This window comes from Xiphophorus hellerii, chromosome 3, assembly GCF_003331165.1.
Source record: "Xiphophorus hellerii strain 12219 chromosome 3, Xiphophorus_hellerii-4.1, whole genome shotgun sequence".
Classification (NCBI taxonomy): Eukaryota; Metazoa; Chordata; class Actinopteri; order Cyprinodontiformes; family Poeciliidae; genus Xiphophorus; species Xiphophorus hellerii.
In genome coordinates, this window is record NC_045674.1 from 78,163 (window position 1) to 184,519 (window position 106,357).

Sequence of the window (106,357 nt, forward strand, 5' to 3'; positions counted from 1 at the left end):
TCTGTGTTGCCCTGCGACCTGCCAGGTGACCCCGCCTCTCGCCCGAAACGTTCGCTGGAGAGGCAAAAGCACCCCATGATCCCACTGGGGACAAGGGTGAAAGAAAATGGATGATGTGAAGCTAACCTGGCTAGCGACCGGTTCATGTTCCTGCTACGGTGGCCCTGAGGTACAAACCACGTCAACAAATTACAAAAACACAACGTTAAGAAGCACAATTACAAATTCAAAAACGCTACAACATTGACAAAACGGAAAGGGTAAGTCCCAGCTGGAAACCTGAGAATTGGCTGATTGGACGGCAGTGCTTTGAACCGAAGTTGTCGGCTCGTTGTTGCGATACGTTATAGCGTCCGCCATATTGAAAGTAGCTTATCTACCAGCAACCTAATACAAGTAAATGGGCCGAACTTCGCAAAGTGCCGTTCTGCAAAGTATTTTAAGCTAATGAATGTCACTGACACAATCTCTCACACACTATTATATATAGGAATGGGGAAAAAACTACGGGCAACGTTTCAAACTTTTTGATGTGATTATTTAATTGTTTGGGGCACAATAATTACATTTGATACAGCTGATTCTGAGAAATCGTTTTTATTGAACACACACACACAGTGGTGTATTCATGAATATATTAACACAATTCCATAATTCAATGTGCATTTGCTATTTCAAGATATGAAAAAACGTAACTTCATTTACATTTTTTAGTCATTTTATTGTAAAGACAAACTTTGATAATAGTTGTCAAACTAGCTACATATTTTTACTTAAGAAAAAATATTTACAGCGTAATATGTCAACTGTGTAATAGAGAGCAATGTCAACGAAATCTAACAAACTAAATTATTTTTAATTTCTTTACATAAACTGTCGTAATACCCTAATACTTCACATTGAGATATTTCACTTAAAATCCACAAAAAGTGAAAGAAAAAAGTGCACAGTACATTACAAATTTATATTATACTGGCAACACAGAGCACAGACAGTCTATAGTGTTATCACTACATGTTGGATACTCTGTGTATGTTAACGCAGATTAACAGCAAGACAAACTAAATGTTCATGAGCCAGGATCCCTTTATTACGGTCTTCTTACAATTTTGTACAATTTTGTGTGGGAAGCTCAATAAAAGTGTTGAATGAAACTATAAACAGAAACATAAAATTAAAATATGCATCAGCTCTAAATGCACAGAATAAACTTCTAGTTTAACATAAATCAGAATTAACCTTAGCTGTTGTTAAAAAACAGTCACATTAGCTATGATCATTACTATGTAATAACAGAAAAAAACTACTGGGACATGGCTACTTACTGGAATAAACACATTTGGAAAATGTCCTCTAAATAAATTCTAATAAAATAAATAGCGCCAAACAGAACACAGATTGAACTAACAGCCACTCCTTTCGGAGTTAGAAAAGATTGACGACACAGGAGGCAAAGTTTGTACATTAATAGACAAGTTTTCTCTCCGCAAACACCTGTTCCTCACTGCCACTGCTACCCACAATGCAGTGCTACCTCAAAATAAAATACAGATGAACCAATACTGTAGAAATTTTTAAACTTTCAAGACATATTTCTAATTTCTAGCCTTGGGCAGAACACAGTCTGCTAGTCAAGCTGGGATCGGTTCGGTGACTGGGCCTTCCGAGACATCTGGCTAGCCACAGGTTAAAGCGAATGATAGAAAATACATCCCTGATTGGTTCACGTTCAGAAAAAAACCAACATATCTTCACCATTTGCGGGCTTTGACTCAGGATCTAAACCCAGTCCTTGTGGAGATGAGCTGCCAAACAGAAGTGTGAAGAAATACAGCTGCAGCTCTGATCTTTATGGACCCGTCCTGAGGAAATCCCCGGTCTGGACCGGTCCAGGTCGCTATCAAGCTAATTTTCTATTATCAGCTTTACAAATCTTTTACATTATGTGACCAGCAGGGAGGGTCTTTTTAAACAAGATGCACCAGAACACAGAATAGTCCACAATATTTTATTAAACAATTTCATTAAAACATTTCTCTTTTTAAAAACATGGCTTCAGGCCTACGACTCGGTCCCTGGAAACAAAAGGGATCATATGAAATAAAGGACAATTTAAATTATTCCAAAAAATAAATGAACAAACAAAACATGCAATGCAAAAGAAAACAAATTAGTAAATCAAAACAAAAGAAAGCAAACGCATTAGTAATTTCAATAATGAGCTAACAAACTGTAAAAGAAAAAACACAAGCACTTCAAACGGTGGAACAAATTGCCGTTGTCCAATTTCAATGCCTTTCAAATGGGCCAGAGGAGTCGTGCCCCGCTCGCTCAGCCTGTCCAAGCAGCAACAGGTTTTGTTGAGAGTGGCCCAAACAAACACCGGCAAGACAAGACAGCAGAGCGTCCAAAGCAATCCTAAACCAGAAAACTCATTAGAAAACCTGCAATAAGTTTATAGCAGGTGTGTGAATGACCTAATGATCAGACTGCTGATTGCAGCCGGTCCACATTGTTAGCAGAACTAGAGGGCCCCAAAACCACATTTGGCTTAGGGCCCCATGGAGGCTTGGGCCGGCCCTGGCCTCTCCCTCTTTAGAAGAAGAACGCAGTATAAAAAAAGGGAGCTAAGGTAAGAAAATAATCAGAGTAGTTAACTGGGGCAATTTAGTAACAAAGGAAATATTTCTCTGCTGGTTAGAAGTTTGTTTCAGGAAATGCACAGTACTGGCCACAAAGTCACGACATTCTGCTCGTAAATTTACATCATTATTATCTTTAATTCTTACCTGTGAAAGGTAAAGGCAGTGGCTCCACTTTGTACTGTAAAACGGTTGAAATTAGTCCACACAGAACGTTCTCTCCACTGCCACTTTCAAGATGGCGGCGTCGTAAGCAGGACTCAGCGGATACGTATTCATGCCTATTGTCCATTCAGCCGTTTCTCAGGTCTCACACTGGGACAACCTCCTCTGTTTTGTTAATGTTTAGCGTTTTTGTCAGTTGTAATTGTGCTTCGTTAATGTTGTTGTGTTTTTGAATTTGTTGAAGTGGTTTGCACCTCAAGGCCACCGTACCCTGCTGTCTGGATAACTAATGAAGCTAACAGAAGAACGGCTGAGGCGTTCCTCAAAGTTCATCTGGAGTCCAGAAATTTCATTTCATGGCGCTGCCATTTTGTTCTGTTTAAGGGAGAATTATTAAATAAACTTATTTTGATTGAAAATATGTTTTTTTATATAAATGAACCTGAAGACAGATGGGTCCCACACGTATGGGTCCCTCTGAATATCAGTAACGCGCTGTTCTGAAACGATAGATAGATAGATAGATAGATAGATAGATAGATAGATAGATAGATAGATAGATAGATAGATAGATAGATAGATAGATAGATAGATATCATGTTAGCGAACAGTAGCACAGAAAGAACAGACGCCTCATGGCCGCTCCTGCCTATGGGCTCTTTGCACCTGCCGCCATGACATCACAACCGCATGCGCAAATGCGGCTCTCTTGTTTCTGCTTTGAGTTACAGCTAGAAAAGACAAAGTTGTATTTCAGACGCAAATAAAACAATACTATGAACATTGCTGTCTTCCTAATATAATGGGCTTTTAAGTTTTCATGGATTTCCAAGCGATCCTGAATTAAGAAGACGGTGGCTTGTAAATATTCGTGGCTACCAGTTAAAGCTAACGCTGCACAGCAAAGTTTACAGCCTTCACTTCACTCTGGATCAACTTCTTCAGCCTAAAGCAGAAGGTAAAGGAGCCTCCTGTGTTATTTCCATGGAATCACTTCTGTATTCAGCCTGAAAGAGTTTATGGGAACCAGAGAGCAGACCAGAGCCAGACAGCCGAGCTACTGACCTGAGCTACTGCTGTAAACACCGTCCTGCTTCACAAGAAACATGCAAAACTAATAAAGCAAAGTAACATGGAGACCTTAAGGAACACGGCCATATTTTTCTAAAAGCAACAACTCTGAACCTGAACAGTCAGCTGAACTAGAACTGACACCAGAGCTGCTCTACTGTTAAGCTATGGGCTTGTTGTTCCTCAGGCTTCAGAAGCAAAAAGCCTGAACCGTAAAATCCCCGTTACTTGGTCTCTGCTTGACCCTAACGACAATAAACACATATAATATACTTGAAAATAAGGTAAAAACATTGTCCATTAGAATGGATTAAAATGTTAAGATACTTAAAAAGCACATTTTATAAGAAAAAAATCAGAGAATATTGCCTACTAGCATAAGCTAAAGCTAATGTTAGCCACAAAGTTTAAAGACAGTAAAACTCACCTTGTATCTGTGAACGTATAACGAGGCGAACATCTTAAAACTTTTCTCCAGCTTATTGTCGGGGCTTCGGATCGATGTTCATCTTTAATTGTTACCTTGGACAAGCCCTGCAAACACCCAGTGGAAAGTTTCCATTTTCAACAGACTGGAAACGAGCGAGCCGCTTTTCCCCGAACGCGGAAGCTGACGTGCAAAGAGCCCATTGTCACTGACGAGATTTAGGGCGGCCATCTTGGAGAGGTCGACTGCTCCACTCAGCCTTATATGTTTGACATGGGGAATGAAGTATCAGCTCATTTAATTAATCATAACTTGCTAAATACTAAACAGATTTTCACGATTTTTTGCTATAAGCCTTATTCAAACAGCTATCATCACTACATTTACAAAAAAAAATTATGTTTTTAAGTATTTACAAAATCTCAGTTAGCCTTTATAGCTGAACCAGGTGTTACACCATTAGCACTATAGCTAATATTAGCTGGTGGATATAAATACAGTTTAGTAATATTCACAAAATATAAACGGTAATATGTCCATCTTACTTGTGAAACGTAATCCCCCAAGATCTCACGTCAATAATCCATCGATATGAACACAAATATCCGGCAGTGCTGAGGTTTCTGCTACAATCAATAGTAGCCACACAGGCAGACCAGCTAGAAGGAAACAAACGCACCCAGCACAATGCTTTCATTCTACTTGAGCAGAGATTGTCAGCTGGAGAAGTTTTGAGTACAATCGTTACAAGTTTTGAGAAGACAGACATGAAATCCTACTTTCAAAATGAAAATGTGTGCTCTTGGATTATGGCAGGAAAATTCCCCCATACCGTCTCTCTCCTTTCTCCATCTGAAGCAAACTCACCAGGACTAACATTTCTGAACTTCCCTGAGAAAATGAAAAACACCTGGCTGTCGGTGCCTTCCCCTGTAAGGAGAGCTGGGTGGCTCAGAGATCCGGCTCCGCTGGTCCTCAGCCAGCGGGCCCCATCCTCACCACCTGCATTCTGCATGGAAATGGGCTGGACATTCACTGGCACCATGCAGGAGAATCCCTGTTTGAGACCTCAGACCTCAGATTGATCCTCTGCAAATTGAACAATGATCTACCAGCAAGTCACTGAAAGGCTCTGCTGGATGTCAGACCATTATCAGCTAAAGGACCAGTTCACAACTCCATCACTGAACGTAATGAGATGTTGATCTGCAGCGGCATCTTCACATCGTCAACGGTCCAGAACGCTGTTGCTGGAGTTCTGACTAAAACCAGGAAGATAGAGACACCACCCAGATCTACATCACCCAGTTCTACAGTCCTTCACTGAGAGAAGAGACTTTAAACTACTGCTGGTGTTGAGAATAAATAATTCTGCTCTGTTAGCTAGTCGCTAAGCTAAAGCTAAGCTAAATCTAAAGGATATGACATGTTAGAAAATGTAAATGAGACCTAGGGGTAAGGGATGACACACTAGGCAACATACTCTTTTAGGGCTTAGCTTAGATGGAGGCTAACAAAGGAGATCACAAACCCATCAGGGTGCCGTTTTGTCTGTTAGCTCTTAAAGGTAGCTGGTCATAATGGACCAGCTGTATTTTGGTATTAATGAATGGAATTCATGAATTTAACTCACTGACTTTTCTTTAACCCTCATACATCAAGAACTCAGCATGGAGAACGGATGATTCTCTACCATACCAACTTTATTTATGAAGCACTTTATACAGCAACAGGACCAAAGTGCTATACACAATCATAAAATACAATGCAATTATAAAATAGAAAAGACTGAAATATAAAATACATACAGACACAATAAAACAAAGTGTAACCTCTCAGATTGTGCCAAAAGCCAAAGAAAAAATATGGGTCTTAAGAAGGACTTAAAAGCAGCGAGTGAAGAGGCCAAAGGAAGATCATTGCATAGCTTGGGAGCTGCCACAGAAAAAGCCCGGTTCCCTCTGAGCTGCACTTTGTCTTTGGTACCTTCAGAAGCAGCTGATCATCTGACCTGAGGGAGTGGGACAGTGTGTACGAATGTAACAGCTCAGAGAGATAGCTAGGGGCGAGGCCATTAAGAGCTTTAAAAACAAATAAAAGGATTTTAAAATGAATCCTAAAATGTACTGGTAACCAGTGTAAGGAAGCTAAAATAGGGGAAATATGGTCATATTTTCATGTTCCTGTTAAAAGACGTGCAGCAGCATTTTGTACCCTCTGAAGCTGGGAAATATAGAAATCACTGACTCCTATATAAAGTGCATTATAGCAGTCCAGCAGTGTGGTCACAAATGCATGGATCACTGTTTCAAAGTGCTGTCTGGAAATAATAGCTTTTACTTTGGCTAGCTGCCTTAAGTGGAAAAGGCTGGATTTTACAAAGGCTTCAATTTGTGCTTCCAGTTTAAGACCAGCATCCATCTTGACCCCTAAATTTGTAATAACCGGCTTGACATACTGGGCCAAAGAGCCAAGATTGGTCAGGGAATCTACAGTGGATCTGCCAAAAATCACCACCTCTGTCTTATCCTCATTAAGTTTCAAGAAATTTAGGGCCACCCAGGCCTTCAAATCTTCCAGACATAAAAACAGAGACTGAAGAGAGGTGGAGTCTACGTTCTTTAGTGGTAAATATGTCTGTGTGTCATCTGCATAACAATGAAAATCAATCCCATATTTTCCAAAAATAGAGCCAAGAGGAAGGAGGTACAACAAGAAAAGAAGCGGGCCTAGAACTGAGCCCTGCGGGACACGACAGTGGAGCAGAGGGGGACCTACGGGCATCAAGACAGACACAGAAAGTACGCTTGGCCAAATAAGATTTAAACCAATCCAGCGCGATGTGACCGATCCCCACCCACTGTTCCAAACAGGAAAGTAAAATGCCATGATCAACTGTATCAAAAGCAGCTGATAAATCCAAAACAACACAGTCACCAAAATCAGTTGCTAAAAGTATAACATTAAAAACTTTTAAAAGAGCTGACTCTGTGCTATGAAATGGTTTAAAACCTCTAAAATGTTATGTTCATTAAGATAAGCCATTAGCTGATTATAGACTACCTTCTCAAGAATGTTTGAAATAAAAGGCAGTTTAGAGATAGGTCTATAACTCTATAACTTGGATTGTTGTGTGGCAGCTGAAGGAGCAACAGCTTGTCCTGCTCTCTCCCTTTTTTACTGATAACTTTGCCTGAGCTATTTTTAAAGTGACAGTTTTTATAGTTATATTCACATTTTCAACATCATAACTGGATTACTACAAACCTAAAGACTGGAGGATTTTCTTACTTTTATTTTTACCTTACTTTACCAACTTCATTTCCAAGTTGAACCGGGACAAAATGCCTCCGGCCGACCCCAAGGACATTAGCAGTATTATACAACGACTTCAGTCTATAGAAATGAAGATCAAACAGCTGGAGGTGAACTTTGAAATCAACGCTACCTGTGGAAATCAGACAACTCTTCCTCAAATCAACGGAGAGGTTGTACGCCTCGCATCAAGCAGCTCACCCTGGAACGCTCTGGGTGCCAAGCCGAAGCAAACGTCTCACACCGCAGATCCGATGAGGCGACTGACAGGGAGAACCCCTCACCTGGACGAATCAGCGTGGCCGGCTCTGAGCCGAAACCCACCTTCAACCTCAACACCTGCTCCACCAAAGAAAAACAAACAAGCAGCTGCAACCAAAACGGTTCCACCGACCCTGCTCCCAAGGACAGAGCGACCAGCCCGGGCCTCAAAACATTCTGACTCTGTGGGAATCCCACTGAAAAACAGATTTTCTGTACTCCAGCCTGAGCCTCTGAGTGAAACCTCGCTTTCAAACATCAACAATGAGGCAAGACCATCACATCCACCCCCTAAAGACAAAGCGGCTACCAGGAAAACGAAAGGTATGCCAAAAGTGCTTATTGTTGGAGATGAGGCAGTAAATGGAATCAGTCACGTTTGCAATCCCAAGAAAACGAGAGTGATTTCTTTTCCTGGTGACACTGTATCTGATTTAACTCGTAAAGTTCTTTCGCTAACCGCTGATCAGCCAGATATTGAGTCCTTAGTTGTGCATGTTGGAGCCAACGATGTGGCAAAGCAGAAATCTGAGATTCTGAAAAAGGACTTTAATATTCTTCTGAAAACTATGGGAAAGTTAAAAATGAAGTTATTTCTCAGTGGTCCAATTCCATCACCTCAATGGGGAGACGAAAAACACTCCAGGCTGGACATGATAAACAAATGGCTGATTAAAAGCTGCTCTGCCAGCTCAGTGACCTTCATCGATGACCTCTGGATCTATTGGCAGCGCTTTCACCTTTTTGGAAGAAGCGGACGCAATCTTAATAAACATGGGATAAAGCTACTCACTGCAAATCTTTTTCATTTTATCAACAAGGACAGCAACGTGATCATCGCTTCAGAAGAACAGGCTCAAGGATTTCTGACTAGGAAGAAACCGCCGGCTTATCAGGAACAAACAGTTTCAAAAGCAGCTGATACATCGACTGGAGGCGGAGCGACTGGTTCCCTTCCTCCTTCTCCCCTCCCTCTCTGCTCACCCACTCATTCACAGGATTCACAAGATACACATGGAGAAATGTCTTCTGGACCGGAGTTTCTTAAATTTACAGATGGAATGAATCAACAGGTTGTACTTGGGACGTCTCTCCTTAGCGCTCACGTAGCAGACCTCACTTCATTTAAGCCACCTGACTCTAACGTCCCAGAGGATCCATCACTCTGTGTTTCTGAGGTCTGAGGCCGGGGTCCAGACTTTATCTTTACACCCTTCTTGCTCCAGAATGTGTCTGGCCCCTCGGCACTGCAGAACAGGACATTACCTGTCCGGATCACTACAAGAAAATTTACAAGAAACAGAAACATAAAATATAGGGGACCTAATTCAAACATCAGACTGTTCCCCTGCCTAAAGGAACCTCAGACTGAAGATTTCTTGGCCTCCAAGTCACTTAAACTTTTTTAAATACCAGATCTCTCTGTGCTAAAGCTCTATTAATTAATGATTTCATCACTGAGCATAATATCCATGTTATGTTTCTGACAGAAACATGGTTGAATGATAATAATGAATCGATCGTACTAATTGAATCTGCGCCTCCTAACTACAATTTCTTCAGTGAGAATAGAAAACACAAAAAAGGAGGAGGCGTGGCTTCAATATTTAAGAATACCATAAATTGTAGTAAAATCTCTTTGGGTCACTTCACCTCTTTTGAGTATCTTGGAATTGAGGTTAAAGGCCACAAACGAACTTTGACTGTAACTCTATACAAAACTCCAACTTTTGTGGAAAATTTCTTTACTGACTTGAATGAACTTCTATCTCTTATATGTATTGATTATGATTGTTTAATAATTGTTGGTGATTTCAACATTCATGTTGACAACCCCCAAGACAGAGGGGCAAAAAAGCTCGCTAATATTTTAGAGACTTTTGGTCTAACACAACATGTCAAACAAGCAACACACACTCAAGGACACACACTGGACCTGGTTATCAGTAAGGGTGTGAATATTTCCAATGTCTCTGTAAATGATGTCGCCTGTCGCATCACTTCCTGTTATCTTTGAAAATTTTTTATCTTTTAACCCACTTGGACAAACAGCAACCATCACAAAACGTTCTCTCACTGAAAACACAGCAGAAACTTTTAATCAAATCTACTCTTCTTCCTCACCCTTAAGCTGTAATGATGTAGATAAGTTGGTAAAAGATTTTCAGTCTAAAGTTTCAGATATTATTGATTCCATTAAAATGAAGGTTGTGTCTGGTAAAAAGAAATCTCCATGGAGAAATGCACAAACAGTTAGATCTGCAAGACAACTCTGCCGCAGGGCAGAACGAAAATGGCGTAAAACTCAACTCCACGTTCATTGTGACATCTATAAAGAAAGTCTACGTAACTATCATTTAACACTAAAACATGCAAGAGAGGCTTTCTTTGCAGATGTCATAAACAAAAACATTAACAATGCTCGAGCTTTATTTGCAACAGTTGACAGAATCACAAACCCTCCTGTGACGTTACGCCTGAATTCCAATGTATTGGCGCCTGCAACCAGTTTTCCAGCTTCTTTTCAGAGAAAATTAATAAAATCAGAGGATTAATCTGTACATCCACTATAAAGTCAGTACCAATGCTGAGCCCAAACAAAACAAATACAGGAAAAATGACCCAATTTCAACTACTTGATTATAAAACCCTACAGGAAATTATAAGTCAATAAGCTCCAGTTCCTGCTGTCTGGATGTCCTAGATCTATAACTCTAGAACATTTCTTTAAGAAAGTCCTGCCTGTTATTGCTGCTGATCTGATCCAAATAGTAACTCATCGCTCTCGTCAGGTGTTTTCCCCCAGGCTTTGAAAACAGCAGTAATCAAACCACTTATAAAAAAGAACAATCTGGACAAATCACTACTGCAGAATTACAGGCCGACCTCTGACCTCTGACCTCCCATTCATCAGCAAAGTTATTGAAAAAGCTGTGTAAACAATTAACTAGCTTCCTAACTATAACCAACCGCTTTGACTCCTTCCAGTCTGGTTTCCAGTCTCACCACAGCACAGAGACCGGCCTAGTCAAAGTGTTCAATGACATCCATATAAATACGGACTGTGGGAGAACCACAGTGCTGGTTCTGTTGGACCTCAGTGTTGACCATGACATATTACTGAATCAACTGGAGAGTTGGGTCGGACTCTCCGGTCCAGTGCTCAACTGGTTTGAATCCTACATAAAGAACAGGCATTTCTTTGTTTCAATTGAAAACTTTTCATCAAAGAGGTCAAAGGTCACATGTGGGGTACCCCAAGGTTCCATCCTAGGACCCTTTTATTCAATATTTATATGCTCCCACTAGCTCAGGTTATAACAGGAAATAATATTAGCTACCATATCTATGCAGACGACACACAGCTCTACATTACGATGTCACCAGGTGACCTTTGACCTCATCCAATCACTGAACAGATGCTTAGAACAGATAAATGTGTGGATGTGCCAAAACTTTCTCCAGTTGAACAGAAACAAAACTGAAGTTATTATTTTTGGACCTAAAGAGGAACAATCTAGAGTTATAGATCTAGAGTTGTAGATCTAGAGTTGTAGATCTAGAGTCAATGCACAGCTTCAGTTATTACAACTGAAAACCAGCGATCAGCCCGAAAGCTGGGAGTAGTGATGGACTCTGACCTGAACCTCCAGAGCCACATAAAGACAGTTACAAAGTCGGCCTTCTATCACCTGAAGAACATTTCCAGGATTAAAGGACTAATGTCTCAGCCAGATCTAGAGAAACTCATCCATGCGTTCATCTTCAGTCATATTGATTATTGCAACAGCGTCTTCACAGGTCTGTCCAACAAATCAATCAAACAGCTGCAGCTGATCCAGAATGCTGCTGCTGGCGTTCTGACTAAAACCAGGAAGATAGAGCACATAACACCAGTTTTAAAGTCCCTCCACTGGCTCCCTGTAGCTCAAAGAATAGACTTTAAAATCCTGTTGTTAGTTTATAAATCACTGAACGGCTTAGCACCACAATACATTAAAGATCTGCTGTTGTTGTATCAACCTTCCAGACCTCTCAGGTTCTGGTTCTGGTTCTGCTCTGCATCCCCAGAACCAGAACCAAACGAGGAGAAGCAGCTTTCAGCATCTATGCACCACAAATTTGGAACAAACTTCCAGAAAACTGTAAAACAGCTGAAACACTGACTTCTTTTAAATCTCAACTAAAAACCCACCTGTTTAGGATTGTATTTGAAACGTAATCAATTACAAATTTATTGATGGAACTTGACTTAATGCTGTGTTTTGATTATTGATTCTATGTTGCATAGTGATTCTGTGTTTGTAATGATGTAAAGCACTTTGAAATGTCTTGCTGCTGAAATGTGCTATACAAATAAAATTTGATTGATTGATTGATTGATAACTCGCCAGAACAGTAGGATCCAAGATCGGTTTCTTAAGTAGAGGCTGCAGAACTGCATGTTTCAGAGTTTTAGGAACAACACCTGAGGACAAGCTGCTATTTACAAGAGCAAGGATTGAGGGACATATAGTAAGAAAAACATCTTTAAATAATAGGAGAGGAATAGCATCATCTGGAGAACCAGTTGGCCTTAAGTGACCAACCGCCTCCTGCAATGACTGCAAGGTCTCACATTCAAAGCTGTAAAACAGCAGAACAAGGCACAACGACTGAAGGGTCATCAGCAGAGGGGACGATCTGGGCCCTAATAGAAACGACTTTCTCATCAAAAAAGTGTAAAACGCTTTCAGTAGGTGAAGTTTCCATAAAACCACTATGTGGATCATTTAGAACATTTAGAACATTCTCTACATAGTAGAAATCTCTGATCTGCTGCTGGATCAACCTACTGGTTCTGGCACCAAACATGGAGAAAGAGCATTCAGCTTCTATGCACCACAAATCTGGAAAAGCTTCTAGAAAACTAAAAAAGTGTTGAAGCACTTAGTTCAGTAATTCCAGACTAAAAACCCACCTGGCTGGAGCTGATTTGATTAATAATAACTGGAACATTAGTTATCGTGGTCTGGATTAGAGTTTAAATGGCTCCTCTTTATTTTGCCACTGAAATATAATGTGTTTCTGTAGTTTGTTGTGTTTTTTTTTATGTAAAGCACTCTGACCTGAAATGCTTGTGGTTCAGGCTGCAGTTTCTTTGGAGTCCAGCAGGGGGCAGTGGTTTGACTGCTTCTTCCTCTTCCTTAGAAAAGAAGAACAGCTGACGTCATTTCCAGCGGAGGGAACTCAACCCGGAAAAGGGTGTTGGCTGAAGGAGAGGAAGAACCAGAACCAGAACCAGACCCGAATCCTGAGCTGCATCTTGACCCGGACTCGGACCGGAACTGCGACCAGCTGAGACCTGGGACACTGTAGCAATCCACGCAGCCGCAGTTTGATCCGGAGCGCTCTGCTAGCCGCTAACAGCTAACATTCCGGTAAGTTCGGAGGGAGCGGAGTGGGGTGAGGTTCTTTTTGAGGCCTCTGGACCAGAACCAGCTGTCTGACCCAACCAGGGATCGATCACTGGATCAGAACTCAAAGGATTCGGAGCCGACGGGACAGGAAGTTACGTCAGCTTAACGGTTCTCTCGTTAAAGTTTTGATCACAGCTGGTTTAGATCCTCAGGGGCCCCCGAATGTCTGAATGTGTTTCAGGGGCCCCACCAGACATTCAGGAGCTGATCCAAAGCGTATTCTGAGCTGCTCACCGGTTCTGATGGATGACTGATTGGTTCTGCTTTTCCAGAAGAACTTGGGCCGTGCAGAGACCTTTGGAGGCGCTCAAAGTTAAAAAACGGCACATTGAACAAGATCTTCAAACACCGCACAAGAACAACCCATATTAATCAATAATGTAATATTTAATCAGATTATTCTGTATGACTGTCATCATGTGGGGACAATGCAGCGCTAATATAGTCCATGTTTCCGATATAATGTTTCTGGTTCTGCTGAGTTGATCTGAGACTGGAGCTGTGAAACAGACCAGAGGAGAGAAGGTCAAAGGTTATGAAGTTATGAAATAAGCTAATTTGCTGCTATTTTACTAAATAAACCCTAATAATATCTGTTTAACTCCATAGCAACTTGGCTGCAGACTTTTAAAGATCGAAAGGCTCAGAGGGGTTAACTCTATGTCAGTTTTCTATATTAGCACCTCAGAGATCTAGAATTATACGACTGAGATATCAAGGCAAAGAAAACTCAGTAGCTGCTGGTAGGGGCCATTCAGGGGCCCCTAGAAATGGTTGAATTGTAACACAGACCATAGATCTAAACCTGTTGCATTCATTTATTGACAGTGTTACAGAATTTTATTTAATGCTTTCAGCAGAAAAAAAAAAATAGTGCATTTAGGATTTAATTAGGACGTTTACTTTGTAAAAATGCAAAGAATCATCTTGATAGTCTGATTGTTGTGTTACCATGGCTACAATATGGTGTAATCTTTGTGTTTGAGCTGGTTTGTTCACAAATACATCACAGCAAATAATAACCAATAATCAGTGATTGATTTTAACCTGAGAACGCCTTAGGATTCCCCTGGAGGAGCTGGAACAAGAGGCTGAAGCTGCTGACCCCACGACCCGACCCGACCCCGGATAAGCAGAAGAATATGGATGGTTTTATGCTGCGGTTCAAATTCTGGGCCTGTAGGTTCCTAAATAATGAAGCCATAAGCTTGACGCTCTCCATCTTTCCCCATCGGTCCATTTGATGACGAAAAGACCAAAAACAAAAACCAGACTGGATCCTTTTTTTCTTTTTTTTTACCCCTCCAGGGGGTCTTTTGTGGGCTCTAGTGTCCCTTATATGACAGTAGGCTGACAGGAAACAGGGAAGGAGAGGGGGGAAGACATGCGGCAAATATCATCGGGTCCGGGAGTCGAACCCGCGACGGCCGCTTCAAGGACTCAAGGCCTCCAAATATGGGTTGCACTAACCACTACGCCACCACGGCACGCCCCGACTGGATCCTTTTGATAAAGTTTAACGGTTTACCTCAAAAATAAAAACGGTACAATTGTTACTTTTCCACAAAAATAATAAAGAGACGAACAAGAGTCTAAAGAGAGAGAGAGAGTTAAAAAACTGTGGCTCCACTCAACTGCTCAGCTAACTCTCTAGCCACACCCTAAAATCCATAACTGCAATTAGATATGCAAATTTACAAGAAGGCTTTAGTATAGTCCAATATAACAAATTAGTATATTATAGAGATTTAACTAGTAATCATTTTCATCCTAATATTATTATAATTATCATGAGTAATATAAACATAATTTATCCTAAAGGTCTGAATAAACTAAAACTGACTTTAGGCTTCTACATTTTACTGATGTTTATGTAATATTTCTAAGTGCTCTGGGCCGAATCTTCCTTTATCACTTGAGGTTCTGCAGTAACTTCTATTCACAGCCGCGAACCTCCAGCCCAGATCCCGTCAGCAGCGGCTTTAACCCGCCTGGTGGTACCGTTGGGGTGAAGCAGAGCAAACGGTGCGCAGGTGGTACCAGGTGGTACGGGGGCTTTTGAAGTGCAGTACCAGCAGTGGTACCATTTCTTTACATCAGGATATCTGGTTCTGACCCACAGCGGTCAACAGGCTGCCTGTAGTGAACCAGTCCAGCTCAGGGGCAGAATGAGGAAATTAAAACCAGAAGTTTTCTCTGCAGCCAAATCATTTCTGTGTTTAGAAGTAAGGAGAGTTTTCCCGCTATTGTTGGGACAATTATGAAAATAAATAGACATGTTTTTTCTAACTTCAACATCAGATCCACTTTTTTATTCACAAACAAGTTTATGTTGAAAAAAATAAATATTCTTTTCCATAATTTGATAGAGGACGCAGATCCGCCCCCTCCTCCTCACCATGTGTCTGAACATGGAGGCTCTGAGAGTCACTGTTAGGCCGAGGGCAGCCAGACTCATTTATTTAGCTAAATCAGTCGTTGAGGGCCACAGGCCTGACACACAGATAAAAAATCAATTAAGAAATAGAAAAACGAAATAAAACGGCACTGAGGGCATCTAGGATAAAAGGGGCCTTTCCTCTGCCCCTCCTGCATGTGCCTGAGAAGAACCTGCACCATCAGCACCAAAGAAACCACAGACTGAAGTTCCAGCTGGAGTCAGAAGTTTACATACACCTGTCTGACATTCCACCGGAACCAAAACTCTGGTTTTGGGTCAGAATCACCAGAATCATTGGTGTTTACTGAAAGCCTCAGTGATGACAGAAATAATCTCAGAGATTATTATTATTAATGTCTTCGGGATCAGAAGTTTACATACAGAAGAGAATCATTGAGCTAATCCAGTTCTTTGAATAGTTGCCAGTCTGGTTCATTCTGGAAACTAGTTCATCTGAACCAGACTGGGAACTGTTCAGAATGAACAGGTTCAGTCATCGGTGCCGTTTCCTCTCGACCAATCGGCTGCTGTGTCTCTGCAGGAGTGGAAGATGAGTGGCGGGATGAACAGCGTCGACGCAGTGAAGAAGAAGATTAAGGTTCTGCAGGACCAGGCGGAGGAGGCGGAGGAGCGGGCGGAGCAGCTGCAACGGGAGGTGGAGAAGGAGAAGAGGACCAGGGAGGAGGTACGCGCTCTGGTTCTGATCCGGTTCTGACCTGGTTCGAATGGCTCAGAGCTCAGACCTAGAACGGGTTTCAGATGAAGGAGGTAATCCGGTTCCTCTGGTTCTAGAGCCTCTTTGAACACAGGTCTGACCCAGTCCGACCTGGTCTGAACCCGGCCAGGGTTTAGAGTCGGGTTCGATGCTCTCTGGCCCAGTCCGAACCACTCTCTAGAACCCAGAGTGGTTCCGTTGGACCAGACAGGTGAGTTTGAAGCCAGTCACTGATTGGTTGGTTGGCTGTGGGGGCGGAGCCAAACATCCTTTAATTAATCTTTTATTTGGAAAGGCAAGTTACAATTACTTTGTACAATCCAGCTTCACCACAATGGAAGTATGAGAAGGAATAACATAACCAGTCCAGGGTTTTTGTTTAGTAACCAAACATCCATAACAGAAGAGTGAGTGGGGGGTAGAGGTCTGATTTTTCTTATGTTAGGGGAAAAACACAATCAAGAGCATCATTTTGCCATAAACCTGAACCAGGGTACAATACACAGCACAACAGTATTTGCATGTGATAAACATATTTAGTCCACAGAAATGACTGATTTTCCATAGTTTGTCCATTTAGACCAGATCCTGAAGAATGATTCCCTTCGACCTTGAACAGAAAAAGAACTTCTCCAGAATGTAAATGTCCTGTACAATATTGACCCAGTCCTCCACTGTAGCTGCTTCAGGCTTTAACCATTTCCTAGTGATTGACTTTTTGCTCGCTGCCAGAAGCATTAACAGCAGTTTTTTATCATCCAGATTCCAGTTATCAAATGAAATGTTTCCTAAATATAGAGATTCACATTTACATGGGATTCTTTCAGTAAAGATGTTATTTAGGTGTGAACACAATTGCTCCCAAAAAACTTTAATCTCAGGACAACCCCAGAATATGTGATGATGATTTGCCCCGTTTGTTCCACAGAGTCTCCAGCATGTGTCTCCGCTGCCCCGATGTTTTATCTGAACTGGAGTTACAAAATATCGAACAGTGTTTTTCCAGCAGAACTGTCTCCATGTATTGGAGCTCGAGGTCATCCAGTGTAATTTGTTAATCTGTTCCCAGACTTCAGTTGAGATGGATAAGTTTCCTTCTTTTACCCACTTGTTTCTTATGTAGTTTGTGTCACCTTGTTTAGAGGATAGAATACCATTGTACAGCAAGGAAACAAGTTTCTTGTTCCCTTGACTTCAACAAAGACAAAAACACATTAAAAAGTCCTGCTTCGGCTGTTTCCCAATTGTCACATATATTTTGGTTAAAATAAGCCCTAACCCGTAGATATCTAAAGAAGTCGTCCCTCTCCAGCCCATTAGATCTCTGAAGCTCCTCAAAACTCTGAAACGCCCCCTTCTGGGTAAATGTATAATAAATCTTTTTGGATCCATCCTTTAAATCTCCCATCAATCTTGTTCAGTTTAAAAGCTGAATCAAAGACACACCATCTGAGTATTTTTATTTGGTTACCCAATTTCCAAATTTTAATGACCTTTCTCCAAGAATCCAGCATTGACTCATGTGGTATAACTCGGCCCCTCTTGTGGAGCCCGACATCCAGCTGTCTGAGGAACGCTAGTTTCTCCATGTCCACCATTTTGACTGACAGCTTCTGATCCTTCCATTCACGATCTGTTATGACTTGTCAGTGATAATAAATTATGTTAATATCATGATAATATGTTCAGTAGTGTTTTATTTTATTCAGTTTAGTTAATATTCAGCGATCTGAACACAGGATCTTCATCAAACATAACAGGAGATAAACCATGAAATTATGAACAATTCATCTGATTGAATAAACTGGTCGACCTGGAGCTGAGTTCAGGTCTGGTTAGTCCCACTGGTCCTACTGGTGCTTCTAGACTAGTGAACTTTTCTGAGTGGTTCTGTTGGAACCTGGAGATTCTGACCTCATCAGGTTGACTGGCGTACCTGTCCAGCTCCTCCACCAGGCTGTGTGTGTGTGTGCGTGCTTGTATTCCTGTGTCTAGAGGACCACCTACACCACTGCCACCCACTAGAGGAGGTCAAAGGGGACAGTGAGGACCTCCCCAGATTTTCTGCAAGGACCTGATTAGAACCAGGTCCTGACCCTTGACCCTGGGCTCCGACTTCTTATCCTGCTCTCTGTGTTGCAGGCGGAGGGAGAGGTGACGTCTCTGAGCCGGCGGCTGCAGCTTAGCGAGGAGAACCTGGACCGGGTCCAGGAGCGTTTGGCAGCCGCACTGCGCAAGCTGGACGAGGTGGAGAAGGTCGCTGATGAGAGCGAGAGGTCAGTGACCCCAGGTCCACCTGCAGCAGGGGATGGAGAGGAGGAGGAGCTCATCTTCATCACCTGTTGCTGTCATTCTCACCGACTGCCGGGCAAAAAATCAATAAGAAAATCTATCACAATAGGCATGTGATCAATATCAATAGATAATACATCTGAGGTTGATTGTGAGATAATACATATTTAATCATTTTACTGAACTCTGACCCAGAACCTCACAGCATTCTGGGAAATGTAGGCAGAGGAAAGGCTTTAGCTCAACCTCTCACGGTTAGGAAAGCTAACCAGCTAAGCTAGCTTTGTGGCATCAACTATCTCACTCTTAAGTCGCCTAGCAACAAACTGTTGAGTAACTTGCGCAGTAGCAGTTTCAGGTTTCGTCACTGAGCCCCATAGCTGCTTAGAAATAAAAAACAACAGCGTGGAAAAAAACTGGAAAGGTCATGCCACCAGTTTAGCCGGTTTTCAGATATTTAAAACAAAACAAAAATCAATATTTATCGATATTGACTGGTATGAAACAATTGTATCAGCTATATCGCCTAGCCCTGCCTCTAGCAGACAGAAACACCTGAACAGTGTCTTTATGACCCCCACCTGTGTGACTCCCCACAGAGGCATGAAGGTGATCGAGAACCGGGCTCTGAAGGACGAGGAGAAGATGGAGCACCTGGAGGTCCACCTGAGGGAGGCCAAGCTGATCGCTGAGGAGGCCGACCGTAAATATGAGGAGGTACCTGATTGGTCGGCTGGTAGTCACGTCCACACATGGTGACGTCATCACATCAAACCCAGACTAGTTAACCCAGAGTAGATCAGTACTAACTCCATCTTAACCCTTTCACAACAGCATTAGTTTCTGTTCAGAACTTCCCTTCAGAAATTCACATATACAACATATGTAAACTAGAATAAACTTTTAGAATGTCTTTTTCTGTTTTTGCTCACTAAAGAATAATTATTCTGTCCATTTAGGATAATGGTTTCAGTTCTTTGGGTCTGTATGTTGCAGCATTCTCCGGCGCTGCTGGACGGTTACTTTTGTCCGTTTCTCTCTCGCTACACTAGCTGGAGGATTAAAAAGCGACTTCCGGAAGCAAATGGAGTAGACGGTCGCGTCAGAGCCTCTCTCCCACCTTACTAATTTCTTTACTAAAAGAAAATCCCATTCAAAACTCGTTAATCAGCTCACTGTTTCGACAAAATAACTATTGAACGGGAGGAGAAACACATCGAGTCATAAAGAATCGATAAAGATGCCGAAAGCTCAGGATAAATGTGCCCCGGGCGCTAAAGCTAGCACACGCCTGAAGCAAGCTAGCGACAACGTGGCTAGTTCGGGAGCTGAGAGCACTGGAACGAACATGGACTCGGAAGGAATACTTAAGGCCATAGGCGATTTGAAGACTTTCCTGAAGGGGGATAATGCAAAGCTACAACAAAACATTGACCATTTGGGACATGAAATCAACGGTAAGCTGGACAGTATTGCCACTGAGGTACAAGGCCTGGCAGAGCGGGTTGACGAGGCGGAGGCCCGCGTTCATCAGGTGGGGAACTGGGCAAAGGAGGCAACTGAGGCGTCGTGCTTCTACATCGAACAACAGAGGAAAACGTGCTTGATTTAGAGTCCCGTTCCAGAAGAAACAACGTACATGTCTTTGGGGTGCCAGAAGGTCAGGAGGGGAACTCCACTACACAGTATATTGAGACGCTTTTGAGAAACCAGCTACAACTACCTGAGGACCTTGACCTGAAAATACAACGCGCACATCGCACTCTGGCAAGTAAACCCCCACCGGACTCACCACCGAGGGCTATTATTGTCAACTTTCTGGAATTTTCCACAAAAGAAAAGATCTTAAGAGAAGTGTGGAAAAAGGCAAGATCCAGGTGGGCTCTTCAAATATTCACTTCGATCACGATTATACACCTGAGATAGTGAAGAAGCGCAGAGAATATATCGCTATCAAGAAAGCGCTGAAGGTAAAAGGCATACGCTTTCAAACACCGTTTACCAACATAAGGATCCACTGGGAATCAGGAACCCGCACATACTCCAGCGCTCGGGAAGCCTACAACGAGCTGAAGAAACGCGGAATCCAAGTGGAGGAACCGGCGGCGGCCGACGGTGGTTCCAGAGCGGTGTCGAGTCTTCGGGAGCTGCTGGGCTGGCAGCCGACGAATAACAGCGGTACTGCGGCGGCACTGAGAGCAAAGAACAAGCTGCAGACCTTCCAGCGGAGCATTTCCGAGTGAAAATAGGCAGAACAACATGACATAACGCAACATTATTTTGACTGGGCTCTGATTTACTATTTCGTGGGAGAGGACACTGTTTTTTTTTCTACGTTGGACTAATAGGATGGACGTGTTTTTTCCTAAAGGCGCTTCTACTGTCCTTTTCTGGCCCTCTCAGTTTGAGAGGTTTAACCCTCGACTTGCCAACGGGGTCAAGAGTGAGAAGAGGGAGCTTCTTCTCATCTTGGAAGTCAGTTTGATATTGTTTTGTTTTATTACTGTTCGTGTTCTGGGTTCAGGGGCCAAATCAGTCAAGGTAATTTTCTTTGTATATTAATGTCATATAATTTAAAAATCGCTTCCTTAAATGTAAACGGATTGAGTAGTCCAGTAAAAAGAAAAAGGGTCTTAGCTAAATTGAAAAAAGATGGGATACAAATCGCTCTTTTACAAGAGACACATATGTCTAAACAAGAACATGATAAGTTTAAGTCATTTGGTTACTCAAACACGTTTTATAGCTCTTGTAGAAATAGTAGAAAGACGGGGGTAGTCACCCTAATTTCTAACTCACTGAACTTTGAATTGATAACTGAGAAGAGCGACAAAGAGGGCAGATTTGTTATTATAAAGGGTAGAATTGATAATGTTGTGGTCACGATTGTTAATATATATGTACCGCCAGAGAGCGACAGGACTTTCTTAAAAACGTTCTTTGACACCATTATCTCAGTTAGTGAAGGAGTTCTTGTTTGCGCTGGAGATTGGAACACAATCCTTGATTATGCTCTAGATACAACAAGCTATAAGAAACAAAAAACTGGTAGGTCAAAAGATTTAAATATCCTGATCCGGGAGATGGGCTTGTTTGATGTCTGGAGGGATCTTCATAATAAAGAAAGAGAACAAAGGAGATTAGAAAAGAAATAATGGAATGTGTAAAAGACAATAATAATGGGCAGGTAAATCCCACCTTAGTCTGGGACACGGCCAAGGCAGTAATGAGAGGGAGACTAATTTCTAGAATTGCTTATCTTAAAAAAATAAAAAGATTAAAATACGATGAATTGGAAAAAACATTGAGGGAATTAGAATTAAAACAGCAAATGACTAACAATGGAGAATTTTCAGAACAAATAACAGAAACTAAAAACAATATAAATGATATGATACTCGAGGAACTTGAGGAAAAATTACGATTCTCCAAACAAACATTTTATGAATCAGGCCCAAAAGCTACACGAATCTTAGCTAGGCAACTTCGTAAACATCAATTGAAGCATTCGATTACCAAAATTAGAGAATCCTCAACTGGTAACTTAACCTATGACATGGATAAAATACATAAGACCTTTGAAAATTATTTTAAAACATTATACTCTACTCCAGAACCAGTTAACATAACTGCTATTGACAATTATTTGGCAGCTTTGGACCTACCTTCGCTTGGATTAATCCAAAACGAAGCTTTATCTGCTCCCATTACCCAGAAAGAATTAGATACGGTTATTGGACATTTGAAAAGTAATAAGTGCCCAGGTAGTGATGGGTTTCCAAATGAATGGTACAAGATGTTCAGGAAGGAGCTTTCCCCTGTCCTGCTTGAGTCTTTGAATTGGACATTGAACAGAGCTGAGATCCCACCATCTTGGAGAGAGGCTATAATATCTGTCCTCCCTAAAGAAGGAAAAAATGTTGAATACTGCGAATCATATCGCCCAATCTCAATTCTGAATGTCGATTATAAAATCTTTACATCAATAATCTCTCGGAGACTGGAGTATTACTTGTTAGATCTAATACACGAAGACCAGACGGGATTCATCAAAGGCCGACAAACTCAGGACAGCATAAGACGAATATTACATATATTAGATCAAGCCAAAAAGCAGAGCATCAGAGTCGCATTAGTTAGCCTTGATGCAGAAAAAGCCTTTGATCGGGTCAACTGGACTTTTTTATATAAGGTACTAGAGCGTCTGGGCTTTAATAATCAGTTTATTAGTTGTTTGAGGTCACTTTATGATGAACCACGGGCCAGGGTAAAAATCAATGGGCACCTTACAAATAGTTTCCAATTACACAGAGGAACCCTCCAGGGATGTTGTCTAAGTCCATCGCTTTTTGCAATATTCATTGAACCCTTGGCACAGGCCATTAGAGAGGATGATGGGATAAAAGGTGTCAGTTTTGCAAATATAGAACACAAAATTGGCCTTTTTGCAGATGATATAATCACATACCTCCAAAACCCAAATACAACTCTCCCCAAAGTTATGTCAGCGCTAACTGAGTTCGGTCAACTGTCAGGCTATAGTCTAAACATCACAAAAACACAAGTTCTGACAATTAAGTATTCCCCTAGTACAGGGGTTTTCAAAGTATGAAAGGGTGAGCCCCCCTCCAAGGAGCACAATGCCTGCTGCTGCCCCCCCCCCCCCCCCCAAAAAAAATCAACCCACACACAAACAAATGCCACTACAAAACACCTTCTAATTGCTTTTATTTTAGAACCATCTCATCTTTTAAAATGACACTTTATCTGAATGAAATTTAACACATGAACATTTTAAAACATTTCCTCCCATTTTAATTATTTTATCAGGGCCTTTGTATGGCGAATACGCCCTTTTTTCATTTTTCTAATGATAAGAACAACCCCAAACTCATTTTTCAACCGTTTTCTCAAACAAACGTTACATCTGAGATTCTGAGTTTAATGTTTGAGATACCAACAGTGTTTTCACATCTTAACAAAAACATTTTGATCAGATCTTTGGAACACATCTGTAAATGTTGCACATTTCCTTGAAATTAAAAAATAAATCAAAAACCTAAACAGTTGCAAAATCGTGGAGCTCTTTTTGTGGCTCATCTAAACAATTGATCTGGAGCTAAAAGAGCGTGCTGTATGAAAGAGCGGAGGCATACAAAGGAAAAAACAATTACGCACGCTATGCGCAAGACAGCAAGCAGATAGCTTCTTTTCCGGTTTATTTTTTCCCTCGCACCGCGCCTCCCCTAAAGTGCTCTGGCGCCCCCTAGGGGAGGCGCGCCTCACACTTTGAAAACCGCCGCCCTAGTAAATCTATAAGAAAAACCTGTGGACTTAAGTGGGATGCCAAAAAGCTAAAATACCTAGGAGTACTTATTTCCTGAGATTTGGATGAGTTATTTAGTTTGAACTTTGGTAATCTTACTGAAACCATACAAAAAGACTTGACAGCCTGGGCAAGGTTACTGCTGGATTTCACAGCTAGAATGGAAATAGTGGGGATGAATCTGCTTCCTCGTTTTTTATATCTTTTCATGTCATTGCCTATTAGGATATCTAGCGCACAGTTTCATGCCTGGGACAGGTTGATCTCAAGATTTATTTGGGCCGGGACCAGACCAAGGATAAAATTTAAAACACTCCAAATTAGTAGGGACCAAGGGGGTCTGGCCCTTCCAAATTTGAGGGAATACTATTACGCATCTCAGATGAGATTTATGGTCTGCTGGTGCTCCTCAGAAATGGAGACTGGATGGAAACAGATTGAACTTAGACAAGGTGGGGTCCAACCCCAAACACGACTGGGAGATAAAATAGTTACAGACAAAAATGGGAATGGTATAGTTGAAGACACGTTGTTAATCTGGAAAGAGGTGGTTGACAGGTACAAATTGACAGATGTCACTGGACTCCTGATGTGGCCCTCCTGTAACTCAAACTTTCGGCCAGGAGAATTAGATTCCTCTTTTTTAGGCTGGAAAGATAGAGGACTTGTTGCTTTCTGCCAGTTTGTTGAAGGGAACACCTTTAAAACATTTGAGCAAATGAAAAGGGATTATAATCTTGAGAACAGAGATTTATTTAAATATTTTCAGGTAAGACATTTTTACAATACTAAAATAAAAAAAAGGTGTTCCTCCGGAAGGTAATACTATTGTACAAATTTTTACAAATGCTTATACTCACCTCCCATGTAAAACTGTTTCCAAACTATCTAAAGGGTTGCAGAAACATAATGGAAATAACATCTTGAATATTAAGTCTAAATGGGAAAGGGAATTGGGAGTAAAAGTTACAGAGGGTGATTGGCTCTCAATGTGTGTGACACAACAGACATCTACCAGTTCTAAAAGATGGAAGGAATTTGGATGGAAGTGCTTAATTAGATACTTTATCACACCTCAAATTACTAGTAGACATAGAGGAGAAGATCAGCAATGTTGGAGGCAATGTGGCCAACAGAACATCAATCACTCTCATGTATTTTGGTCCTGCCCAAAGTTGGCACCTTACTGGGATGGAATCTGTCAGACTATCGGAATAATTTTGGGGTATGTCATCCCCAAAGACCCCAGAATTTTTCTGTTGGGGCTGATGTCTGGAGAAGTATTTCAAAAAGAAGATGAGTATCTTTTTAAAGTTCTATCAATTGCAAGCAAAAAAGTTATTACACGCTCTTGGCTAAAGAAACTCCCTCCCCAGCTAGACCATTGGCGGGAAGTCGTGGAAGAGATTCACTCAATGGAAAAACTGACATATCTTTTACAGATAAAAGGACACTCTTACAACAAACGCTGGTCTAAATGGCTGTTATACAAGAACAAGGAAGCATAACTAGATGTAACACCTTGTAATTATTTTTTATTTTTTTTATTTATATATGTATCAGTGCCCCAAGTTCTGTTTGTGTTTTATGTTTCATTGTAATGAAAAATGTTAAATAAAGAGTATAAAAATTTTTAAAAAAGCAGTTTGATGAAATTGACCGGCAGCGAATCAGAAAGATGAAAATGCAAATCACATTTCAATAAATGTATTTTAATATATCTTTTATAACAATAATTTAAAGTAAAACTATATATTATGATCATGGTTTCCTCGCGGTAGTAGAAGGTAATAAGTTAAATGAGCTCAAATTAAGGCCATTGAAAGGTAGTAAAAAGTAACTAAAGGTAGTAAATTTTTCATCATCCCTTCAAAATATTTTTAATTTTCCATTGATGCTCACTTATTGTTTTAAGTTTGTTTTACTAAAATCTGTATAAAAATGATAACTACGGTTCTGGCAGGACCTGAGCTGTCACTGATGGACTCCAAGCTGCGTAGTGTTGGAACCGCCTAACGTGTTGAGACTAGCCAGTCATTTTGAGCTTTGCCAGGGGAAAATACAAGTTTTCACAACTTTGGCTCGATGATCCGAGATTCAAAGACTAGGAATGACCGGAAGACATTTTGTAAAGTATGCAGGAAAAAATCTAAATTTGACCCGGAACGACGTGACGGCCAAATTTAGATTTGACCGAGCGGACAGAGGCTGATTTTTAGACCTTTGCTAAAGTAGAAAAGATCAGAGGATGAGATCGGCTTCACGTAAATATCGACCGATCTCCCAAAATTGAGGGAATTGGTGTGAAATTGGCTCAATTTTGTGTTGGTAGTAAAAGTATTGTAGAGGTAGTAAAAAAAGTTAGTAAAAAGTAATAAATTCAACTCTGGGATTCCTGTATAAACCCTTATGATGTTAAAAATATATGAACAGTTTACTCTTTTTTTTTTTTCTTCTTCTCATTTTTCCTCCAATTTTCCTGAGACCCCTCTACCGCCCCCTGGTGGAATTACTGAAATGCATAAAAATCTGACCTTAGCATTCAGTGGAATTACTGCCTCATGGTTGATGCTTAACATAAAACTATTTCACAATAAAAATAGCCTCTTTTATCATTCAAAATCTTTGAGTAAATTAAGAATTTTTCTTACATTAGCCACAGCTAAAAGTTTTGTTTATATGGAGAGTAATGGGCACATAGTGACTGGCATTAGCATGTAAGCTAGCTGATTTAAACAAACATTTGGATTGCTATCTAGTGTTTCACTGTCAAATCACTGAGTGAGATATTTACACTTCAGATTTATAGCTCAGGTAGTGCTGCTTTGATGTCACTTCCTGTCTCCATCACAAGTACAAAATTGGCTCGGTGTGGTGACACTTAGGCTAATAGGCTAATGCTATCATCATTTCACATTACATAATAATGTTTACCAGCAATCCTGTCGAAATGCAGCTTTTACATAACATGTTATCTGCTCACTCTATGAGCGAATATTTACTGCTGATGTTTTATTTATTTACTCTGTCGGCCATTTTACCTGTAACCATAGGTCGCTCGCAAGCTGGTGATGGTGGAGGGAGAACTGGAGCGGGCCGAGGACCGGGCCGAGCAGGCGGACAGGTGAACCCACTCACAACCAGAACCATCAGTCCAGACCAATGACTCAGAACCACACCAGGGTCCAAATGCTGTGCTGAGTAGATCTGATCTTTGACCTCAGTGTGGTGCAACAGATTGAGCCAATAGGAACAGGCTGTGTCATACTGAGCTGAAAGCAGCCAATCAGAGCAGCTCAGCGGGTTCTGCTGGTTCTGATGGTTTGGACTGCTACATGAAGCTCTGCCCTTGATCTTTGATGTCACACTGATGATGATGTCACTCAGACTAACATCCTCCATGTATTTTTACCTGTTTGTTTCCATGGAAACCACTGCATGTGTTGCTGCATCCCCACCTGTCTGTCTGACTCCTCCTCTTTGCTCTGGCAACCGTCTCTCCATTTGTCCTCACCTGTCTCACCACATGACCTGTCTCTCGCTCGCCCATCTCGCTTTCTCTCTTGCCCATCTCTCAGTAAGGTTTGGAGGCTGGAGGAGCAGCTGAGGGGTTTCGACCAATCACTGAAGAGCCTGCAGGTGTCTGAAGACAAGGTACTGTAGGTCATGTGACCTCTCACCTGTCGGTCAGAGCGGTGAAGCTCCTCCTCCTCGCCTCCTGTTGCCTCCATGACCTCTGACCTTTACCTGCGCTTCAGCCCCTCCTCCACCCACTGCGCGCTCTAACACACACACACCCACGCCTTCCGGCAGGCCCCGCCCACACCTGTTTGATGCCATGTGTTCTCTGCAGTAAGTGTCGGCTGGTGGAGGAGGAGCTGAAAACCGTGTTCACCAGCGCCAAGTCTCTGGAGGCGCAGGCGGAGAAGGTAGGAGGGGGGAGGAGCCTGATCACTGATCAGTTCATCGATAACCTCACCTGGAGGAGGTGGAGGTGTGTTCAGTGGCGGCCAGAAAGTCAGATGTTTCAGTGTCCAGCTAACACTAATGACGGATAGAGTTGCTGGAAGGAGAGGTTAAACTGATCCGCTGACTCACCTGAGCTCCGACACCTGAACAGGTGAGCTCTGATTTAAATGTTGTCTCTGTCTCACAGTACTCCAACAAGGAGGACCGCTACGAGGGAGAGATCAAGAATCTCAGCAACAAGCTGAAGGAGGTGAGCCACATTTCAGCAGTTATCTTTCTGTTAGCTTAGTCAGTTAGCCTCCTCAGCACTTCTTGTTAGCACTTCCTGTTAGGTTCCTCAGCACTTCCTGTGTTCCAGGCGGAGACCAGAGCCGAATATGCTGAGCGTACGGTGGCCAAACTAGAGAAAACTATTGATGGCCTGGAAGGTGAGACTGGTCTAATCACTAATCAACAATCAATCAAACCAAATTAAGTAACTAATTGGTAATTAATTGGACTTGTAAGTAATAGTTAATGAACTGTAATCATTTATTTAACTTAATCCTTAATTATTAATTGATCTGTAATTAACTGATACTTAATCATTAATTCATAATTGATAAGTAACGGTAATCATTAATTGATGGGTAATCAATAACTGCCCGCCTCTTCCTGTTCCAGACGCTCTGACCTCAGCTAGAAACGCCAACATGGAGCTGCAGGCGACCCTGAACCAGACCATGGAGGAGCTCAACTCCTGCTGAAGCCCCTCCCACCGAGTCGCCTGACAGGAAGCTCCTCCTTGTCCTCCCAGGGGACAGGTGGAGGTGGGCCGGGGGGGTGTGGCCTCCTGTCTGGATAAATCCTGATGTCACACATTCCGTCTGTCACCTTTGACCCCATCCCCGTCATTAACCACTCCCCTGCGTTTACGACTAATTCAGTGTTTTCTCTGAATGTTCAGTTTCCTTTGATAATTGATTTGTTAATTAGGGCCAAATATTATTCCAGCCAATAACGTTGGAGGGGCGTGGCTTCAGTGTGTGATCAGCCAATCATGGAAAGACATTCCACTGCCAAATGTGGTGACCCAGGGGCCAATCAGTGCTCAGAGTGTTTTTACCTGGTGATGTCATCACTGTGATGATGTCACAGTTCATTCTAATGACCCAAAGCAAAGATTTTATAAAATAAAAGCACCGCATGTAAAACTGATCGACTGGCTCATTGATCGCTGACCGGCTGACAATTATTGGAATCGTTCTACTGCAGCGAGTTTGAATATTAATAAGTTAATAACTGGTAGAGCACCATGGACAGCTCTGTTTCCATGGAAACCTTGTTCCAAGTAGACTGGTTAGACTGGGCCCAGACCTGCAGAACCGTCCAACCTGATCACCTCTGTAACCATGGAAACCCACGCATCTCATCATTTGTAATGAGGTCCTGAGGCAGAAACCAGAATTAGAACCGGTGCAGATCAGAACCGGCCTGGTCCAGTCTGCTTGGGTTCAGATCGTTCAGCAGTGGCCCCCTCTGGCCAGAACGAAAACTGCAAGATGAAATTTTTTAATTTTAAACTGTTTATTTCTAAAAGGATCCAGATAAATCATGACTTCATTTAATCAGATTTAAATATTTTCATTTTTCTTCATTCCTGCTGATGGTACTAAGCAGCCGGTCTGGTTCTGATCCACACAGAACCCTCAGTTCCTCCTGAACAGTAGAGGGCACGCGCTCCACAGGCTTAGCCTCCAGCGGGGAACTGCAGCGCCCCCTGGTGGCACACAGCAGAGTTCTTCGTGCAGCTTCCTGAAACACCTGCTGATCCCTCTCAGCCAATCAGAATGCAGCTCTGAGGTCAGGTGCTTCAGCAGGTCTCGCTGTCCGCAGGTGAAGTGGCGCATTCTGCACTTGCTCAGTAGCAGTCTGTGATGTCATCAGTTTAAATCATTTCTTTCTAAATAACTGATTAAAATTGAAGCTAATCAATAATAACTTTATTGATCATGTCGGAGCACCGCCGCTTCCTGCGCTGCCGCCGCCGCTTCCTGCGCCGCCCTCAGGATGGGCTGCAGCTGCTGGTCCAGGGAGGGGGCGTCGGCCTCGTTCCTGATGATCCAATCAAACTTCACGCCGCGGTCCAGCCCGCACTCCGACTCGGCATCGTCCACACCTGAGGGTCAGGTAAACACCTGAGAAGGTAGACGGCTGCGCTTCACAGACAGAGAGAGAGAGAGAGACAAAGGTGGGTCAGCGTACCTGGCGTGAAGCTCCACCCCCTCCGTCCCCGGGTCTCCTCTGAGCACTGGACTCTGACGCTGCGGGTCTGACTGGGAAACTCGGACCGGAACCACTGCAGGTCCGACTGCCGCCTGGCATCGCTCACCACCTGACCAATCAGAGGGCAGAGAGCCGTCCTGACCAATCAGAGGGCAGAGAGCCGTCCTGACCAATCAGAGGGCAGAGAGCCGTCCTGACCAATCGCAGCCCTCACCCACACAGGTTGCTGGGCTCCTCTGGTTGCTAGGCAACAGAAGAAGCCCGGGTCCTGGTTCCGGCGGTCCTCCCCCCAGCGGATCATATCGGCCCGGTACCGCTCCTTGTACGGTCCGGAACCTAGCAGCCGGTCCAGGTCCAGGCCACGCTCCTGAGGGCCCGGCACAGGTCAGGTGGGAGTTACCATGGCGACGAGGTGCAGAGCACAGCGCGGGCTCACCTGAGCGTACTGCTGCTTCAGAGGACCGGACAGACGCAGCACGGCGCAAACCTCCGGGCCAAGACTGCAGAAGAAGAAGAAAACGTTAGACTGAGCAAGCTGATTGGTCCACCACTCGACAGGTCCCGCCTCCTGAGAGAGAGGAAACCTCTAGAACCAAGACCAGAACAAAGACCAGAATCAAGACCAGAACCAGAACCAAGACCCGAACCAGAACCAGGATCAGAACCAAGACCAGAACCAAGAACAGAACCAGAACCAAAACCAGATCCAAAACCAGAACCAGGACCAGAACCAAAATAAAGAACAGAACCAAGACCAGGACCAGAACCAGAACCAAAACCTGGACCCAAACCAGATCCAAAACCAGAATCAGGACCAGAACCAAGACCAGCACCAGAACCAAAACAAGAACCAGGACCAGAAAAAACCCCAGAACCAAGACCAGAACCAGGTCCAGAATCAGGACCAGAACCGCCCCCCAAAAAACCACGACCTTGACCAGAACCAGCACCAGGACCGCAGTGGTTCTGATGCTTCATTTATAAAGGAAACAGCCACGTGACTCCAATGTAAACAACCCGAGCCCGTGCTTTTATCGGAACCGAACCTTACCGTTCCTGGATCACGTCCGTTATATAATCTTTCCCGGACTTCCGCTTTCCGCTGAAGACCAGAACCAGTTCGGGTCGATTCTCCATCTGTCAGTCCACCTGAGACGCTGTTGGTTCCGTTGTTGGACCGGACCAGAACCGGGACCGCACCGTGAAGCTCTTCACATCAGGATCCAAGTGGACCAGGAGGTTCTGCTGGAACAGGGGACGGAGCTGTTCGAACCACGTGACTATCATCAGATCTCGACCGAACCATAAATGGGGGACGGAACCAGATCAGAACCTACAGGTTCTGGTTCCGAGGAAATGCCGGGGTTTGTTCTGTGTTCATTAAAGTATTAAAGTTAAAAATAATAAAAGCAATTTTTACCCATTTTTATTGAACAAAATATTCAAATAAAAAGTTACGTGCTGCCTCCCCTCCTCATGTCGTCATGGTGGTACGGTCCCTCATACGTCATCAGCTGAAACCAACATGGCGGCCGTCATGATGAGCTCAGGAAGGAAAGTTCTGCAGGTGAGATCAAGCAGCATCTGTGACGTCAGAGAGTAGCGTATGAAGCGTCATGTGTCGGACTGAAGGACCGTTAAAGTTTTAAGTCCGGGTTGACCTTTCACCCCGTTCCCTCCTACATCGAAAAAGACCCCGACCAGCTGTAGTTCACGTTGTCAGCACCAGGGGGGCACAAGTTTGACATTTATAGGTGTTTTTACGGTGTTTGTGACGTCAGAATGTCCTTCCGTCAGTCCTGGCGTGACCCCCTCCGCCAGAGGCAGAGCCAGAGGGGCAGCGTGGGGGGACAGGCCCCCAGATGACGGACACATAACCAGGGGGTTATACAGTGTTCCGAATCACAAACACAAGAAATGTATAAATAACTATATGTATAGTTCTGTAAACTGGTCCGTAGTCTAAACACAGGAGACGTTTCCTCTTGTCTTCGGGTTGAAATCCCTCATTTGTCCGTAACGAGGCAAAGAACATGAACCACTGAGGTGCTGAAGAGTTCAAGAGCTTAACAATTACAGGCCACACAAACTTTTCCTAACTGCCACTCGCCGTCTCTCACTTGCTCCAAAGCATGTGTGTTACAGGACGCAGCGCCCCCTTCTGACCGGAGGACTGCTAACCATGTATTTATTTATTCACAGGTTCAGTGACACAAAAATAATTTCAATGCTTTACATTTGAAAACTGTTTTATTTTTTTTAAACAAACACAGCTTTCTCTGAACAATGCAATATTTCTCTGACAACTTTTTATTGTATGATGATTTGTCAAATAATGCACATTAAAATCTACAAACATTTAACTGTCTTAATGGCAATTCCCCTGCAAATTGACTAATTATAGAAATCATTACATAATCAGTTGTTACTCAAAAACACATTTATTTTATATGTGGCTGAAAGTTAGCTTGACATAAAGTGGAGCTAATATGCTAACAAAATCAAATTAATTGCAAATATACAGAGTATATAAATGGAACTAAATTGTGCTTGTTAAAAGAAATTATGAATGTTGTGACTTTATGAACCAAAAATGTACCAATAAATTAATCAGGAGCTCCGACATCAGTTTCCTCCTCTAGTCTGAGAAGAAAACATTTGTTTAAAAATCAGGATAAATTGCGACTTCATTGAAGTTTTTAGAAAGTTTTCAAAAGTGGATGTTGTACAATAAATCTATTCCGTCTTTAGTTTTAATATAATAAACTTTGGTCTTCTAACAGGGATGAAGAGTTAAATTATGATATATTTAATCCTAAGTTTTATTCTCAAATACTGCTTTCTAAAAATCACCTCCACTTTTAAAGTGAAATGATTTTATTATTTACAATCTTTATTTCAATATGTTAATATCTTAATTTAAGATTTGAAATTTGACATTTGTTTTACTTTCCTCAGTTTGTGATTTTTTAAAAATTTCTTCTTTTTCTGCTCAGTTTATCATATCAAACTAATTACTAATGTGCCTTGTCATGATATTTTCTTTTGTCTATAAAAAACAACAAAACGTTACCATAAATCCGCCTTTTAACACAAGTCACATGCAGCAATGAATTGTGGGTAATAAGTCCACCTGCATGTGGCTTAGTAAAAGGCCGGAAATATGACCAAAGGGGGCGGGGCTAAAGCAGGAAGTGAGAATTTGAACGCTGCAGGAGGAGGAAGGACTGCCCCACCCATGTATCACCATGGTAACAGGCTGCAGTGCCCACTGCAGTAGCCACGCCCACCTGAACACCTGGATGGCAGGACGACCTGTCAACTAATCGATTAATTAAGGAATCTGTTAATTAATTAATTGATTGTAATTATTCTCATGTTCAGGCACTTTAACTGAACTGGGTTCTAACCGGACCACAACTTTGTGTGTCTCAGACCCGGTTCCCCAGGCCGCCGGTCCGGTCCGGATCGGCCCATCCGTTTGGGTTCTTCGCTCCGTCCGAAGGCGCCATGCTGCCGGCGGGAAGCTTCAGAGACCGGCTGGCCTTCATCACCGGAGGCGGCACCGGCCTGGGCCGGGCCATGACCGTGGTTCTGTCCCAGCTGGGAGCCCGCTGCGTCATCGCCAGCAGGTCAGAGGTCACATCAGAGGTCACATGACCCCATCAGGAATCGTTCCTGAACTTCTGCTTGTCTGGTTCAGGAAGCTCGACGTCCTGCAGGAGACGGCCAGCGAGATCAGCAGCCAGACCGGGAACCAGGTAACCGGGTCATCCCGGAACCAGAACGGGTTCAGAACCCAGCGCCTGACCCGGTCCGTGTCTGTCCTCAGGTCCACGCCCTCCAGTGTGACATCAGAGACCCTCAGGCCGTGGCGTGCTGCGTGGACCAGATGGTGGCGCTAAGTGGACTTCCTGATGTAAACCAGAACCAGAATCTGTAGCCGTCGTGTGTTCAGAGCGTTGGCGATGACATCACGCTGTTCTGTGTCCCCATTGGTCCAGGTGATCATCAACAACGCTGCAGGGAATTTCATCTGTCCGACAGAGCGGCTGACGCCCAACGGCTGGCGGAGCGTCACCGACATCGTCCTGAACGGGACGGCGTTCGTCACGCTGGAGCTGGGCAAGAGGCTGATCCAGGCCCAGAAAGGTCAGAACCAGAACCGGGACCAGAACCAGAACCTGAGCCGTTCTAACCGTCTTCTTGTGTCTCAGGCGCCTCGTTCCTCGCCATCACCACCATCTACGCCGAGTCTGGTTCTGGTTTCGTGGTTCCGAGTGCGGCGGCCAAGGCCGGAGTCGAGGCGCTCTACAAGTCAGTCAGACCCCGATGCGTCGCTGCGGCCCTGTCGTTGCCATGGTAACTGTGTGGCTCTCGCCCGCAGGTCTCTGGCTGCAGAGTGGGGGCGCTACGGTCACAGGTTCAACATCATCCAACCTGGACCAATCAAGACCAAGGTACCACCCACTTCCTGTCCTTTCCCTGGGCTGGTGCGCGGGCCTTGAACTTTGACCTTTCAAGCCCTTTGTTGTAATATGACTCGTTTTATTGCTGAATTTCTGCTGGATTAAACCGATCGACCCGTCTTAGTACCTGGGTTCTGGTTCTGCTCAGGGAGCCTTCAGCCGTCTGGACCCGACTGGAACCTTTGAGAAGTCGATGATCGATCGGATTCCGACGGGTCGACTCGGAAAACCAGCTGAGCTCGCCAACCTGGCGGCGTACCTGAGCAGCGACTTCGCCAGCTGGATGTCAGGAGCCGTAAGTTCTGACCCGTTTCTGACCGGAACCGACCACAATCCTGACCAGGCTCCCATCGTAACTGACTGAGCAGTTAAACCACAGAACCTGTCCAGAACCAGAACAACTGGACAGGTGAGACACCTGTCTCAACCAGCCCACTGCCTCCATGATGAGGTCATAGGTCATGACTTGCTCTGATTGGACAAAGAGAAGATTTTTTCATCACGATTTCTCTGAACGGCCATTTTGGTAGGCAAACGCAGCACAAAGCGTAGATGAACTAAATATAGACGTTCCTGACTAACGAAGAGAAAGATACATGAACAAAATGGCTGCTGCCGAGATCGGCCGTATTGTTGCCATAGCAACACCATGCAAACTGTCATGGCAGTTAGTTTTGGATACCTATCAAGATGGCTGTCAGCTACAAAATTGCCAGAAGTTTGACGTCACATGAGAACGAAGATGTGACCCGAACCCGAACCCGAACCTGTCTGCATTCACAGGTGATCCGTTTCGATGGAGGGGAGTACGTATCGATGGCAGGAGAGTTTAACGAGCTGCGCAAGGTGAGTTGAGCCGCTCACCTGTCTCATGTCTAGTGACGGCATAGTTACTTTGAAAAAGTAACTAAGTTACATTAAAAGCTACTTTTTTAGTTACCATCAACAGCTGCCAACAACACTTCGCCTCCTGTGAAAATGACATTGATCTTTGCCAAAACTTAATTGTTAGCTTTTTTTTTCACTGACAATGAACCAGACTAACTTTATTTATTCTTTTACCCCTCCAGGGGGTCTTTTTGTGGGCTCTAGTGTCCCTTATATGACAGTAGGCTGACAGGAAACGGGGAAGGAGAGGGGGAAGACATGCGGCAAATGTCGTCAGGACCGGGAGTCGAACCCGCGACGGCCGCGTCGAGGACTGAAGGCCTCCAAATACGGGTCGCGCTAACCGCTACGCCACCACGGCACGCCCCATTGTTAGCTATTTTATAATGTAACATCAACAATGTGTCTCCACTGATAAGGTTGAACTGAAGGGGAGATTGTTTAATGGTTACAACAGTACAAAAAAACTTTAGCAATTTTGTTTGTTTTTGTGTTTCTATTGTCTAGAAAACTATAAATAGGATTTTAAAGCCCCCCGTCTGCCCCCAGCCTCCAGGTTGTGCGTTACGGCCCTGTGTTTGGTGTCACACAGAGCTCCTCCTGCAGCTCAGCTGGCTGCACAGATTAGTGACACTTATCTTAATATTAATAATTAGAATGGCGTTTAGTTGCACAACTTTATGGACTCGTTCATTCGTGGTTGTTTTCAAGTTTATTGCTCTGTTCATATTAGTCTCCATGTTTGCAGTTTTCTGGAGCGCAACGTGAAGCTCGACATCATTCACAGGTCATATTTTAACTTGACATTAACAAAGACACAGCGGGACGGATCATCTGGGAAATGATGGACAGGGAGAGCCTGACTAAAACTACCTGGAGGTCGGACACATTCTGGGGTTTATCGTGTCTCTGCTTATTTCCAAGCCCAAATGAGCAACTTCACGTTCAAAAACAGCCCAAAAAGGCGAAACCCGCGACTCGTTAAATTTGCTAGCGACTTTAAAAAAGAAACAAGCCCAAAGCCGTTTATAATAATCGGACTTGGCAACAGAAACTCAAAATAGTTCCTGTTTTTCCACCAACAAAATGTGCATCTCGCTCCTCCTTCCATTGTTTACGTTTCTGTCGCTGCGGATACTGTCGCATAGAAACGGCGATCACTCGACAAGACGCGTAGAGGAAATACAATGAAATTTAAAAAGAAAATAGTAACGCACAGTGGTTTCGATAACTGTAGTCTGACTACCGGATTAGATTCCTGGTTACTGAAGAAAGTTTTCCCACGTCAGCAACGCGTCACTGACGTCACTGCTGGTGTCTCACCTGTCCTCCAGGTGACTCCGGATCAGTGGAAGACGTTGGAAGCCATGATCAGAGGTACAAAGGGGTCATAGGAATGCTGATAGCTGATTGGGCCACAGAAGCCCCTCCCCCTGCTGATATCTCTGCATCTGATTGGTTAATGATTGTAACTAATGTGGTGCGGTCATGTGACTGTCTGCACATGCTCAGTGTCAACCTTGTTTGATATTAAAAGATGAAATGAGAGGCTTCATGTTTCATTCACTGACAAACTGCTGGGTCAGAAAGTTCTGGAGGTTCTGGAGGTTCTAAAGAGACCTGGAGACCAAAGAAGGTTCTTCACTTTTATTGTGAACAGAAATCGACTGGAAACCAGGAGCAGCTACAGGTGTGTGTCTCAGTGTGTGTGTGTGTGTCTCAGTGTGTGTGTGTGTGTGTCTGGGTGTGTGTGTGTGTGTCTCAGTGTGTGTTGATGTTCTGCTGACAGCGGCCAATCAGAGTGGAGACCAGCTTCTGCAGAAGCTCCGCCCTCATCTTGCAGATCTCCAGAACCTCATCATGGTTCACCTTTTCCTCACGGCTGTAGTCCAGAGACACCTGAAGAGGGACAGGAAGAGACAGGTGAGGACAGGAAGAGACAGGTGAGGACAGGACAGTGTGTCCTGTCAGAGACCTTGTTGGTAACGAGGGTCAAACCCAGAACTCTGAGTCCGCAGTGCTTCGCCACGGTGACTTCAGGGACCATCGACATTCCTGGACAGATGAGCGGACATCACTATGGCATCCAACCAACATCCAACCATCAACAAAAGCTTTTTGTTGGAAATTTTCGTTGTTTTCATAAAAACAGACTTGAACATGTTTTCTGGAATGTGCAGCTGAATATCAGGAATATGATCATATTAATACATTTAATCTGGAAACTTCAAACATACGACTGAAAGTCTCTGCTTGAAATCTAGACATGGATCAGAAACAGTTCAGTATGAACGATGATGAAGACGAGCTGCAGCAACTTCCTACATTAGAAACATGGCAGTCAGATTTCACACTTTCAGTGAATCGGGCTGAAGATCCGTTGCAGCTCAGCAGGTGAGAAAAGCGCATCATAACGAGCTAGCGTTAGCCACAACGACTCGCTGACAGAGGACACCGGTTTCTGTTCTGCTCCACGGGGGCGTGGCCTAGTCAAAGCATGGCTCTGTGAGTGACAGCTGCTTCATTCCAGCATCTTCTTGCTGTTTGTCGGATCAAAATTATCCGTCTGGTTTTTATCAACACTTTCAAATTCACGTTTCATGATTTGGATCTTTGGTCAGATTCTGACAGACGATGGAACCGGATTCAGATCCAGAACCGGATCCGGATCGCAGGCAGACGCAGCTTCTGTCTTCAGATGAGGTTCACTGTAAAAATAAACTGGATGGACTTGGGATCGGTTCTGGTTCTGGTATTGTCAAGTCAGAGTGCAGAAGGACAGAATCCAGGATGTTGAGCTTTAATAGATTCATGATGTTCTGGTCCTGGATGACCCATTTGAGCTCCAGAACTGGCTCCATCTGGGCCAAGATCAGGATTTACCAGAGGTCTCGTGTATAAAACACTGTGCGGTTTTCACACTAAAACTTGGCGTAGGACAAATTGAAAAAGTGTGGCGCACAAAAAGCTCCAGATGTATGAAGCCGAGCTGCGATCAGACCTGCTCACCTTTAGAAATCCTGATTTGGGGGAAACGGAGCAGCTGCTGCTCCGCCTGTCGCCTCCATAAATACATATTAATTGGTATAAATACCAGGAAGTCGCCATGTGAAGCCGTAACCATGGCAACGCCCTTGTTTGTAGCAGAGTAAGTATCTATAATAATAATAATATAGTTTATTTCTAAGTTGCTTTCAGGGCACATAAGGTCACCTCACAAAAATAAAAAATGAAAGAAAGAATCCTAAAGATCTCAGAGCAGACGCTGTTGGAGCAGCAGAGCGATCAGCCGGGATTTAAACGTTTCTTCTGAATCCAGGAATCATGAGCAGAAGTTACATTTACAGGGTCCAGATGATTTCTGTCCATAAGGCGCATTCACAAAGCGGGCGGCTCCACTGGAGGACGGCTGCAGCTGGACCGGTACCGGTACCGGTACCTGCTTTAAGTTCTGCTCAGAGCTCCAGGATGATCAGTCTGGATGAATCTAAACGCTCAGAAACCAGCAGATCAATCTGATCTCTGATCAATGGCTCCATGTTCTCCATCAGAGCCAAAGCTCCTCAGGTAGCGGCTCACCTTGATGCAGCTACTGATATACCTGGGATTGTCTCCACACCTGATCACCTTCAATAATCAAACTGTTTGATCAGCCCTGGTTTCTCTCTAGTGAGAATAAATAGATGCATTCAGACGATGAGTTTCATCTTTATGAGACACAAACTGAGCAACATGATTATTTACATTGAGGTTTTCACATCCTTTATTTCTATTTTCTTTATTTTGTGTTAGCTTATTGTCTGAGGATAAATGTCATGGTTTAAACACTAAAATATTAAAATCATAAAATCATGGGGTTTGATGCTTCCTGGTCTAAATAACGGAATCAGATTTCAGTGGATTTAGTGAGTTTTGACTCTTTCTAGTTTATTTTTGTCCACAGAAAAAGTTTGTGTGGCTGCTGCACATTTTCACTGCAGGTCAAAAGTTAACCTATATTTACTCAAACTTTCATTTTCATACATGCCGACTTGTGCGTAAAATATGGCGCCGCACAGTTTTTGTGCGCACGCCGCTTTAGACATGAGGCCTCTGGTCACCAGAACAAAACGACAACCAGGGACGTTCAGAGACGTCGGAGGACGGAGAGACGACAGAGAACCCTAAACATGAAGACATCAATCACAGACACGGACGAGTTGAAGGACAATCTAACCCGGACATCATGTCCAGAACCTTGCTGCTCCTGTCTTCATGTCCGCTCCGTCTTACCCACGCAGTCGCAGCCCAGCGTCAGCAGCATGCGGGCCTCGGCGATGGTCTCGAAGTTGGGTCCGCTCACCATGCAGTAGACGCCGGTGCGGACACTGCAGCCGAGGTCAGAGGCCACGTCCAGCGCCAGCGTCCGCAGTTCTTTGCTGTAGGCGTCCGACATGCAGGGGAACCGCGTCCCGAACCTGGACGGGGGACGGAGGACAGGTCTACCATGACAGAAGAGGGTTGGAGCTTCCGGTCGTTCCGTCGCGGCGCCTTACCGCTCGTCGTTGGGTCCGCACAGAGGGTGCTGGCCGGCGAAACCTGGCAGGTTGATGTGATCCCGGATCACCATGATGTCCCCGACCTTGAAGTCCGGACAGATCCCCCCCGAGGCGTTGGTCACCAGGACAGAGTCCACACCCAGCAGCTTGAAGATCCGAACTGGGAAGGTCACCTTGTGGTGAGGGGGGGGCAGTGGGAGGAACCAGAGGGGGAACCAGAGGGGGAACCAGAGGAGGAACCAGAGGAAGAACCAGAGGAAGAACCAGAGGAGGAACCAGAGGAGGAACCAGAGGAAGAACCAGAGGGGGAACCAGAGGAGGAACCAGAGGGGGAACCAGAGGAAGAACCAGAGGAAGAACCAGAGGAAGAACCAGAGGAAGAACCAGAGGGGGAACCAGAGGAGGAACCAGAGGGGGAACCAGAGGGGGAACCAGAGGGGGAACCAGAGGAGGAACCAGAGGAGGAACCAGAGGAAGAACCAGAGGGGGAACCAGAGGAGGAACCAGAGGGGGAACCAGAGGGGGAACCAGAGGGGGAACCAGAGGAGGAACCAGAGGAGGAACCAGAGGGGGAACCAGAGGAAGAACCAGAGGAAGAACCAGAGGAGGAACCAGAGGAGGAACCAGAGGGGGAACCAGAGGGGGAACCAGAGGAGGAACCAGAGGAAGAACCAGAGGAAGAACCAGAGGAGGAACCAGAGGAGGAACCAGAGGAAGAACCAGAGGGGGAACCAGAGGAGGAACCAGAGGGGGAACCAGAGGAAGAACCAGAGGAAGAACCAGAGGAAGAACCAGAGGAAGAACCAGAGGGGGAACCAGAGGAGGAACCAGAGGGGGAACCAGAGGGGGAACCAGAGGGGGAACCAGAGGAGGAACCAGAGGAGGAACCAGAGGAGGAACCAGAGGGGGAACCAGAGGAGGAACCAGAGGGGGAACCAGAGGGGGAACCAGAGGAGGAACCAGAGGAGGAACCAGAGGGGGAACCAGAGGAAGAACCAGAGGAAGAACCAGAGGAGGAACCAGAGGAGGAACCAGAGGGGGAACCAGAGGGGGAACCAGAGGGGGAACCAGAGGAAGAACCAGAGGAGGAACCAGAGGAGGAACCAGAGGAAGAACCAGAGGGGGAACGAGAGGGGGAACCAGAGGAGGAACCAGAGGAGGAACCAGAGGGGGAACCAGAGGGGGAACCAGAGGAAGAACCAGAGGAAGAACCAGAGGAGGAACCAGAGGAAGAACCAGAGGGGGAACCAGAGGAGGAACCAGAGGAGGAACCAGAGGGGGAACCAGAGGAGGAACCAGAGGAAGAACCAGAGGAGGAACCAGAGGGGGAACCAGAGGGGGAACCAGAGGAGGAACCAGAGGGGGAACCAGAGGGGGAACCAGAGGAAGAACCAGAGGGGGAACCAGAGGGGGAACCAGAGGAGGAACCAGAGGAAGAACCAGAGGAGGAACCAGAGGAGGAACCAGAGGAAGAACCAGAGGAAGAACCAGAGGAGGAACCAGAGGGGGGCAGTGGGAGACGTTAACACAAAGACAAAACTCTCAACTAGCGATACTTTCTTTGGACACAGAGGTAGAATTAGCCGTAGGCACTCGCCCCGCCCCGCCTCAGTGCATGCTAGGTAGCAATGAGGATGACTCACCTGGCAGAGAGAGTAACCTTCGTACAGGTGGAAGTGTCCCTTCATGAAGACACAGGGCGTCTCCTCGATCGTCCCAAACACCAGGCAGCCTTCGTGGCCTGGGACTGGAAAGTAGAGACAGTGGTTACCATGGCAACAGCTCAGACATGTCATCATCATCCAGGATGGCGCTAGGTTGAGGGAAGCATCCCAGTGAGATTAGCCAGATGCAGCCAACAGGATGAAAGGTTGGAGAAAAGGGGCGGGGCTTCAGGGAGGAGGGAAGATGGAGGACAAATGGCTCTGCTTCATGAATTCATTTAATTTAGTTTCATCATCATGAATCCAGTCTAGATTCAGTGATTAGTTCATTTCTACCAGCTGACCACTGGGGGAACTGGGTTTGTTGGGTTTACTGGGTTTGGTGTAGCAACCAATCAGAGCGGAGGCGAAACCTGCCGAGACTCGTGAAGTTTAAACTACCAGGACGGGTTAACCAGGCCATTAACCGTCACGTCCTGGATGAGAGCCAATGGAGACATTTGGTCCTCATTCTTCTCCAGAAGGTGGCGCTAACATATTGGGCTAATGCTAACCAGCAATTAGCAAGAATAAGAACATCCACTGAGTCACTAAGCAGCTCAATGAATCAGATTCCAGGATCAGATGACCCCGCCCACTCACCTGTGCTGACGGGGAAGTTGGGGATGTCCTGGTACCTGAAGGTCTGCTTGTCGGCGGCGGCTTCAGCCAACAGGCCGAGTCCAGACCCGCAGATCACGGCCACTTTGGGTCGGTGCCGGGTCTGGTTCTGGAGCCATTCGGTGGTCAGCTTGTAGTCATCAAAGGAGCAGCAGCTGGAAGTCGGTCAGATGAACAGAATCAGGTTCTGTTCTGCGGTCAGCGTTAATTGGACTGACTGCAGAACCTGTTCAGCCTAGACCACCTGGTCTACAGAACCAACAGAACCAACAGAACTGGTCTGGAGCGGGTCTCACCAGGAGCTTCCTTTGCTGAGCATCGTCAGGCTGTGGAGTCACCAGGAGGAAGACGAGGAAGAGGAAGAGGAGGTCAGAGTCCTCTCCTCTGATTGGCTGATTTCAGCCCCACAAACACTCTCTGGTGCATTGACTCCATGTGACTTTGCCCTTTGACCTCTACAGTTTGTTCAGCCAGAACAACCAATCAGGTGAGGTCAGCTGGCCCACAGCAGACCTGGTTCTGGTTCTGACCCAGCGCAGGTCGGTACGGGTCCATCCGGTCAGCAAAGCCCTGCTGAGCAGGTTCAATGAAGCCGGGTCAGAAGTGGTTCTGGCGGGACGGAACCGACCGGACCCATCAGAACCATGAGAGTATTAGTTCAGTTTAGGATGAAAATGTTTTATTTGTTGAATCAAGTTTGTTTGTTTTGATCAGATGTTTTATTTACAAACGGAGAAATTAAAAAATAGAATATATTTTCATATTTTCACTTCATTTTCAAACATTTACAAAACAACTCATGAGCTGGATTTGATATTTGGTTTTTGTCTCCATTCTGTCCCCAGTCTGTCCGAAGTCTGTCCCCAGTCTGTCTCCAGTCTGTCCGAAGTGTGTCTCCATTCTGTCCCCAGTCTGTCTCCATTCTGTCTCCAGTCTGTCTTCAGTCCGTCCCCAGTCTGTCCGAAGTCTGTCCCCAGTCTGTCTCCAGTCTGTCCGAAGTCTGTCGGAAGTCTGTCTCCATTCTGTCCCCAGTCTGTCTCCATTCTGTCCCCAGTCTGTCCCCAGTCTGTCCGAAGTCTGTCTCCAGTCTGACTCCATTCTGTCTCCAGTCTGTCCCCAGTCTGTCTTCAGTCCGTCCCCAGTCTGTCCGAAGTCTGTCTCCATTCTGTCCCCATTCTGTCTCCATTCTGTCTCCAGTCTGTCTTCAGTCCGTCCCCAGTCTGTCCCCAGTCTGTCTCCATTCTGTCCCCAGTCTGTCTCCAGTCTGTCCGAAGTCTGTCGGAAGTCTGTCTCCATTCTGTCTCCAGTCTGTCCCCAGTCTGTCTTCAGTCCGTCCCCAGTCTGTCCCCAGTCTGTCCGAAGTCTGTCTCCAGTCTGTCTCCATTCTGTCTCCAGTCTGTCCCCAGTCTGTCCGAAGTCTGTCTCCATTCTGTCCCCAGTCTGTCTCCAGTCTGTCCGAAGTCTGTCTCCATTCTGTCCGAAGTCTGTCTCCATTCTGTCCCCAGTCTGTCCGAAGTCTGTCCCCAGTCTGTCTCCAGTCTGCCCGAAGTGTTTCCCCAGTCTGTCCGAAGTCTGTCTCCATTCTGTCCCCAGTCTGTCTTCAGTCCGTCCCCAGTCTGTCCGAAGTCTGTCTCCATTCTGTCCCCAGTCTGTCTCCATTGTGTCTCCAGTCTGTCCCCAGTCTGTCTTCAGTCCGTCCCCAGTCTGTCCCCAGTCTGTCCGAAGTCTGTCTCCAGTCTGTCCCCAGTCTGTCTTCAGTCCGTCCCCAGTCTGTCCCCAGTCTGTCTGAAGTCTGTCTCCATTCTGTCCCCAGTCTGTCTCCAGTCTGTCTTCAGTCCGTCCCCAGTCTGTCCCCAGTCTGTCCGAAGTCTGTCTCCAGTCTGACTCCATTCTGTCTCCAGTCTGTCTTCAGTCCGTCCCCAGTCTGTCCGAAGTCTGTCCCCAGTCTGTCTCCAGTCTGCCCGAAGTGTTTCCCCAGTCTGTCCGAAGTCTGTCTCCATTCTGTCCCCAGTCTGTCCAAAGTCTGTCCGAAGTCTGTCTCCATTCTGTCCCCAGTCTGTCTCCAGTCTGTCTCCATTCTGTCTCGAGTCTGTCTTCAGTCCGTCCCCAGTCTGTCCCCAGTCTGTCCGAAGTCTGTCTCCATTCTGTCCGAAGTCTGTCTCCATTCTGTCCCCAGTCTGTCTTCAGTCCGTCCCCAGTCTGTCCCCAGTCTGTCTGAAGTCTGTCTCCATTCTGTCCCCAGTCTGTCTCCAGTCTGTCTTCAGTCCGTCCCCAGTCTGTCCCCAGTCTGTCCGAAGTCTGTCTCCAGTCTGACTCCATTCTGTCTCCAGTCTGTCCCCAGTCTGTCTTCAGTCCGTCCCCAGTCTGTCCGAAGTCTGTCCCCAGTCTGTCTCCAGTCTGCCCGAAGTGTTTCCCCAGTCTGTCCGAAGTCTGTCTCCATTCTGTCCCCAGTCTGTCCAAAGTCTGTCCGAAGTCTGTCTCCATTCTGTCCCCAGTCTGTCTCCAGTCTGTCTCCATTCTGTCTCGAGTCTGTCTTCAGTCCGTCCCCAGTCTGTCCCCAGTCTGTCCGAAGTCTGTCTCCATTCTGTCTCCAGTCTGTCCCCAGTCTGTCTTCAGTCCGTCCCCAGTCTGTCTGAAGTCTGTCTCCATTCTGTCCCCATTCTGTCCCCAGTCTGTCTCCAGTCTGTCCGAAGTCTGTCCCCAGTCTGTCTCCAGTCTGCCCGAAGTGTTTCCCCAGTCTGTCCAAAGTCTGTCCCCAGTCTGTCTCCATTCTGTCCCTAGTCTGTCTCCATTCTGTCCGAAGTCTCTCTCCATTCTGTCCCCAGTCTGTCTCCAGTCTGTCTTCAGTCCGTCCCCGGTCTGTCTTCAGTCTGTCTCCATTCTGTCCCCAGTCTGTCCAAAGTCTGTCCGAAGTCTGTCTCCATTCTGTCCCCAGTCTGTCTCCAGTCTGTCTCCATTTCTGTCTCCAGTCTGTCTTCAGTCCGTCCCCAGTCTGTCCGAAGTGTGTCTCCATTCTGTCCCCAGTCTGTCTCCATTCTGTCTCCAGTCTGTCCCCAGTCTGTCTTCAGTCCGTCCCCAGTCTGTCCCCAGTCTGTCTCCAGTCTGTCCCCAGTCTGTCTCCATTCTGTCTCCAGTCTGTCCCCAGTCTGTCTTCAGTCCGTCCCCAGTCTGTCCGAAGTCTGTCTCCATTCTGTCTCCATTCTGTCCCCAGTCTGTCTCCATTCTGTCCGAAGTCTGTCTCCATTCTGTCCCCAGTCTGCCCGAAGTGTTTCCCCAGTCTGTCTCCATTCTGTCCGAAGTCTGTCTCCAGTCTGTCTTCAGTCCGTCCCCAGTCTGTCCGAAGTCTGTCTCCATTCTGTCCCCAGTCTGTCTCCAGTCTGTCTCCATTCTGTCCCCAGTCTGTCTTCAGTCCGTCCCCAGTCTGTCCGAAGTCTGTCTCCATTCTGTCCCCAGTCTGTCTCCAGTCTGTCCCCAGTCTGTCTGAGGAGGAAGAGGAGCAGGTTCTCCTCTGCGGCTCCAGACCAGCAAGGTTTGTGTCACTGTGGGAACCTTCTGCAGGAATTCAGCTCCAGTTGCCATAGAAACTGGGATTCTACAATAGCAACAGTGTGTGTGTGTGTGTGTGTTCTGCAGTATTTTATTTTTAACTTCAGCAGCTCAGTGATCAGGTTGATGCTCCATCAGTCCGAGGGCTCCAGTGCTTTGTGACATCACCAGGTGGTCCATGACCCGCGTTGTCCAGGTGACCTCCAGGTCCTGATTGGATCCTGATCCTCCTTCCAACTCATTGGATCTGGATCAGAACTTTCCCTCCAGGATTCAACATCCCGTCTGAAGGCAGCTGGAATCTGACTCCCCGCCAGCAGGGGGCGCCTCTCCATCGCTGTCATCTTTGCAGAACCTGCTGGCGTTGTCGGCTCTAGGTTCTGGTTCTGGTTCTGCCACAGGAATCCTGGGTCAACAGCAGGTGTTTAACTCCTCAGTTCTTCAGGCTGAGTATCAGAACCCGGGTCAGAACCAGAACTGGATCCAGGAAGACCTCAGTCTGGCCCATCGCTGCTCTCTGCTGCCACCTGGAGGCGCACTCCAAACGGGACAGACGATCCGATGGTCGCGCGTCGGTAATCAGGTGGTTCTGCTGCTGCCACTCGCTCCCTGCGCCGCCCCCTGCTGGACGCAGAGGGAACTGCAGTTCTGCTGAGTTCTGGTTCTGGATGTTTCCGCGCCTGGTCCAGAAGTCTTCGGCAGGCACCAGGAAGTTAGTGTTGCTATGGAGACAGTAAGGCTGCTTCCTGATCAGCTCAGATCTGACTGAGCTCTAAGGGTTAATTAGGGCTGGGAGGAAGAGGAGGAGGAGGAGGAGGAGGAAGAGTCGCGCAGCGGCTCCGTCAGTCGGTCGGAACCAGCTGAGGAAGAGGAGGAAGCCGCTTCTTCAGCTGCGGTAAGACTAGCCTTCCTCCTCTTCATTCCTCCGTCCTTCTTCATCTTCGTCACCCCCTTCATCTTCATCATCAGCTGCAACAGTGGGCGCGTGCCCGTGGTTCTGCTCGTGCAAATGTTGAAATGGTGATGAAGAAACACCGTCCATCTCCTCCCTGCGTGCGTGAGTGCGCGCGCTGCTGCGGTCAATGCACGCGCACGCGCTCGTGCAGGCGCTGAGTAAATATAGAAAATGATGCGTCAGAGTGGCGCGGTGACATAGCAACGGTGACGCCGCATTCCTTCACAGCTTCATCATCATCATCATCAGGTGACTGATGAACACATGCAGGACAGGGCGCGTGGATCAATACTGCAACTCCCAGTCTGACCAGTAAGAGACCAGTCACGATTGATAAAGACAGTTACCATGGCAACACCCGTTGGATGGATGAACGGTTGGATAGTTTGTTGGATGGATGTTGGATGGATGGACTAACTTTGTTCTGTAATAAGCAGAAGAAGAAATTCTGCTGTAAAGTGTTAATTGACAGAGCGCCCTCTGTGGCCGAAGTGCATGACTTGTATCAAATGAGATCAGCTGCTCAGACATTCAGGACCATCATCTCATGATGATGATGATGATGATGGACCTGCAGAGCAGCTGGGATGCTCCTGCATCACCATCTGATGATGTCACGGATCATTCCAACCAATCAGACTGCAGCAGTCTTCTCTGTCTCTCCAGATGTTCATGTCTAAGTGCCGTGACTTTCTCTTGCAGGTCATGTGACTTCAGAGAGGATGTTCAGTCTTGAGCGAGCTTCCAGTGGACGCCAGGTGTAGGGAGGCAAAGGATCATGGGAGATGGAGGGCCCCTGCAGACGGAGGGGAACGCTCTCCTCAAAGCTGTGTTCCAGGGAAAGTTGCGGCTCGCCCGGTTGCTGCTAGAAGGCGGAGCCTACATCAACGAAGGCAACGAACGGGGAGAGACACCCATCTCCGCCGCCTGCCTGGGGAACTATGACGACCCACAGACCCGCCAGAGGATGGTCCGCTACCTGCTGGAGAAAGGCGCTGACCCCAACATCCCAGACAAGAGCGGCCGCACGGCGCTGATGCATGCCTGCGCCGAGCGGGCAGGGCAAGAGGTGGTGACCCTGCTGCTGGAGAACGGGGCAGACCCCAGCCTCAGAGACTATGCCGGTGCCTCCGCCCTGGTCCACGCCATCAACAGGGGAGACCGTGACACGCTGCAGGTACTGCTGGACGCCTGCAAGGCCAAGGGCAAGGAGGTGATCATTATCACCACTGACACATCTCCGTCGGGCACCAAGAAGACCAAGCAGTACCTGAACTCGCCACCCTCACCTGGCATCGTGGACAAACTGTCCCCTGCTTGCATGTCTCCTTCAGAAGTGGAGATCGGCACTGCGTCACCTGCAGGGGACAGGACCAATGGCCAGGAGGGCATCTTCAGCTTTGCGCTCACCTCGGCCTTACCACTGCCTTCCGCTCGGCCTCCAGGTGAGAAGCGGCCCCCGCCTCGGAAGCTCCTGAAGAGGCTGAACTCGGAGCCCTGGGGCCTGGTGGCACCCTCGGTGCTGAGCGGAGTTCCTCCGGACCGGCTGGACACGGGTCTGGAGGAAGAGGGCAGCAACGATCTGAGCAGAGCCACCGCCGAGATGAACGGTCTATCCATCTCGGAGCCGGTCCGGACTCGGTTGTCACGACGACACAGCATCGAGACGCACGACCCCTGCTCTCCCAAACCCATTGACCGGTCTTGCTCTGAGGACTGCACTGGCCTCTCTGCCACGTCCTGGGCCGACAAGGTGCAGCAGCACCAGATCCTGTACCGGAGAAACACCGCCCCTGAACCCCAGGAGAACGCCGGGGGGCCTGGGGCTATCCGGCTCCTGGTGCACCCTAAACTGAGCCGCATGGAGCACTACGAGTCCGACACTCATCTTTGTCCAGAGTCCATCCCTGGATCGCCGGACTCCGGGCGGGTGTCAGTGGAACGGCGACGGTATAATGCCTCCCCGTTGTCCCTGGTGACCAGCTCATCCAGGGAGTCTCTGGAGAACATTCCTAACTCGGTGTCACCCATCACCGTGCGCCGTCGGCCCCCAGGTCTGCTGGAGCGCCGCGGCTCCGGGACGCTGCTGCTGGACCACATCTCCCACACTAGGCCCGGCTTCCTGCCTCCTCTCAACATCAACCCCCACAGACCCATTCCTGACATTCGAGCCAATGGAAAACCTACCTCCCCTGTTCACAGCGGACACAAGATCCTGGTCCCCATGGCCCCAATATCTCCCAAGCGGGGCCCCGAATCCAAAATGAAGAAGAAGCTGATGAGGAGGCACTCCATGCAGACAGAGCAGATGAAGCAGCTCTCCACCTTCCAGGAGATCCTGGCTGAGAAGGTGGTTGAGTCCAATGGGGATTGATGACAGGAGGCAACAAAGCATGATGGGTAGCTGCTGAGTCCCAGCTAACACCAGGTCCTGGTGACTGAGGTGAGCTTTGTTTGACACCACCTGACTGGATCAATTCTGTTCACTGAGGTTTGGGTCGAAGGGATGGTTCTGATCCAATGGGATGTTCCCTGCAGCCGTCAGAATGGTACCAGTGTGGAGAATCAGAGCTTTTCCCCATCTAAAACATCAACTTGGAGGTGCATTTGATTCAGAGATGGTCCTGTATGACGATATGTTGGTGCTGGAGACTCGACAACCAGGCAGATCCTGAACCTCCAGGCGAGAAACAGGGCAGAGGAGGTTCTGATTGGAGCCACACAGTGGCTCCTACAGGACCAGAACCTTTCAGACCTAAACCCTCCAAGATCCAGCCAGTGGTCAACCCTGGGTTCTGGTGGTATCTCTGCTGAGGTGTGGGGGCGTCTCAGAGAGTTAGGGATGGTCCTCTAAAGACACACCATCCAAAGTATGGAGAACTGAATGAACCTCCTCACATCACTGTGTTCTGGATCAGAACCGGTCCTGTAATGTAACCGGGTCGATTTCTCTGAGGTGGATGATCTTCAGGACCTCCCCAACCAGGATCAGAGGCTGCGTGACTGCAGGGAAGGTACTGAACCGCTCAGAACCAGAACTCTGGTCCAGGTTTTCTGCAGATCTCAGCAAGAACCTGAGGAGAGTCTGATGCAGGCGAGGTGAAACCTGACCCCTGAGGACCGGAGGCACTTCTGGCACAGAACCAAACTCTACAAGAACTTTTTCTTTAACAACCTCAAACCAAGACAGAGTAACTAAACCCCAAAATACTCTCTATAACCGGTTCTTAAGAGTCCTGTCTTATTTTTTGTACAGACATTTTCATGCAAATTTGATTAATTCTGCAATATTTTTTGTCTAAAACCGTCTCAGTGCTGCCCTCATTAGGTTGAAGGGTGGCTACTGCATCTGATTTTTCCTGTTGGTTCCAGCTTTACGTCACTCAGCTGGCATTAGTGCTAACCCCTCCCTCATCCCCACACTTGGCTCCGCCCACATTGGTGGTTTTTTCATAAATTTGTCAGGGGGCGGAGCTTTGCTTTCTGTTAATTACACTTTAAATCAGCCTGAAGGTGGCGCTTCTGTCCTGCTGCGCGTCACAAACTGAATGCTCAGATCTCATTTGAACGGTTTGCTGATGTGCAAAGACTGACCCCTGGTGGTCACAGCAGATTCAGCAACAGGTCTCTTGCAGGTTCACGGATCTCAAGTCAGGTTTCATCTGCAGCTCGGGCTAAGCTCAAACTAAATCTGACCCGTATTGTAATGATTCAACTGAAAAAAATGAACAGTTATTTTACAGAGTTATTCCAGATTGATATCAAATAATCTATATTTGAAGTGTTTCAGTTAATGTGGATCAGGGTGTCAAACTCCAGTCCTGGAGGCCCTGAAACCTTTAGATGAGCCTCTGCTGCAGCACCTGAACAGAATAATGAGGTCATTAAGGTTCTGGAGAACCGGTCCACACCAGAAGGTCATGAAGCCGTTTCATTCCAGAGTTTTGTACCTGAGGCTCATCTAAAACCTGCAGGACAGCGACTGCAGTTTGACACCTTTGATGTAGATGTTCTGGTTTAGTTGAAACCTGAAGTTCAGGTTCTGAGAAAATCAGATCAAGCCAATAAATAAAGTACTTTAATCCAGAACTTTTCTGTAATGGATGGAAAACTGAGTGGAAGGAAAATGTGTGAGGACCAAATCGTACGAGACGGTTTTAGAGATGTTTTCTGATTGGCTGTCCCAGCAGGACTTGGTACTGGTTCTGATCGCCGTGGTTCTGTAAATGTTTGGTGTAACTTTGATTCTCCTCCATGTTCTCTGCAGAAGAGCTCATGTTGCTGTCCGGCCGATGAAGGACAGGAAGCTGCTCTTCCTCACTCCTCCAAAGTCTGGAGGAGTGCGTCAGCTTGTCACAACCCGACAAGCTGACGCACCGAGGTTCTGATGGACAGAGACCCGGTTCTTCCACATCAACGATTAGAAAATAACACTTTCATCCAAATAAACACTGACTTCTGGGTCGGGTAGGAAACCGACAGAATGATTTCAGAACATGGCAGTCCAATGACCCAAACCCCACCACAAACCGAGAAACATAAAGACGTTTATTAAATATTAAAATGATCCTTTAGACAGGAAGTGACATCATAGTTACAGATCACCACTCAAAAACGTATTCATCACTAAAGTGACCAATGAAATTTGTCCAACTGAACTAAGCTCCGCCCACACACGATTCTGCAGGAACTGGATCAGATTTTCAAAATAAAGCTTCAGCTTGCATCCGATGTTAGCGTCTCGTAGCTTACACAGATAGGCGCGAAAGAGGAGATGGCTCACTCTGATCAAGTCCTCAAATGCACCAGTGGAAACTTTAAAGTGCAAAGATCAGTGAAAGCAGGATGCATTACTATGGATCAAAATAATATAGTGCGATGTAAAACAAAGATATGTGTTTGGGCAGATGACTTACTCTGCTTAAAGTTTACTAATAAGGAGTGTTTAAAAAAAACGCTTAAACAGATAGAAGTAAAACAGAACCCTCACTCTGTTATGTACTGAGGTCCATTTTAAACAGAGATAGTGTAGAACAGACATCTCACTCTGATCAAACAGTGACAAATAGAGATAGGAGTAAAAAAGAAGCCTCACTCTGATACATACTGAGGCACATTTAAAACAACAGATAGTAGTGCAGAACAGATGTCTCACTCCAGACAAAACGGCAACATGCAGTGACACCAGACAAAGATAGGAGAGAGAAGAGAGAGAGTTCGTTGGTTTATTTTTTGAAGAACTTCTTGTTGAGCAGGAAGATGAGCAGATTGACGTTGACTTTGGCTTTATCGAACATCTTCATCACCGCCACGCCCTCGTACTGCAGCTGCAGCAGATCCTGGGCACAAAACACAGCAGCTGGAGCGAGGCAGGTCCACCGAACCAGAACCAGGACCAGGCAGACCAGCACTGGGTCGCTACCACTCCACAACATGAATCCCACAATGAAAGTTAATATTTCAGAAGCTTCTATTCAGGTTTTCTATATTCAGGTTAATATAGTTGTTGAAACTCGTAAAGAGATTCAGGAAGTGAAGAGGTTGAGAGCAAACATCGCCGTATTGTTCAATCTGAGATGTTTTCCTAATGTCAGGCAGACCTGGCCTGTGTTCTGGTTCTGACCCGGTTCTGGTGGTACCTGGTATCGGAGCAGGAAGTCCTCCATCTGGACCCCCAGGAAACGGGCGCTGACGCTGAAGCTTCCCGTCTCTGGACCAGGTGTGATGTCGAAGACGACGTTCCTGAACCTGGAAGAAGTCAGAAGGTCAGAGTGGTGGTGATGTCATGGTGATGTCACGCTCCCCCGTCCCGCCTCACTGTGTGGTCGGCAGGTCCTCTATCTCCAGCAGCACTCCCTTCTCCTGCAGCCGGGCGGCGCTGTAGCTCAGAGCAGGAAGCTTCTTCTTCCCTCTGCTCTCTGCTGCGTTCCTATTGGTCCCTTTGCTGCAACAGAACAACCGATGATGCCGCCGTCGGGGCCCGAGAACCAATCGGGTCTCTGGAAGCGCGGCGGGTTGTCTCACCTGCTGGTGGTCAGGTAGTCCAGACAGGAAGTGATGTAATGCCTGTAGAACTCGACCTGCTGGCAGTGGAAGCTGCTCTTCTCTTGCAGGCGGCTCAGAGTCTGCTGCAGCTTGTAAAGCTCCGCCCCCCGCCGCTGGCGACGCACCCGCTGCTGCCGGATGTCCTGGAGTGACAAACCGGGTTCAGTCCGGGCCGAAACCGGTTCAGGCCGGTTCTGGTCAGGCTGTTACCTTGGCAACCATCTGCAGGAGCTGCTCCTCGGCCCGCGGCGGCCGCAGAACGCCGAGCGCCTCCAGGCGGCGGAGGCTGCGTACGATCTTCCTCTTCTTTTCTTCCAGGCTCAGGTTGCCGTTGGCGACCAGAGACGGGTTCCTCTTCATCTTCTCAGGCGTCTGAGCGTCCTGCCGCGCCCGGCGCTGCACCAGCCAATTGTGACACACTTCCTGTTTGGAAACAGAACCCGGTCAGGCGAGCGTCGCCCCAGTGAGGCGAGCGTCGCCCCAGTGAGGCGAGCGTCACCTGGTCAGGCGAGCGTCACCTGGTCAGGCGAGGTCTTTGTTTTCAGGATGTCCCTCAGAGAGTCACCTGGCTGAGTCCTGATGACGTCGATGATCAGCTGCTTGGTGCTGAAACCAGAACCACAAGTGAGCAGAACAGAACAACGTGCTGACCTACCTGGACAGGTGAGGCAGAGCTACCTGAGCAGCAGTCCTCGGACGTCCGGTCGGTCTGAAGAGTCGTCAAAAACATCAAATTTGTTGGTGAGCGTCAGAGAAACTTCCATCTTACTGAACTCTGACCCTGGATCAGCCGACGCCTCACCTGAGGATCAAAAACCCCAAAAACTCGTCACAGCAGGCGCCAACACCTGGGTCCAACATCCAAACCCAGGAGGACCAGTTTACACCTGTACAGTACTATGCTGCCGCCTGACCCGACCCAAACCCAAACAGCAGCAGCAGGTAACAGTACCGTTGAGCTCCTGCAGGGAGGGAACCGGTCCGAGGTCATTCAGGATCAGCCTCAGCGGGTCCGACGGGTCGGGACACAAAACCTCCTGATGCTCCAGCAGCAGCTGCAGAGATGGAGGCAGCAGGTCCAGGAGTTTAATGTCTTAAAGCGACGGTACGTATGAATCCTCCAGGAGTCATTTTATAGTCAGTGTGTGCTACATAAACAAGACATGATTTAAAAGAAATTCAACTTCATAGTTTAATGTCTTGAAATTGGGCCTCTGTCTCTTTAAGAAGCTGCTACTCTTTCTGATGCTTCGCCTTCAGGAAGTCATCACAACAATGTTTTTGCACCTGGACTGACTGGAAACTGCAGCTCAGGAGGCGGGGCTAAGTCCAAGTGTTTAGACATGGTTTCCATGGCGACCCAAATGGTTGCCACAGAGACCAAAGGGTTCCTCAACATGAATGGAAAAAAACAAACCCCAAAGCAACCCTCCCGGTCCGTAACATGATGTAGAAACATGATACTGCCCCTTTAAGAAAGGCAGCAGCAAGAACACGTTGAGATGAAACCAACAATATTCTTCATCAGTCTCACTGCAGACTCAAATATAACGTCAAACACAGAAAACTAGCAACACCAAAGCTAGCTAGCACTCTGCCCATCTAGCCGTGGCTAGGCTAGCGTCAGATCAGTGGCGCCTCCCCGGAACCACACGGACCTTCTGAACCCAAAGAGTCTTGGTTCTGCTGCGGCTCACCTTGTGAGTGTTGAGCAACTCGCTGACGGAGATGTAGACGATGGGTCTGTTGACGATCAGCTGCTCAGAGAACTCGTCCATGCTGAACCGCTCCTCTGGTTCGGGAACGTCACAGACGCTGTGCAGGAACTTCCTGTCCAACAGAACATGAGCGGCAATCAGCAACTCCTCCCCTGACCTTTGACCCAAGGCTTCCGATGTCTGTACCTGAACCTGCCGTGGGTCTGGGTGATGTACTGGTTCAGGGCGTGAACGTGGTAGCCGTCTCCGTGGAAGTGCTTGTTGGCGGCGGCGTGCTGCAGCATGCGGGCTATGGACCCCAGGATGTGGCGCTGCTCCGGCTGCAGGGAGGATCCGGCCGACCGGTCCACCACATCGAAGCCGTCCGGAGCCACGATGGCCGGATTCATGTAGCGATAGTACACCAGGTTTCCCACAATCTGCAGGGAGCATCCCGGTTAGAGGTTCTGCTTGGAGGAGAGCCAGACTGACGGACAGTAGAACTAGAAATCTGTTCTAGAAATTCATCGGTGCCACATCCTGAGGATTCTTCTGGCCTGGTTCAATCCAGACCAACCTGAGCTGAACATCCAGATTTTGTTCTGAAGGTTTGATTATTTAGTTGTGAACAGGTTTAAATCCAAAGAGACTCAGTCATGATCAGGTCAAACTGGGAGCATTCCAGTACGACTCACCTTGTAGAGCTCGGCCTCGCTGGCCGCAGGGAACTTTGTCTTCAAGGTGTTTCGGAGAACCTTGGCTGTGTAACGTAGGCCATACCTGCCATCAACAGAGACCAGCCATCGGAAATTGTTCGATTCAAACTGTCCAGCAATCAATCAGCAAAAATAAGTAACAGGATGTCAGGCTGTGGGTGGACGCCGACAGGAGAGAGCAGGAAGTTGGGGACCTACGGCAGTTTGTTGAGGTTGGAGGTGATGGCTTTGAGGACGCGGTCCGTCAGGTTCTTCAGGTTGATGATGGCAATGTCGATTCTTCGCTGGACTTCCGGGTGGGACAGGGCTTCCTCCGCAGAAACCTCGTAGGGTAGAGAGCTGAAGGGACGGAGCTGGTCAGGTGAGCCCCTCTGTGACCTAATGACCTTGTCCTCGGTGTCTCACCTCTTGTGTCCGGTCTGGGTCTCGGTCTGGTTGATCCAGGTCTTGTAGACCTCCAGCGGGTCGGTTCTGATGCTGAAGGTTTGGTCCAACAGGACGTCCCGCAGCGCCGGACCCAGGGAGTCCCGCAAGGCGTTCTGACCGCGAGCCTGCCGGTAAAAGTTCACCAGCATCTTGATGATGGTGGGATTCCCGGTAATCACTTCCTGCGGCTGCTCCACCTTCAGTCTGACAACACACAGTTGCGTTCAGGGGCAGAGAGACGTCACAGCCTTGAGACAGGTGCTAGATGACATCATAGGAAGTTACCTGATCTCGTATCGGAGCGCTTCGGTAAAGAGCTGCAGCAGCAGGAAGGCGTCTCTGCGGTCGGAGCCGTAGTTGAACAGGCTGAAGACCAGCATCTCCACGAAGCAGGTGGAGCGGCTCTGCGGCATCAGGAAGATCACATGGGCCAGGTAGAGGGGCTGCGTCTGGAGCAGAGCAACACGCTGTTACACCTGCGGCAGGCGGAGCAGGCCGGACTCACATGTGGCAAGCGGAGCAGGCCGGACTCACCTGCAGCAGGTAGAACAGGTGCTGGTAGGCCTCCAGCTTCTCCCTGCGGTCGCGGCTCAGAGCCTTCAGCCCTTTGCTTCTCTCCATGTCCATCAGGTCCGACAGGTGCTCCTTGTTCTTCCCAGTCAGCTTCTTGCAGTGGGACACCACTTCCTGTTGGAGGCACGAGTCATAACCAGCAAAGCAGGACGGAACCAGCAAAGCGGGTTGGAACCTGGAACAGCTCCCACCTGCAGCGTGGCCCGGTTCCGGACCAGCAGGCCGATCTTCAGGTCCATCAGGTCGAGGTCGGCCTCCAGTCGCCGGTTAGCGCGGATGCTCCGCACCACTTCATGCTGCAGCCGCAGAAGCTCCGCCTCCTCTCTGATGTCATCGTCTCCAAGGTCGAGCAGGCGCAGGAACCTCCTGATCACAGACAGGGGGGGCGTGTCCGAATGCACTGGGGAGGGGGTGGAGCTAGTTAGTGATGCTCAGCGGCTCGACCAATCGGGGACTGTGAACTCACCCAGCAGTAGGAGTTGCATCAACTAGTCGACTAATCACAATCATGTGACAAAACTAATTTTTCTAAGGAAATTAAAGAAGGTGAACTAGATGAGTTCGTCACAAAGCTCAAATTGTATAAAAATTTAAATAATTTACCAAAGAGAAACTGAAAATTTCAGCAGAGGCTACCAATAATTTTGTAGCGTGGCGCAGCGGTTAGCGAGTATAGAGCATATAGAGACGGTAGACCAGGTAGCTGGAGTCCGACCCCCGTCCTCGGGTCGCTGGGCCGGGCCTCCCCCCCCGCTCGCTCTCTCTCTCTGCCCCCTTACAGTCAGATTGCTGTCAAATAAATTAGTGCCGAAAAATCCTTTAAAAAAAGAGACTGCCGGAGTAACGTGGGACAACACGTCATGATGTCGGGCTTTTTATCCATCCAACTGATCAGCGTCACTCTGCGTATTGAAGCTTCTAACCTGGCAGCTTTACGCTCATAAAAATATTATTTGACAACATCTGGAAACGAAGTTAAAGCTTCATCCTGAGGATCTGATGGAGGCGATTTCTGCCGCCGCCTGCATGTCGGTTCAGAGAGCCGCTGCTGATCAGCGGGGCGTCCTGCTGCGCGTCGGGCGGAGCTGTAACCAAACGGGATCCGGTCATAATAAGTTTGGTCTGTGATGCTCCAAAGGCACCATGGTGGTCAGTGTGATAATTTGACTGTGTGATACTGCAGCTCTCCAGAGATCACCAGCATCAGCCAGTGATTGGGAAATAAAAAAAAAAGTCAGACCCGACTTTGTTCCGCTGCTCACGAAAAAGTTTGTGATAATGATCTGTTTCTTGTTCTTTTAATTCTGCATAATAGATAATTTAGCTGATAAAGCCTCCAAGTTGTTGTGAAGCATTTTGCGCTTATGTCATTATGTCGTCACCGCGACTGGTCTACTTTGACTCGACTTTTATCATGTTGTAATCGACCTTAAGAAATATGAAGTCATTCAACCCCTACCCAGCAGGCGGTACTGGTTCCGGGCCCGGCTGGCCCGGAAGAACGTCTGGATCTTCACCACAGCGTCCACCTGTGGGAGGGATCACACCATTACCATGGAGACGTCACACGCACCTGGACACCAGGTTTGGATCAGAACCAGTTTGGTATGGGTTCGGATTAGAACCACAGAAACTCACATTTTGCCTGAAGAATCGGAGCCGGGTCAGAAGTCTCCTCCTGGCAAGCCACATCCTCACCAGCGCCTGGATCTACACAGGAGCGATCCACATAACGTTAGCGTCCAGCGCTAATGTTAGCGTCCAGCGCTAATGTTAGCGTCCAGCGCAGTGTCCACCGCAGCGCAGCGTCCTGCGCGCAGGCGCCAGTGGTGTGATTGGTCCATTCTCCACCTTTAAATGCATAAACTATAAACATATCTTCTATAAACTTATCTTGTAGAAATAAATCTGCTCCGCTGCTCAGAGCAACAGAGACGCTTGCAATCCGGCTTTAGGGGGAAAAAAAGAAAAAAAAAAGGCTTTTTTAAAATTATTATTATTTTCCTAAAAACACAAAGGCTTAGCCTGGCGGTGGGGCTAGTAAAGCATGGCGGGCCGCCAGGCCTATAATACACTGTGGGAAACCCTGACCAGGTGAGTCCCAGTCTCACCTGAGGGTCTCCGAGTGAAGATGTTGTGACGGCCCAAACCATCGGTTACCTTGACGACAGACCTCCAGTTCCTGTAGAGGAGCTGCAGCCGGCGGTGGTACGCCCTCTGCTGGATGAACCTCCTCCAATGAGACTGAAGAACAGAGAGAGGCGGTGATGATGATGAAGATGATGGTGATGGGAGCGGCCGCAGCTCTCACCTGGATGACGACCACAGCAGCACTCTGACCAATCAGGTAGCGCCGGCGACCCTCCAGCTGCTGCCTGACCAGGAAGCCCCGACAGCGCGCCTGCAGGCCGACCACAAGGGCGGCGCTTCTGCACCACAAAATGCTGCGGTTGTAGGATGCTGAAACGCTGCTCACTACTTCCTGCAGGGGGCGACAACAAGTCAGGCTCCAGCCAATCACCTCGCAATAAACCAAAAAACTATCAGACACGATCAACATCAGTAGCCAGAATACTCGATAATTTTACTGAAACGCACAGCATTCTGGGAGGCAGAGGCGAGCTAAGCTAGCTGGGTAGCATCAGCTCATTCACTAATACAAAGAACGAACCAATAATTATTGATAATGACTGAAATGAAACAGTGATACGTTTTCCAACCGCATGGTCCAGCCAATCAGAGACAAACTCATAAAGCTCCAGCCAATCAGAGCCTCTGAAACTAGACATGAATCCTGTTAGCCCCTCTAACCGCTGCGATCCGGTCCGCCTCTTTTCCATCAGCAGATCCGGTCCGGCACATTTTAGTACCTATTTGAGGGTTAGCACTAGCAGGACAATGGAGGTATCTGATTGGCTGCTGACCACCTTCATTGATTGGCTATAAAACAAACTTAAAGTTTAGCTGTGGAGCGACATGCTGTCTGGGTTGGGTTGGTTCCTGCTCAGTCCAGGTGTTTATTCTGACCAGGTGCAGCTACAGGTCCCGCCCCTTCACCTGTATGTCCTGCCGGGTCAAGAAGCGGCCGCGGTTCTGGAAGCCGTCGGGTACCTCCCAGCTTCCCTCCAGCCGGCTCAGGTGGAAGTAATAAAACGACCCGTCGTCCAGCCGGACCCGGACCCATGGACTCCGCTCTGCACCTGGACACGGCAGAACCTTCGCTAGAGTCCACGCCTCACCTGGACGGGCTTCACCTGGACGGGCCTCACCTGGACGGATCCGGTCCGCCAGCCGGCCGCTTAGCTCCTGCTGGTACGCCGCGGCGCAGTCTGGCAGAACGCCACGCAGCTGCAGGTCTGGCAGAGACAGAACCCGCAGCGTCTGCTGGGCCCGGTTCTCCTTTACCGCCTGGTTGGCGGCCGCCACCGCCAGGCACACTGCAGGAACGGGTCAGAACCACACAGGTGGGTCAGCAGGTTCTGGGCCCTGAGGCCTTCTGCTGATGGGATCGAAGCGGATCAGGAGCGGTTCTGATCGGACTCACGCTTAAGGGCGTTCTGGCTCTGCTGATTGGCTTGCTTCACTACTTCCTGGATATCAGCCAACCACAGCTCAGCTCCTGGGTCTCTGCTCATCTGATTGGACAGAAGCAAAATGATGAGGATCCCTCAGTAAAGCGCTGGTTACCTGTTACCTGTGCGCTCACCTGGGCTTTGTCGTGCCTGCAGCTGGTCAGCAGCACCAGGTACCTGCAGGCGTTGGCAGGTATGACGTCCTCCAGGCCACCAGAGGGCAGCAGCAGAGCAGACAGCAGCTGCTGGACGTCTCCTCTCATCAGCGCCTTGTTTATCAGGCCGACCGCCTGGAGCTCTGTCACACAGGTAAACACAGGTAAACAGAAGTCCCCTGGTGCATCAGCATGGTGTGTGTGTGTCGTACGCTGGTGTTGGTCCTCGGCGCAGCTGTTCACGCTGTTTATTCCTTCCTGCAACTGATTCCAGGTGAGCATGGCTCCGCCCTCCTGCTGCTTCACACCTGCCAGGTGCTGCATGTACCTGGCCAGCACAGACCTCTTCATCATCATCATCAGGTGCTGTGGAGCTCAGCAGGTAGACGACCTGCTCTTACCTGTCCATGAGGGCGCTATCCACATCACAGAGTCCTGCAGACGGACTGACCAATGAGGAGCTGAACTGCTGCAGATGTCCCGCCTCCAGGCTCTGATTGGTCAGAGCAACCGCTGACAGCATCTCCACGGCAACAAACAGTTCTTCCTGGTGCAATTCCCCCTGGAGGACAGAACAAGAAGCTACAGGACCAACAGAACTGAGCCGCTTCCTGCTGGACCAGGTGGGACCCAGGTGTGTCTACCTGAGTGGTGCGTCTCTGCAGCAGCTGCAGCTCCCGGTGATAAAGCGCCGCCGCAGCTGGAAACACTTCAGGCAGCTGGAGGTCAGAGTTCATCAAGCAGTTGACGGTGCGCCTGGGATCGCTTCCCTGCAGCGACGAGTTGACGCTCTGCACCGCCAGGACAACTGTGAGACAGGTGGACAGGTGAGACGGGTGAGCAGGTGTTTCCTCCAGCAACAACAGGACTTACGTCTCGCGGCGCTCTGAGCTTCCTGGTTGGCAGCAGCGATGCTCTCCTGCAGCTCGGCCGGCTCCAGAGGATCTGGGGAGCCCAGGTCCTGGGTCAAGGGTCAGAGGTCAGAGCGGTGAGCCACAGGTAAGCAGAATATCTGGACCTAGAACGTCAGAGTGCATTTTATACCAGCGCCTTGTGGTGGCGGTCCTCCAGCAGCTGATCCAGGTACCAGGTACCGTTGGAGACACGGAGGCCCCTGAGGGCCAAACATGGCCGCTGCAGCGCAGCAAGCAGAGAGAGTTTATTGGCAGCGTCCAGAGCCTCGTCCACCTGCTGCACCGCACACCGCACTGCGACACACAGGGAGGACCAATCAGGGCCCTGCAGGACCAATAGGCCCCTGCAGGACCAATCAGGGCCCTGCGGGACCAATCGGGGCCCCTGCAGGACAAATTCAAGTGATTTATTATTGAGTTGAATCTTAATTCCAGTTTGTAACTCCAGGAATTAGAACTGAATTAAATTAATTGTAATTAATTATTCATATAAATATCTTAAGAATTCAAAACAGTTCAAATCAGAAAAGGGTAAAAATATTTTGGGTTAGCAGCTGGTTGCTGTAAATCGCAGTAAAAAGAAGGAGGTGGATGTTGGTGCTTCACTGATTCTGTTTTTTGGGGGGAAAATCACTGCAGATGAAATTAATTATGTCTTGGTTTTTATTCATATCAGATTTAGTCATTTTCTGAAAATTTCCTGATTGTTTTATTTTGACCAAAGTTGTCTTTCTTCCCGTGTCTCTCCTGTTGTGATGGCGGTCCGGGTCGGTCTGCCATGTTCTCACCGTTGACGCTGCCGATGAGCTCCTGGATCTCCTGGCGGCTCAGGAATTCCTCGTACATGTCTCTGTCCTCCCGGCCTCCCTGCTCACACACAGGCGGGTCAGAACCAGCAGCCGATTGGACGGCAGTGTTTCGTCTTCGACCAATCACGGCTGACCTGATGAGCCGCTCGCTCCGCCTTCCTCCTCCTGGCCTCCCTCAGCGCCTCCTGGTAGGGGGCCATCAGCGCCTCCTGCAGGTCGCAGAGCAGCGCCGCGGGGTTCCTCAGAGCCGCCGCCGTGCCGCTCACCTCCCCTCGGTCCACCGCCTCATTAATGGCCGCCACGGCCGCGTGCACTGAGGACGAAGCACGGCGTCAGACCAGTACCTCTACCCGGGAGCTGCCAGCCAATCGGAGCGCTCCTACCTGCGGCTTCGTCCACAGACAGCTCGTTGGCCAGGATGCCTCCGATTTTACTGAAGGCCGGCATCTGGATCCCATATTTATCCAGCTCCAGCTCCATGTTGCTGATCTCCTCATCTGCAGAGTCACATGTTACCAACGTTTCTCTCTGATTGGTCCAAATATACACCAAGACTCAATCTGGCTGCTGATGCTTCCTGGAAAACACACCTGAGTCCAACACTCACCTGTCTGTCAACATTTACCTGTGAACTTTACTTTTCCATAGAGGTCATAAATAGGAGGAGCCAAGCCGAGTCTGTGCAGGTAGAGGCTGCAGAGACACGAGAGACAGACAGGTGAGCCCATAGAGAGACAGACGGACAGACAGACGGACAGACAGACGGACCTGAGGGCGTGGATGCAGTAAACTGCTCTGGGCATGTTCTTCTTGTCATAAACGTCTGTAGTTTCAGGATGGAAGATCTGGAAACATGAACAGCCAGTCATGAGTTGTGAAGCTGATCAGCTGACCAAGAAGCGACCAATCCTGTGAAGGTTGTCTGACCGCTGGCAGGCCCAGGGTCGTCATGGCGTTCCTCCAGTGGTTTATGTTGTCAGTGTGACGAAACTGGAGACCCACAGCCTGCACAGATCAATGTTATTGATTAGAGGAATCAGTTCTGATCGGTTTCTGGACCGGAACCTGACGGAACCGATACTCGGAAACCAGAACTTCTTAGAAACCCGAGGCTGCATGACAGCCGGGTTTTCTGATCGAGTGGTGCATGATTCAATAATTCAGCTCAATCTTTCACCTGGCCTGGCTCAGGGGTTAGCTTACCTGAAAAACAGCTAGCCACTGAAACATTCAAGATGGGCCCCATTTTTCAAGATGGAAACATTACCATGAAAATGTAATTTTTGCACTAAAATCGCTAATTGGATGAACAGGGTTTCCCCCACTAATCCCGCCGGCAGACTAAGGGTTAAAGCTGGATCGCAAGCATCTCTGTTGCTCTGAGCGTTTTACTGGCGCAGCACATTTATTTCTAAAAGATAAGATTATAGTTTATGCATTTAAAGCCAGGAGAGCGGACCAATCACGTCGCTGTCCGTTGCCGCCGCTTTATTTCTGAAGTTTAGCTCAGCACAGATCCTCCTTCCAGTCAAACTGGACTCAGGCTGACCTGTATGGACATTTACATCAACCCCTGTGAGGAATCATGTTTCTTTGGAGAAATTTACATCAAGGTAGGAGTTTAAAACGAACTGTGTTAGTTCTGGTTGTGCAGCTCTATGTGAACCGCAGGAATAACTTCTAGTGGCTTTCAGAGGAGTGTTGATGGAGCGCCGAGAATGATTTATATTTGTGAACAAAGAATGATGTTGGGCGTTTCCATCTCAACTCGCTGCCCAGCGTGTGGCGCTGTCTGCCCTGTAAAGTTCATGTCTGTGTCCCGGTTGGTCGGAGCGTTAGCGGCTAACGAACCAGAGCTAACCTCATCATGCAGGTTCAGCCGGTGAGGAGCTTCACGCTGGTTTTATTCTAGTTTATTATTATTTTTCCGGTTACACGAAGCATCAAACCATATTAATGATTTGTATATTTAGTCAGAGTTAATGCATGCAGAGATCTGAAAAACTCTTAACATAAACTTCAGCAACCAAAACAGTTTCTGTGGCTCTTATTAAAAACTGAACAAACACAAAATGTTAGAGCTACTAAAGCCACATTAGCAGCATTAAATTAAATCTCAGTTTGTTGCTCATCTCTGCTCAGTGCAGCAGATTTAACTCATCCTGCAGGGCCGGTCCAAGGCTGCATGGGGCCTGGGGCAGAATCTGAACTAGGGGCCCCTCTTGCTGCTAAATCCATCAGCACCTCTGATGCTGATGGATTTAGTGAAGTCTGGGATAGCGGGTCCAGTTTAATTGACAGAGCAGTCAAATGTAATTGTAGCTTACTAAAATTTATTTATGAATGGCGTAAACTCAAAAGATTAAACTCACAGTATCAGATTGTTGCTATGGTAACAAAACAATCTAACTATGAATATTGTTCTTTGAACTTTTACAAAGTAAACTTGCCAGCTCCTTAAAATCTTAAATTTAAATGTTAAACAATTTAAAATCTTTTAATTTATACTGAAACCATTAAATCAAATTTAGCAGCTTTGATCATCTCAATAAATAAATGTTACATTTATATATCTGTGCTAAAATATCAACATTTATGGCCCCTGAAGCCCTGGGGGCCTCATGGAGCCGCTGACTTCATTGGGTTAAACAGAAGTGCAAATAATTGATATTCATCTTAATTGTATTTTTTGATTTGTTGTTTTTAAGACTAGCTGTGGATTTAAATGGTTTCACTGTAACATGTAATTACCCAGTAATATTTTTACATTTCCTGCCAACTTAACATGTTTTAATACAAAAACCTGGCGGACCGCCGATGGGCTGAGCAGGTTTCCTGGGGAAAACCTGGATATATGCGTTAAGTGTTAAATCAAACCTACACATTTTAGAAATAACACATTTTCTTGATTTTGACTTTTTTCCGGTGGACTTTTCTCATGGTTGCAATGGAAAATACATATGTTTGCACTAAAACTATCAGTAACCACAACTACTGCTAGCTGTGGCTAAGTTAAGTTAACTAACTAGTTGTGGCAAAAAAAAGTTAAGTTCACTGATCAGCAAACAAGAATCTTACCTCAGCTAATGCTAATCTGCTATACACATAAAAAGTTACCAGAAGCCAACGCCACTAAACATAAAAAAAAACTTAGCAGAAGCTAACGCTAACGTTAAAATGTCGGTCTCTCTTCTTCTTCTTCTCCTCCTTCCTGGTCTGAGACTCGCTAACAGCAGAGTCCTCCGTTTCTGATTCTGCTGCATTTTATCACTTTAACGTTTCATGAACTAAAACAGGATGTGACATAAAGGTCATCCAAGTCATGAAAATGGGAAACATTTTATGGCACTAACTGGTTTAAAGGGTTAAGCTGTCCGCCATCTTGAAAAATGGCCGTCATCCTGAAATCCAGGTAGCTGATGGGAAATATGAAAAGTGTGCGACCTGAGGGGTTAGCATGCTAATGCTTGTATCCCTAGTTGAAAGACATTCACAGTAAAATGCTGAACTATTAACACAAAAACCTCAGATCATCATGTTATGGTCTCTGGACCGGACCAGAACAGAACCAGTACCGAACCTGGTATCGGAACTGTTCTGGGTCGTAGATCTTCTTCAGTGGCACGGCAGTCGGAGCGAAGTGCTGACCCAGTTTGGCCAGAATGACTCCATTACGTAGCGCCTCCTCCAGCTGGGTCGGGGCAGGAAGCTCCTCCCCCAGACACGCCTCCATCCACCTGGGCAGGAAACACGGGTCCCAGTGAGAAAACCCCCACATGGACGCACCAGGCCCAGTTCTGGTTCTGACCACCGACCTTTTAGCCTCCTCCAGCCTGCAAAGGTACTGATAGGCCACGTTCTGGATCCTCTGCTCGTCCATCTGCTCTGCTGTGAGACGCTCATCTGGGAGGAGAAGGGAACAAAACACATCTGAGTCTAGTGGAGAAGATATTTTTTCCTTTTGACGCTCAGCTCTCACTCTCAGTGGCTCTACCTCGCTCACAGCAGAGCTAAGCTTTGATTGCCAGCACAGCAGCCTTGTGGCCAATCACGTGAGGATATGAGATCATACCTTTTGTGAAAACAGAGGGGGGGCCAGGTGAGTCCATCCCCACAGTCGGTAGAAAGCAGTGAGGAGGAGACCCCTAAATCTGACCGAGACCTTTAAATAAAGCAGCATCTAGCTGCAGTTTGAAGTAGTTCAGTAAATTTATTTGTACAGCACATTTCACTGATAAAAATCACAAAGTGCGTCACAAAAATCACATCAAACTTATCATATAAAGTTTGAATTATTATTACATAATTCATTATGTAATAAAGGTATTACATAATAAATTATTATGGTTTATTATGGTTTTGCAATACTCTTGTTTGCAGAGTATTCCTCGAATGATTCGAGTATCTTGATTATTAAAATTCCTCAAGGAAAATGTATCTACTTCGAAGCTTTGTCAATTTATGTTTTATTATTTAGCGCACCCATTACTTGCGTTGCACAGAGCTCTCACTTCCGCCTCTGAGTTGTTGACGAAAACAAAGTGTTATCATCATAACGTCCAATTTTCAAGTTCGGCTCGTGGGGATTTTATTGATCCATGATAACGTCCGGGGTTTCGTTGTTTTCAGGGGACCAATAAGCATCTTTAAAATGACTGGCGCCATGCCTGGAGTACGGCAGCCTTTCTCCTCCGGGAGCTGCTGGTTCAGAGCGAACGGCAGGAAGAGCTGCAGGTATTAATACAGGTGAGCTGATAGACTGAACACGGCGGGCGGCTGAGTAGCTGATGGTTACAGTTTAAGTGTAGCTTTACGGACGAACCGCACAATAAATTTCATATCATCCCGGTCTGAACAAACGGCTGGCGGAGCGTCGTGGCGGTTTGTGGCTGGTAGACGAGTTTGTGAGTGTGACGAACTAAGGTGCCAGAAATATCGTGTATTGCTCCCCCAGTTCTTACATTCGTCCCCTGGTCTATTTCCTCCCCTCTTACGTTCGTTCGCTCGCCTGCCCCCCACCACCACCGCCCCAAGTCCCCAACTCCCGTTTTCTCAAACCCAAAGCTCGACAGGTATGGGGCAAGGTGACAGTTCATCTATTAAACTGACTGAAGATGAAGACAAACTAAAAGCTGGAGTATAGACATTTTTTATAAGCGTATCTGTGAGCCTCTTTATTATTAAATTGAATATAATTTCAGGTTTTTGTATAACTTTTCTTCAGGTTAACTTAGAAAGTGAGCTGTTATTGTTGCAGGTTAGTTTTCTAAATTACAGAAAAGTAACTGTTAGGGAAGCTCAAATATGAAAAATTTTACTGATATTGATATCTGATAGTAACACCTTGTGTCAGCGCCGCCTCCCACAACGGCGCTTCCCAATAGACTTAGACTTATTTTATTGTCATTACTCAAAGAAACATAAGTAAAACTGGCAATGAAATGTTATGGTTTGGCCACCGGAGCACACACAGCAACACAAGTGTGCCTATAATTACATAATAAACAAATGATAATGTATTGCTAAATATATATAACTTAGTATTTTCAAGCAGTCTGAGACAGTTTTAGTGATGGGATTGTTGAGCAATCTCATGGCCAGTGGGAGACAGCTATTTCTGAGTCTGGCTGTTCTGCAGCGGATGCTACGGACTCTCCTCCCAGACAGCAAGCGGATGAACAGACCATGGAGAGGATGGCTGGAGCCAGAGAGGATCTGGTTTGCTCTGGCTAAGCAGCGTCTGTGTGCAATGGTATGGATAAGGGGGAGTGGAGTCCCAATGATCCTCTCCGCTGTCTTCACACAGACTTCCAGTCTGAGGCCTTGCAGCTCCCAGACCAGATGGAGATCCTGCTGGTCAGCAGGCTCTCAATGTTTCCTCTGTAGAAGGTGGAGAGGATGGGAGACGAGAGGGAAGCCCTTTTCATTCGTCTCAGAAAGTGAAGACGCTGCTGTGCCTTTTTCACCAGTGAAGTGATGTGAGTCGTCCAGCTGAGGTCGTCTGTAATGTGAACCTCCAGGAACTCAGTGCTGCTGACGATCTCTTCTGTTCTGTCGTTAATGAGGAGCGGTGTGTGGTTTGGTCAAGACCTTCTGAAGTCAACAATATACCAATATATTATTTTATCAAAATTTTTATCTGATTACTCGATTAATCGTAAGAATAATAGATGGATTACACGATTACTAAAATATTCGTTTACAACAGCCCTAGTTAAATTAATGTTACACAAAAGCAAGACTGTTTTCAGAACGAACACATCAAATTAGTCAAATACAAGGGTTTTCATAAAACATCGAGTGCAAAAAAGATTTATTAATAATATAAAAAAAACATTAATATTTGCCCAGTAAAGCTAAAATAAGACGCAAATGATTAGGCCTGTCACGATAGCAAATTTTGCTCAAAGATTAATTGTCTCAAAAATTATTGCGATAAATGATAATATTGTTTGAAGACCTTTTTACACTGATTTAATGGAAATGACGTAATAATGCAGGCGATTTCCTGCCAAAGATAGATACACTTTATTTTCAGAAGAACACTAAACACTGGAAATGATAAACAAAATAAACAAAAACAAAAATAAAATGGATTCTCAGTCTCCATTAACAAAAAACTCACTTGGAAAAAAAAACTAAACAACATAAAGCCAAAGTGGAAATAAATACTGCATTCAACCAAAAGATTATGAAGTCTGTATATTATGTTGCCCTTCAGTAATAATTAGATGTAAATAGAGAAGATGGGCACATCGACTACCTGATGCAATAATTCACACTACATGATTTTTTGCTCCTATTTTTCCCCTTACAACAATCTTAGACCGTTGGTCTTTCTAAGATTGTGTGGTGTGTTACGGTAGATCGTCGTTGCCGCTCTGATCCAAATCAGGATTTTTCCCCGACTGGGATCTTAACTCCACCTGTTGAATGTGACAGGCAGCCAATCAGAAAGCGAGGATTCTCCTCCGCGCTTTCTGAGGGGAAATTACGGAGGGGAATCCCAAACAGCTGACACGGCGCAACCCGAAGTCCAGCGGACATTGGAGATGATATGTAGAAACAACATTAATGTTTATTCAACATGCAAAGAATATAGAAATGACAAGGGGAGGAGTTGGAGCGAAATTGCTACTGCAGTTGATAAACCCGGTAACTTTTCAGCTGTTCTTCGTTAACGTGACGTAAATAGTTTATAATGATTTTCATTCAGTCAGGACTTTACGCTGACACTAGCCACATGCATTGCAGGTAGATTGTAGTAAAGCATTGATTAATGCCTGGTTTTAAAATTAGTTCACTGAACTTGTAGCCATTATTTTGTGCCCATTGTTGGACACCACACGGCCGGACCGAACCCGATCGAACCGTCATACCTAGGATTTCTGTCGGCTCATGTTTGGTCTGTCAGGTTTTGAAAATGGGCCGATAATCGGCCGACAGCTCTAAGATCCTGTAGTCTGCGCTGGGCTTTACACTGAGGAAATGAGGAAGGGAGGGTCAGTGGAGAGCACCGGAGTTGAGCCTTTTTTCATTCAGTGTCATTAACAGAAAGAGAAAAAGGCCGGAAGAGACGATAATGCCGATAATTAAAATGACGTCGATAGTTTTAATTTATCTTACGATTAATTGATTTACCGTTTATTGACAGGCCTACAAATGATGATAACATGTGAGACGTTGACACAAATTAACTAACAGCCCGACATGGAGGGAATTTGACTGGAAGGTTAAGATGCGTTACTTTAACACCCCGGTTAATTAGGGTAAAACATCTCGGCTTTGTTGGAGAAATTGTGGAAAGGTGGGGGATTTTACCCATATATTTTGGGACTGTCCGAAGGTGCTCGAGTTCTGGAAGGAGGTGCAAACGGATATAAAAAATATTTTAGGTATCCATTTGGCTTTGGATGCATCTGTTTATATTTTAGGAATAATTACCTCGGACATGATTGACAAAAACAATAAATACTTGATTAGAGTTTTGCTTATGATTGCGAAGAAATGTATAACATATGCTTGGTTGAGGCCACGGCCTCCCAATATTACAGAGTGGAGAGATAGAATTAGAAAAGTCTACACCAGGCATGTCCAAAGTCCGGCCCGGGGGCCAATCACGGCCCGCGGTCAGATTTCATACGGCCCGCAGTATTATTTATGGCCCGCCTGCACTGTGAAACAGAATAAATAAATCATAAAACTTGAAACTGTAATTCCTCCTTTCACCAAATGGTGGCAGCACCACTTTAATACTATCAGTCTCTGCCTCGGTGCAGCGAACCCCTCTCCACTCATTTCTGCCATGGCCACTGCAAAGAAAACGAGGAAAGTTTACGGTGAGGGCCGCCGCTTTCAAGAGAGATGGGAATTACAATACTTCTTTTCTGAAAATCAAGGCAATTATGCTTGTCTAATTTGTAATGAGACGGTTGCCTTGTTTAAGGATTTTGACGTAAAGAGACACTACCAGACTAAACATGCTAACACATACAACAAGCTAACAGGGAGTGACCGTGCTGAAAAACTGAAGCAGCTCCAAGCTGCACTGGCATCACAACAGCGATTTCTTTAGGCCTGAGTCAAAAGAAAATACCACCAAAGCAAGCTACGATGTTAATGTTAATAGCTAAACATGGCAAACCTTTTACTGAAGATACATTTATCAAAACTGTGTTATGAAAATGGTGGAGAACATTTTGCCCTGAGAAGAAGCAAGAATTTGCAAATGTTTGCCTGGCAGTAACAGTGTGGCACTGAGAGTTGAGGACATAAAACTGAGTGTTTTGAACGGTAACGTCTGTCACTATCAGCAGTGAAAAGTCAAAAGAACATTTATGCACTTGGGTTTATGGCACTTATTTTTATTAAACTCTTGAGTAAGATTTGGTTATGAACCTGTAGATGTGATACAAACTATTACTTTCTGAAAGATATTGTAAATGACAAGAGCAAAATTCACTTGTTTTAAGATTTAATAATAACAGACAACTTTGCGTTACTTATAACTCCTGTTTAAAATGTTCTTGAGGCAAAGATATTTTTAAACTCATGTAAATTTAAAGTATTTCATACAGTTTGTTCAATGTTATCTGACTCTCCAGATATGAAAGAAAAGCAGAATTTGTGTTTTTAGAGTTGTTCTCATCTGCCTGAGTGGCTTATATTTGGTTATTTTGTCATTTGAAAAATAAAGATAATTGTGACAATGAAAATTGTTTTATAACAGTGTGTATTTGCATGACACTTTTGTAGTTAAAAAATGTCCGAACAAACTATTGGCCCCCACGCATCTTGACTTTATCAAATCTGGCCCTCTTTGCAAAAAGTTTGGACACCCCTGGTCTACACCATGGAAAAAACGACCTCAAGACTACAACTCAAGATGGAGACCTTTGAAACAAAATGGAGACCTATAACTAATTTCATATTGTAACCTTGACACCTCTGTTTGTTTGTTTGTGTACCGTTCAAATTTATTTTGCATTATTATCTTTATGTACTTTTATTGCTTTAGTTTGTATTCTCATTATGTCTACTGTTGTCCCTATCACTGTTGTAATGTATATATCCATGGATGTTGATGACTATGAGTGTCTCTTAACGGGTCCAATGTCTATCAGAAGGAAATGTATCTCGGTTGGACTGTTTCCTCCATCAACATTCCCTGGAAGACTTTTGGCAGAGATGGAGGTGTACGGCCAGTCTGCTTGGTGGGTTAAATGTCTGGAATAGTCTGCGTAAATAAGATGTAAATTGTGAGTGGTGACAGGGGTGGACATGTGTATGTGTTGATATAAAACAGTTTTTGAAAATAAAAAGTTCAAAAAAAAAAAAAAGTGAGACGTTTGGGAGCCGAAAGAATCGGGAGCCGTGCCAAAACAGTCGGCTCTCTGAAAAGAACCGAACTTTCCAACATTAAACAACCCAGACCGGCGGTCAGACACGCACCAGAACCAGTCCACAATCAAGAACACACATGAATCAACAGAACATGATCTGAATAGAACTGCAATGGTCCGAGAGGCTCATATTCAGCATGAGTCCACAACCAGAACCAAAACCAAACGACCAGAACCCTCTGTTTTAGTTAAGTCTTGGTGTTTCAGCGATTGTGGGTTTTAATTGTGCTACATTTATTCGGTTCCGCTTCCTCTGAAGCGGAACTTGCAGCAGAAACTAACTATAAAGTTATTCCATGAACACTAAAACCACATTTTGAACAGATCAATAAAACCACGAACGACGAGAAATTAATCAAACTGGTTTTTAGAGACTCACAGCGGCTCCCTACTGCTGGTTCCGACATGTTGTCCCGGTTCTTTGTCCTCTGGCAGGTGAAAAACCGCCTCCCGGTTCGGTCAGAAGATAAAACTGGACCCGAATGTCTTTGCAAAACCTTAAATCAGAAAAACAAACTTCAGCGCTCCCAGCTAACTGACCGCTGCTTCTAGCTACTTCCTGTCTGAGATTTGAATGCTCCCGCCGCTCTCTGATTGGTCCAATCATCAGCCTCGATAGTATCACTTCTGCTATTGGCCAGAAGGTTGCCGTGTTGGATTCTGATCTGTGTAGTTCTGTGTTGTCAGTCAAAGCGAATTTGAAACTTATTTTAAAGCCTCATTAATCCCCAGAACAGGAAACAGAACCTTTATTTTTCCGTAAAATGACTCAGATCAAATGGTAATTTAATTTTTCGATGTCTACGCTTCTCGGTTACCATAGCAACCGAACCAAACTAACAGTGTCGGTAGAATGTCAGCTAGCTGTTTCCGATGTACCTTATTTCAAGAAGTTTCGATCTGTGACCAGGTGAGAAGCTCCACCTTCAGCAGCAGGTGAGTTTCTGATGATCATCTGGTTACCTGGTTAATCAGGTGGTAATCTGTGGTTAGTTATTATGGCTGGAAAAGTCTGTGTTTAGGAACAAAATGTTATACTTTTAAAAACTTTTTTGAATCCGTTCGCAGTTATCAGAGCAGCACTGCGTCAATCATTCAATCTTTATTTATATAGCACTATTATCACACACAATAGATTAGCAAAAAACAGTAAAATACGCGAAATAAAAACACAAAGTCAGAATAAAATAAATAATCCATCCATCCATCCATCCATTTTCTGTTCACCCTTTGTCCCTAATGGGGTCGGGAGGGGTGCTGGTGCCTATCTCCAGCTACGTTCCGGGCGAGAGGCGGGGTACACCCTATAAAATAAATAATAAAAGCAATAATTATCCAGCTTAGCATAATTCAAGGCCAAAGAAAGCAAACAAATTAAAGGAGACTAAAGTCAGCTGGCGGCATTAAAGGGGCAGTCCGTGTTTCCCAGGCACAACATGGCGGCTGCAGTTAGAAATGCTGCATGTCCAAATACGGCTCAAAGATTCACAGGGTAAGCTCAGCTCAGCTGGAGAGAATAGCTTCGCTGGACAGGTGACCCCTGGAGCACCTGGACCACGTGCTCCATGTGTTTCAGAGACGTTTTCAGCTCATCCTGGCCCTGTACCCTTGTGATCTAAGCCAGCTCCACTTCACACCTGGTGAACACCTGTGGAGCGTCACTTGGAGCTGTGACTCATCAGATTGGGTCAAAATAAATAAATTCTCTTGGGCCCCCTGGTGGCCGCGGTAGGTACCGCACGCTTCGCCGGTACCGAGCTGCCGAGCAGAACATCCAAAGGTCCAAGTTCCGGTCAGAAGTTAAGTTAGTAAAACTATGTCTCAAAAAAGGAGAAAAGAAAGAGTGAGAATAGAAAAAGCCAAGATAAAGGTTTGTTTTAATATGTCTTGCTAATGTAATGTAATGTAAAAGATTAGTAAAGCTGCTAACAGAACATTAGCTTGATAGCGACCTGGACCGGTCCAGTTCAGCAGCCAAACATTTATGCTAGGGTCTCTATGCTAGAGTTTAAACTTTAAATGAGTTGATTCTCATGGTGGCTCTGGATATTTCTGAGCTATTTTGGCTTCAAACCGTGTTTAATAAGAATAATTAAAACTTGTCAATGTTTGACGTTGTTAGCTAAATGTTTTTCCGTCAGGCTACAAGCTGCTACATGATGAGCTGCTCTATGTTGTTTGCTGCTGAGCAAAATCATTTAGTGGCTAAAAACATTATTTTTACATCAACTTCTAAGTTATGAGAAACTTCTGTTAAAATCATTTGAAGGCTCAGAATCAGTCCGGTACCGGTACCGGTCCACTTTCTCAGGGGAGAAAGACTCACCTGGTATAAATTACATTTTAGCTATTGGAGTAACGCTTAAGAGAAATGAATTTAATCAAAGAATGTCATGAATATGTGTAGAGCTGCACCGATTGCAGTTTTCTGGCCGATCCCTGGTTACCGATCTTTAAAAGCCTGACCTGCTGATTTTGATTTTGGCTGATATGAATTTTTTTTGTCTGAAATGTTGCTAAATGTAGCAAGAAAGTCACTGAGTTGGTAACAGTGAGGTGAATATTGTTAGCTGTAAACGTTCAGACCTGGTGGGTCGGTCTGTCAGTCAAACGTCTCACTGCAGAGCAGAAGAGGACAGAGATGATTTTTAAACCTTTGCTGATGAAGATAAGATCAGCTTCACATGTAAGAATCAGCTGATCACGATGCCCCAAATTGAAGGAAATCGGCTCCCAGAAATCAACAGGTGGATAAACCAGTTGGCCAATAAATGTATCCTATATTATACATGTTTATAATGTAAACAGCTAGAGATGCAATAAGTTTATAGCAGGTGTGTGAATGACCTAATGATCAGACTGCTGATTGCAGCCGGTCCACAATGTTAGCAGAACTAGAGGGCCCCAAAACCACATTTGGCTTAGGGCCCCATGGAGGCTTAGGCCGGCCCTGGGTTGGGTTCTGGTTCTGAATCAGGTTCCAGGAATGAAACAGCTGTTCCTCTCATCCAGGTGAGCCCACCTGCTGCAGATCCAACATGGCCTCTGAGGAGTCACCTCCAGGTGAGCAGGTGAAGAGGAGCAGCAGGAGGCCTCAGAAGAAGACCGGAGAGGTGGAGGACCGGACGTGGGCCGGCCACAGAGCGCTGCAGGCCGGGCGGCCGCAGGACGCGCTGCGCTGCTTCAAGCAGGCCCTGCAGGCCGCTGCACAGGTGAGTCAGACAGGTGAGATTCCACTGCTGGCCTATTAGCTGGTGGTGTGTAGCGGTTTGTAGTCCTTTGGTGGTGTGAGAACTCCATTGCCCATCCTGCCCCTGTGCGTCCAGCTGCAGGACTCACGGGTTTTGCGCGCCTGCTCCTTCAACCTGGGCGCCGCCTACGTGGAGGCGGGCCGACCTGGGAGAGGACTAGACCTTCTGCGCCGGAACCGGCCCGGTCCAAAAGCTGAGCGGCTCCCGGACCTGCAGTTCAACACAGCGCTGGCCCACAATGCACTGGGGCAGTACCAGGAGGCCGCCGCCCACTTTCAGCGGGCCGCTCAGCTTTACCGATCACAGGGAGACGGAGGCAGCGAGGGCGACGCCTGCATGGAGCTGGGCCGCTGCTGCAGCAGAACCCAGGTCAGAACTGGGTCAGAACCACCTCAGCACCAGAACCGGGTCAGAACCAGAACCTGATGAAAAATCAACTGAGTGTCAATTTTCTTGTAAATGAGGTTCCTGTGGTTTTTCCAGGTGTTATTCCAGGTGTTTTTCCAGATATCTTCCAGGTGTTTCCAGGCATCTTCAAGGTGTTCTTCCAGGTGTTATTCAAGGTGTTTTTCCAGGTATCTTCCAGGTGTTTCCAGGTATCATTCCAGGTGTTTCCAGGTATCTTCCAGGTGTTATTCCAGGTAACTTCCAGGTGTTTTTCAAGGTGTTATTCAAGGTGTTTTCCCAGGTGTCTTCCAGGTATCTTTCCAGGTGTTATTCAAGGTGTTTCCAGGTATCTTCTAGGTGTTTTTCCAGGTGTTTCCAGGTAACTTCCAGGTGTTATTCAAGCTGTTCTTCCAGGTGTTATTCAAGGTGTTTTTCCAGGTATCTTTCAGGTGTTTCCAGGTATCTTCCAGGTGTTATTCAAGCTGTTCTTCCAGGTGTTATTCAAGGTGTTTTTCCAGGTATCTTTCAGGTGTTTCCAGGTATCTTCTAGGTGTTTTTTTCAGGTGTTATTCTAGGTGTTTTTCCAGGTGTTTCCAGGTAACTTCCAGGTGTTATTCAAGCTGTTCTTCCAGGTGTTATTCAAGGTGTTTTTCCAGGTATCTTTCAGGTGTTTCCAGGTATCTTCCAGGTGTTATTCAAGCTGTTCTTCCAGGTGTTATTCAAGGTGTTTTTCCAGGTATCTTTCAGGTGTTTCCAGGTATCTTCTAGGTGTTTTTTTCAGGTGTTATTCAAGGTGTTTTTCCAGGTGTCTTCCAGGTATCTTCCAGGTGTTATTCAAGCTGTTCTTCCAGGTGTTATTCAAGGTGTTTTTCCAGGTATCTTTCAGATGTTTCCAGGTATCTTCTAGGTGTTTTTTCAGGTGTTATTCAAGGTGTTTTTCCAGGTGTTATTCAAGGTGTTTTTCCAGGTATCTTCCAGGTATCTTACCAGGTGTTATTCAAGGTGTTTTACAAGGTGTTTTTTCCAGGTATCTTCTAGGTGTTTTACAAGGTGTTTTTTCCAGGTGTTATTCAAGGTGTTATTCAAGGTGTTTTTCCAGGTGTTTTGTGTCATGTCTGCTGCAGGACTGGCCTCAGGCGGTGCAGAGTTTCCTCCGCGCAGCAGAGAGTTATAAAATGGCCTCCATGTTGGATTCTGCAGCCGCCGCCCTTAAAGAGGCAGGAAGTCACATGGTCCAGTCAGATCTGTCCAACCATGATGACATCAGCAGCGTGTTGACAGAGTGTCTGAGTTTGAGCAGCAGCATCAGAGACCCGAGCATTCTGGGTAATCACCTTTCCTGACCCAGAGACTTCCTGCAGCGGCCGATCAGTAACTTTCCTCATGTTGTCCAGGTGAGCTGTACCTGTCGGTGGGCGTGGCCTACTGCCGCATCAGGTGCTTCCAGGAGGCGGTGAGCTGCCTCGGGCGAGCCGTGGAGCCGGCAGCTCACCGCCCCCCCCTGCTGGCCAAAGTGCTGCACAACCTGGGAGCGGCGCTTAACGCCGTGGGCGACTTCAGCTCAGCGGTGGAGCGGCACCGTCTGGCCGCGCGGCTCTACGGTGAGCGTTGCCATGGAAACATTCAACTCAGTTGTTCCTGTGAAACACTTGAAACTTAACCTACTGAGAGTTGACCTCTCAATAGACCTTTACCTGTTCTCAGTGTGACATTCAGGTGTGTGTATCTGCAGGCTCTCAAGGTTGCCGTGGTGATCAGGCTCGATGTTTCAGTAACCTGGCCATCGCCTGCAGTCACCTGGGGGATAACCAGGAGGCAGCAGAGAGCTTCATCCTGGCACTACAGGGATTCAGAGACACAGGTACCAAGAGGAGGTGTGCTAACGAGGAGCAGGTGTGCTAACAAAGGGTAGATGTGTAACCTGTGCTTGTTAAGAAGGACCAGGTGTGCTACCTGTGTGTCTCCACCTGCGCAGGCGACCACCTGGCTGAGGTCCAGGTGTGTGAGCATCTGGCTGAGTGTTACCTGAGGCAGAAGAAGCTGCAGAAAGCTGTTGAGCTCTACAAACAGGCCCTCAGCGCGCTCTCTCACTGCAAGGTAGAAAACCTGTCACACCTGGAGGTGAAAGGTCACCCTGAGATCTGAGTTATGCGCTGAATGAGAGAAGTTGAGCCAATCAGAGATCAGCCCACAGATCGTCGTGACCAATCGGTGGTGTTGTTCTCAGGAGGCTGAAGGTGTTCAGGACCGGCTGGTGGAGCGTCTGACTGCGGCTCTGCAGCTCAGTCTGACGGCGACACAGGTGCAGCACCTCACCTGCAGCACCACCCATCCTGATTCCACCCACCCAGCTTCAGGTGTCTGATATTGTTAGAAATCGGTAAGTGTTTTTCCTTCTCCTCTCCTCTCCTCAGAGGCCACGCCCCCACAGGCCCCGCCCACATCTGCCCCAGCCCCACAGCTCACCTGGTCACCAGGACGTCAGGTGAGTGTCTGTGGATCAGAGGGAACCCAGAGCTCAGCGCCGCGTCTCATTCTGTCATTTCTGAACTCAGGAAGCTTGACGTGGCACAACGTCTGGCAGCCAATCAGCATTTAGATGAGCAAAGGGTGGAGTCTCCAGGTAAGTTTTACCTTTATTATTTTCTTTCTTTCGTTGCTATGGTTACACCTGATTGTGCTCAGGAGCAAAAGCTGAGAAGAGCTCAGGTAGACAGGCAGCGGCTGATCCAGAGGGCGGAGTCACACCTGGACGACACCTGTAAGATAACAGCGTTTCATTGGTTCATCTGAGAAGTCCAGGTGTAGAAAACCAGGTGTGACCACAAAGTCTGTGTTTGTGTTTCAGCTCAGAACCACCAGAGGAGCTGCAGCAAGGTGAGTCACCTGGACTTTACACACCTGCTACACCTGAGCAGCAGGTCGACTGGAGCTGAAGGTGTGAGCTACCTGTTTGTGTTTCCAGGTGAGCTGTGGTTGGACAGAGCCAACCCTCACACGGTCAGGTAACTAATATGTGTTGATTGTTCTTTTTTTTTTTTAAGGACAATTAAGTTTTTGAATTATTGAAACAAATTCTTTGTGTTTCAGTGAAGCTTCTTCACCTGAGCAGCTGGAGTCCCCCCCCTCCTGTTCAGGTGATCTCAGGAAGTCTGGTTCACCTGAGGCCAGTTGGAGGTCCCACCTCTGTTCTCTGATGTAGCCTTCTGATTGGACAGTGGACTGATGATGTCAGACCATCAAGACTGAGATGTTTCATCACATGATCTTCATGCAGCTCTGCATCCATCATGGCTTCCTGCTGCAGATTTACCTCCTGACTCCCAGATTCAAACCCAGTTAACCAGGTGACCAGGTAACCTGGGTTTGAATCTGGGAGTCAGAAAAAATATTGTATTGTGACATGACTTATTGTAAATATTACATTTTGTAATCCCCCGAGGATTTTCTAAAAACTAGAAGCAGGTCGACCACCAGGGGGGGCTGGACTACACCCTAACCTTCTCCACTGGAGACAGCGCCACCTACCTGTCCTTACAAGATCATTGAGGAAGAGGACAGATTGAGCTTCATCAATAAATTCCTCCTGCTGCGTCTCACCTGAATGTTTGCATCAAGTTTTTAAAGATTCAGATCTACACACTGACACACACAAACACTGAAACACACACACACACTGACACACACACGCCGACACACACACATTAACCCCCCCTTGCAGCAGCTTCAGGCTCCGCCCCCTTGCAGTCTCCAGGTCTCTCCAGTTTTCCTGCTCTGTTTCGAATCAGTTGCTGTGGGTGGTTATCTGGACCGGACCTGGTTCTGCTGGTTCTGTTTGGGTCGGAGTTCTGGGGGAACATGAGAAGGAGAGGAGCAGAACACCGGACCCGGGCCTGAGGAGCAGAACCGACTCAGAACTGCTGAGCAGGTAAAAACACCAACTCCTTCACAATAAAAGCATCCAGATGATGCTGAATTCCTGAGTGATGGAATTCAGCCGGTTCTGGTAGTTCTGTTCACCAGATGAACAGAACTACCAGGTTGATGTTGTGTGCTGTCTCTCATATGTCTGAGCAGTTAGTTTGAGTCGGATCTAAGAACCAGCAGGTTCTGCTGGTTCTCCAAGAATCAAGTTTGATTCTTCAGAGTTTGGCTCAAACAGACGGGTCGAGGAGTTCTGACGGTTCTGTTGGTAAAAATGGAGAAAGTGAAACAAACATCTGGATTAAAATGTTGTCTCCGTCCATTTCTAAACCGGAGGCGGATCCAGAGTCAATCAGAGACGTCGGCGACTCCTGTGCAGTCACGCAGGTTGCCACGACGACATGGTGAACACAGAGCGGCCGCAGCTAAAAATAGCGTCAGGCTGCTGAAAGCTGATCTGATTGTGGAGACGGAGGCGCCTTTGCTCCGCCTGATCTGGATGGTTTGGGTCTGACCGGTGTCAGATCACCGCCAGATTACCCAGCAGGAGATGAATGGATCCTGGACCTGCTCCATCTTCAGAACCAGGCTCAAGTCAAGGTTCTGCTGCCATCATCATCATCGCTTGACTTCTCCTCAGAGGTGAGAAAGTGTTACCATGGAAACCCTCAGGTTCCTTGCCGCCTTCGGAAAGGAAACCTGCCAGCGGTCTTTGAGGACAGGAAGTGGACAAAAGGTTGTGATGGACCTCCAACTGTGGATAAGATGACAGCGGACAGGTGCTGTAAAGTGTCCAATCACAGCTCAGCAGGTGATTCGGCCTCCATCAGAACAGGCGGTCGGATCAGAACCGCCAGAACCCGGCGTGGCTCTGAGTGGACCCGCTGTCTGAGCCTGTCAGACGCAGCTCAGGGCTGAGCCAGATCCGCTCACACTGCTCTTCTTCCCCTCCTCAGGATGCCAGGAAACGTGTCATCTCTGGCTCCACCCACCAGTGCGTCACCCCCACCTCCTCTCAACGTCTCCCAGTATCCTCCCCTCACCGACTGGGAGCCTCCCAGTTTCACCCGAGCTGCTCAGTTCCGGGTCGGCGCCACCTCAGTGCTCTTCCTGTTCGCCGCCTGCAGCAACCTGGCGCTGCTGGCCAGCGTCTGGTGCGGCCGCGGCCGCCGGCTGTCGTCTCACCTGCGGCCGTTGATGCTGAGCCTGGCGGTGGCGGACCTGATGATGACATTTGTGGTGATGCCTCTGGATGCGACGTGGAACATCACGGTGCAGTGGTACGGCGGCGAGGCGCTCTGCAAGCTGCTCTGCTTCCTGAAGCTGTTCGCCATGCACGCCGCCGCCTTCATCCTGGTCGTCATCAGCCTGGACCGCCATTACGCCATCCTGCACCCGCTGGACGCCCTGAGCGCACACCGCAGGAACCGCTGTATGCTGCTGCTGGCCTGGAGTCTGAGTCTGCTGCTGGCTTCCCCACAGGTAGGGCTCTTCAGGTAGGGCTCATTCTCCTGTTCAGGCTGTGTGACAGGGTTTGGTTTAGTCTTAGGTAGTCGTCCACCTGCAGTCAGTTTGTCTCACCTGAACAGGCAACTCATGTGCAGCATGGCTCTGGTCTTCCTGAGTGGAAATCATATTCCCTCCCCTTCAGTGTTTGTTGCGCTGTAGCGACTGAAGGTCCAGACTAGGGTCAGGGACGCATTGCCATGTTCCCTCTAAGCTGTGTGTTTGCACAATCACACACTGCTCGCACATTCTCAGCACACAAGAAAATCTATGCAGCGCATAAAATAAAATCCAACATCATCAGTTTTGCACCGTGCAGGTTAGCTAGATCAGAATAATGCGGCAGCGTTAAGAGATGCGAAAGCTAACCGGTTATCATGTCTAAGCGAACGGGCATCCCAAGGCGTTCCCAGCAGAGGAACATCGTCCCTCCAGGGTGACCCGTTCTTCCCCTCCTCCTGGTGGGACCTGAACTCCTCACCAGGGAGGCGTCCAGGAGGCATCCTGACCAGATGCTCCTCAACTGGCTCCTCTCGATGTGAAGGAGCAGCGGCTCTACTCTGAGTCCCTCCCTGATGACTGAGCTTCTCTCTCTAAGGGAGAGCCCAGACATCCTACGGAGAAAACCCATTTCGGCCGCTTGTATCCGCGATCTCGTTCTTTCGGTCACGACCCAAAGCTCATGACCATAGATGAGGGTGGGAACGTAGATCGACCGGTAAATCGAGAGCTTCGCTTTCTGGCTCAGCTCTCTCTTCACCACGATGGACCGGTACAGCGCCCGCTTGACGGCAGACGCTGCGCCAATCCGCCTCTCGATCTCCCGCTCCCTTCTTCCCTCATTTGTGAACAAGATCCCGAGATACTTGAACTCCTCCACTTGGGGCAGGACACCCCCCCTGACACAGAGAAGGCACTCTACCCTTTTCCGGCTTAGGGGTTTTGACTATGGATCAGCATTTCTACACTGCCAAAGAAGTATGAGGCCATTCTCTCCCACCCACAGACTATGGAGCCCATTAACAGTCGATATGCTGAATTCAAGTACATAATGAAGCAAAAACCTAAATAGGGTCAGTCACACATTCTCAGATATGGAGGCTGCAGCACTTACATGTGAGGAGCTACAGGAGAAACAGGAATCCAGTTCTGATTGTGAAAGAGGATTTAGTTTAATGCAGCGTTTCCCAATTCCGGTCCTCAGGCCCCCCTGCCCTGCATGTTTTAGGTGTTTCCCTTCTGCTACACACCTGGATTGAATATATGGGTGATCAACAAGTTTCTGCAGCACTTGATGGTCATGCAATCATTTGAATCAGCTGCTCTGGAATAGAGGCACATCTAAAACATGCAGAGCAGGGGGGCCTGAGGACCGGAATTGGGAAACGCTGGTTTAATGAATTGTATCAAAACAGAATCCAGAAATCGTCTTGAAGTGGCACATTTGGACCGGCTGATTAAAGTCAAAGCCAGAAACAGATGGAGCCATCAACCTGGACAGACGTGAAAAACTGTGTGATTCAATATTTTACAAGAATTTATACTGTATCAAATGCTCCAGCGCACATTTCATTGTGCAAAATGTGAATGTTTTAATGTGAACCAGAAGCTGCCTGACAGGTGTAATGTCTCATTTCTCACCTGGCTGAAGCAGGACTCTCTTGAACAGAAAGGGTTTTATTTTTTCATCTCAACTCGGCCAAATCACTTATACTAAAAGCAAACTAATGGAAATTGCTGATGTAATTTGATTAGTTTAATAAGCCATGTGCTATGATCCCAGATTCATAACAGCTGTGTGGCCGCAGCGCCAACATGTGATGCTGCTCTCACTGGTCCTCAGTGTTCCCAGGGAGCCTGTGTGTTTGCAGAGACACCATTAGAGGGAACATTGGCTGCACATGAATATATGATGAGCAGGTCACATGACCGCGTTTCCCGCAGTGAGAGCTGCTGCAGCAAATCATGCGACGGAAAATCCTTGCAGGAATGTTCAGAGGATTAAAGAAACTCACTGCTGGTTCCTGACAGGAAACGCTGAGCCAGCTCTTTGTGCTGCAGCTCTTCCTCGCTCTGCTCTTTGTGCTGCAGCTCTTCCTCTTCAGAACCATCCGTCTGGACGCGGCTGACTTCACGCAGTGCGCGTCCCACGGCAGCTTCGCTCACCGCTGGCAGGAAACGCTCTACAACATGTTCCACTTCGTCACGCTGTACGTTGTGCCGCTGCTGCTGCTGAGCTGCTGCTACAGCCGCATCCTGCTGCACATCAACCAGCAGCACCTGCAGCACAAAGGTACACCTGTAGGATACCTGTCATCCACCTGCAGCACAACTAGATGTCAGGTGTCATCGCTCTGAAACACACCTGTAATGTGATGCACTTGTAGTTGCGTTGGCAACACTTGTCAACAGATTGTACCTGACGTAGCTCCTCCCCCTGCCAGCAGGTGAGTCCCCCCTGCGGCGCAGCGGCACCGACCTCATCCCCAAGGCGCGGATGAAGACGCTGAAGATGACGGTGGTGATCGTGCTGTCCTTCGTCGTGTGCTGGACGCCGTACTACCTGCTGGGGATCTGGTACTGGTTCCAGCCCGACATGTTGCGGGTCACGCCCGAGTACGTCCACCACGCCCTGTTCGTGTTCGGGAACCTGAACACCTGCTGCGACCCCGTCATCTACGGCTTCTACACGCCGTCGTTCCGCGCCGACCTGGCCGCCTTCTGCCGCTGGACGAGGAGCCACGCTTCGCCGCGCTCGCCGGAGCGCCTGTCCGCCAGGCAGGGTCCGCACAGCGGCGAGGACGAGGCGCCGCCTGGCCCCGCCCACCGGGCAAACCAGGCAGCGCCTCGCTGACCAATCACAAGCCAGAACTGAACCACGGGATGTTCTCTGCTTCTCTGGTTTTATTCCTTTGTGTTTGGAGGTTTCTCAGTTTCTCAGCAGCAGATTGAATCTCTGGATAAAACGTTTCTCTGCTTCTGATTGGTCACAATATTTGAACTTTAATCCTGTGCTCTGATTGGCTGATAACCACTAGCCAGATGCTTTGAATTGGAAGTTATAACCTGACATGCAGTCCAGCAGCGCCACCTGCAGGACTTCCTGCCATGATGAGCTGGAAGTCATTAACTACGGAGCCCTGTAGGGGACATGGGAAACATTTTCTTTTGCGTTCCCTTGTAATAAGCTTACTGCAATATTTGCTGGTCTATTTTGTATACAGTCACAAATGTCAATTTAGAATTTCAAATGTATGCATATTTAAAGAAACCCAGTGGTTATTAATTCTTTGGTGCAAAAAACGGACAGAAAATGGATTCATTCACTGCATGTTTATGTCTGTTGGTGAAGGTTGGGATGGAAACGGCCCTTTAAGCGTTCAGACCAACCAGACACTGAACTGTCAGATGATTTATTACCCGCGATAATAACTCAGAAATAGTCCAGATGGTTTGGATGTATTTTTTCTTCTTTCCTACTTATGGAAAGTTTCTGTTTATGTCAGAGGTTTCTGGTTCATTTCTATCCTAAAGAAAAAGATATAAAACTTCAGATATTTCATAATGAGATATTAACATCTAAGGAAAAACCTGGTGAAAGCCTCATATTATAGCAGAAAGTATGATGGCCCCGTGAGAAAGGCTTACAGTGTTCAGTCATAACACCTGAACTGATCAGGACATTACTGCCAGGGAACGCAAAAGAAAAAATCCCCAAGTCCCCTAAGGGCTTCCGTAATTAACAATAATCTGTTGAAACGCAGCAACAAAAGGTGAACAAACAGAACCTGCAGGTTCTGATCAGGTGGAGGTTAGGCTCCTCCCCTAGGCTCTGATTGGATGACATTGCTGTGTAAAGCACTACATTACCCATTATCCACCTGGGCTGCTGCAGTTTGTAACCAAAGACGAAGTTCACCTCGCTGCAGCAAACAGGAAACGGACCGCTGTCTGTCCCATACCTTATTTGGAAATAGGACCATTGCACTCCGGAAGTGAAGGGGGCGCTATTTTGCTATGTTATCTGAGGCAGTATCAGGCCCGAAAAGATGCGACTAAGGAGCAGATTTAGAAGTTCACAGAAAGCTACAGAATCTGTTAAAAACTGTGAGCTGCGCCGAAGTAAATAAAAGTTCAAATTCATGCTGAGAGTGAAAATCCTTCCTAAAGGTAAAAATATGTCACAGATTTCAAAAGAAAATAAAAACGGGAGACCGCGGATAACGGTCCGCGTTATACCATAGACATAAAAAAACAGGCGCCTCATGGCCGCGCCTGCCTATTGTCGCTGACGAGATTTAGGGCGGCCATCTTGGAGAGGTCGACCGCTCCACTCAGACTTATATGTTTGACATGGGGAATGAAGTATCAGCGCATTTAATTAATCATAACTCGCTAAATACTCAACATATTTTCACGATGTTTTGCTGTAAACCTTATTCAAACATCGCTACATTTACAAGGACATTATTTTTAAAATATTTTTGAATCGACTGATGCATGGTTCAGCATATTTAAATATTGGTGTGGAAAACAGAATAGATTTGGAATAGAATGTTTTGATATTGATGTATGATGAGCATTTTACAAAACACACAACCAGTCATAAGTTTTTAATATATTATTTAGTAAAATCAATACATATTTATATATAAATATATATAAATATGAGAAACAAAGATGATTAAATAATGATGAACATGGTTATATACATAATATCTATATAGGTTTTATTCATGTTTTCCAGTCGAGGAGTTGCAGCTTAAGAGATCCATAGCAGTGGATCCGTCTCTCCTTAAACTCATTTCCCTCTTTATGAAACCTTCTAAACTAAAACGGGAGATATCTTACTTTAGACAGAGTGAAACAATTACATATAAATAACAGTCTTTGCAACTTTGTGTCGCATAATCTAAATCAATGTTAGGGGATAATTAAAACTTTTTAAGATTTACAAAATCTCAGTTAGCCTTCATAGCTGAAGCCGGTGTTACACCGTTAGCACTATAGCTGTGATTCTTAACCTTTTTTGAGGTACCGAACCCACCAGTTTCATTTGCGCATTCACTGAACCCTTCTTTAGTGATAAATGTATTTATTTTTTTTCCAAATTCCAAATTATGTTTTTTTACTGGTGCACAAAATGAGCCGTGAATGAACGTCACCTTGCTCAAAGAACAAAACCAACACAATTCATGAACTCACAGCAAGTTACAGTGTTACTTTATTCTGGCCCCCCAAAAATATTTCAGCCCCATAAAAGAATTTCAGCCCCCAAAAATATTTTATAGTGACTATAGCTAATATTAGCTGGTGGATATAACTACAGTATAGTAATATTCTATTCACAAAATATAAACAGTAATATGTCCATCTTGCTTGTGAAACGTAATCCCCCGAGATCTCACGTCAATAATTCATCGATATGAACAAAAACATCCGGCAGTGCTGAGGTTTCTGCTGCTGTTTTGGTTTAGCCAAGTAGGAGGGACGACCGCTCCAAGATGGCCGCCTTAAATCTCGTCAGCGACAATAGGTCATGAGGTGTCTATTCTTTAAATCTGTCTATGTTTGTAACCGGCTGCCATGTTTCCATCAGCGTTTTATTTATTCATATTTTGAAGCATCGCATTAGAAACAGCTGAAGGAAAATACTAAATATAAAATCAATCTGTCAAACGCTTCAAGTGTTTCTTCAGAAAAACAGACCGCAGCTCTGACGTAGCGAACATTTTACCTGAATGACGCTTCGCTTCAAACCAGCAGGTGGAGACGCAGAGTCAGAAACAGCGACTGTCTCTAAGCTCTTTATGGATGTCGATCTGTCCGTTCAAGTTTTAAAACTGTTCACTTTACTTATTATAGATAATCTGATTAGATCGTGCCAACATGGACCCGACCAGAACCGGGCTCAGAGTGAAAAGAAGCAGAACTTCAGTCCAGTTTCTACATGAATAACTTTTATTTGGCGTCTAAACAACAGAGAGAAGAATGGCTGCTTGTTCCAACAGCAGGAAAAATATTCAAACATTCCAGAAAATTCATTCAAAACAGACAAAAATCTCCATCAGAATCAGTTAAAGCTCCGCGCTTCACTAGAAAACCATTAAAGCATTTCATCATTGGTTCTAGCCTCAAATCTCTATGATCTACAGCTTCTAGAGCTGCTCCAGCTGGAAGGTTCTGGTTCCAATTCTGGTTCCGGTCCATCTCCTCCAGCTGGAAGCAGTTTTCATCTACAAACAGAGTAAAAACGGGTTGGGGTTCTGGGTCTACGGGAATCGTCTTCACATCAGCAGAATTTGGCAGAGCTTCCTGTCCGCCGCCGATGGCGGCGACCGAAACTTGGACTCAGCTGACGGAAGAAAGTTCTAGAAAACCAGAATAATTAGCAACATTAAAGGCTTCGCTCTGCATGAAACCGGGTCGCTCCAGAACCGACACCAAGGCAGCAAGAAGCTCCTGGCAGAGCAGACATGTGACCCCGAGGACAGAGGGGCGGGGCTTAGCGGGGGGGACTCCACTGATGGACTCGTGTCCTCCAGTTCTACGCTGGGAGTTTAAAGGGACAGGTCCGAGTTTTACTGCAGGCCGTCCTCAGGGTCGGGGGTCAGGGGTCACCGTAAAGACTTGTAACCTAACTCGGTGAACTCCCAGGCCCTCTGTGGTTCTCCATATGAACCTCAGAGGTCAGAGGTGAAGGTGGAGCTGCAGGTGTCTCCATCTGTCTCTCATTTGGTCGTTTGGACTCGTCGTCCAATAGAAACTCGTCGTTTTGGTTCCTTTGTTCTTCAGAGCGAAAACAAACTGAATCTGGATCAGAACTTCCTCTTTGGACGCCGTTCAGCGCGTTAATATTTGGCTCCAACACATCACAGGTACGCTGAAACATGGCCGACAGGAAGTGGCCACGCCCGCCTTTATGTGTTCATAAAGAGACGGTGAGGACGTCCCACAGAGACGTGTCCACCATGTCCAAACTGTCCTGCTTCACCTCTGCAGCAGCTCAGAGGTCAGAGGTCAAGGGACAATCATGGAGCTTTTGGTTGTGAGGTAGCTTGGCCTGAGCAGCAGGAGGTCAGAGGTCAAAGCCTGAGGTAGTGGTGTGGGGGTGTAGGGGGCAGCTCTTCCTCCACTTTCTGACCTACAGTGAACTCTGCTGCCACCTGCTGGCCAGAACGTGGTAATCCCTTTGGTTCTGGCCCCAGAGGCCCGGCAGGTCCGCTACCTGCTCAGGTGGTTCTGAGGCCCGGTTCTGGTCGGACCGGCGGGAACTCGGCACAGTTGGTGATCAAACGGAAACGACACCAAACTAAAGAAAAAAGGTTTTGGTTTGAGCAGGAAGTGACTCTGATTCCACAGAGGACGGTCCGGGTCAGGGGTCAGGGGTCAGGGTCAATGTGACCAGGTCATCGTGGTACCGGGTTAGAGGGACTCAGCTTTGGCTCAATGTGGGAGAGGTAGTGAACAGAGCGGTCAGTCTCTGCAGCTTCATCATTTAAAGGTGGAGGTGAGGCTGTGTGTGTGTGTGTGTGTGGGGTGGGGGTGGGGGGGGGGAGGGGGGGGGGGTCTAACCCACCGTCCCTGTGGGGGGGTTATCCGGGTCCAGATTCAGCAGATCGACTCGACTCAACCATGACGGTCACTGGAGGAGGGGCGGAGTCACATCTCTGCAGGTGGAGCAAAAGGTGATGATTAGCTTGGTTCTGATGGTTCTGATCAGCACCATCAGAACCATCAGCAGAACTGAACACATATTATAGCTGAAGCTAACGTTAAACCATTAAGCACATTTAAAATATTAAAAAGCTTAGCAGAAGCTAACGCTAATGCGGCACACAGGCCATTTTGATGAAATAGTCGATGTAAATTAAATCTTTGGTGTTTTTGCGTGTTATTTACTGGCTCTGTTGCAGTTTGACGTGGTTGCGGTGGGGGTCAGTATCGCTCCGCCGTTGCTAGGAGACGACAGTTGTGGAACGGATGTTTTGTTCTCTCTTCCTAATGGCTGTGTAGCGATACCGCTAACTTTCTAACAACTATTAAATTCAAATGTTGCGGACTCAATTACAATATCTCGCTTGATTGTTTGCCACCGTTACACAAACGTTAAAATGTCGGTCTCACTTCTTCTTCTTCTCCTCCTTCCTGGCCTGAGACTCGCTAACAGCAGAGTCCTCCGTTTCTGATTCTGCTGCATTTTATCACTTTAACGTTTCATGAACTAAAACAGGATGTGACATAAAGTTCATCCAAGTCATGAAAATGGGAAACATTTTATGGCAATAACTGCTTCGAGTGGCTCAAATAAATGGCAGCCATGTTGAAAAATGGTGGTCATCCTGACATTCTATTGCTGGGTTTCAGATGACGTAGCATCGACGTCACCCAGTGCAGATGGAGGGCAGGAAGTGAGTGCAGGCCGTTTAGTCTGAGTCCTGTACGGTTGTTCCAACCGCTCTAATAGAGAGAAAGATAAACGTTATTTTCCTGTTTGGAAGGTAGTCGGTCACAGGGAGTTAATTAAAAAAATTAAAGCGCCATCCGGGTCTCGTGACTGAAACCCAGCAATTGGCTGATGGGAAATATGAAGATTAGCGCATGCTAATGTTTCTGCCAGAGCTGGGTTGTGATTGGCTGGTTGGATTCAGCTGAATGTTTGTGACCAGGTCTGAAGCTAATCGTTCAGGTGTTCTCCTCACCTGGCTCAGCTCAACGCTCTCTGCCCTTTGACCTTTAGGCCCTCTCACTCCAGTCAGGGTGGCTGGAGTCTCCCAGCTCCTCTCCTTTCTGCAGATAAAACTGAACAGAAACAGGAAGTTGCAGGTCATAGTGACAGAGGAAGCAGACAGATGATGATGATGATGATGATGATGTACCTGCGTCTATACGCCAGCAGGATGAAGAGCAGGCAGCAGAGGACGCAGGCCAGGCCGCTGTGGACGCCGACCAGCAGCGTCGACATGGACGGGTCGGACTGGTCGCAGTTACAGCTCTGACCAGCTGGGGGCGACAAAGCTGTCAGGTTAACCTCTAAACTGGGCAAACTGGTTCCAGCCTTGGAAGCTCCGCCTACCTGCTGCTGAGGCTCCGCCCTCTGCCAGAGACACCAGACGACGAGCGGACGGACTGTCTCCGTTCCCGTTGAACGCCACCAGCTGGATCTCATAAACCGCTGCTGGTTCTACACACACACACACACACACACACATACACACACATCAGGTTACCCTGGGCCCCCTGGCCAGGTGAGCAGGGGGCGGGGCCTCCACTTCTACACCTGGCTCAGTAGCATTAGCTGCAGCTCACCCAGGTTGGAGACGGTGTGAGTGTTGATGTGTCCTGGGAAGACTTCCTGCCCCTGGACGTCGGGGTTGGAGACCCCATGGTACTGCAGCCTGAAGCCCTCCACCTTCCCTGGTTTACTGGGCAGCTCCCAGTACACCTGCATGGCCGTCTGGTTCAGCACCTTGGTGAAGAAACTGGGAGTACTGGGAACTGTGGAACAGACAGAGGGCGACGTTAAGCAACCCAGACTGGGGGGGCGTGTCTCAGGTGAGTACCAGGTGAGTACCAGGTGTACCTCCGCCCAGCGTGGTGGCGGTGACGGTGGCGGACGGCGGGCTGCCACCCTCAGCAGAGTACGCCTTCAGGTAGACGTGGTAGCTGGTGGCGGCCTCCAGGTTCTGGACGTCGTGGCTGAAGGTGTTCTGGTCCACGGCCTCCTGCAGCTCGGCGCCGTCGGGGTCTGGGAACGCAGCGCAGTCAGAACCTGCTAGACAGAACCACCCGGCCCGGTCCCAACCCGGCCTGGCTCTTACCTCCCAGCCTCCGGATGTGCAGCACGTATCCGATGACCCGCCGGGCGTCCTGCGGGTCGGGCCGGTCCCAGGTGAGCCGTAAACCTGCGGCGCTCAGAGCGGCGGCTCGCAGCCCGGCGGGCGCCTCGGGCAACGCCGGCCCTGGCGCCACCGCCAGCCGGGCGCTGGCCTGGTTGGTACCGGCGCCGCTCTCCGCAATGCACTGGTAGATCGCCTCGTCCTCTGCGGAGATGCGTGTGATGGCCAGCGTCCTGCAGGGGGCAGAGCGGGTCAGAGGGATCTAGAGGGTCAGAAACCGTTCCAGACCCGGTTCTGACCTGGTTCCGGCCCGGTCCCAGGCCCCAGCAGCCTTACGTGTTGGCGTTGGTGAGTTTGACGTTGGCGCCGGGTGCCAGCAGCTTGCCATTCTTCAGCCAGATGAGGTGCGGCTGGGGGACGCCGGTGGCGGTGCAGCTGAAGACGGCGCTGCCCCCTGCTGGCCGGGAGACGGACTGCGGCCACTGAACGAACTCTGGAGGAGCTGCAGAGCGACACGGCAGCATTAGCAGGAAGCCTCCTGCAGGGGCCGCCGGCAGCAGGAAGAGCCACTCACTGAAACTTCAGGATTCATTCAAACTGTGAAATTCGTGATGATAAAAAACTAAATATTATTAGTAAAATGAGAACATCGGAATAATTAATAGCCTTCTGCGTGGAGGGAAAATCGGGTGGAAGGAAAAAATATGCTGGAAACAGGGTTCTGCAGCTTTGAGAGGATTGTGATCCAGGAGTTTCTCCAGAGCTGCAGCGTGTTAGGACAATAAAACTGGAGAAGGTTGCCATAGCGATACAATAAACAAAGTGTCTGTGTCTTTCTGCTAAGTAAAGTATTTTCTTTGTGGGAAGGTGAGACTGAGATGAAGATCCTGATGATGATGATGATGATGATGATGAAGAGCAACAGCTGCAGTCGCCTCTTTGCTCCAGCAGGGGGCCGCTCTCTGGGATTTCCCACGCTGTCGTCCCGTCAGTGAACTCATCTCTCTTTCTGAACTTGAACTTCTTTGTGTCTGTGTTTAAACTCCACTTTGACCTTTGACCCCTGCACCCCGGCAGACAGACAGGTGCTGTCTCGCCTCTGGCCGCCTGTCGTCACGGTAACCCGGAGACCCCACTCACAGCTCCTGAAGCCCCACCCCTTTGGCTTTAAATGCAAAGAAAGGGGAGGAGGTGGGGTCAGGGGTCAAAGGGCAGATTGTGTGTGTGTTGGGGGGGTTCACTAGAAGAGAAATAAAGATGATCTATGAAGCGTGGAGGCACACACACACACACACACACAGAGGGATGAAGATGAAGATGATGATGATTCAGATAAATCCTAAAGACCCAAACTGGGAGAACTGGTCCAGTTTCGTCCAGGTTCTGATTCTGGTCCAGATGCTGCATTCTTCCTCTTACTCATTTCTTCGGACCGCCTCAGAGAACTGACCGGGTTCTGTGATAAACAGAAGGTGGTTCTGACCCAGATGGGTCGGCTGGTACTGACTTTGCAGATCAGAGGTTCTGCTGCAGCCCAACAGAACCAGGATAAACGGGTCCATCAGAGGTTCTGCTCAGTGACGGGGCGGGTCGGACCGGGTCGGGTTCTGCCGGGACAGACGGCGCCGCTGTGGGAACCAGATCCTCATTGTGCGCAGCGTCTCTTCTCATGCTAATCAACATGCTAATGGCCTGACCTCTGACCCCACAGCACCCCCAACCTCAGGCTGAGCGAAGCTAACAGACCTTCATCTGGACCAGAACCAGAACCTTTTGGTAGCAGCCTGCTGGTTCTGCTGGAGTGGGAGGCGGATCCAACAGTACCAGCTTGTGCAGATGAACCCCTTCCTGGCTGGGGTCATCCAGAGCGCTCGCTGTAGTCATGCTGCTACGCTCCTCTCTCTCAGAGAGGAACTGATTCCAACAAAGAACTGAAAACCACCAAGTGATTCAGAATCTGTCTGATCCGATTGGTTCTGGATCGGCCCGGTTTGTCTGTGAGGCCAGAGGTCCAAAGTCGGTTCTTTACCCAGAATGCTGCTGCTGGAGTTCTGACCAGAACCAGGAGGTTAGAGACATAAACCCAGTTCTCCAGAACCTCCACTGGATCCCTGCAGCTCAGAGAATAAACTTTAAATCCTGTTAGCTTATAAATCACTGAACGGATCAGAACCACAACACATTAAAGATCTGCTGCTGCTGCTGGATCAACCTTCCAGACCCCTCAGGTTCTGGTTCTGGTTCTGCTCTGCATCAGAACCAGAACCAAACGAGGAGAAGCAGCTTTCAGCTTCTATGCACCACAAATCTGGAACAAACTTTCAGAAAACTGAAAACCAGCTGAAACACTGAGATCCTTTAAATCCAGACTAAAACCATCTGATTAGAGTTTTATTAGAAACGTAATCAATAATCAATTTAACGATGGAACTTTATGTCATGTTTGATTGTTGATTCTGTTTTATGACTTTGTGTTTTTATGATGTAAAGCTCTGAAAGGACTTGCTGTACAGATTAAACTCGATTGGATTCACCTTGCACCACCAGGCGTCCCAGCGCAGTTCTTCTGGACCGGCTGCCGGGCCGGTTGGCGGAGCAGACGTAAACCCCGGAGTGCTGCAGAGACGCGTCCGAGATCATCAGGTTCCCCGTCCCCAGGACCTGGACGCCCTCCACGCCGATGGACCGGCCGTCTGGTGGCGGAGGACAGGACAGGTGAGGACAGGTGAGGACAGGTGAGGACAGCTGCTACAGACAGACAGGTGATGGTGGCGTTACCAAGGCGACTCCAGGACACAATGGGGCGTGGGTTTCCTGTTGCGATGCATTCCAAGATGGCGGTTTGGTGGATGTTGATGGTGAGGTTCTGAGGTCCAGAGAGGATGACGGGCTCCTTGTAGGTTCTGGACCCTGCAACTGGACCCACAGAACCAGAACCCATCAGAGAAACGGCCCAGACCCGCCGACACCAGAACCACCGATCAGGTAGAGAGCTCAGCCGGTTCCCTTACCGGTGACGGACAGCTGGGCCTCGCGGCTGTAGCGCGTGTTGGCCACGTTGGAGGCGACGCAGCGGAACAGACCGCCGTCGGAGCGCTGGACGGCGGTCACCTGCAGGACGCCGTTGGGGAGCAGAGTGTACCTGCAGACACGGCCGGGGGAAACGTGATGACAAGGCTCTGGACGCCTGCCAGGAGCTGCAGGTAAGGAGGGTCACCTGGGGTCGGCGGTGCTCAGAGGGAGGCGGTCCTTCTGCCAGGTGATGTTTGCCTCAGGAATCCCGTTCACCTGGCAGCTGAGTCTGGCCACACCCCCTTCGTCCACGGCCAGGGACTGTGGGTGGGACAGGAACTTTGGGAGCGCTGCGGGATGGAGACAGGTCAGTTCAGGTGTGCTGCAGGTGGGGGATGATGTCACATGGTGCAGGTGTGACTCACAGGCCAGCTGCGCCCGCGCCTTGCGGCTGATCAGCAACCCGTAGCGGTTCTGCGCCGCGCAGTCGTACTCGCCGGCATCCGACTCGTTGCTCTCTCGCCTCTTGGAGAAGTTCCTGATGAGCAGCGTGCCGTTGGCCAGCACCGCCGCCCTGTCGCCGGTTGCTATGGGAACGCCGTTACGCCTCCAGGTGATGCTGACGGGCCCCTCCCCCTCTACCTGGCAGTGCAGCATCAGGGGGCGGTCCCTGACAGCGATCACGTCCCTGGGCTCCATCAGGAAGGCGAGCTCCGAGGCTCCCAGCACACCTGGAGGGCAGGTAGGAAAGGGGCGGGGCCTCAGCTGGAGCACACGGTGACAATAAGGTCTGCCTGCAGGCAAAACTCAGGGCACAACTCACTGCAGGCTCTACTGAGGAATGAGAACCATGGAGGCTGATGAAGGTGATGATGAAGGTGATGATGATGATGTCAGCATTCCTTCCGGTCGCGCCTGCAGGCAGAGCTCTGGGTTAAAATCAAACTCCTTAAATCAGGATCGCCACACGGGGGAGTGGGCGGAGCTAATGCTGCTCACACCGAGCGCGTCCAGGACGCGACGCCTGAAGCGTTTCGAGAGTTTTGAGGCCGACGACGGAGTTTATAAAATCTGAACTTTTGCCGTGGACCCGGAGCATGAACCAATCAGAGAGACTCTGCTGTGTGACGTAGTAGCGGCTGCCAGGAGATGCGCAGGCACCGATGGGGTCGTGAGACGGAAACAGCGCCGATAGTCCAGCTAGCCAGTGAAACCCGGGAAACTTCGGAATCATCTGGAGAATTCAAACAGGCGCTGGACGGCGACATTCTGGTGATTTCAGTAAATAAAACCAGACTTCAGTATTTCATAGGGAAGAGGATTAACTGTCACCGTCTCAGTAGAAAGACATCTGAGCTTCATATTTTGGTGCTACTCTCTAAATTTCATCCGCCATAGTCCAGAGACCGGCGGCGGAAAACAGCGACTCATCCCAAGTTCTCTTGGCTGCGCTGAAGTAAATAAGAGAGAAAAGTTCAAATACATGCTGAGAGTGAAAATCCTTCCTAAAGGTGAAGATATATCACAGATTTCAAAAGAAAATAAAAACAGGAGACCGCGAATAATATAGCAAATAGCGCCCCCTTCACTTCCGGAGTGCAATGGTCCCTTTTCCAAATAAGGTCTGAGACTGACAGCGGCCCGTCCCGCCCCTTCCTGTTTGCTGCAGCCAGGTCCTTCTCTTTCGTCCTACCGTTCATCCGACCTGAAGCGTCAGACGCGTTCGGTGTGAACGCAGCATTAGCCCTGACGTCATGTGACCAGCCCGCCTGGTGTGACGTCACAGCTCCACCTGTGGGTTGAGGTTGTTATTAAAGGTGACTGAATGTCTGCGATCTCATTGGCTGAGTTGGTTCAGGACTCAGGCGTGTTAAACTCCAGGCCTCCGGTCGCTGTCCTGCAGGTTTTAGATGAGCCTCAGGTACAAAACGCTGGAATGAAACGGCTTCATGACCTCCTGGTGTGGACCGGTTCTCCAGAGTTCTGCTAATGACCTCATTATTCTGTCCAGGTGCAGCAGAGGAACATCAGGCCACCGACCCTCCTGTGGTTCAGGTGTTTCGTTACGGTTCTTCAAACTGAACCCAACCAGAACCGATGGTCTTGTTTAACCACCCAGAGTGGCTAGAGGAGGCAGAACCAGACCGAAGCTGGACCGGAGCTGACTGGGTGGAACCAGGTTCTGATCTGATCAGTCGGGTCAACGATGCTCTGCTGGTTTCCATAGAAACATCTAAACTGGTCATAATAAGTAGCTGAGCTCACTGCACCGATAACCGATCAACTGGAATGAATGAATGAATGAATGAATGAACTGAAATTACTTTCATAAAGTTCTTCCAGACCATCGGAGCATCCGATTGGTCGGTCTGTGAAGCTGCACTTGAACTCAGCTGCAGTCTGCCCCCCCCAGCTGACTGACCTCTGACCCCCAGCATGAAAGAAAACAATCAGAACAACAAACCAGACCAGACATGATCCCCCTGCAGCCCCGCTGCAGCTGTCTGACCCACCAGAACCTCCTGGTAGTTCCTCATCCAGGTTCTGGTCCGAATGCTTCTGCTTCTGGTTCTGGTTCTGGACCAGATAATAACAGATACATTGATAAAAACACAAAGCGTTGCTGCGGAATAAAACACCTGAAAACATGGCAACATGGGGCAACATGGCAACATGTTTTCCTATGTGGAATCGAACCAGCAACACCAGACCTGGCCGTTGTTTGTGCTGTGGTGTTGCCATAGCGATGGAGCTGATATTTCATGATGTTTTCGTAACTAGTTGTTCATTTTTCTGGAGAATCAGGCAAAGAATTGATTTAAGTTTTTACCCAAAACCTTTGAAGCTCCTTTAGAAACTATTTTAAAATTTTGTAATTAATTTATTAAGTTTATAATAAGTTTATTCCAACTTATTATATGACAAATAATAATGGTATCAAAGCATAACTGGGACATTTCTAAAGGTTAAATTATTTCTAATAAATCTAAAATTAAAAAGTGAATGTTTCCATGAGCCGTAAATAAATAAAATATTAAAATCTGTGAGATATTTTCCTTTTCCATCTGTGGTTGACGTTGCCGCCGTCGGTGTTGGCAGCTCCTGCTTCGCTTTACGAAGACAAGCTGGCGCCGGCGGCGCTTCGTTAAAACGGGGCCCCGATGGAGCCGAAGGTCCAGCATCATCATCATCATCATCACCCCCCTTCCTGAGGGGGAGGGGCTCATCATGGGGGGGTCTGACTGCACATCCCCCAACCCTGAGCAGCAGACGGGCCCAGAGGTCAGGAGGTCATGAGACCGACCCCCAGGCCCCGCCCCCCCGACTCTGAACGTGAACTTCACGGTTCCAACAATTACCCCCCCAGGGGTAAATCCTTCAGCACCCTGAGAACCAGACAGCCCCCCCCCCTGGACAGATGTCCTTCAGTCTGCTGCTGAACGGGTCACTTCCTGTTCAGGTGAGTCACCCGGGTTGGGTTAAACTGGGTGACTTTAGCCCAGTGCTTCCCAGTCCTCAGGCCCCCAGTCTGCAGCTTTAGATGAGCCTCTGCTCCAGAACCGCTGATCCAAACGGTTCCATCAAGAACTGCAGCCTGTTAATCAATCCAGGTGTGGCAGCATGGAAACATTCAGGCAGGAGGACCGGACCTGAGAAACGCTGCTTTACACTGAACCAGTTTCTCCCAGTTTGATCTGCTGCTGGTCAAACTGGGAGCCTGAAAGTAAAAACTGGAGTGAAGACAAAAGAAAACGAAGAGAAAAAGGAGCGAATGATGGAGGGAGGATGAAGAGAGAGGGGAACAACGGTGACGATGATGGTTCTGGTTCTGATCCGATCAGATTTAAGCATCAGCCTTTCAGCAGCTTTTAAACTGATTTTCATTAAACCACACTGCTGTGTTTTTATTGGTCAGATGAAAAATGGGAAGCTCTGATTGGCTGAAGCAGAAAAGCTTCAGATGTAAACTTCTGGGTTCCTGATGAAGAGGAAGAGAAATCAGGAAATGATGAAGAGGAGGGAATGTAAATCAGAAGATGAATCAGATCCAGAACCTCAGAGTTCTGATGGCATCGGGTCGGTGAACAGAACCTTTGGTTCTGAAACAGAGTCTGACCTGAACAGCAGAGTCCCAGCAGCATCATCAACATCTTCATCATCGTCTTCAGCCTCCTGATTCTTCTCTTCCCTGTTACAGAACCCGGTTCTCCTCTGGCTCTGACCCGGTTCTGCTGCAGAGCCTCCTCGCTGCTGCTCCTTCTGAAGTCGGGCTCCAACTGAACCAGAACCCGGAGACGCCTGGCTGATGTGGGAGGGGCATGAGGGGGAGGAGGGGTTAAAGGTCAGACAGAAGGGAGGAGGGGGAGAAAGAGGAGTTTTTATTTTATGGCAACAGAACAACAGAATCAGAACCACACTGAGGTTCTGCCTAGAACTGAGGTTCTGACCCGTTTCACCGGTTCTGATCATCAGAACCATCCAGCGGGTCCAATCTCTGCTTCTGTCAGATTCTTTAGATTCTAGAAAAGTTCTGGTTCAAACTGGACCTGAAGCTGGTCAGAACCAGTCCATCAGAACCAATCCTTTAACTTCCTCTCAGTCCAGAAGTTCTGGTTCAGCCCGGTTCTGCTGATCTGAGCAGGAGGAGCCTCGACTTATTTAATGTCCGATCCATTTAGCTGCTGGTTCTGTTCTGGTTTTGTTGAGGTTTTGGTTCTGAGGAAGCAGTGAAGCCTCCCAGCTGAGGCCCAGTTGAACCAGAACCGTTTTGGGTTCGAACTGGTTCTGCAGCATCAGAACCTGAAGCTTCTATGTGGAGCTATAACAGAACCATCGGACCAAACGAACTGGGCCAATAAAGCTGGTTCTGGTTCTGAAACATAAAGTAAGTGTAGAGCCCCCGCTGGCCGCTGGGTGGCGGCAGAGAGCCGCTCAGGCTGCAGCAGCAGAAGAAGAAGCGTGGCGGGATGTAAACAGGAAGTGGACCTCTGACTGAAACAGGACGGGTTCTTTTCTGAAAGGTTTAGGATAAACTGATGGAGGTTCGGCTGCAGGAAGATGACCGTTAGAACCGGAACCAGAACCCGCTGAAAGGTCAGAACAGACCGAACCGAACCAAACCATCAGAGTTTAGACTGAGGTTCTGCTCGAATTCTGGCATCAGAACTTCTTTTGTAGTTTTATTTAAAAGGTTCGGAGGTTCTGATCCGGAGATCCAGTTCATGATCAGTTTCGGAACTCTCCAGTTTGGATCAGGGTCCGGTTCGGTTAGAGTTCCTCCGGTCCAAATAGATCAGAACCGGTGTTCTGACTATCTGAGCTGCCTCGTCAGATTTTCCTACCGTAGCACTAGTCTGTCTGTCGGTGCTACGCGTCCAAAGCTGCTACCATCATGTTTACAATCAGAAAACTATAGCAGGTTGTTAATGTTAAATATATTTTATAACATTATTTGAGGGACTGAAGTGGAAGCTTAACAGTTATGGTTAGCTTAGCATCGAAACAATTTCTATCCATGACGAAACCACAAGAAGATGACTTCCTTCATCTGAATATCTACCTGTTTAAAATGAAAAGCTGTAGATGTATGCACTAATCCTTTACTAGAATATCCTACCTGTTAAAAAGATTTTTAATACAGAGGCGTTTGTAAGAATAAAACAGTATCAGACAGAGGAAACAGGTTTTTATTGGAATTAAATTAAACAGACAACAGATCACCGTAACTTTTTTTGCGCATTAATCCGCTGTATAACAAACTTTATCAAATGCAGCGCAGCCACAATGTGTCACCGAACTGAGCAGGTCACTGTGTTCCTGAAATGATAGGCTATGATTAATATACACTAATATTACACTGTTATTACACAGCTTCAGTCCCACATCTATTTAGCAAAGTTTAATAATAAAGAAAGAGTGTAATTAAACTAAAATATTTTAAAATTTAGGGACAGAATAGCCCAAAAAACAACGTATTTTGTCCCGATTAACCACCAAACAATGACAGTTGTTTACAGTAGTAACGACTATGCAGACGGCAAACTAAAGCCATTTACAAGCTGCCTGTCATCCATCTATTTTCTTTCACCCTTGTCCCTTAGAGGGGTCGAAAGGTGCTGCTGTCTATCTCCAGATAACGTTCCGGGCGAGAGGCAGGGTACGCCCTGGACAGGTCGCCAGTCTGTCGCAGGGCAACACAGACATGCAAACTCCATGCAGAAAGACCCCAGGCCGGGAATCGAACCCAGGACCTTCTTGCTTCAAGGCAACAGTGCTACCAACTGGGCCACTGTGCAGCCTGTTATGTAAAGTAAAAACATGAAGTGAAACAGCAGTGAAAGCCACGTATAAAATAAATTAAATAAAGCTTACTGTAATCTTCGATGAAACAAAACACATGAAATGAAACTTCCACAGGTAGGACGTATTTATAAGAAATCTGCTGAGTTAGCAGTATGTGACGTAGCATTGATGTGCGCCTTACCACAAGGTAGGACGGATTTACAGTTAGCACAGATAAACAGAACACCTGTTGCCCCGGACTTTAACAGGGGGTGGGGCATTGGCTAATTTTAGGGGCAAAATGAGTCTATGTAGCAACAATAATATGACTCAAGTAAAAGAAAAAGGTACAGCGCAGTAAAACTACATTAGCTAGTCATCTTTTCAGCTAACATTAGCTAGTCATCTTTTAGCTAATATTAGCTAGTCATCTTTTAGCTAACATTAGCTAGTCATCTTTTAGCTAACATCAGCTAGTCATCTTTTTAGCTAACATCAGCTAGTCATCTTTTTAGCTAACATTAGCTAGTCATCTTTTAGCTAACATTAACTAGTCATCTTTTAGCTAACATCAGCTAGTCATCTTTTAGCTAACATTAGCTAGTCATCTTTTAGCTAACATCAGCTAGTCATCTTTTAGCTAACATTAGCTAGTCATCTTTTAGCTAACATCAGCTAGTCATCTTTTAGCTAACATTAGCTAGTCATCTTTTAGCTAACATCAGCTAGTCATCTTTTAGCTAACATCAGCTAGTCATCTTTTTAGCTAACATTAGCTGTATCCAACAGCTTTACTCAACCCAGTCGGTTAGTTTGGGGAAAAACTGTTCTTTGCGTTTTGTTGGTTTGCTGCTATGATTCTAACACACCTGAGCAGTTCTGCACAACAGCGCTCGCTCATGTTGTGTTTAAAGGCGGCTCGGAAAAACATGTTGCGACGTGTTAACAACGGATTAAACAGTTTTAACGGCTGAAAAATGTGACAGAAGGTGCAGACATGGGAAGTGTGGAAGCCCCTACTGTATCAAGCCGATAGAGGAATAACAGATGGCTGACTCTGTGGGCGCCCAATGACCGCCAATGCAACCGGGCCTCTGCAGAACTTGACGGCTCTGGTTCTACGGCACTTGGACACACTGTGGGGGTGTGGTCTCCGTCAGGTGCGGGTTGGGGGCGTGGCCTCTGACTTTATTAATTTATGTTTCCTCTCAAAATGAAAACGACAGAAGCAATGAAGCAAAAATCTCAATAAAAAATGTCTGAAGAGTTTTAAAGGTGAACAATAAATACATAGTAAGTTTGATATTGAATCATCAATCATCAATCATCAATCAGCAGCAACACTAAAAACTGGAAGAAGCTGGTCCAGACGAACCAGAACCAGAAGTGTCAGGTTCTGGTTCTGGACCAGTAAGATGGTCCAAAAATTAGTTTTTATCATTTAATTTTATTTAAACGTTTAAAAAATGGAAAGAGAATTGTTTTTGACCCGTTTTCAATGAAAGTTCTTACAAAAGATCTATGGACCGGAACCGAACTAGAACCGAATCAGCAGGTCTTATGAAGTTGATTGTTTTATCTGAACAGAACCTTTTTGGTTATCTGATCTAGGTCCATCAGGAGCTGCTGATTCTGAATGAAGTTCTGACCCAGTTGGGTTTGGGTCAGCACAGTTCTGATTGGTACTGGTCCAGTTCACACAGGATTTTAGGACTGAAGGAAGTGAAAATCTTCCAGGTCGGTTTGTTTTCAGATCTGGGTCTAGAATCGGTCCTGAGTTCTGATTGGACCAGTCGGTGCGTTCGTATTGGGTCAGAACTATGTCGGGTCAGAACCTGGTACTGAAGCTCTGTCTCTCTGTGTTTTCAGGATCCAGATTCTCACGGTCCAGGTTCTGGTTCTGATCCGGCAGTCTGGGTGGCGATGGCGGGTCGCGGACACGGCCGCAGAACTCTGGGTTTGGACCCGGTCGGAACCAGCAGAGGCGACTCCCTGCCTCCGGCCGTGCAGCAGCCCACACCCGTGTTCCCGGTAAGCTCCGCCCCCTTTCCTCTCATCTGGCTCCTGTCCTCAAGTGGTTCTGGTTCTGTTGGAAGGGTCCAACTCCAAACGAACTAGAATGAGGGCAGCAGTGCACTCTGGGAGTTGTAGTTGATGCTGTGCGGTTTCCCAGGTAATGGAGCAGAAGCCCCTCCCCTTGGCAGGTGGGGAGGAGTCAGAGTACCTGACGGCGCTGAAGCAGGACTTCAGGGTGGCCATGAGGAGTCAGCCATGTTTCATCCAGCCGGCCGCCGCCCACAGAGGTCAGAACTCACCAATCAGGAGTCAGCAGCTAACTCACCAAGCTGTGCTCTTATTCTGAAAAGCTCTCTCTACTTCCTGTCAGATGTGGAGCGATACTCAGATAAATATCACCCGAGTGACAAGATGGACGGCCTCACTGACTGGATCATAGGTGAGTTCAATTCAATACGGAACAGTTCATTTCAGTTTAGTTTGGTTCAGTTCAGTTCGTTTTAGTTCGGTTCGTTTTAGTTCAGTTCGGTTTGGTTCGGTTCGTTTTAGTTCAGTTCGGTTTGGTTCGGTTCGTTTTAGTTCAGTTCGGTTTGGTTCGGTTCGGTTTAGTTTGGTTCAGTTCGGTTCGGTTTAGTTCGGTTTGGTTCAGTTCGGTTCAGTTTAGTTGAGTTTGGCTCGGTTTAGTTTGGCTCGGTTTAGTTTGGTTCGGTTTAGTTCGGTTCAATTTAGTTTAGTTTGGCTCGGTTTAGTTTGGTTCGGTTTAGTTTGGTTCGGTTCAGTTCAGTTCGGTTTAGTTTGGTTTGTTTTAGTTTAGTTCGGTTCAGTTTAGTTTGTTTCTTTTTCAGTTCAGTTCAGCTCGTTTTAGTTCGGTTTGGTTCAGTTCAGTTCCGTTCAGTTTAGTTTGGTTCAGTTCGTTTTAGTTCGGTTTGGTTTAGTTCGGTTCAGTTCAGTTTGTTTTAGTTCAGTTCGTTTTAATTCGGTTCGTTTTAGTTCAGTTCGGTTTGGTTAGGTTTGGTTTAGTTTGGTTCAGTTCGGTTCGGTTTAGTTCGGTTTGGTTCAGTTCGGTTCAGTTTAGTTTAGTTCGGTTCGTTTTAGTTCAGTTCGGTTCAATTTAGTTTAGTTTGGCTCGGTTTAGTTTGGTTCGGTTTAGTTTGGTTCAGTTCAGTTCGGTTTAGTTTGGTTCGATTTAGTTTAGTTCGGTTCAGTTTAGTTTGTTTCTTTTTCGGTTCGGTTCAGTTCAGCTCGTTTTAGTTCGGTTTGGTTCAGTTCAGTTCCGTTCAGTTTAGTTTGGTTCAGTTCGTTTTAGTTCGGTTTGGTTTAGTTCGGTTCAGTTCAGTTTGTTTTAGTTCAGTTCGTTTTAATTCGGTTCGTTTTAGTTCAGTTCGGTTTGGTTCAGTTCGGTTCGGTTTAGTTCGGTTTGGTTCAGTTCAGTTCAGTTTAGTTTAGTTCGGTTCGTTTTAGTTCAGTTCGGTTCAATTTAGTTTAGTTTGGCTCGGTTTAGTTTGGTTCGGTTTAGTTTGGTTTGTTTTAGTTTAGTTCGGTTCAGTTTAGTTTGTTTCTTTTTCGGTTCAGTTCAGCTCGTTTTAGTTCGGTTTGGTTCAGTTCAGTTCCGTTCAGTTTAGTTTGGTTCAGTTCGTTTTAGTTCGGTTTGGTTTAGTTCGGTTCAGTTCAGTTTGTTTTAGTTCAGTTCGTTTTAATTCGGTTCGTTTTAGTTCAGTTCGGTTTGGTTCGGTTCGGTTCGGTTCAGTTTGGTTCAGTTCGGTTCGGTTTAGTTCGGTTTGGTTCAGTTCGGTTCAGTTTAGTTTAGTTCGGTTCGTTTTAGTTCAGTTCGGTTCAATTTAGTTTAGTTTGGCTCGGTTTAGTTTGGTTCGGTTTAGTTTGGTTCAGTTCAGTTCGGTTTAGTTTGGTTCGATTTAGTTTAGTTCGGTTCAGTTTAGTTTGTTTCTTTTTCGGTTCGGTTCAGTTCAGCTCGTTTTAGTTCGGTTTGGTTCAGTTCAGTTCCGTTCGGTTTAGTTTGGTTCAGTTCGTTTTAGTTCGGTTTGGTTTAGTTCGGTTCAGTTCAGTTTGTTTTAGTTTAGTTTGTTTTAATTCGGTTCGTTTTATTTCCGTTCGGTTTGGTTTAGTTCAGTTCAGTTCGGTTTGTTTTAGTTCGGTTCAGTTCAGTTCGGTCTGGGTTAGTTCAGTTCGGTTCAGTTCGGTTCAGTACGGTTTGGTTCATTTCGGTTCAGTTCAGTTTAATTCAGTTCGGTTCAGTTCAGTTCGGTTTAGTTCGGTTCAGTTCAGTTCGTTTTAGTTTGGTTCATTTTAGTTCAGTTCGGTTCAGTTTGGTTCGGTTTGGTCAGTTTAGTTTGGTTCGGTTTCGGTTCGGTTTAGTTCGGTCTGGTTTAGTTCAGTTTAATTCAGTTTGGTTGGGTTCAGTTCGGTTTAGTTTTGTTTGGTTCAATTTAGTTCGGTTCGGTTCAGTTCGGTCTGTTTAGTTCGGTTTAGTTTCGGTTCGGTTCAGTTGGTTTTAGTTTGGTTCGTTTTAGTGTAGTTCGGTTCAGTTTAGTGTGGTTCTTTTTCAGTTCGTTTTAGTTTTGTTCGGTTCAGTTGGGTCGTTTTCAGTTTGGTTCAGTTCGGTTTAGTTTTGTTCGGTTCAGCTGGGTTTAGTTCAGTTCGGTTCTCGTCCGTTTAACCCGACTCGGTTCAAACTTGGTTCAGAACCTCAAAGGAAGCAGAACCTGTTTTCTAGAGCATTCCAGTCTGGACCCTGGTGTGTCCAACAGCTCCCCCTGCAGGACTGACTGGTTCTTGTGAACCGGGTCTGTTGAAGGAACCAGAACCCGGTGGAACCAGCTGAGGTCCTGCTGAGGTTCTGCTGCTTTTGTTTCAGACTGGAAGAGATTCCCCAAAGAGCTCCGGGTCCAAATCAGGAAACCCAGAGACGGTCAGTACTCTGATACCATCTGACAGTAATCTGATTACCTGAGCCAGTGACAGCAACTGCAGTTTGCTGTGTGTCCACAGGGGCGGCGCTCAGCCGCCTGGCTGCTCCACCGTCGGGACAGAAGAAGAAGAAGAAGAAGGTTGGCGAAAAAGAGGAGGTGCTGCTCAAACTGGAGGTGAGTGTTTGGACTGAGAACAGGTGGGGTGGGTTGCACACCATGTGACCTTTGGCCTTTGACCTCCAGACGCTGGAGAAGAAGGAGCAGCAGGAGAGTTCTGAGGAGGAGGGCGAGGAGCAGAAGGAGGACGAGGCCGAGGCTGAGGAAGAGTATGATGAAGAGGAGTTTGAGGAGGTGAGGAAAGTCATGTGACCAAAGCTACTTCCTGCCAGAGCGCTAGCATGCTACCTACAGCCGCGCGTCGGCCATATTGAGAGTGGCAGGAATCGGATCCAGTCTGGCTGCAAATGCTCTCCTGATTGGACGCCCAGCAGCCAATCAGAAGCCTTCATTCACCTGTGACATCAACCAATTAAATTTAAATTTATTTCTGAAAAATAATGTTTAGTTGAAAAATGCTTAGAGTAGAATAAACTTTTATAATTATTTGATTATTGCATTATTAACGTTTTGTGATGAACTAATGTGTGTGTGTGTGTGTGTCAGGAGACAGACTACATCATGTCGTACTTCGATAACGGCGAGGACTTCGGAGGAGACAGTGACGACAACATGGACGAGGCCGTCTACTAGAACTGGTTCTGGTTCCGACCCGACTGATCCGTTTTATCGGAGCGTTCTTAAAGTTTTTGTACAAAAACTGTTTTTATTGTTTTTTGCTGTTGAAAATAAACCAGTGTGATGTTTGTAATGGTTCTGACTCAGTTGGATCCATAATGTGGTTTCACTCTTCCTGGTTCTGACCCAATTGGATCTGCCTGGTTCTGACCCTGGGGAACCAACTATGAAGTCTCCCTTAACGCCCCCTGCTGGCCCACCATGACTGCTGAAACCCACCAGAACCAAGGCTGGTCAGAACCTGAGCCAGGAGTTCCTCCAGAACCATCCGGAACCAAGACTTTGTTTAGGTTCAGCATCAGTTTGGTTCTGCCTAGACTGGGTCGGTACCAGTACAGGATTTCCAGCTGGTTCTGACTTTCCTGAAGTTCTGGACGTTTCTCGGCCCATTTGGTTCTGGTTCCGAAGACTGGAACCATCCTACTGCTTTCAGACAGAACCAGAACCTGGACTTGGTCCGGTCCCTCTGCTGCTGTGTGCGACCTTTGCCCTGGTTCTGGTCTGCAGGAAACCCGAGCCGCTGACTCAGAGGCCCAAACCGT

The 106,357-nt window shown here is 47.1% G+C and overlaps 10 protein-coding genes and 1 long non-coding RNA gene across 20 annotated transcripts; 6 read left to right on the plus strand and 5 right to left on the minus strand.

Annotated features, from left to right (window-relative positions):
• Positions 1–13,078: 13,078 nt before the first annotated feature.
• LOC116717893 (tropomyosin alpha-4 chain-like) lies at positions 13,079–29,279 on the plus strand. Of its 2 annotated transcripts, none has more exons than XM_032559556.1 (9): positions 13,079–13,301; positions 16,322–16,465; positions 18,638–18,771; positions 19,387–19,504; positions 27,167–27,237; positions 27,692–27,767; positions 28,270–28,332; positions 28,441–28,510; positions 28,746–29,279. In XM_032559556.1, exons 2-9 carry the CDS (start codon positions 16,331–16,333, stop codon positions 28,826–28,828), a joined length of 750 nt encoding a protein of 249 aa, XP_032415447.1. In that variant the 5' UTR covers positions 13,079–13,301; positions 16,322–16,330; the 3' UTR covers positions 28,829–29,279. The 2 variants fall into 2 exon arrangements, with proteins under 2 accessions (XP_032415447.1, XP_032415445.1); XM_032559554.1 differs by lacking the exon at positions 27,692–27,767 and adding an exon at positions 27,967–28,042 and having other exon boundaries at positions 13,081–13,301.
• A 763-nt stretch (positions 29,280–30,042) lies between these two features.
• On the minus strand, positions 30,043–31,627 carry pmvk (phosphomevalonate kinase). Its single transcript, XM_032559561.1, has 5 exons — positions 31,399–31,627; positions 30,784–30,847; positions 30,562–30,714; positions 30,327–30,456; positions 30,043–30,240 (listed from the first exon to the last, which is right to left on the minus strand). Exons 1-5 carry the CDS (start codon positions 31,482–31,484, stop codon positions 30,065–30,067), a joined length of 609 nt encoding a protein of 202 aa, XP_032415452.1. The 5' UTR covers positions 31,485–31,627; the 3' UTR covers positions 30,043–30,064.
• A 155-nt stretch (positions 31,628–31,782) lies between these two features.
• decr1 (2,4-dienoyl CoA reductase 1, mitochondrial) lies at positions 31,783–37,252 on the plus strand. Of its 2 annotated transcripts, none has more exons than XM_032559549.1 (10): positions 31,783–31,914; positions 33,783–33,979; positions 34,051–34,108; positions 34,180–34,266; positions 34,352–34,499; positions 34,565–34,664; positions 34,735–34,807; positions 34,965–35,111; positions 35,600–35,662; positions 36,994–37,252. In XM_032559549.1, exons 1-10 carry the CDS (start codon positions 31,873–31,875, stop codon positions 37,096–37,098), a joined length of 1,020 nt encoding a protein of 339 aa, XP_032415440.1. In that variant the 5' UTR covers positions 31,783–31,872; the 3' UTR covers positions 37,099–37,252. The 2 variants fall into 2 exon arrangements, with proteins under 2 accessions (XP_032415440.1, XP_032415441.1); XM_032559550.1 differs by having other exon boundaries at positions 31,784–31,914; positions 37,039–37,252.
• An 84-nt stretch (positions 37,253–37,336) lies between these two features.
• Positions 37,337–43,279, minus strand: pnp4b (purine nucleoside phosphorylase 4b). 3 transcript variants are annotated; one of them, XM_032559552.1, is made up of 8 exons: positions 42,863–43,278; positions 42,549–42,721; positions 41,886–41,989; positions 40,240–40,415; positions 39,977–40,161; positions 37,680–37,759; positions 37,457–37,603; positions 37,337–37,394 (listed from the first exon to the last, which is right to left on the minus strand). In XM_032559552.1, exons 1-7 carry the CDS (start codon positions 42,883–42,885, stop codon positions 37,466–37,468), a joined length of 879 nt encoding a protein of 292 aa, XP_032415443.1. In that variant the 5' UTR covers positions 42,886–43,278; the 3' UTR covers positions 37,337–37,394; positions 37,457–37,465. The 3 variants fall into 3 exon arrangements, with proteins under 3 accessions (XP_032415443.1, XP_032415442.1, XP_032415444.1); XM_032559551.1 differs by having other exon boundaries at positions 37,337–37,603; positions 42,863–43,273; XM_032559553.1 differs by lacking the exons at positions 37,337–37,394; positions 37,457–37,603; positions 37,680–37,759 and adding an exon at positions 39,535–39,867 and having other exon boundaries at positions 42,863–43,279.
• On the plus strand, positions 43,153–46,161 carry LOC116715579 (proline-rich protein 36-like). Its single transcript, XM_032556040.1, has 11 exons — positions 43,153–43,216; positions 43,500–43,564; positions 43,621–43,674; positions 43,764–43,817; positions 43,874–43,982; positions 44,072–44,136; positions 44,237–44,349; positions 44,468–44,521; positions 44,578–44,961; positions 45,018–45,280; positions 45,458–46,161. Exons 1-11 carry the CDS (start codon positions 43,153–43,155, stop codon positions 46,048–46,050), a joined length of 1,818 nt encoding a protein of 605 aa, XP_032411931.1. The 3' UTR covers positions 46,051–46,161.
• Positions 46,162–46,184: 23 nt separating this feature from the next.
• ankrd34a (ankyrin repeat domain 34A) lies at positions 46,185–51,156 on the plus strand. Of its 2 annotated transcripts, none has more exons than XM_032559548.1 (2): positions 46,185–47,379; positions 47,770–51,156. In XM_032559548.1, the coding sequence occupies exon 2, from the start codon at positions 47,846–47,848 to the stop codon at positions 49,439–49,441; it is 1,596 nt and encodes a 531-aa protein (XP_032415439.1). In that variant the 5' UTR covers positions 46,185–47,379; positions 47,770–47,845; the 3' UTR covers positions 49,442–51,156. The 2 variants fall into 2 exon arrangements, with proteins under 2 accessions (XP_032415439.1, XP_032415438.1); XM_032559547.1 differs by having other exon boundaries at positions 46,185–47,007.
• Positions 51,157–51,594: 438 nt separating this feature from the next.
• iqgap3 (IQ motif containing GTPase activating protein 3) lies at positions 51,595–72,449 on the minus strand. 2 transcript variants are annotated; one of them, XM_032559543.1, is made up of 38 exons: positions 72,256–72,449; positions 65,790–65,877; positions 65,555–65,711; positions 62,902–62,979; positions 62,743–62,819; positions 62,600–62,667; positions 62,358–62,471; positions 62,109–62,287; positions 61,954–62,032; positions 61,296–61,459; positions 61,125–61,212; positions 60,896–61,059; positions 60,653–60,813; positions 60,464–60,579; positions 60,231–60,394; positions 60,069–60,159; positions 59,794–59,961; positions 59,582–59,724; positions 58,836–59,006; positions 58,685–58,768; positions 58,163–58,234; positions 57,984–58,053; positions 56,716–56,924; positions 56,486–56,638; positions 56,237–56,400; positions 55,931–56,155; positions 55,724–55,864; positions 55,505–55,589; positions 55,017–55,249; positions 54,810–54,942; positions 54,065–54,167; positions 53,791–53,914; positions 53,631–53,718; positions 53,323–53,535; positions 53,092–53,255; positions 52,886–53,011; positions 52,707–52,815; positions 51,595–52,406 (listed from the first exon to the last, which is right to left on the minus strand). In XM_032559543.1, the coding sequence occupies exons 1-38, from the start codon at positions 72,281–72,283 to the stop codon at positions 52,293–52,295; spliced, it is 4,908 nt and encodes a 1,635-aa protein (XP_032415434.1). In that variant the 5' UTR covers positions 72,284–72,449; the 3' UTR covers positions 51,595–52,292. The 2 variants fall into 2 exon arrangements, with proteins under 2 accessions (XP_032415434.1, XP_032415435.1); XM_032559544.1 differs by lacking the exons at positions 65,790–65,877; positions 72,256–72,449 and having other exon boundaries at positions 65,499–65,589.
• An 853-nt stretch (positions 72,450–73,302) lies between these two features.
• LOC116717889 (uncharacterized) lies at positions 73,303–83,927 on the plus strand. Its single transcript, XM_032559545.1, has 19 exons — positions 73,303–73,368; positions 74,889–75,088; positions 75,203–75,496; positions 75,623–75,645; positions 75,691–75,713; positions 76,434–76,516; positions 76,639–76,840; positions 76,909–77,115; positions 77,247–77,375; positions 77,490–77,611; positions 77,742–77,816; positions 77,929–77,999; positions 78,070–78,275; positions 78,363–78,479; positions 78,605–78,651; positions 79,303–79,442; positions 80,395–80,920; positions 83,006–83,237; positions 83,389–83,927. Exons 1-19 carry the CDS (start codon positions 73,332–73,334, stop codon positions 83,796–83,798), a joined length of 3,144 nt encoding a protein of 1,047 aa, XP_032415436.1. The 5' UTR covers positions 73,303–73,331; the 3' UTR covers positions 83,799–83,927.
• Positions 83,928–86,882: 2,955 nt separating this feature from the next.
• Positions 86,883–96,537, minus strand: LOC116715611 (immunoglobulin superfamily DCC subclass member 3). Its single transcript, XM_032556107.1, has 18 exons — positions 96,493–96,537; positions 96,309–96,372; positions 95,489–95,587; positions 94,797–94,995; positions 94,645–94,724; positions 94,221–94,601; positions 94,001–94,145; positions 93,795–93,925; positions 93,562–93,699; positions 93,318–93,476; positions 91,120–91,285; positions 90,766–91,016; positions 90,528–90,692; positions 90,254–90,442; positions 90,021–90,128; positions 89,824–89,947; positions 89,647–89,746; positions 86,883–88,614 (listed from the first exon to the last, which is right to left on the minus strand). The coding sequence occupies exons 1-18, from the start codon at positions 96,535–96,537 to the stop codon at positions 88,540–88,542; spliced, it is 2,619 nt and encodes an 872-aa protein (XP_032411998.1). The 3' UTR covers positions 86,883–88,539.
• On the plus strand, positions 93,403–105,888 carry polr3glb (RNA polymerase III subunit GL b). 4 transcript variants are annotated; one of them, XM_032559559.1, is made up of 9 exons: positions 98,271–98,889; positions 101,689–101,814; positions 101,947–102,108; positions 102,251–102,380; positions 102,464–102,532; positions 104,966–105,019; positions 105,100–105,194; positions 105,264–105,371; positions 105,684–105,888. In XM_032559559.1, the coding sequence occupies exons 3-9, from the start codon at positions 102,001–102,003 to the stop codon at positions 105,768–105,770; spliced, it is 651 nt and encodes a 216-aa protein (XP_032415450.1). In that variant the 5' UTR covers positions 98,271–98,889; positions 101,689–101,814; positions 101,947–102,000; the 3' UTR covers positions 105,771–105,888. The 4 variants fall into 4 exon arrangements, with proteins under 4 accessions (XP_032415451.1, XP_032415448.1, XP_032415450.1 ...); XM_032559560.1 differs by lacking the exons at positions 98,271–98,889; positions 101,689–101,814 and adding an exon at positions 93,403–93,508; XM_032559557.1 differs by lacking the exons at positions 98,271–98,889; positions 101,689–101,814 and adding an exon at positions 95,296–98,137.
• On the minus strand, positions 96,840–100,704 carry LOC116717896 (uncharacterized). Its single transcript, XR_004338831.1, has 3 exons — positions 99,096–100,704; positions 97,212–97,218; positions 96,840–96,851 (listed from the first exon to the last, which is right to left on the minus strand). It is a non-coding gene; the product is annotated as an uncharacterized LOC116717896 (long non-coding RNA).
• Positions 105,889–106,357: the final 469 nt, after the last annotated feature.

Excerpts from the sequence above, each read along its gene's own strand:
- LOC116717889 (XM_032559545.1), top strand. The coding sequence starts at position 73,332 with ATGCTGCATGTCCAAATACGGCTCAAAGATTCACAGG. Across the intron at positions 73,369-74,888 it reads ACGGCTCAAAGATTCACAGG|GTGAGCCCACCTGCTGCAGA; the intron begins GTAAGCTCAGCT and ends CCTCTCATCCAG. Across the intron at positions 75,497-75,622 it reads GCTGCTGCAGCAGAACCCAG|GTGTTTTTCCAGATATCTTC; the intron begins GTCAGAACTGGG and ends GTGTTATTCCAG.
- ankrd34a (XM_032559548.1), top strand. The coding sequence starts at position 47,846 with ATGGGAGATGGAGGGCCCCTGCAGACGGAGGGGAACGCTCTCCTCAAA.
- pmvk (XM_032559561.1), bottom strand. The coding sequence starts at position 31,484 with ATGGAGAATCGACCCGAACTGGTTCTGGTCTTCAGCGGAAAGCGGAAG. Across the intron at positions 30,715-30,783 it reads TGAAGCAGCAGTACGCTCAG|GAGCGTGGCCTGGACCTGGA; the intron begins GTGAGCCCGCGC and ends CCGGGCCCTCAG. Across the intron at positions 30,241-30,326 it reads GGGGTGGAGCTTCACGCCAG|GTGTGGACGATGCCGAGTCG; the intron begins GTACGCTGACCC and ends CCTGACCCTCAG.
- LOC116717893 (XM_032559556.1), top strand. The coding sequence starts at position 16,331 with ATGAGTGGCGGGATGAACAGCGTCGACGCAGTGAAGAAGAAGATTAAG. Across the intron at positions 18,772-19,386 it reads GTCGCTGATGAGAGCGAGAG|AGGCATGAAGGTGATCGAGA; the intron begins GTCAGTGACCCC and ends GACTCCCCACAG. Across the intron at positions 27,238-27,691 it reads CGGGCCGAGCAGGCGGACAG|TAAGGTTTGGAGGCTGGAGG; the intron begins GTGAACCCACTC and ends CCCATCTCTCAG.
- polr3glb (XM_032559557.1), top strand. The coding sequence starts at position 98,102 with ATGTGGGAGGGGCATGAGGGGGAGGAGGGGTTAAAG. Across the intron at positions 102,533-104,965 it reads CCTCACTGACTGGATCATAG|ACTGGAAGAGATTCCCCAAA; the intron begins GTGAGTTCAATT and ends CTTTTGTTTCAG. Across the intron at positions 105,372-105,683 it reads ATGAAGAGGAGTTTGAGGAG|GAGACAGACTACATCATGTC; the intron begins GTGAGGAAAGTC and ends TGTGTGTGTCAG.
- LOC116715611 (XM_032556107.1), bottom strand. The coding sequence starts at position 96,537 with ATGGCAACACCACAGCACAAACAACGGCCAGGTCTGGTGTTGCTG. Across the intron at positions 96,373-96,492 it reads GGCCAGGTCTGGTGTTGCTG|AACCAGAACCAGAAGCAGAA; the intron begins GTTCGATTCCAC and ends TATCTGGTCCAG. Across the intron at positions 90,129-90,253 it reads TCACACCGTCTCCAACCTGG|AACCAGCAGCGGTTTATGAG; the intron begins GTGAGCTGCAGC and ends GTGTGTGTGTAG.
- pnp4b (XM_032559552.1), bottom strand. The coding sequence starts at position 42,885 with ATGCTCAGCAAAGGAAGCTCCTG. Across the intron at positions 40,416-41,885 it reads AAGGTTACTCTCTCTGCCAG|GTGACCTTCCCAGTTCGGAT; the intron begins GTGAGTCATCCT and ends CCTCACCACAAG. Across the intron at positions 37,760-39,976 it reads GCTGGGCTGCGACTGCGTGG|GAATGTCGATGGTCCCTGAA; the intron begins GTAAGACGGAGC and ends TCATCTGTCCAG.
- LOC116715579 (XM_032556040.1), top strand. The coding sequence starts at position 43,153 with ATGAAGCCGGGTCAGAAGTGGTTCTGGCGGGACGGAACCGACCGGACC. Across the intron at positions 43,983-44,071 it reads CTGTCCCCAGTCTGTCCGAA|TCTGTCCGAAGTCTGTCCCC; the intron begins GTCTGTCTCCAT and ends TTCTGTCCCCAG. Across the intron at positions 45,281-45,457 it reads CTGTCCCCAGTCTGTCTCCA|TCTGTCCAAAGTCTGTCCGA; the intron begins GTCTGCCCGAAG and ends TTCTGTCCCCAG.
- iqgap3 (XM_032559543.1), bottom strand. The coding sequence starts at position 72,283 with ATGTCGGAACCAGCAGTAGGGAGCCGCT. Across the intron at positions 59,962-60,068 it reads GAGCCAGAACGCCCTTAAGC|TGTGCCTGGCGGTGGCGGCC; the intron begins GTGAGTCCGATC and ends CCGTTCCTGCAG. Across the intron at positions 53,915-54,064 it reads CTCCCTGCAGGAGCTCAACG|GTGAGGCGTCGGCTGATCCA; the intron begins GTACTGTTACCT and ends TTTGATCCTCAG.
- decr1 (XM_032559549.1), top strand. The coding sequence starts at position 31,873 with ATGGCGGCCGTCATGATGAGCTCAGGAAGGAAAGTTCTGCAG. Across the intron at positions 34,808-34,964 it reads CTGGACCAATCAAGACCAAG|GGAGCCTTCAGCCGTCTGGA; the intron begins GTACCACCCACT and ends GGTTCTGCTCAG. Across the intron at positions 35,663-36,993 it reads AGTTTAACGAGCTGCGCAAG|CAACGCGTCACTGACGTCAC; the intron begins GTGAGTTGAGCC and ends TTCCCACGTCAG.